General features: G+C 43.3%; 2 protein-coding genes across 5 annotated transcripts; one reads left to right on the top strand and one right to left on the bottom strand.

Annotated features, from left to right (window-relative positions):
• The first annotated feature begins 14,870 nt into the window (after positions 1 to 14,870).
• On the top strand, positions 14,871 to 90,189 carry LOC124043173 (sorting nexin-13-like). Of its 4 annotated transcripts, none has more exons than XM_046361445.1 (26): positions 14,871 to 15,026; positions 33,504 to 33,616; positions 35,129 to 35,231; positions 35,697 to 35,786; positions 41,635 to 41,756; positions 48,300 to 48,412; positions 48,550 to 48,654; positions 51,427 to 51,515; positions 53,782 to 53,865; positions 54,885 to 55,023; positions 55,435 to 55,523; positions 55,641 to 55,740; positions 56,089 to 56,279; positions 58,398 to 58,505; positions 59,853 to 59,985; positions 62,014 to 62,051; positions 62,348 to 62,417; positions 63,057 to 63,205; positions 63,854 to 63,961; positions 64,062 to 64,172; positions 64,665 to 64,826; positions 86,759 to 86,830; positions 87,068 to 87,213; positions 88,358 to 88,426; positions 88,517 to 88,629; positions 88,972 to 90,189. In XM_046361445.1, the coding sequence occupies exons 1-26, from the start codon at positions 15,015 to 15,017 to the stop codon at positions 89,205 to 89,207; spliced, it is 2,865 nt and encodes a 954-aa protein (XP_046217401.1). In that variant the 5' UTR covers positions 14,871 to 15,014; the 3' UTR covers positions 89,208 to 90,189. The 4 variants fall into 4 exon arrangements, with proteins under 4 accessions (XP_046217401.1, XP_046217400.1, XP_046217402.1 ...); XM_046361444.1 differs by lacking the exon at positions 14,871 to 15,026 and adding an exon at positions 15,162 to 16,080 and having other exon boundaries at positions 63,057 to 63,199; XM_046361443.1 differs by lacking the exon at positions 14,871 to 15,026 and adding an exon at positions 15,163 to 16,080.
• An 8,819-nt stretch (positions 90,190 to 99,008) lies between these two features.
• LOC124043172 (biotinidase-like) lies at positions 99,009 to 113,768 on the bottom strand. The gene is made up of 7 exons (XM_046361442.1): positions 113,203 to 113,768; positions 112,841 to 112,990; positions 109,429 to 109,574; positions 108,647 to 108,824; positions 105,527 to 105,827; positions 104,660 to 104,928; positions 99,009 to 100,307 (listed from the first exon to the last, which is right to left on the bottom strand). The coding sequence occupies exons 1-7, from the start codon at positions 113,446 to 113,448 to the stop codon at positions 100,041 to 100,043; spliced, it is 1,557 nt and encodes a 518-aa protein (XP_046217398.1). The 5' UTR covers positions 113,449 to 113,768; the 3' UTR covers positions 99,009 to 100,040.
• Between the last annotated feature and the right edge of the window lie 4,415 nt (positions 113,769 to 118,183).

Raw genomic sequence — 118,183 nt, 5'->3', positions numbered from 1 at the left:
TGAGATCCGGGCTCTTAGCTGGCCATGGCAGAACACTGACATTCCTGTCTTGCAGAAAATCACGCACAGAATGAGCAGTATGGCTGGTGGCATTGTCATGCTGGAGGGTCATGTCAGGATGAGCCTGCAGGAAGGGTACCACATGAGGGAGGAGGATGTCTTCCCTGTAACGCACAGGGTTGAGATTTCCTGCAATGACAACAAGCTCCGATGATGCTGTGACACACCGCCCCAGACCATGACGGACCCTCCACCACCAAATCGATCGTGCTCCAGAATACAGGCCTCGGTGTAACGCTCATTCCTTCGACGATAAACGCAAATCCGTCAATCATCCCTGGTGAGACCAAACCGCAACTCGTCAGTGAAGAGCACTTTTTGCCAGTCCTGTCTGGTCCAGCGACGGTGGGTTTGTGCCCATAGGCGACGTTGTTGCCTGTGATGTCTGGTGAGGACCTGCCTTACAACAGGCCTACAAGCCCTCAGTCCAGCCTATTGCGGACAGTCTGTGCACTGATGGAGGGATTGTGCGTTCCTGGTGTAACTCAGGCAGTTGTTGTTGCCATCCTGTACCTGTCCCGTGGGTGTGATCCTTGGATGTACCGATCCTGTGCAGGTGTTGTTACACATGGTCTGCCACTGCGAGAACGATCAGCTGTCCGTCCTTTCTCCCCGTAGCACTGTCTTAGGCGTCTCACACCACGGACATTGCAATTTATTGCCCTGGTAACATCTGCAGTCCTTATGCCTCCTTGCAGCATGCCTAGGGCACATTCACACAGATGAGCACAGATGGGCATCCTTCTTTTGTTGTTTTTCAGGGTCAGTAGAAGGACCTCTTTAGTGTCCTAAGTTTTCATAACTGTGACCTTAATTGCCTCCCGTCTGTAAGCAGTTAGTATCTTAACGACCGTTCATTAATTGTTTATGGTTCATTGAACAAGCATGGGAAACCATGTTTAAACCTTTTTATGCTGAGTTTAGTTTTGTGTTAAATATGTGTAAAAAAATATATACAGAATTATTTCCTTTCTTAGGACAGACACTTCAAAACCTTATTCCATATTACTTATTTTTTTACTGTATTTTTTGCCATTTATGAATGTGTTATTCAATGCGTTTCTATGGGCTGTCAATATGTTATCTAGGTTGTCCTAGCAGTGTCCTGAGATTGTCTTATGGTTGCAGAAGTTCCCTAAATGATGATCCATAAAGCTTTGTGGTATTCCTACCCGCAGAGAACCCGGCCCACTTCCTAGTGTCTTATACATATCATATGTGAGTAAAGATAGAAGACGTAGTATCCCAGCTAAGTAAATAACTAAACATATGTGAGATCAACCATTGTTTCCTCTTACAGCCTCGTAAAGAACAGCCATAAAACAGACAAGAGGTACAAAGTTTACTGAATCTCATGATGCAGTGTGAGCAGCAGGTGTGTGTGTGTGTGTGTGTGTGTGTGTGTGTGTGTGTGTGTGTGTGTGTGTGTGTGTGTGTGTGTGTGTGTGTGTGTGTGTGTGTGTGTGTGTGTGTGTGTGTGTGTGTGTGTGTGTGTGTGAGTGTGTGAGAGAGAGAGAGAGAGAGAGAGAGAGAGAGAGAGAGAGAGAGAGAGAGAGAGAGAGAGAGAGAGAGAGAGAGAGAGAGAGAGAGAGAGAGAGAGAGAGAGAGAGAGAGAGATTTAATAACTCGTCAGTCTTCAGCAAAAGACACTGCAGCATTCATCTCCTCTACTCATCACCCGTCCTATCAGGTTAGACACACACACACACACACACACACACACACACACACACACACACACACACACACACACACACACACACACACACACACACACACACACACACACACACACACACACACACACACACACACACACACACACACACACACACACACACACACACACACACACACACACACACACACACACACACAATGAGGGAACGTTTGGGACCTGTGCAGTGAAAGTATGGATGACCTGGTGAGTGTGGCCTACCTCCCTGGAGCTGGCAGCAGAGTCTGGCAGCAGAGTCTGGGACTCTATTAGTCTGCCCATCTGGAGAGAGGTAGGCATCCTCTTCTCTATTATCTCTGTATCTCGCTCCTCTTTCCAGGCTCCCCTTTCACTCTTTCTCTATCTACTTCTGTCTCCAGTTCTCTCACATCCCTTCTTTATTCCTTCCCTCCCTCCCTGCATACCAGCTCTATCTCTATCGGTCTCTCTCGCTCTCTCTCCCTCATGCCAGCATACAAAGACTGTAAGGTATAGCCAGGTTGTCAGTTGGTCCCTGAATAATGCATCTAGGTGGTTACTGTTCAGTCATTGGTCAATCATGTGACTCTCTCTCTCTCTCTGAATTTTATTCAATTCCAATTGCTTTATTGGCATGATGTAATAATGTACATATTGCCAAAGTGTACTTTGGAATTAAGTGATTACTTTAAAAATATTAACAACAATAATAATCAAGATTGTCAATGGGACAATCAGTAACAACAATAATCAAGGGTCAAAATAACCATACAATGGACAATAACAATAACAATTAGCATAGAGGACAAGTGCAGGTTGATTGGTCTGTCAGACACATTACATTTACATTTACATTTAAGTCATTTAGCAGACGCTCTTATCCAGAGCGACTTACAAATTGGTGCATTCACCTTATGACATCCAGTGGAACAGCCACTTTACAATAGTGCATCTACATATTTTAAGGGGGGGGGTGAGAAGGATTACTTTATCCTATCCTAGGTATTCCTTAAAGAGGTGGGGTTTCAGGTGTCTCCGGAAGGTGGTGATTGACTCCGCTGTCCTGGCGTCGTGAGGGAGTTTGTTCCACCATTGGGGAGCCAGAGCAGCGAACAGTTTTGACTGGGCTGAGCGGGAACTGTACTTCCTCAGTGGTAGGGAGGCGAGCAGGCCAGAGGTGGATGAACGCAGTGCCCTTATTTGGGTGTAGGGCCTGATCAGAGCCTGGAGGTACTGAGGTGCCGTTCCCCTCACAGCTCCGTAGGCAAGCACCATGGTCTTGTAGCGGATGCGAGCTTCAACTGGAAGCCAGTGGAGAGAGCGGAGGAGCGGGGTGACGTGAGAGAACTTGGGAAGGTTGAACACTAGACGGGCTGCGGCGTTCTGGATGAGTTGTAGGGGTTTAATGGCACAGGCAGGGAGCCCAGCCAACAGCGAGTTGCAGTAATCCAGACGGGAGATGACAAGTGCCTGGATTAGGACCTGCGCCGCTTCCTGTGTGAGGCAGGGTCGTACTCTGCGGATGTTGTAGAGCATGAACCTACAGGAACGGGCCACCGCCTTGATGTTAGTTGAGAACGACAGGGTGTTGTCCAGGATCACGCCAAGGTTCTTAGCGCTCTGGGAGGAGGACACAATGGAGTTGTCAACCGTGATGGCGAGATCATGGAACGGGCAGTCCTTCCCCGGGAGGAAGAGAAGCTCCGTCTTGCCGAAGTTCAGCTTGAGGTGGTGATCCGTCATCCACACTGATATGTCTGCCAGACATGCAGAGATGCGATTCGCCACCTGGTCATCAGAAGGGGAAAGGAGAAGATTAATTGTGTGTCGTCTGCATAGCAATGATAGGAGAGACCATGTGAGGTTATGACAGAGCCAAGTGACTTGGTGTATAGCGAGAATAGGAGAGGGCCTAGAACAGAGCCCTGGGGGACACCAGTGGTGAGAGCGCATGGTGAGGAGACAGATTCTCGCCACGCCACCTGGTAGGAGCGACCTGTCAGGTAGGACGCAATCCAAGCGTGGGCCATGCCGGAGATGCCCAACTCGGAGAGGGTGGAGAGGAGGATCTGATGGTTCACAGTATCGAAGGCAGCCGATAGGTCTAGAAGGATGAGAGCAGAGGAGAGAGAGTTAGCTTTAGCGGTGCGGAGCGCCTCCGTGATACAGAGAAGAGCAGTCTCAGTTGAATGACTAGTCTTGAAACCTGACTGATTTGGATCAAGAAGGTCATTCTGAGAGAGATAGCGGGAGAGCTGACCAAGGACGGCACGTTCAAGAGTTTTGGAGAGAAAAGAAAGAAGGGATACTGGTCTGTAGTTGTTGACATCGGAGGGATCGAGTGTAGGTTTTTTCAGAAGGGGTGCAACTCTCGCTCTCTTGAAGACGGAAGGGACGTAGCCAGCGGTCAGGGATAAGTTGATGAGCGAGGTGAGGTAAGGGAGAAGGTCTCCGGAAATGGTCTGGAGAAGAGAGGAGGGGATAGGGTCAAGCGGGCAGGTTGTTGGGCGGCCGGCCGTCACAAGACGCGAGATTTCATCTGGAGACAGAGGGGAGAAAGAGGTCAGAGCACAGGGTAGGGCAGTGTGAGCAGAACCAGCGGTGTCGTTTGACTTAGCAAACGAGGATCGGATGTCGTCGACCTTCTTTTCAAAATGGTTGACGAAGTCATCTGCAGAGAGGGAGGAGGGGGAGGGGAGGAGGATTCAGGAGGGAGGAGAAGGTGGCAAAGAGCTTCCTAGGGTTAGAGGCAGATGCTTGGAATTTAGAGTGGTAGAAAGTGGCTTTAGCAGCAGAGACAGAGGAGGAAAATGTAGAGAGGAGGGAGTGAAAGGATGCCAGGTCCGCAGGGAGGCGAGTTTTCCTCCATTTCCGCTCGGCTGCCCGGAGCCCTGTTCTGTGAGCTCGCAATGAGTCGTCAAGCCACAGAGCGGGAGGGGAGGACCGAGCCGGCCTGGAAGATAGGGGACATAGAGAGTCAAAGGATGCAGAAAGGGAGGAGAGGAGGGTTGAGGAGGCAGAATCAGGAGATAGGTTGGAGAAGGTTTGAGCAGAGGGAAGAGATGATAGGATGGAAGAGGAGAGAGTAGCGGGGGAGAGAGAGCGAAGGTTGGGACGGCGCGATACCATCCGAGTAGGGGCAGTGTGGGAAGTGTTGGATGAGAGCGAGAGGGAAAAGGATACAAGGTAGTAGACACTGTCCCTCATCTTATGGCAGGCAGCAATGTAGTGCCCTGCCAACCCACAGCTCTCTGCGTCCTCCCCCAACAGGACGGGTAGCCTACTCTCATCAGAGAGGTCTTTGAAACCTTGAACAAGGGTTTCAAATTTGGGGAAACAGCACTCTGATTGTTTTATATTTTCTGTCTCAGGTTCTGCTGTAGTGCAGTGGTTGCACAGCCTTTCCTCTACAGGGAGCCAGGTTATGCTGTGGTGCAGTGGTTGCACAGCCTTTCCTCTACAGGGAGCCAGGTTATGCTGTGGTGCAGTGGTTGCACAGCCTTTCCTCTACAGGGAGCCAGGTTCTGCTGTGGTGCAGTGGTTGCACAGCCTTTCCTCTACAGGGAGCCAGGTTCTGCTGTGGTGCAGTGGTTGCACAGCCTTTCCTCTACAGGGAGCCAGGTTCTGCTGTGGTGCAGTGGTTGCACAGCCTTTCCTCTACAGGGAGCCAGGTTCTGCTGTGGTGCAGTGGTTGCACAGCCTTTCCTCTACAGGGAGCCAGGTTCTGCTGTGGTGCAGTGGTTGCACAGCCTTTCCTCTACAGGGAGCCAGATTTTCCTGTGTCTACCCTTCTCAATGGCAAGGCTGTGCTCACTGAGCCTGTACTTTGTCATTGATTTCCTAAGGTTTTGATCAGTAACCATGGTCTAATAGTTTGCCATTGTGGACTGTAGATTTAGGGCCAGACAGCACTGAATTTTGCTTTGTGCTTGTGTTTCCCAATAAGTAATGTAGTTTTGTTTTGAATTTGTTTTATTCTGTTTTATTCTGATTGATTGGATGTTCTGGTCAGTGTGTTAGTAGAACAGGTTAGTGAACTCAGCCCCAGGACCAGCTGGATGTGGGGACTGAGGCTTCAGTGTGTTAGTAGAACAGGTTAGTGAACTCAGCCCCAGGACCAGCTGGATGAGGGGACTGAGGCTTCAGTGTGTCAGTAGAACAGGTTTGTGAACTCAGCCCCAGGACCAGCTGGATGAGGGGACTGAGGCTTCAGTGTGTTAGTAGAACAGGTTTGTGAAGTCAGCCCCAGGACCAGCTGGATGAGGGGACTGAGGCTTCAGTGTGTTAGTAGAACAGGTTTGTGAAGTCAGCCCCAGGACCAGCTGGATGAGGGGACTGAGGCTTCAGTGTGTTAGTAGAACAGGTTTGTGAAGTCAGCCCCAGGACCAGCTGGATGAGGGGACTGAGGCTTCAGTGTGTTAGTAGAACAGGTTTGTGAACTCAGCCCCAGGACCAGCTGGATGGGAGTCCTGAGGCTTCAGTGTGTTAGTAGAACAGGTTTGTGAACTCAGCCCCAGGACCAGCTGGATGAGAGTCCTGAGGTTTCAGTGTGTCAGTAGAACAGGTTTGTGAACTCAGCCCCAGGACCAGCTGGATGAGAGTCCTGAGGTTTCAGTGTGTCAGTAGAACAGGTTTGTGAACTTAGCCCCAGGACCAGCTGGATGAGGGTCCTGAGGTTTCAGTGTGTCAGTAGAACAGGTTTGTGAACTCAGCCCCAGGACCAGCTGGATGAGGGTCCTGAGGTTTCAGTGTGTCAGTAGAACAGGTTAGTGAACTCAGCCCCAGGACCAGCTGGATGAGAGTCCTGAGGTTTCAGTGTGTCAGTAGAACAGGTTTGTGAACTCAGCCCCAGGACCAGCTGGATGAGAGTCCTGAGGTTTCAGTGTGTCAGTAGAACAGTTTTGTGAACTTAGCCCCAGGACCAGCTGGATGAGGGTCCTGAGGTTTCAGTGTGTCAGTAGAACAGGTTTGTGAACTCAGCCCCAGGACCAGCTGGATGAGGGTCCTGAGGTTTCAGTGTGTCAGTAGAACAGGTTAGTGAACTCAGCCCCAGGACCAGCTGGATGAGGGTCCTGAGGTTTCAGTGTGTCAGTAGAACAGGTTAGTGAACTCAGCCCCAGGACCAGCTGGATGAGGGTCCTGAGGTTTCAGTGTGTCAGTAGAACAGGTTAGTGAACTCAGCCCCAGGACCAGCTGGATGAGGGGACTCTTTTCCTTGCTCATCTCTTGGTATTGCAGGGCTTGGTAATGATATGAGATGGGGTCATTGTATTTTAGATGTTTCCAAAAACTGAATTGCCCTTTTTTGTTTTTATTATGTGTGGATATTGGCCTAATTCTGCACTACATTAATTCTTTATAGGTTTCCTCTAGACAAGTAGAAGAATCTCACAGAACTCTGTACGGTTTCAATGGGTTGTTTGGGTTTCATTTGGGTGAAATCTTGTTTTGCAAGTGGACCCCACACCTCGCTGTCATAAAGTGCAATTGGTTCAATAACACATTAAATTAGTTTAAGCCAAATTTGAATAGGTATTTGAATTTAAATTAGTTTTTTTAATGGCGTATAATGCCCTCTCTCAGTTCATTCACTGCCTCATTAAGGTGTTCAGTAGAGATTATTTTTTAAACCTAAGTAATTGTAGTGTATGCAGTACTCTATATATTTAAACCTAAGTAATTGTAGTGTATGCAGTACTCTATATATTTAAACCTAAGTAATTGTAGTGTGTGCAGTACTCTACATAGTACATTTAAACCTAAGTAATTTTAGTGTGTGCAGTACTCTATATATTTAAACCTAAGTAATTGTAGTGTGTGTAGTACTCTACACAGTATATTTAAACCTAAGTAATTTTAGTGTGTGCAGTACTCTATATATTTAAACCTAAGTAATTGTAGTGTGTGCAGTACTCTACACAGTACATTTAAACCTAAGTAATTTTAGTGTGTGCAGTACTCTATATATTTAAACCTAAGTAATTGTAGTGTGTGTAGTACTCTACACAGTATATTTAAACCTAAGTAATTGTAGTGTGTGCAGTACTCTATATATTTAAACCTAAGTAATTGTAGTGTGTGCAGTACTCTATATATTTAAACCTAAGTAATTGTAGTGTGTGCAGTACTCTATATATTTTGGTCTAACTTTGGTCTAAGTCCCTGAGATCTCGATCTTCTCTGGAAAATCATTATTTTACTATTTTTGGGGCTTACTGCTCCAGCAGGTCCAGGCTCTGCTGTAGGGCATGTGCTGTGGGGGTTTACTGCCAGGGCCCAGGTCTGGCAGTTCTGCTCTAGCAGGTCCAGGCTCTGCTGTAGGCCATGTGCTGTGGGTGACAGCAGGCACAGGTCATATATGAAGAGCAGGCATTTAACCTCTGAACTGTGGAGACTAACACTAGGGGCTGAGGATTATTCTAGAATAGTGCCTAATTCGTTGATGTAAATATTGAAGAGCGTGGGGCTGAGAATGCAACCCTGGCGAAAAGCCCTGACCCTGGTTAAACAATTATTACATTTTCCTGCGAATTTTGATGCTGCACGTATTGATTTAATTATGTCATATATTTTACTCCCTACACCAGTTTCAGTGACTTTGTAGAACAGTCCTGTATGCCAAATAGAATCAAATGCTTTTTAGAAGTCAATAAAGCAAATGTATATTTTGGTATTATTTTGGTGAACATGTTTATCTATCAGGGTGTGTAGGGTGGAAATATGATCGGTTGTGCAATGTTTTGGTATAAATCCAATTTGGCTTTTACTCAAGACGTTGTGTTGATCAAGGAAGTTTAGAACTCTTACATTTGTAATACTTCAGAAAGCCTTTCCCAGGTTGCTGTTCACACAAATGCCTCTGTAATTGTTAGGGTTAAATTAGTCTCCGTTCTTAAAGATTGGGGTTATGAGTCCTTGGTTCCAGATGTTCGGGAAATAACCTAAGCCTGTTTGAACGGTGTTGTAGAGTGTTTTAAAATGGGTCCACATGCCACCATTTTCTATCACTAATTCCTGTTGTTTAGGAAAATGTTTTTTTTAGGGGGGGTGGTTTCCAATTTTGCCAGAAGTTGTTTGTATTTGGACTCTTTAATTAATGTCAGTTGCTTGATGTTGTACTGGGCTTTTTTTTTTAGTTCTGAGTGTTACGTTTATAGAGTTTTAAAGTGTCACAGCAATGAAGGCATAATTCACCATTATTTGGGTCTCTGTGTATTTGGTTTGATCGTGTTTATGTTTTTCCTGTTAATTTACAATCTGTATCAAATCATCTGTAGTCTTTATTTTAGTTGTGCTTCTTTTGCTGTATGCCTGAATATATTGTTATTGTTTTCTTACTGCTACGTTGATGTCTTCTTTGGTGTGAGTGTATGTGGTATACAGAAAGTTAGGAGTGTCTGGATTTTTTGGTTACCGGTTGCTTTCTGATATTCTTCTGTGCTATTTTAGAACCATCTGAATGCCTTTCTGGTGTCGTACAGCTTACTGGGCTGTGAATGTGTGGTTGTTTCCATGTCTGGCTTGACAGTGAAGGAGCTGAGAGAGAAAGGGTCAATGTCTGTAATCATACATTGACTGTGCTGTGGACAAGAGGTGAGCAGTAGGTGAATCTCCCCAAAGAGGCTCTGTAAAATACCATTGACAAAGTACAGACCCAGGCTTTGACAGAGCTGTAACAGATCCTTCCTGTTGTTGTTGATGGTGTTGTCACTGTTGTTTCTATGGGGGGGGGGGGGGGTTAAGGCCGATAGAAACAGAATGGCCTGTAATAAAGCTGTCCCCTCGTGTGCTCGTTAGATCAGGTGTTCCCGTGTGCGCATTTGTGTCCCTACAGATGAGCACATTTCCCTGGGTCTGGAAATGGCACGTCTCTTCCTCAAGGGTGGAAAATATCTCCTTTGAGTAACATGGGGATTCTGAAGGGAGAATATACAGTGCGTTCTAGAAGAATACGGAACGCGTTACTTCCCCCACATTTTGTCACGTTAAAGCCCTATTCTAAAATGGATTAAATAGCCCATAATACCCCATTATGACAAAGCAAAAACAGTCCAGGGGTTCCCAACCTTTTTCACTCAGACCCCCATTGCAGAAAAAGGTTATTCCTTGTAATTCCACACATTTGGTCATGGGGTGTACAGAACATATTGCCGTTGTATAGCCCTTTTTTCTTGCAATTCTATACATTTTGACATGACTATTGTGTATTCATACAGAGCATTCGGTAAGTATACAGACCTCTTGACTTTTTCCACATTTTGTCACGTTAAAGCCTTATTCTAAAATGGATTAAATCGTTTTTTCCTCATCGATCTACACATAATACCCCATAATGACAAAGCAAAAACAGGTTTAAAAAATAATAATAATGAATCATTAATAATAATAATAATAATAATAATAAACTGAAATAAAATAAAATGTTATTTGTCACATGCACAATACAACAGGTGTAGACTTTACAGTGAAACGCTAACTTAACCCTTAACCCCCAATGCAGTTTTAAGAAAATACCAACTATTTTTTTGTTTAATTTCAAGAACGAAATATAAAAAATAATGTAAGAAATAAGAGTAACAAATAATTAAAGAGCAGCAGTAGATAACATTAATAATACAGGGGGTACAGAGTCAATGTGTGGGAGCACCGATGTGGAGGTAATTGAGGTAATATGTACATGTAGGTAGAGTTATTAAAGTGACTATGCATAGATAATAGCAGAGTAGCAGTACCAGTACAGAGGTAATTGAGGTAATATGTACATGTAGGTAGAGTTATTAAAGTGACTATGCGTAGATGATAACAACAAAGAGTAACAGCAGCATAGAAGGGAGGGGGGGCAATTCAAATAGTCTGGGTAGCCATTTGATTAGCTGTTCAGGAGTCTTATGGTTTGGGGGTAGAAGCTGTTTAGAAGCCTCTTGGACCTAGACTTCGCGCTCCGGTACCGCTTGCCGTGCAGTAGCAGAGAGAACAGTCTATGACTAGGGTGGCTGGGTGGCTGGTGCCTTCTGACAGTGCCTGGTATAGAGGTCCTGGATGGCAGGGAGCTTGGTCCCGGTGATGTACTAGGCTGTACGCACTACCCTCTGTAGTGCCTTGGTGTCGGAGGCAGAGGAGTTGCAATTCCAGGCATTGATGCAACCCATCAGGATGCTCTCGATGGTGCAGCTGTAGAACCTTTTGAGGATCCGAGGACCCATACCAAATCTTTTCAGTCTCCTGAGGGGGAATAGGTTTTGTCATGCCCTCTTCACGACTGTCTTGGTGTGCTTGGACCATGTTAGTTTGTTGGTGATGTGGACACAAAGGATCTTGAAGCTCTCAATCTGCTCCCCTGCAGCCCCATCGATGAGAATGGGGGCATACTCGGTCCTCCTTTTCCTGTAGTCCACAATCATCTCCTTTGTCTTGATCACATTGAGAGAGAGGTTGTTGACCACACGGTCAGGTCTCTGACCTCCTCCCTATAGGCTGTTTCATCTTTGTCGGTGATCAGGTGGCTAGCACTGTTGTGTCATCAGCAAACTTAATGATGGTGTTGGAGTCATGCCTGGCCATGCAGTCATGAGTGTACAGGGAGTACAGGAGGGGACTGAGCACGCACTCCTGAGGGGCCCTTGTATTGAGGATCAGCCTGGCGGAGGTGTTGTTACCTACCCTTACCACCTGGGGGCAGCTTGTCAGGAAGTACAGGATCCAGTTGCAGAGGGAGGTGTTTAGTCCCAGGGTCCTTAGCTCAGTGATGAGCTTAGAGGGCACTATGGTGTTGAACGCTGAACTGCATTCTCACGTAGGTGTTCCTTTTGTCCAGGTGTGAAAGGGCAGTGTGGACTGCAATAGAGATAGCATCATCTGTGGATCTGTTGGTGCGGTATGTAAATTGGAGTGGGTCTAGGGTTTCTGGGATGATGGCGTTGATGTGAGCCATGACCAGCCTTTCAAAGTATTTCATGGCTACAGATGTGAGTGCTACGTGTAGGTAGTCATTTAGGCAGATTACCTTAGTGTTCTTGGGCATAGGGAATATGGTGGTCTGCTTGAAACATGTTGTTATTACAGACTGAGACAGGGAGAGGTTGAAAATGTCAGTGAAGACACTTTCCAGTTGGTCTTACCCACATCGGCTGCGGAGAGCGTGATCAAACAGTCGTCCGGAACAGTTGATGCTCTCATGCATGTTTCAGTGTTACTTGCCACGAAGCGAGCATATTTAGTTAGTCTGGTAGACTTGTGTCACTGGGCAGCTCTCGGCTGTGATTCCCTTTGTTTACAGTAATAGTTTTTAAGCCCTGCCACATCCGACGATCGTCGGAGCCGGTGTAGTACGATTCGATCTTAGTCCTGTATTGACGCTTTGCCTGTTTGATGGTTCGTCTGAAGGCATAAATATGACATGTACATAAGTATTCAGACCCTTTACTCAGTACTTTGCTGAGGCACCTTTGACAGTGATTACAGCCTCGAGTCTTCTTGGGTATGAAGCTACAAGCTTGGAACACCTGTATCTGAGGAGTTTCTCAAATTCTACTCTGCAGATCTTCTCATGCTCTGTTAGGTTGGATGGGGAGATGTTAGATCGAGTTCAAGTATGAGCTCTGGCTGGGACACTCAAGGACATTCAGAGACGTGTCCCGAAGCCACTCCTGGATTGTCTTGGCTGTGTGCTTAGGGTGGTTGTCCTGTTGGAAGGTGAACCTTCAATCTCTCTGTATTTTGCTCCGTTCATCTTTCCCTCGATCCTGACTAGTCTCCCAGTCCCTGCCGCTGAAAAACATCTCCACAGCATGATGTTGCCACCGCCATACTTCACCATAGGGATGGTGCCAGGTTTCCTCCAGACGTGATGCTTGGCATTCCGGCCAAAGAGTTCCATATTCTGGCAAACTCCAAGAGGGCTGTTATGTACCTTTTACTGAGGAGTGTCTTCCGTCAGGCGACTCTACCATAAAGGCCTGATTGGTGGAGTGCTGCAGAGATGGTTGTCCTTCTGGAAGGTTCTCCCATCTCGACAGAGGAACTCTGGAGCTCTGTCTCGGAACACAATCCTGTCTCGGAGCTCTACGGACAATTCATAGACCTCATGGTTTGGCCTTTTCTCTGACATGCACTATCAACTGTGGGACTTGATGTAGACAGGTGTGTGCCTTTTAAATCATACCCAATCAATTGCATATTATGTCTTCACTATTATTATTATACAATAGAAAATAGTCAAATAAAAAGGTTTGTCCAAACTTTTGGCTGGTACTGTATGCAAGTAAGTTATTTCTGATTTTTCTTTTCATATAAATTTGCTAAAATCTCTAAAAACCTGTTTTTGCTTTGTCATTATGGAGTATTGTGTGTAGATTGATGAGGAAAATGTTTTATTTAATCAATTTTAGAATAAGGCTGTAACGTAGCAAAATATGGAACAGGTCAAGAGGTCTGAATACTTACCGAATGCTCTGTATTTTGTGCAAAGCAACACATTTTTCCGTCAGTAAAAGTTATTTTTACGATATTTACCGATTTTGAGGGGATCAATTCGATTTTGTAGTTCGGATTTGTACCAAATGATCAATTCTCCAGAGTCTCTCCTTCTATTGACAGAGCTGTGTTTCTTTGATAGCGTGATTACCTCTGTAGCCTGTGGGACAGTGAGTGACAATGTCTGCCTTATACCATGTCTCCTGCAGAATGATGACATCAACATCTTTAAGATTTTTGTTGAACTGCAGTGCTAAACTCTTCAGTCCAAAGGTTGAGGAGTCGAGGCCCTGTGATTTCATGTTGCAAGAAGAAAGAATAACACTGTATAAAAATACAGTAACTATTAACTGCTAAGTTGTTAAGAACAATGGATAACAGAAAGCATTCCTTCTCTTTTGCTCACGTTTAGTGCAATAGTTGTGTGACAAAAAAAATGTCAGAGACTCCAGTCACCCAAGTCATAGACTGTTCTCTCTACTATCGCACGGCAAACAGTACCGGAGTGCCAAGTCTAGGTCCAGAAGCCTCCTTAACAGCTTCTACCCCCAAGCCATAAGACTGCTGAACAGTTAATCAGATGGCCACCGGACTATTTACATTGACCCCCCTTTTGTTTTGACACTGCTGCTACTCACTGTTCATTATCTATACATAGTCACTTTACAAATGACCTCGACTAACCTTTAGCCCCACACATTGACACGGTACCGGTACCCCCTGTATATAGCCTCTACATTGACTCTGTACTGGTACACCCTGTATATAGCCTCCACATTGACTCTGTACCGGTACCCCCTGTATATAGCCTTCACATTGACTCTGTACCGGTACCCCCTGTATATAGCCTCCACATTGACTCTGTACCATAACCCCCTGTATATAGCCTCCACATTGACTCTGTACTGGTACCCCCTGTATATAGCCTCCACATTGACTCTGTACCGGTACCCCCTGTATATAGCCTCCACATTGACTCTGTACCATAACCCCCTGTATATAGCCTCCACATTGACTCTGTACTGGTACCCCCTGTATATAGCCTCCACATTGACTCTGTACCGGTAACCCCTGTATATAGCCTCCACATTGACTCAGTACCGGTACCCCCTGTATATAGCCTCCACATTGACTCTGTACTGTAAAACCCTGTATATAGCCTCCACATTGACTCTGTACTGTAACACCCTGTATAAATCCTCGTTATGTAAATGTATGTGCTACTTTTTGATTGATTCGATTTTTTAAACTTTAGTTTATTTAGTAAATATTTTATTTATTTACTCTATTTCTTGAAATGCATTAAACATTTGTATTTAACCTTTATTTATACAGGTTTTAATCAGATAAAATCATTTTTTCAAGAGAGACCTGGTCCAACACCAGCAGTCCATCAAGCAATAACTTTGTAGGGCAAGCTATCTGCACAACATTTGCAACAATCGAAGATAACGTTGCACATTTAATTCAACATCATAAATGTCGACTATGTGTTTGAGTGTTTCAGATTAAAAAATTTTGGGCTCAGCTGCAGTTTAAAAAGTAATAAGATGAGAACGTTCATAGAATTAAACCACATTGCCACTTTGATGCGTCATAAAAAAAATCAACCAATCAGAGAGCGACGTCGAGAAACGGGGTGCCTGAGACGTATAAAGCTGCAACATGGCGACTCTCCGAAGAGACTACGGAGAGTGGCGATACAACCGTTTTTAAAACATATAGTTACGCCTCGTGCAATGTGGCGGGATTAGCACAAGCCTCGACACCCACAACATTGTAAACTATGTTTGCAGAGGTAAGTTCATACTCGCTCAAAGGCGTGTCTATAGTTTGTTTTACTGCCCCTGGGCAGGTGACAGCTAGATAGCCACATAGCTAGCTAACCGTTTAGCATCGGGTCACAGGTAAACAGGAAGACGAGCACAGACAGACGTGTCTGTTTTGAAAAAGCCTCTTTTGCTAACTCGGTGTTTGTCAGTCCAGGATTAGACAGCTAATACGATGAGCTGAAGTTATCCTTAGTGACAACACTGTGCTGGAATTAGCTTGTTGGCTAGGTTAAATAACCGACGTTATGCGATCACATGAGTTGTAAACGACGTTGCAAGAGAATATCTTTAGCTCAGGTGAGAATGGAATGGGCGCGTCCCAAAATAGTTAGTTGGCAGCAACATCGATGTCTGTTGCCCTATTTGCCTCTTGGCAACATATCTTCGCCTGCTAGTTAACTAGTTAAAGGGGAACTCCACTCAAACTATATTTAGGGATGTTTTTTTTCATCGTTAGTCCACTGTTGATACAGTCCCGAAATGTTTTGCATGTCAGCAGTCAAGTTTTGAAGATATTGGACTTTCAAGAAGCAAAGTGTGTCACTGACCTCAGCACCAACTACGTTCAGCGCTATTGGACTATAGTCCGGGGGGATCCTGACACTCGTTCTGAACATTAAAACACATCTCTTGCTGTACGGTTTTGGAAACATAGGAAGATTTTTTAATATTTTTTATTACTGCACACCTTTTTATAGGAGGGTAGGATTAGTGTTCCCACAACGGACACAGCGGCCACCTGTGTTAATTAGCTGTCTAGCGTACTCTGAACATCTCCGTGTAAGGCTAACTGGAGGAAGTGTATGTAGTAAATCAACTGGAGGAAGTGTATGTAGTAAATCAACTGGAGGAAGTGTATGTAGTAAATCAACTGGAGGAAGTGTATGTAGTAAATCAACTGGAGGAAGTGTATGTAGTAAATCAACTGGAGGAAGTGTATGTAGTAAATCAACTGGAGGAAGTGTATGTAGTAAATCAACTGGAGGCACACACAGTATGGATCTGTTCAAAACAGCTACAGTAAGTATGTGTATAAAAAAAAGAAGATATATATATATATATATATATATTATTTCTTGCAGATATGAAAGATATGGGTCATATCAGCAGTGATTCCTCTGGAAGAATGTGTAGCAGTGGGGGGCAAAGGTCATAGGGGGTGGGGAGTTATGTAGAAGGACTGAGAATCTCACTTCTGGTGTCTTTCTACTCCAAATTGAATGAAAATAAAATGATACTGTTGTAACAGTATAGACTTCACGTCCGTCCCCTCGCCCCGACCTGGGCGCGAACCAGGGACGCTCTGCACACGTCAACAGTCACCCTCGAAGCATCGTTACCCATCGCTCCACAAAAGCCGCGGCCCTTGCAGAGCAAGGGGAACCACTACTTCAAGGTCTCAGAGCAAGTGACGTCACCGATTAAAACGCTATTTAGCGTGACAATGGCGAGAGCTAGCGAGACAGAGAGAAGCAAATTTGATGAAGCACCGCCGTCTTTCAAATCCGCTGTGCGGGAACAGCGTACAGTACGATGACGAGGGTACGAAAACCGTAAACAAACACAGTACAATATGATGACGAGGGTACAAAGACCGTAAACAGAGTACAGTACGATGACGAGGGTACGAAGACGGTAAACAGAGTACAGTACGATGACGAGGGTACGAAGACCGTAAACAGAGTACAGTACGATGACGAGGGTACGAAGACGGTAAACAGAGTACAATACGATGACGAGGGTACGAAGACCGTAAACAGAGTACAGTACGATGACGAGGGTACGAAGACGGTAAACAGAGTACAATACGATGACGAGGGTAAACAGAGTACAATAAGACCGTAAACAAACAGAGTACAATACGATGACGAGGGTACGAAGACCGTAAACAGAGTACAATAGGATGACGAGGGTATGAAGACCGTAAACAGAGTACAATACGATGACGAGGGTACGAAGACTGTAAACGGAGTACAATACGATGACGAGGGTACGAAGACGGTAAACGGAGTACAATACGATGACGAGGGTACGAAGACGGTAAACGGAGTACAATACGATGACGAGGGTACGAAGACCGTAAACGGAGTACAATACGATGACGAGGGTACGAAGACGGTAAACGGAGTACAATACGATGACGAGGGTATGAAGACGGTAAACGGAGTACAATACGATGACGAGGGTATGAAGACCGTAAACAGAGTACAATACGATGACGAGGGTACGAAGACCGTAAACAAACAGAGTACAATACGATGACGAGGGTACGAAGACCGTAAACGGAGTACAGTACGATGACGAGGGTACGAAGACCGTAAACGGAGTACAATACGATGACGAGGGTACGAAGACTGTAAACAAACAATCTGCAGGCATTGCTTTGCCACCGTCCGGCTACTCCAGTGGAAGCACTTCTAACATGAAGTGTCATTTACGCGGCCGTCACCCGGCCGAATCCCTTGCAGGTGAAGCTGGAGCAAGGAGAGTCCACTCGTTAGCGAAAACACGCTCTCGCTGCTGCCTTCCAGCGACAAACGAAAACAGTGGGAGTATTCATAGCCAAAGATTTGCAGCCCTATTCGGTGGCAACTGACTCGGGATTTCGACACCCGATTCATTTGTTTTTTGTTGCCACGTTACAATGTCCCCTCCCGCACACATTTCAGCAGCGAAGTAATTCCCAAACTCTATGAAACATCACGGAGAGAAATTGAAAAGGAATTGACACAGACATCCTATCTAGCTCTCTCCACTGACAGTTGGACCTCCAGAGCAACTCGAAGCTACCTCTCTGTGACGGTTCACTGTGTACTCGAAGCTACCTCTCTGTGACGGTTCACTGTGTACTCGAAGCTACCTCTCTGTGACGGTTCACTGTGTACTCGAAGCTACCTCTCTGTGACGGTTCACTGTGTACTCGAAGCTACCTCTCTGTGTCGGTTCACTGTGTACTCGAAGCTACCTCTCTGTGACGGTTCACTGTGTACTCGAAGCTACCTCTCTGTGACGGTTCACTCTGTACTCGAAGCTACCTCTCTGTGACGGCTCACTGTGTACTGGATCGGGAGATGAAGAGCTACGTGTTAACTCCTCCCCTGTATGAGAGTCATACGTGCGCACACTTTTCTTAAATATAAAGATACCGAAACTGTACCGTGGCCCACAAACCGTGATGCGTACTGAACCGTGGGCCCACTGTACCATTGTATCCCCAGTGTGGTGGGCCTCATCTAATCTAGTTATATCTGCTGATAAAGTCCCTCTCCTATGTAACAATCTCTCTGCAGTGAGATTGTATCTAATACCTCCACTGTATCTGCTTGTACTCAGTAACTGCTAATATGTAACACTCTGATTCCTAGCAGGTCTATATATGACCTCTCTAGGTAAGGTAAGGCTATGGTCGACTGGCGCATTGTCTCCAGTTAGCCTGGGGTGTTATGGAAGAGGGAGAGCATGGTGTTGTGCCAGATATCACAACCCTCTTACAGGCGGTGCCTTTTCTGTTTCTCAAACCCTCTTAACAAGTCACTGTTTCAATGACCTGGGTCGAACTCCGGAGGCATATAATCAAATCCCATTTTATTTGTCACGTGCTTTGTAAACAACAGGTGGTAAACAACAGGTGGTAGACTATCTGTCCTGAGCCGATGTGCAGGTGTAAGAGGTAATGGAGGTAGATGCAGTATGTACATATAGGTAGGGATAAAGTGACTAGGCAACAGGATATATAATAAATAGTAGCAGCAGTGTATGTGATGAGTCAAGAGAGTTAGTGCAAAAAGGGTCAATGCAGATAGTCGCTATCTGTGAAGATTTTAAATAACTATTTTATCAGTCTTATGGCTTGGAAGTAGAAGCTGTTCAGGGTCCTGTTGGTTCCAGACTTGGTGCATCAGTACCACTTGCTGTGGGGTAGCAGAGAGACTTGGGTGGCTCCAGACCTTCACCACCGTGCCGGGGGACAACCCTGCTACAGTGTGCCGGTGCCTGACTGAATACAACCCAACAGCACAGTTTCCAGGCAGACTGAAGGGAGATTGTTGTTGTGTTGTAGCTGGTGTTAGTGTCATATAGATCCTCACTGAGATGTGTTCCTCTCACAGCTAAATCTTCATTCATCTGTCTTAATCGAAGCTTAGTGACAGGGATGCGCCAATCCACCAGAGCTGCTCCTCCGCACACGCGGCCTGCATCAGCCTGGGGTCACCCTAGAAAGCTTTAACAGTCCACAGTTTATGGGAGAAGCATGAGCATTAAGCCCAGTATACATCATCATACTGAGGCCTGACTGAGGCCTGACTGCCCCCCTGACCGCCCAGCTCCCTCCCCTCTCTCTGGGATATCAACTCACTTTCTCAGAGGAGAGCTTTAATGTGCAAAGTTAATTCCTCATTAAATAAACCCTAACCCCTCACTCACTCACTAAACCCTAACCACTCACTCACTAAACCCTAACCACTCACTCACTAAACCCTAACCACTCACTCACTCACTAAACCCTAACCACTCACTCACTAAACCCTACCCCTCACTCATTCACTCACTCACTCACTCACTCACTCACTCACTCACTCACCACTCACTCACCACTCACTCACTAAACCCTAACCACTCACTCACTAAACCCTAACCACTCACTCACTAAACCCTAACCACTCACTCACTAAACCCTAACCACTCACTCACTAAACCCTAACCCTTCAATCACTCACTCACTGAACCCTAACCCTTCACTCACTCACTAAACCCTAACCACTCACTCAAACCTAACCCCTTACTAAACCCTGACCCCTCACTCAACCCTAACCCACTCAACCCTAACCCCTCACTAAACCCTGACCCCTCACTAAACCCTGACCCCTCACTCAACCCTAACCCCTCACTAAACCCTAACCCCTCACTAAACCCTGACCCCTCACTAAACCCTGACCCCTCACTAAACCCTGACCCCTCACTCAACCCTAACCCCTCACTCAACCCTAACCCCTCACTCAACCCTAACCCCTCACTCAACCCTAACCCCTTGCTAACATTAGTAACTCCTCACTGTGGAGGGGGCTGTGCCGCTGACAGAGCTGAAACATGCATTCTCTAACCCCAGTGACCTCTTACCCTTAACCCTAGTGACTCCTTACCCCATTGACCTCTTACCCTTAACCCTAGTGACTCCTTACCCCATTGACCTTTTACCCTTAACCCTAGTGACTCCTTACCCCATTGACCTCTTACCCTTAACCCTAGTGACTCCTTACCCCTAACTGTTTCCACTGTTTGCAATGTGATTTTTTAAAAACAAAATCAGAGGTAAATAAATCACCCTATCCTGTAATTCTCCTGCCCCCCTAAACAACTTAATGTGAAAATGTGCGTGATATTCTAAGAATTTATTTGTTTAGGGCCGGCCCGGATTTATGGTTTGTGAAACATCGTAGCCTCTAGAGCAACGTGTGGCCATTGTGTGAGTGAGTGTGAGAGAGCGAGATCTGTCTTTCGTAGGAGTAGAATGAGATTCACTTTCAATGATCTATGTATGCAATGCTTTGTATAAAGGGGATTTTAGATTTTTATTTATTATTGTCATGCATTCCGGTACCTAAGAGCCCCCCCCCCCTCCTTCTCGGCTCACTTTTTGTTCCGGCACCTTCACAAATGAATCACTGCCTAACCCCTTAGTCACTGCCATGGGTCACAGGGGCTGTGGTAACAGAGGGAAGTGAAACCAGACTGACTCATGGTCAGATTTCATGTGACGGGGACAACTATTTTTTCAGTCTTCAAGGAATTCTTTGTGCTCCTTCAGCTTGGAACCTTCAGCTCTTGTTTTAAAGCCAGAATCCTTCATTGAAAACTGGTCACCCCACCTCTGTTTTGGTAAAAAGCTGAGGGATCGGCCTGGGGAAATGTAACCATTCTCAGATGAATAGACTGTGCAGGATGCAAGGACTGACCATCCATGATATCAAAATTATAAACTTATATTTTGGGTTCTGATAGGGAGTGAACTAAGGCTCATGAATGAATTATAAGTTACATATTCTTGAAGAATCAGTTTGTACAGTTAAATTGGAAGTTTACATACACTTAGGTTGGAGTCATGGAAACTCGGTTTTTCAACCACTCGACAAATTTCTTGTTAACAAACTATAGTTTTGGCAAATCGGTTAGGACATCTACTTTGTGCATGACACAAGTAATCTTTCCAACAATTGTTTACAGACAGATTATTTCACTTACAATTCACTGTATCACAATTCCAGTGGGTCAGAAGTTTACATACACTAAGTTGACTGTGCCTTTAATAAACAGCTTGGAAAATTCCAGAAAATGATGTCATGGCTTTAGAAGCTTCTGATAGGCTAATCGACATCATTTGAGTCAGATGGAGGTGTACCTGTGGATGTATTTCAAGGCCTACCTTCAAACTCTGTGCCTCTTTCCTTGACATCATGGGAAAATCAAAAGAAATCAGCCAAGACCTCACAAAACAATTGTAGGCCTCCAAAAGTCTGGTTCACCTTTGGGAGCAATTTCCAAACGCCTGAAGGTACCACGTTCATCTGTACAAACAATAGTACGCAAGTATAAACACCATGGGACCACGCAGCCGTCATACCGCTCAGGAAGGAGACGTGTTCTGTCTCCTAGAGATGAACGTACTTTGGTGCGAAAAATTAAAATCAATCCCAGAACAACAGCAAAGGACCTTGTGGCGATGCTGGAGGAAACAGGTACAAAAGTATCTATATCCACAGTAAAATGAGTCCTTTATCGACATAACCTGAAAGGCCGCTCAGCAAGGAAGAAGCCAGTGCTCCAAAACCGCCATAAAAAAGCCAGACTACAGTTTGCAACTGCACATGGGGACAAAGATCGTACTTTTTGGAGAAATGTCCTCTGATGAAAAAGAGAACTGTTTGGCCATAATGACCATCATGTTTGGAGGGAAAAGGGGGACGCTTGCAAGCCGAAGAACACCATCCCAGCTGTGAAGCATGGGGGTGGCAGCATCATGTTGTGGGGGTGCTTTGCTGCAAGAGGGACTGGTGCACTTAACGAAAGGGATGGCATCATGAGAAAATACAATTTTGTGGATATATTGAAGCAACATCTCAAGACATCAGTCAGGAAGTTAAAGCTTGGTCGCAAATGGGTCTTCCAAATGGACAATGACCCCAAGGATACTTCCGAAATGTTGTTGCAAAATGGCTTAAGGACAACAAAGTCCAGATATTGGAGTGGCTGTCACAAAGCCCTGACCTCAATCCCATAGAACATTTGTGGGCAGAACTGAAAAAGCGTGTGCAAGCAAGGAGGCCTTCAATCCTGACTGTTACACCAGCTCTGTCAGGAGGAATGGGCCAAAATTCACCCAACTTATTATGGGAAGCTTGTGGAAGGCTACCAGAAATGTTTGACCCAAGTAAGGCAATACACTCTATTAGGATTTGGTAGCATGTAAACTTCTGACCCACCTGGAATGAGATGGAAGAAATAAAAGCTGAAATAAATAATTCTCTCTACTATTATTCTGACATTTCTCATTCTTAAAATAAAGTGGTGATCCTAACTGACCTAAGACATGGAATTGTTGCTAGGATTTAATGTCAGGAATTGTGAAACTGAGTTTAAATGTATTTGGCTGAGGTGTATGTAAACTCCCAACTTCAAATGTATATATCATTACATGCAAGTCATAAAATGGATGTTGCAACTAGTGTTGCACATTTTGGGGAATATTCAGAGGTGGTTACTTTCCATGGGAATTAACGGGAATATATGGGAATTAATGACAATGTAAGCAAATTAATGTTAATAGTATTTAAATGTAATGTTTTTTTGCATTGGATATATTTATCATATATGGAGACAGAAACCTAAACCTTTTACCTTATCATAAGTAGACATAATTGCAAATGATTAAATCCTTCCAATAGAAATTTAAAAAACTTTAGTTACGAATTGAACTTTAATGAAATGAGTTGACTCTCCAAAAACTTTTTCGACATACATCTGTAAAATTATAGTCTAGAAACTAAAGCTTTGGTTGTCTTCCCCTCAGGCTTCCATGTCTTCTCCCTGGACCTCCTCAATGTCCACCTCTTGAGCATCAGACTCTGAGGCCTCATCTTCACTGTCACTCTCCAACCTTGTTGAGGATGGCTCGTTGTCAGGCTCAAAAATCTTTAAATTTGTCCAGATGGCCACGGATTTTTCAATCCTTGTATTGGTCAGCCTGTTGCACGCTTTGGAGTGTGTGTTCCCAAGCAAGGACCTGTTGCGCTCTGAGGTGGCTGATGTTGGTGGAATTTGGAGGATGATGGAGGCAACAGGGGAAAGAGCCTCATATCCACAAAGTCCCTTCCACCAGGTGGCGGATGAGATATGTTGGCACGACTGCCATATTGCATCTCCATCCCAAAGCCCTTGCTTGGAAGTGTACTTCGCCAGACTGCCAAGAACCTTGCCCTCATCCAGGCCAAGGTGGCGAGACACGGTATTGATGACATCATAGCCCTTGTTGATGATCTCTGCACCAGACAGGATGCTCTTGCCAGTATACTTGGGGTCCAACATGTACGCTGCGGCGTGTATGGGCTTCAGACTGAAGTCTTCACTCTTTTTGATGTATTTCAGAACTGTAGTTTCTTGTTGCTTGGAGCAACAGTGAAGTCGGCAGGGTAGTAAGGATTTCTTCCCTTACATCTGCAAGCAAAGTCTGAACATTAGACTGGATGTCATTTTCTCCCTCATTCCGTGCAATGGCTACTGCTATAGGTTTCAGTTGTTTCAGGCTGCTTACCACTCTCTCCCAAAATACATCATCCAGGAGGATCCTCTTGATGGAGCTGTCCATATCGGCAGACTGTGACATGGCCATTTCTTGGAGAGACTCCTTCCCCTCCAGAAGACTGTCAAACATGATGACAACACAACCCCAACGGGTGATGCTGGGCAGCTTCAATGTGGTGCTTTTAATCTTCTCACTTTGCTTGGTGAGATAGATTGTTGATATAACTTGATGACCCTTCACATACCTAACCATTTCCTTGGCTCTCTTGTAGAGTGTAGCCATTTATTTTCAGTGCCATCATGTCCTTGAGGATCAGATTTAATGCATGAGCAGCACAGCCAATGGGTGTGATGTGAGGGTAGGACTCCTCCACTTTAGACCAAGACGCTTCATGTTCGCAGCATTGTCTTTCACCAGTGCAAATACCTTCTGTGGTCCAAGGTCATTGACTGCCTTCAGCTCATCTACAATGTAGAGACCGGTTTGTCTGTTGTCCCTTGTGTCTGTGCTCTTGTAGAATACTGGTTGAGGGGTGGATATGATGTAAGTAATTATTCCTTTCCCACGAACATTTGACCACCCATCAGAGATGATTGCAATAAATTCTGCTTTCTCTATGATTTGCTTGACCTTCACTTGAACTCTGTTGAACTCTGCATCCAGCAAATGTGTCGATAAAGCATGTCTGGTTGGAGGGTTGTATGCTGGGCGAGGAACATTCAGAAATCTCTTCCAATACACATTGCCTGTGAGCATCAGAGGTGAACTAGTTGCATACACAGCTTGAGCAAGACATTCATCAGCATTTCTGACTACGTTCCTCCATTGAGTCAAAAAAAACTTCTGATTCCAGGAGGACCATGAGCTGTTGCTGTCGATAAGGTGTCTGATTCATCATTTTCACCTCGAATAGAAGTAGAGGGACTTTTGTCAGAGGTTGCTTGTTGTGAGCGCTGAGGGAACTTTATGCACTTGGCCAGATGATTCTGCATCTTTGCATTCTTCACATATGATTTGGCACAGTTTTTGCAAATGTACACAGCTTTTCCTTCTACATTAGCTGCAGTGAAATGTCTCCACACATCAGATAGTTACCATGGCATTTTCCTGTAAAGAAAAAGAAAGAAAAATAATAGTTAAAAAACCCCAAATACAATTCCATGTACATGTTAAGTAGGAAATTATTTAAGCATACTTTGCTGTAGGCTACTATTTACTAGTTAACAAAAAATAATGTATGTCATATAAAATATATTCACCCCACCCAGCATTGTAATCAAAACTTACCAGAAATGTAGTCCTTGGCTCAGACAGTGTAGTAGTGTGGGCTCAATAGTATCTCATTAGTGTGCAAGATCTTGAGAATCAGCTGCACATGTGATGGAAGAATGCACTGTGCATGCAGAGGGTTGCAAAATCCAATTTATTTGGGGATAAGTCTAACTAAAATATACCACAAGACCTAGAATTGCCTTATTTGTATCCCACAAAAAAAGGTTCACTGTTATAAGCTAACTTTTTTTGGATACATTTTTAAGCAAAATTCCCAAAATTCCTGGGCTTAACTTCCCATGGAAAATTTCGGGGAAAGTTTTCGACCCTTTGCAACCCCAGTTGCGACTAAGGATTCTAGCTTTGAAACTCTGTTGCTCTTGTTTTGTAACCCTTCACTCTCATTTCGAACCCTTCTCTTGCGTTCGGAATAGAGGTCGACCGATTAATCGGAATGGCCGATATTAATTAGGGCCGATTTTGAAGTTTTCATAACAATTGGAAATTGGTATTTTTGGACACAGATTTGGCTGATTTAAAAAAAAAAAATGTACACCTTTTATTTAATCTTTATTTAACTAGGCAAATCAGTTAAGATATTACTAGTTTATCTAGCGTGTCCTGCGTTGCATATAATCAATGCGGGTCGTATTGTTGCTCCAATGTGTACCTAACCATGAACATCAATGCTTTTCTTAAAATCAATACACAGAAGTATATATTTTTAAACCTGCATATTTTGCTAAAAGAAAATCCAGGTTAGCAGGCAATATTAACCAGGTGAAATTGTGCCACATCTCTTGCGTTCATTGCACGCAGTCAGTTTATATGCAACAGTTTGGGCCACCTAATTTGCCAGAATTTTACGTAATTATGACATAACATTGAAGGTTGTGCAATAATGTAACAGGTATATTTAGACTAATGGATGCCATCCCTTAGATAAAATATGGAATTTCCGTATTTCACTGAAAGAATAAACTTTGTGTTTTCGAGATGATAGTTTCCGGATTCGACCATATTAATGACCTAAGGCTCGTATTTCTGTGTGTTATTGTGTTATAACTAAGTTTATGATTTGATAGAGAAGTCTGACTGAGCTGTGGTAGGCAGCAGTAGGCTCGTAAGCATTAATTCAAACAGCACTTTCGTGCGTTTTGCCAGCCGCTCTTCGTTGTGCGTCAAGCATTGCGCTGTTTATGACTTCAAGCCTATCAACTCCCAAGATGAGGCTGGTGTAACCGATGTGAAATGGCTAGCTAGTTAGCGGGGTGCGTGCTAATAGCGTTTCAAAGTCACTTGCTCTGAGACTTGGAGTGGTTGTTCCCCTTGCTCTGCATGGGTAACGCTGCTTCGAGGGTGGCTGTTGTCGTTGTGTTCCTGGTTCGAGCCCAGGGAGGAGCGAGGAGAGGGATGGAAGCTATACTTTTACACTGGCAATACTAAAGTGCCTATAAGAACATCCAATCGCCAAAGGTTAATGAAATACAAATGGTATAGAGAGAAATAGTCCTATAATTGCTATAATAACTACAACCTAAAGCTTCTTACCTGGGAATATTGAAGGCTCATGTTAAAACCACCAGCTTTCATATGTTCTCATGTTCTGAGCAAGGATCTTAAACGTTAGCTTTCTTACATAGCACATATTGCACTTTTACTTTCTTCTCCAACACTTTGTTTTTGCATTATTTAAACCAAATTGAACATGTTTCATTATTTATTTGAGGCTAAATTGATTTTATTGATGTATTATATTAAGTTAAAATAAGTGTTCATTCAGTATTGTTGTAATTGTCATTATTACAAATTAAAGTAAATAAAAATCGGCCGATTTAATCGGTATTGTTTTTTTTTGGGGGGGGTCCTCCAATAATCAGTATCGGCGTTGAAAAACCATAATCGGTCGACCTCTAATTTAGAACCGTTGGCTCTCGTCCTCTGACGTCAGACAACTGTATCATCCTCTCTGGTCTCCACCAGCCTGTTGAACAGTTGAAGGTTGAATAAAATCCCTCTCTGCCCACAATAGACTCAGTCAACTGTAAAGAGTCTCACCTATAGCTATCTGTGGTCATGCCTTGCTGTCTCGTCTCTCATACTGACACTGTAGGTTCTACTCAGTCTTTTTGGCTCAGGGCTGTTTCTGTTACACATTTAGGACTGTACACTGACTGACCAATCCCCTCTGTGTTAAGACAGTGGAGGAGTCGATCAGCTACCTCAGCCTGTAAATATTAGAAGTTAACCCTGTAGTGGTTTAGTAAGCCCTGTCATTCTCTAGCTGAAGGATGGACACTATACAGTGTCAGTATGAGAGACGAGACAGCCATGCAGGACCACAGATAGCTATAGGTGAGACTCTTTACAGTTGACTGCGTTGTTGACTGCGTTGTGGGCAGAGAGGAATTTTCTTCAACCTTCTCAGACCCATTTCTATTGGAATAGTTTCCCTGAACCTTCTTGCTACCCTACATTGTCACGGAAGACATGAACATGATTGTTACGCACAGTTCTGTTGTTTTTTGATTTTGTCGTGGCTGATGACTGACTCACCGTGCTGAGCTGCTGTTTTAATTTGTATTCTCTCACACTAGCCCCTCCTTACCTGTCTGCCCTTAATGCTGATAAGGTTAACCTCGATCAGAATATGGAAGGCTAGCCACCAATAATATCACGACTATCTGTCTGTCCCTGTGTTCAGACCGTGACTGTTCCCTGGAGGCTCCACTGTGACGGCAACACTGTGATAACCTTGCACTGGCCTGCTGATATGGGCCCGCTAACACCATTACGCGTGTGTGTGTGTGTGTGTGTCAAGGACATCTACTAGCAGCCAGGCACCTCGTGAATATGTAGAGGCCTCCTTTATCCCTGCTGTTAGTAGTATAAAGACCCTGACTGTCTTGATGATAAATAAATACCACGTGAGCCTTACAATCAAAAATGTGTGTCGGTCCGGCTGGTGGTGTTAGCAGTTGGAAGCTCTGACTAGTGACCGGGCTTTTTCATTCCTCAGTCGGGGAGAGTGACATGTTTTTAGGTCGTCTCACATGACAGCCTACTAGTATGCTACCAGAACTAGTTTAGGATAAGCATTTTGAGATGTAGCCTACCATTAGTGACGGCCCAGTCCCTTAGCTGGCGTGTGTCAGATGCAGGCTAGTGTTTTTACATTCCCCTGTGTGTAATAATGTAATGCAGTAAGGCTGTAGCACTAAGGTCAACGACCTGTAGAAGTCAGACTGCTCTGTTGTTATTTGGCCATTGTGTTGTTTACGCTCAGGTGAATGTGTGAGCAGGAAGACACTGACAAGGCTGTATGATTCTGTGAGTGAGGGGAAATGCTGCCCGTGTGTGTAATATAACGTTGTGTTGGGGATAGCCCGGCCCGGTCCAGTGTGGTTGATAGAAACAGATGGTGTTGATGTTAAAACTGTGTAAGCTGGAAGGATTCAGAGTATTCTGCTGCTAGCTGTGGTGCTTATAGCTAGAATACTGCTGTATTAGTCAACACCATTACCCTGACCCCTGGAAAGGTCAGGACCCATCCACTGTGTGTGTGTGACGGGAACGGGGACGCCATGTTCTGGAATCCTCTAAACATTCCATACATCCATCACATGACCAGTTTTTTTTAACAGACGACAGATACTTGTGTGTGTGTGTGTGTGTGTGTGTGTGTGTGTGTGTGTGTGTGTGTACATGCTTGTGTATTGTGTGGTGTAGTCATATTTAATACAGTACATTGGAGTAGCTTGTAGTCTGTCACTGTTCTGGCTTCTTGTTCATTCTCAGTAGCAGGCAGTAGTAGTAGTAGTGGGTGGCTATGACTCCTCAGACTTACTGGTCTATAGGATTTAGACTAGGTCCTATTGTTACTGTGACAGAGGAGTGGCCATGTTTCAACACATTCTAGAACACTGTTACTATGGTTCCAACACGCTGAGTCATGATCTCTAGGGTAGATTTGGCTGTTATTCTGATTTTCCATACTGTTGCTGTACCATACCAGGTTATACGGTATTACTGGCATTGCACAGAAGGAGTGCTATTTATTTCCAAATATACATGTTTCAAAACATTTAAATACTCAATATTAATTTAATGCGTAGATACACGTCATTGGGTCTAACGGTCGTCATGAGCTGGACTGCGCATGTACAACATTATTTCTGATGACAATGTAACAGAGTCAGTAGGATTGACATCGGCAGGAATCTAGGCTGTGCCTTGACATTAGGACAAAATTAACAACTATGAAATCATTATTAACTTCTCTCAATGACTTCTCAAGCCCCAAACCTCAGTCTGGTCTGCAGCGTTCCTGTAAGTCTTGCAATGTTGAACCTCCGTGTTTAGAAACTCTGTGGTTCTAGTTAGGGATGCACGATATATCGGTGAACATATTGGAATCGGCTGACATTAGCTAAAAATGCCAACATTGGTATCGGCCCGACCGTCTAGTTTAACGCCAATGTTAACCGATATCAAAGCACAGCCATTTTTCCAGCCAAAGATAGGAGTCACAAAAATCAGAAATAGCGATGAAATAAATCACTAATCTTTGATTATTTTCATCAGATGACACTCATAGGACTTCATGTTACACAACACATGTATGTTTTGTTCGATAAAGTTCATATTTATATCCAAAAATCTGTTTACATTGGTGCGTTATGTTCAGTAATGTTTTGCCTCCAAAACATCCGGTGATTTTGCAGAGAGCCAAATCAATTTACAGAGATACTCATCATAAATGTTGATGAAAATACAAGTGTTATGCATGGAATTAAAAATATACTTCTCCTTAATGCAACCGCTGTGTCATATTTCAAAAAAGATTTACGGAAAAAGCACACCATGCAATAATTTGAGTACAGCGCTCAGGCACCAAACCAAGCCATACAGATACCCGCCATGTTGTGGAGTCAACACAAGTCAGAAATAGCATTATAAATATTCACTTACCTTTGATGATCTTCATCGCAATGCACTCCCAGGAATCCTAGTTCCTCAATAGATGTTTGTTTTGTTAGATAAAGTCCATAATTTGTCCAAATACCTCTTTTTTTGCGCGTTTAGTTCACAAAAAGGCTTGCACTTGTTGTTCGCCTATTGAAATTGAACTTTAGCTCATGAAAATAAATAGCAAGCCAGCTACTTAACCTTGTTGCCCTAAGCTAATGCTATAAGCAGCCAGCTAGCTTCATCTGGCTAGTGAGGCTCGACTGGACCGGGTTATGTGTTATGAAGCTAGCCACGATAAGGATTAGGCAAAATAGTGGAATTTGCGGTTTGCCTTCAATGTAAAAAGTATGTGTGTATTTCAGGAAATTGCTTCCTGGATTCCCCCAAGCAGCTGATTAATCGGCTCCGTTGCAGATTGGAGCTCTGATTCCGCCCCCTCATTAGGGGATACAGCTGTCGCCAATTACCGACTCCGTCTGCAGCTTGAAAATCCGGTGTTCCTTTGTCAGGAGAGGGAGCTTCCTGGATGTCCTGTGTTGGTTGTTACTCAGAGACAGTTTTGTTGGAAGTATTTTGTAACCGCTACACAGTGTTTTTGATTATTGAAACTGTTCACTTTAAGTTAGTAATTATTCTGTGTTTGTTCCCAGGGGGGAAGGGGAAGGCACCTTGGGAGTGCTTAGGAAGAGGCCTGCGGCCACATATATACCTGTAGTATGTACTCTGTCTATGCACACTAGGTAAGAACTGGGCGGACCACCCCCTGTATTTTGGTTAGCGCGCCATGTGGCATTAAGGTTAGGTGGTGGGTAGACAGGTAAGGTATGAGAGAGGACTTTTACTTTATTTGCTTTGGTTCCATCTAGCCACTTTTCCCCACATTACCGTGTTAAGGAAATCAGCCACGCTCAAGGTTCTAAACTAAATCATAACCGCCATCGATAAAAGACAGTACTGTGCAGCCATCTTCATCGACCTGGCCAAGGGCCTTCGACTACGTCAATCACTGCATTCTTATTGGCAGACTCAACACCCTTGCCTTCAAATGACTGCCTCGCCTGGTTCACCAACTACTTCTCAGAGTTCAGTGTGTCAAATCGAAGGGCCTGTTGTCCGGACCTCTGGCAGTCTCTATGGGGGTGCCACAGGGTTCAATTCTCGGGCCGACTCTTTTCTCTGTATACATCAATGATATCGCTCTTGATGGTTTAGACTGTAAACTTTTCTTCCAGACTCACATTAAGCATCTCCAATTCAAAATGAATACTATAATCTTCCTATTTCACAACAAAGCAACTAACCCTAACCCTTCACTCATGCTGCCAAGCATACCCTTGCAAAACTGACTATCCTACCGATTCTTGACTTTGGAGATGTCATTTACAAAATAGCCCCTGACACTCTACTCAGCAAACTGGATGTAGTCTATCACAGTGCCATCCGTTGCCATCACCAAAGCCTCATATACCACCCACCACTGTGACCTGTATGCTCTCGTTGGCTGGTCCTCGCTACATATTCGTCGCCAAACCCACTGGCTTCAGGTCATCTATAAGTCTTTGATAGGTAAAGCCCCGCCTTATCTCAGCTCACTGGTCTCCGTAGCAAAACCCACACGTAGCACGCACTCCAGCAGGTATATTTCACTGGTCATCCCCAAAGCCAACACCTACTTTGGCTGCCTTTCCTTCCAGTTCTCTGCTGCCAATAACTGGAACCAATTGCAAAAACCACTGAAGCTGGAGACTTATATCTCCCTCACTAACTGTAAGCATCAACTGTCAGAGCAGCTAACCGATCACTGTACCTGTACATAGCCCATCTGTAAATAGCCCACCTAACTACCTCATCCGCATATTGTCTTTTTCTTTGCTCTTTTGCACCCCAGTGTCTCCACTTGCGCATCATCTGCACATCTATCACTCCAGTGTTTAATTAAGTGTTTTAATTGTTTAATGCTAAATTGTAATTATTTTGCCACTATGGTCTATTTATTGAATTACCTCCTTAATCTCACTACATTTGCACACAGTATATTTAGACTTATCTACTGTGTTATTGACTGTACATTTATTTATCCCATGTGTAACTCTGTTTTTGTCACACTGTTTTGCTTTATCTTGGCCAGGTCGCAGTTGTAAATGAGAACTTGTTCTCAACTGGCCTACCTGGTAAAATTAAGGTGAAAAAAAACAAAACACACACACACCTGTCTCACCCGTATTAAAAAATATATATATATATATTTAACTAGGCAAGTCAGTTAAGAACAAATTCTTATTTTCAATGACAGCCTAGGAACAGTGGGTTAACTGCCTTGCTCAGGGGCAGAACAACATATTTTTTTACCTTGTCCGTGCTGGGATTAGATCTAGCAACCTTTCAGTTACTAGTCCAACGCTCTAACCACTATGCTACCTGCTGCCCCCGTATCACCTCATCTAGCACTCCTGGAACGTTTACCTCTCACAGAAAACTATCAGAATAATGTCAACTAAACAATTAATGTAAACTAAACTAATTTAGAGCCTCTGGAAGACAATCCTCATGCAGAATAGATTTGGGACCAGCTTTAGCTGTTAGCCTGGCTGTCTTTCACGTAGCCTGAAGAATCTCTCAGATGTAGGCTAATCACCTGAGGTAATGAATTAACTCACTGTAGGCTGTTAGCCTGGCTGTCTTTCAAGTAGCCTGAAGAATCTGTCAGATGTAGGCTAATCACCCTAGGTAATGAATTAACTCATTGTAGGTTGTTAGCATGTATGATATGTGCCAGTATTGGCTGGAGACTGGGTTACGTAGACGGTCTGCTAGCATTAGCTTGCTAGTGTTCGCCTGTACTGTAGGCTGTGTGAGACGAGGTCGGAATGCAGGGAGAACGCTAGGATAGCATTAGCAGTTTGTTAGCTTGAGACTGGGTCACAGGTTGCAAAGCTAGACATAGCATTAGCAGTTAGCTTGTTAGCGTGAGCCTGTAAACTGTATGAGACTGGGTTAGGATGCAGTGAGAGAGCTAACGCCATTAGCGGTGAGGTCAGCAGTTAGAATTTCTTTGTTTCCTGCTCTGACAATACCAGGAAACCTGTAGATGAGGAACTCTCTATCTCTCTCCCCCCTATTTCTCTCTCTATCACATTCCATCTGGCTTTCTTTAGTGTTATGTAGCTAAAATGTGATATTGTTGCTGATTTGTTACTATACGTGAACCCACTCCCCGCTCTCCTGTGCTCACTCACTCTCTTGATCTCTCACTCTCTCGATCTCTCTCTCTCTCTCTCTCTCTCTCTCACGCACGCTCTCATTTCAAAGGGCTGCATTGTCATGGGAAACATGTTTACATTGCCAAAGCAAGTGAAATAGCTAATAAACAAAAGTGAATTAGTGTCTTTGTGTCTCTCTGTAGGCCAGTCTGTCTGTGTGGGGATGGGGGGGTCTAGGAGTGGTGCTGTTCCTTATCACTTTTGGACCCTTCGCTGTCTTCTACCTGGCCTTCTATATTTTCTGCTTCGTAGGAGGGTGAGTGTGTACAACGAGTTTTTCAGTTATGAAGTCATTTATAGATGTGTTCATATGAAATGGGATGTCTTTGTTGTCTAAAAATCTGGTTTACTTGTTCTCTCCTTTCCTCCCTCTCTTCGCCCTCACCCTCCCTCTCTTCGCCCTCACCCTCCCTCTCTTCGCCCTCACCCTCCCTCTCTTCGCCCTCACCCTCCCTCTCTTCACCCTCACCCTCTCTCTCTTCGCCCCTCTCTTCACCCTCACCCTCCCTCTTTTCGCCCCTCTCTTCGCCCTCACCCTCCCTCTTTTCGCCCTCACCCTCCCTCTCTTTGCCCTCACCCTCCCTCTCTTTGCCCTCACCCTCCCTCTCTTCGCCCCTGTCTTCGCCCTCACCCTCCATCTCTTCGCCCTCACCCTCCCTCTCTTCGCCCCTGTCCTCGCCCTCACCCTCCCTCTCTTCGCCCCTGTCCTCGCCCTCGCCCTCACCCTCCCTCTTACCCTCCCTGTCCTCGCCCTCACCCTCCCTCTTACCCTCCCTCTCTTCGCCCTCACCCTCCCTCCCTCTCTTCGCCCTCACCCTCCCTCCCTCTCTTCGCCCTCACCCTCCCTCCCTCTCTTCGCCCTCACCCTCCCTCCCTCTCTTCGCCCTCACCCTCCCTCCCTCTCTTCGCCCTCACCCTCCCTCCCTCTCTTTGCCCTCACCCTCCCTCCCTCTCTTTGCCCTCACCCTCCCTCCCTCTCTTTGCCCTCAATCTCCCTCCCTCTCTTCGCCCTCACCCTCCCTCCCTCTCTTCGCCCTCACCCTCCCTCCCTCTCTTCGCCCTCACCCTCCCTCCCTCTCTTCGCCCCTGTCCTCGCCCTCACCCTCCCTTCGCCCTCACCCTCCCTCTCTTCGCCCCTGTCTTCGCCCTCACCCTTCCTTCGCCCTCACCCTCCCTCTCTCCGCCCCTGTCCTCGCCCTCACCCTCCCTCTCTCTTCACCTTCTCTCTTCTCCTCACCTCCTCTCTTCTCCTCTCTTCTCCTCTCTTCTCCTCTCTCTCCTCTCTTCTCCTCACCTCTCTCCTCACCTCTCTCCTCACCTCTCTCCTCACCTCTCTCCTCACCTCCTCCTCACCTCTCTCCTCACCTCTCCCTCACCCTCTCCTCACCTCTCTCCTCACCTCTCTCCTCACCTCTCTCCTCACCTCTCTCCTGTCCTCTCTCCTCACCTCTCCCTCACCTCTCTCCTCACCTCTCTCCTCACCTCTCTCCTCACCTCTCCTCTCTCTCCTCTCTCTCTCTCTCTCCTCTCCTCTCTCTCTCTCTCCTCTCTCCTCCTCTCTCTCTCTCCTCTCTCCTCTCCTCTCTCTCCTCTCTCCTCTCCTCTCCTCTCTCCTCTCTCCCTCTCTCCTCCTCTCCTCTCCTCTCTCCTCTCCTCTCCTCTCCTCTCCTCTCTCCTCTCTCTCTCTCCTCTCCTCCTCTCTCCTCCTCTCTCCTCTCCTCTCTCCTCTCCTCTCCCCGTCACCTTTCCCCCCTTCTCTCCTCACCAGTGGTTTTGCGGTCACTCTGTTGTTTGGGAAAACCAACTCAGAGAGACATCTAGAGAGGTGTGAACACTCCTATCTTCCGGCCATGCACACGGGTATACTGAAGGTAGGACACACACACACACACACACACACACACACACACACACACACACACACACACACACACACACACACACACACACACACACACACACACACACACACACACACACACACACACACACACACACACACACACACACACACACACACACACACACACACACACACACACACACACACACACACACACACACACACACACACACACACACACACACACACACACACACACACACACACACACACACACACACACACACACACACACACACACACACACACAGGTATACTGAACACACACACACACACACACACACACAGGTATACTGAAGGTAGGATCCACACACACACACACACGGGTATACTGAAGGTAGGATCCACACACACACGGGTATACTGAAGGTAGGATCCACACGCGCATACACACACACATAACTATCCCTTCTCCCTCTCTCCCCTCACCCAGACATTGGATGAGATGAGACTGGAGCCGAAGCCTATACAGATAGACAGGAGACTGACTGGCTCCAACTACATAGACGAGCCTCTTCAACAGGTTAGTGACTCAACAGAAGGATGAAGAATGGGTGTGTGAAACCAAACAGTGAGGGAGCACAGTGATGACAAGGCCAGATGAGTTACTTTCTGCTTACTAGCTGCTTCTTCTTCTCTATCCGACTATGACCAAGTTGGATAGAGGGTTGACTTTGCGCTTACTAGCTTCTTCTTCTCTATCCGACTATGACCAAGTTGGATAGAGGGTTGACTTTGTGCTTACTAGCTTCTTCTTCTTCTCTATCCGACTATGACCAAGTTGGATAGAGGGTTGACTTTGTGCTTACTAGCTTCTTCTTCTTCTCTATCCGACTATGACCAAGTTGGATAGAGGGTTGACTTTGTGCTTACTAGCTTCTTCTTCTTCTCTATCCGACTATGACCAAGTTGGATAGAGGGTTGACTTTGTGCTTACTAGCTTCTTCTTCTTCTCTATCTGACTATGACCAAGTTGGATAGAGGATTGACTTTGTGCTTACTAGCTTCTTCTTCTTCTCTATCCGACTGACCAAGTTGGATAGAGGGTTGACTTTCTGCTTACTAGCTTCTTCTTCTTCTCTATCTGACTATGACCAAGTTGGATAGAGGGTTGACTTTCTGCTTACTAGCTTCTTCTTCTTCTCTATCTGACTATGACCAAGTTGGATAGAGGGTTGACTTTGTGCTTACTAGCTTCTTCTTCTTCTCTATCCGACTATGACCAAGTTGGATAGAGGGTTGACTTTGTGCTTACTAGCTTCTTCTTCTTCTCTATCCGACTATGACCAAGTTGGATAGAGGGTTGACTTTGTGCTTACTAGCTTCTTCTTCTTCTTCTCTATCCGACTATGACCAAGTTGGATAGAGGGTCGACTTTGTGCTTACTAGCTTCTTCTTCTTCTCTATCCGACTATGACCAAGTTGGATAGAGGGTCGACTTTGTGCTTACTAGCTTCTTCTTCTTCTCTATCCGACTATGACCAAGTTGGATAGAGGGTTGACTTTGTGCTTACGTCTGTCATTTCCGTTCTTGTAGATTGATTGTTCTAAAAACATGATTTGGTCATCGTTAGTAGCCTATGCGTTACGCTGATACCGGCTATTAAAGTAACTGGCCTGTCCCTGTTTCATTATCGGCTGCTGACTCTCACTCCTTCTCCCCACTGTGACATAGGGGAGGGAGAGATGCATTCTGACAAGCACAAGCATAGGACTGTTTCTGAAAATGACCTTTTTCAATGCAAAAATTAAATCAAGTGCAAAGGGGGTCAATGCAGATAGTCCGGCTAACTATTTGGTTAACTATTTAATATTGTTATGGCTTGAGGGTAGAATCTGTTCAGGGTCCTGTTGGTTCCAGACTTGGTGCAGCGGTACCTCTTGCCGTGCGGTAGCAGAGAGAACAGTCTATGACTTGGGGTGGCTGGAGTCCACACTGCCTGCTATAGAGGTCCTGGATGGCAGGGAGCTCGGCCCCAGTGATGTACTGGGCCGTACACACTAGGCTGTTCTCTAGCACCTTGTGGTCAGATACCAAGCAGTTGCCATACCAAGCGACGATGCAGCCTGTCAAGATGCTCTCAATGGTGCAGCTGTAGAACTTTTTGAGGATTTGAGGTCTCATTCCAAATCTCTTCAGTGGTGTTGTTTTGCCCTCTTCACGATTGTGTTGGTGTGTGTGTGTGTGTGTGTGTGTGGACCATGCTAATTCAATAGTAACATACAAAGGAACGTGAAGTTCTCAACCTGCTCCACCACAGTCCCATCGATGTGGGTGGAGGTGTGCTTGGCCCTCCGTTTCCTGTAGTCCACGATCAGCTTCTTTGTCTTGCTGACGTTGAGGGAAAGGTTGTTGTCTTGGCACCACACTTTTTGTAAATCTGTTCCCAAGTATTCCTATGCATAATAGAGATGTGATTGTATACAAATGTAAGCAAGGTGTGAAATGATTGTTTTAGTCATCTGTTTGGGCTTCTTGCGGTCAATTTGCAGTTTACAAATTATAAGTATGTTCCGGCCCAGAAAATAAAACTGTCTGCGGCTGATAAGTTGATGATCCCTGCTATAGGCTTTCTCATCATCGATGGTGATCAGGCATACCACCGTCGTTTCGTCAGCAAACTTAATGATGGTGTTGGGAGTCGTGCGTGGCCACGCGGTCCTGGGTGAACAAGGAATACAGGAGGGGACTAAGCACACACCCCTGAGGTGCCCCTGTGTTGAGGGTCAATGTGGCTGTGTTGTTGCCTACCCTCACCACCTGGGCGAGTCCTGTCAGGAAGTCCAGGATCCAGTTGCAGAGGGAGGTGTTTAGTCCCAGGGACCGGAGCTTAGTGATGGAAGGCACTATGGTGTTGAACACTGAGCTGTAGTCAATGAACAGCATTTTCACATAGGTGTTCCTCTTATCCAGGTGGGAGAGAGCAGTGTGGACTACAATAAAGATTGTGTTATCTGTGGATCTGTTGGGGCTGTATGCAAATATGAGTGGGTCCAGGGTGTCTGAGATGGTGTTATGAGCCATGACCAGCCTTTCAAAGCACTTGCTGGCTACAGATGTGAGTGCTACGGGGCGATAGTCATTTAGACAGGTTACCTTGGCGTTATTGGGCACAGGGTCTGTGGTGGTCTACTTGAAACTTAGTTATTACAGACGGGTTCAGGGAGAGGTTGAAAATGTCAGTGAATACACTTACCAGCTGATTAGTGCATGTCCTGAGTACATGTCCTGGTAATCCATCTGTCTTCGCGTCTGTTAAGCTGTTTAAATGTTTTACTCGCATCGGCTACAGAGAGTGCGATCACACAGTTTTCCAGAACAGCTGGTGCTCTCATGCATGGTTCATTTTTGCTTGCCTTGAAGTGAGCATAGAAGGCATTAGGCTCATTTTGTAGGCTCGTGTCACTGGGCAGCTTCCAGCTCGGTTTCTCTTTGTAATCCCTGATAGTTCGCAAACCCTGCCACGTCCGACAATTGTCAGAGCCAGCGTAGTAGGATTCAGTCTTAGTCCTGTATTGATGCTTTGCCTGTTTGATGGTTCGTCGGAGGTCATAGTGGGATTTCTTATACGCATCCAGATTAGTATCCCACTCCTTGAAAGTGGTAGCTCTATCCCAGGGCTGCCCAACCCTCTTCCTGGAGATCTACTGTCCTGTAGGTTTTCAGTCCAACCCTAATTTAGCATATCTGATTCAGCTAGTTAAGGTCTTGTTGAGTAGCTAATTAGTAAAATCAGGTGTGTTAAATTAGGGTTTGACTGAAAACCCACAGGATGGTAGTTCTCCAGCCAGAGGGTTGGGCAACTCTGCCTCAGCGTAGAGCTCAGTGCGGATGTTGCCTTTAATCCATGACCTCTGGTTGGGATATGTACGTACGGTCACTGTGGGAACGACGTCGTGGATGCACATATTAATTAAGCCGGTGACTGATGTGGTGAACTCCTCAATGTTATCAGATGAATCCCGGAACATATTCCAGTCTGTGCTAGTGAAACAATCCTGTAGCTTAGCAACCGCTTCATCGGACCACTTCCGTATTGAGCGCATCATTGGTACTTCCTGTTTTTGATTTTTAAGCCGTAATCAGGAGGATAGAGTTATGGTCAGATTTGCCAAAGGGAATGCGAGGGAGAGCCTTGTATGGGTTTCTGTGTGTGGAGTAAAGGTGATCTAGAGTTTTATGGCCTATACTTGGTGACAAGCTGGTAAAACGGATTTCAGTTTCCCTGCCTTAAAATCACCGGCCACGAGAAGTGTGTGGGTTAGATATACAGTTTTATTATAGATAGGTTAGAAATACAGTTCCATTTAGCCTGCTTTCTAAAACCTAGTGTTTCCCTTCCCCTTTAAGGCCTCATAGATGGGTTAGCTGACAATGTCACAAATGATGTGCCCACTTCCATGGGGCAGAAGTCAGCGTGTTGTTGTGATTCTGGATTGCCAGATTGCTAGCAAGAATGACAAGAAACAGGACATGTGGGGAATCGTGACTCATTTCAACTAGTTTCATCTTGTTCTAGATACAATGTCTAGTTTTACTACTGATTTCATGTCAATGCTAACATGGCAAAATGTTGCTGTAACGGTCTATTTCAGAGACAAAAAGTGCTAATTCAGCACATTTATTCATGTTTTCAATAAACAATGGAGACAAAATATAGCTTACATGTTGTCAAGTCTACCAACCTGACTGTTTTGCCCCATAGTTGCGCATGTGTCGGATGTGTTGATAAACAACCAACCCGTCTATACAGCTCGTTTAGTGCCTGCATCTGCTTGTGATAATAAATGGACCGGTACAAATATATATATATAGCTGTAAACTCTCTTGGTAAATCGTATGGTCTGCAGCTTATCAGGTATTATGGCAAGCAAAAACTTGAGACTTCCTTAACATTAGAGGTTGTGCACCAGCTGCTCTTAACGAAGAAACACCCCTCCCCACTTAGTCTTACCCGAGGCTGCTGTCTAGTTGAGACCATGCATGAAGAAACACCCCTCCCCACTTAGTCTTACCCGAGGCTGCTGTCTGGTTGAGACCATGCATGAAGAAACACCCCTCCCCACTTAGTCTTACCCGAGGCTGCTGTCTGGTTGAGACCATGCATGAAGAAACAAACAGGCCCCTGAGACCCCCACCCCTTAGTTTTACCCGAGGCTGCTGTCTGGTTGAGACCATGCATGAAGAAACACCCCTCCCCACTTAGTTTTACCCGAGGCTGCTGTCTGGTTGAGACCATGCATGAAGAAACACCCCTCCCCACTAGTCTTACCTGAGGCTGCTGTCTGGTTGAGACCATGCACGAAGAAACGGGTATATATTATCCCATGTTCTTGTTCAGCCAAGACTACGAGAATCACAGAATATTACAGTTCTTCAGGTCCCGTTGATAGGATAGTCTTGGGAGTCTTTGAGTCCTGGGGATTAGGGCATGGTCTGGAGTAAGCAGAATGTCCAGGGCTGCCCACTCGTTGAAGTAGACATCTTCGAGGTTCGTGATCACTGTTCTGATGTCCAGAAGCCTTTTTCGGTCATAGGAAGTGATGGCGGAGACATTTTAAAGATTTATAACTTTCAGAATAGAGCCGGTATGGTTTGAGTTGGCATCATATAATGCAAAATTAATCATACCGGCTGTATTTCTGTATTTTGAAGGCTAAATATATTTGAAACTTGATTGCTGACATGCAAAACATTTTGGGACTATATCAACAATGGACTAATGAAACAAATACCAAAAGATAGTGTTTGTTTGGAGTTTTCCTTTTATAAGATGAGCATCAAAGAAACACACAAAATAGTTGAATTTATCAGGAGTCCGTAAAACAGCATCTACAGTGAGCACCATGATTTATTGGACAGTGACCATATTTTTGTTATTTTGGTTCTGCACTCTAGCACTTTGAGTTTGGAAGGATACAATGGCAATGAAGTTATGAGCTTCTGTAACTTCTAAACGGTTCATCCGATATGTATGAAAATACCCTCAAATGAAAGCTGACAGTCTGCACTTCAGCCTAATTGTCATTGTATCCTTCCAAACTCAAAGTGCTAGAGTACAGAACCAAAATAACAAAAAAATGGTCACTGTCCAATGAATTATGGTGCTCACTGTAGATGGAATTATTTCCTCGTATCGCTCAGCTCTAGTACAATGAACATGGAGTTCTCAGCAACAATAAGGACTGGCCTGTTTCTCACTCTTTCTCTCTCACACTCTCTCTCCCTCCCTCTCTCTCTCTCCCTCCCTCTCTCCCCCCCTCTCTCCCCCTCTCTCTCCCCCCCTCTCTCTCACCCCCTCTCTCTCCCCCTCTCTCTCTCCCCCTCTCTCTCTCCCTCTCTCTCTCTCTCCCTCCCCCTCTCTCTCCAGGTCATCCAGTTTGCTTTGAGAGATTATATCCAGTACTGGTATTACACTCTGAGTGAGGATGATTCTTTTCTGCTGGAAATCAGCCAGACGGTCCAGAATGCTCTGGTACAGTTCTCCACACGGTAATATTCTATTACAACTACATTACTGCTTTATACCTACTCTATTACTGCATTATACCTACTCTATTACTGCATTATAACTAGTCTATTACCATTATAACTAGTCTATTACTGCATTATAACTAGTCTATTACTATTCTAACTAGTTTAACTAGGCTATTACGGCTTTATGTAGTCTATTACCACTCTACTGCATTATAACTAGTCTATTACCATTATAACTAGTCTATTACCATTATAACTAGTCTATTTCTTTAACTAGGCTATTACGGCTTTATGTAGTCTATTACCACTCTACTGCATTATAACTAGTCTATTACCATTATAACTAGTCTATTACCATTATAACTAGTCTATTACTATTCTAACTAGTTTAACTAGGCTAATTCGGCTTTATGTAGTCTATTACCACTCTACTGCATTATAACTAGTCTATTACCATTATAACTAGTCTATTACAATTATAACTAGTCTATTACCATTATAACTAGTCTATTTCTTTAACTAGGCTATTAGGGCTTTATGTAGTCTATTACCATTATAACTAGTCTATTACCATTATAACTAGTCTATTACTATTCTAACTAGTTTAACTAGGCTATTACGTCTTTATGTAGTCTATTACCACTCTACTGCATTATAACTAGTCTATTACCATTATAACTAGTCTATTACCATTATAACTAGTCTATTACCATTATAACTAGTTTAACTAGGCTATTACGGCTTTATGTAGTCTATTACCACTCTACTGCATTATAACTAGTCTATTACCATTATAACTAGTCTATTACCATTATAACTAGTCTATTTCTTTAACTAGGCTATTAGGGCTTTATGTAGTCTATTACCGCTCTACTGCATTATAACTAGTCTATTACCATTATAACTAGTCTATTACCATTATAACTAGTCTATTTCTTTAACTAGGCTATTAGGGCTTTATGTAGTCTATTACCACTCTACTGCATTATAACTAGTCTATTACCATTATAACTAGTCTATTACCATTATAACTAGTCTATTACCATTATAACTAGTCTATTTCTTTAACTAGGCTATTAGGGCTTTATGTAGTCTATTACCACTCTACTGCATTATAACTAGTCTATTACCATTATAACTAGTCTATTACCATTATAACTAGTCTATTACCATTATAACTAGTCTATTTCTTTAACTAGGCTATTAGGACTTTATGTAGTCTATTACCATTATAACTAGTCTATTACCATTATAACTAGTCTATTACTATTCTAACTAGTTTAACTAGGCTATTACGGCTTTATGTAGTCTATTACCACTCTACTGCATTATAACTAGTCTATTACCATTATAACTAGTCTATTACCATTATAACTAGTCTATTACCATTCTAACTAGTTTAACTAGGCTATTACGGCTTTATGTAGTCTATTACCACTCTACTGCATTATAACTAGTCTATTACCATTATAACTAGTCTATTACCATTATAACTAGTCTATTACCATTATAACTAGTCTATTTCTTTAACTAGGCTATTAGGGCTTTATGTAGTCTATTACCACTCTACTGCATTATAACTAGTCTATTACCATTATAACTAGTCTATTACCATTATAACTAGTCTATTTCTTTAACTAGGCTATTAGGGCTTTATGTAGTCTATTACCACTCTACTGCATTATAACTAGTCTATTACCATTATAACTAGTCTATTACCATTATAACTAGTCTATTACCATTATAACTAGTCTATTTCTTTAACTAGGCTATTAGGGCTTTATGTAGTCTATTACCACTCTACTGCATTATAACTAGTCTATTACCATTATAACTAGTCTATTACCATTATAACTAGTCTATTACCATTATAACTAGTCTATTACCATTATAACTAGTCTATTACCATTATAACTAGTCTATTTCTTTAACTAGGCTATTAGGGCTTTATGTAGTCTATTACCACTCTACTGCATTATAACTAGTCTATTACCATTATAACTAGTCTATTACCATTATAACTAGTCTATTACCATTATAACTAGTCTATTTCTTTAACTAGGCTATTAGGGCTTTATGTAGTCTATTACCACTCTACTGCATTATAACTAGTCTATTACCATTATAACTAGTCTATTTCTTTAACTAGGCTATTAGGGCTTTATGTAGTCTATTACCACTCTACTGCATTATAACTAGTCTATTACCATTATAACTAGTCTATTACCATTATAACTAGTCTATTTCTTTAACTAGGCTATTAGGGCTTTATGTAGTCTATTACCACTCTGCTGCATTATAACTAGTCTATTACCATTATAACTAGTCTATTACCATTATAACTAGTCTATTACCATTCTAACTAGTTTAACTAGGCTATTACGGCTTTATGTAGTCTATTACCACTCTACTGCATTATAACTAGTCTATTACCATTATAACTAGTCTATTACCATTATAACTAGTCTATTACCATTATAACTAGTCTATTTCTTTAACTAGGCTATTAGGGCTTTATGTAGTCTATTACCACTCTACTGCATTATAACTAGTCTATTACCATTATAACTAGTCTATTACCATTATAACTAGTCTATTACCATTATAACTAGTCTATTACCATTATAACTAGTCTATTACCATTATAACTAGTCTATTACCATTATAACTAGTCTTACCATTATAACTAGTCTTACTATTATAACTAGTCTATTACCACTCTACTGCATTATAACTAGTCTATTACCATTATAACTAGTCTATTACCATTATAACTAGTCTATTACCATTATAACTAGTCTATTACTATTATAACTAGTCTATTACCACTCTGCTGCATTATAACTAGTCTATTACCATTATAACTAGTCTATTACCATTATAACTAGTCTATTACCATTATAACTAGTCTATTACCATTATAACTAGTCTATTACCATTATAACTAGTCTATTACCATTATAACTAGTCTATTACCACTCTGCTGCATTATAACTAGTCTATTACCATTATGCTGCATTATAACTAGTCTATTACCATTATAACTAGTCTATTACCATTATAACTAGTCTATTACCATTATAACTAGTCTATTACCATTATAACTAGTCTATTACCATTATAACTAGTCTTACCATTATAACTAGTCTTACTATTATAACTAGTCTATTACCACTCTACTGCATTATAACTAGTCTATTACCATTATAACTAGTCTATTACCATTATAACTAGTCTATTACCATTATAACTAGTCTATTACTATTATAACTAGTCTATTACCACTCTGCTGCATTATAACTAGTCTATTACCATTATAACTAGTCTATTACCATTATAACTAGTCTATTACCATTATAACTAGTCTATTACCATTATAACTAGTCTATTACCATTATAACTAGTCTATTACCATTATAACTAGTCTATTACCATTATAACTAGTCTATTACCATTATAACTAGTCTATTACCATTATAACTAGTCTATTACCATTATAACTAGTCTATTACCATTATAACTAGTCTATTACCATTATAACTAGTCTATTACCATTATAACTAGTCTATTACCACTCTGCTGCATTATAACTAGTCTATTACCATTATGCTGCATTATAACTAGTCTATTACCATTATAACTAGTCTATTACCATTATAACTAGTCTATTACCATTATAACTAGTCTATTACCATTATAACTAGTCTATTACCATTATAACTAGTCTATTACCATTATAACTAGTCTATTACCATTATAACTAGTCTATTACCACTCTGCTGCATTATAAGTATACTACTCAATTACAGCTATTACTGTGGCGGCAGGTAGCCTAGTGGTTAGAGCGTGGACTAGTAACCGAAAGGTTGCAAGTTCGAATCCCCGAGCTGACAAGGTACAAACCTGTCGTTCTGCCCCTGAACAAGGCAGTTAACCCACTGTTCCAAGGCCGTTATAGAAAATAGTTCTTAACTGACTTGCCTAGTTAAATAAATATTAAAAAAGAAATAGTCTATTACTGCTCTATAACTACTCTACTACTCAATTACGGCTTTAACTGGTCTTACTACTCTAACTCGTTGTACTACTCTAACTAGTCTATTACTGCTTTATAAGTAGTCTATTGCTACTCTACTGCATAAGTAGTCTAATACTCAAGTATGGCTTTAACTACTCTATTACTACTCTATAACTAGTCTATTACTGCTCTATAATTAGTCTATTACTGCTTTAAAACTAGTCTATTACTGCTTTAAAACTAGTCTATTACTGCTTTAAAACTAGTCTATTACTGCTTTAAAACTAGTCTATTACTGCTTTAAAACTAGTCTATTACTGCTTTAAAACTAGTCTATTACTGCTTTAAAACTAGTCTATTACTGCTTTAAAACTAGTCTATTACTACTCTATAACTTGTCTATTACTACTCTAACTTGTCTATTACTACTCTAACTTGTCTATTACTACTCTAACTAGTCTACTGCTTTATAACTAGTCTATTACTACTCTAACTAGTCTATTAATACTCTACTGCATTAGTAGTCTAATACTCAAGGACGGCTTTAACTAGTCTACTGCTTTATGTATTCTATTACTACTCTACTGCATTAAGTAGTCTACTGCTTTATGTATTCTATTACTACTCTACTGCATTAAGTAGTCTACTACTTTATGTATTCTATTACTACTCTACTGCATTAAGTAGTCTACTACTTTATGTATTCTATTACTACTCTACTGCATTAAGTAGTCTACTACTTTATGTATTCTATTACTACTCTACTGCATTAAGTAGTCTACTACTTTATGTATTCTATTACTACTCTACTGCATTAAGTAGTCTACTACTTTATGTATTCTATTACTACTCTACAGGTCTAAAGAGGTGGACTGGCAGCCTTATTTGACCACCACACTGTTATACAGGTCTAAAGAGGTGGACTGGCAGCCTTATTTGACCACCACACTGTTATACAGGTCTAAAGAGGTGGACTGGCAGCCTTATTTGACCACCACACTGTTATACAGGTCTAAAGAGGTGGACTGGCAGCCTTATTTGACCACCACACTGTTATACAGGTCTAAAGAGGTGGACTGGCAGCCTTATTTGACCACCACACTGTTATACAGGTCTAAAGAGGTGGACTGGCAGCCTTATTTGACCACCACACTGTTATACAGGTCTAAAGAGGTGGACTGGCAGCCTTATTTGACCACCACACTGTTATACAGGTCTAAAGAGGTGGACTGGCAGCCTTATTTGACCACCACACTGTTATACAGGTCTAAAGAGGTGGACTGGCAGCCTTATTTGACCACCACACTGTTATACAGGTCTAAAGAGGTGGACTGGCAGCCTTATTTGACCACCACACTGTTATACAGGTCTAAAGAGGTGGACTGGCAGCCTTATTTGACCACCACACTGTTATACAGGTCTAAAGAGGTGGACTGGCAGCCTTATTTGACCACCACACTGTTATACAGGTCTAAAGAGGTGGACTGGCAGCCTTATTTGACCACCACACTGTTATACAGGTCTAAAGAGGTGGACTGGCAGCCTTATTTGACCACCACACTGTTATACAGATCTAAAGAGGTGGACTGGCAGCCTTATTTGACCACCACACTGTTATACAGGTCTAAAGAGGTGGACTGGCAGCCTTATTTGACCACCACACTGTTATACAGGTCTAAAGAGGTGGACTGGCAGCCTTATTTGACCACCACACTGTTATACAGGTCTAAAGAGGTGGACTGGCAGCCTTATTTGACCACCACACTGTTATACAGGTCTAAAGAGGTGGACTGGCAGCCTTATTTGACCACCACACTGTTATACAGGTCTAAAGAGGTGGACTGGCAGCCTTATTTGACCACCACACTGTTATACAGGTCTAAAGAGGTGGACTGGCAGCCTTATTTGACCACCACACTGTTATACAGGTCTAAAGAGGTGGACTGGCAGCCTTATTTGACCACCACACTGTTATACAGGTCTAAAGAGGTGGACTGGCAGCCTTATTTGACCACCACACTGTTATACAGGTCTAAAGAGGTGGACTGGCAGCCTTATTTGACCACCACACTGTTATACAGGTCTAAAGAGGTGGACTGGCAGCCTTATTTGACCACCACACTGTTATACAGGTCTAAAGAGGTGGACTGGCAGCCTTATTTGACCACCACACTGTTATACAGGTCTAAAGAGGTGGACTGGCAGCCTTATTTGACCACCACACTGTTATACAGGTCTAAAGAGGTGGACTGGCAGCCTTATTTGACCACCACACTGTTATACAGGTCTAAAGAGGTGGACTGGCAGCCTTATTTGACCACCACACTGTTATACAGGTCTAAAGAGGTGGACTGGCAGCCTTATTTGACCACCACACTGTTATACAGGTCTAAAGAGGTGGACTGGCAGCCTTATTTGACCACCACACTGTTATACAGGTCTAAAGAGGTGGACTGGCAGCCTTATTTGACCACCACACTGTTATACAGGTCTAAAGAGGTGGACTGGCAGCCTTATTTGACCACCACACTGTTATACAGGTCTAAAGAGGTGGACTGGCAGCCTTATTTGACCACCAGACTGGTGGATGACTTTGCTACTCACCTTCGAGTCTTCAGAAAGGCCCAAGACAGACTGGAGGACAGTAAACAGAGTAAGGACACACACACACTCGCTTTCTCTCTCAGACCTGATGATGGTTATTACGAAGATGTCGTGGATGATTGTGAATATGGTGATGTTTACGATTGTGATGATGAGGATGATGATGATGATGTGGTGTGTTTCTAGGGGACTTGTCGGAGGAGATGGTGGAGTCATTCTTTGAGGCGGAGGTGGAGATGGAGAGGAACATCTGTAGAGACGTGGTCTGCACCTCCCTGAAGGATGAAGAAGGTACACACACACACCCGGAAGAACGAGGGAGGTTCACACGTTGCACCTCGTCAAGGCATTTGGAACTCCTTTGAGCCTCCAGCGTGTGTTTTTAAATAGAAAGAAAAAGTTTAACACTATATATTCGCCAGTAATTTAATCGGTAAACCTCATTGTCTTACGTCAGATTGCAGACGGCGTCGTGCTGTGATCTGGCTGATAACTTGCAAACACTCATGGGATAGATTAAAAAACTAGTTTGGCTGCACTACGCTGTCATAAATTGCGAAAATGTTACCAAGGTGAGTCAGAGTTAATCTTACCAAAAGCTATAAACGGTAGCTAATTTTGACATTTTCTTGAACTCTTAACTACCTAATTCTACATCTATCTAGGCAGTATTGTGGTTGTAGAATCAGTATTATGTTTATTCGTATTTTGAAATGTGCACCAATTGGCTAGCTAGCTATTTTTCTTGTTAGCTGAGCCAGTCTCCGTACGAAACAAAAGCGATGCTAACCAAACACCAGTTCACACACTCCATGCTGAATAAATACTCCCTCAAGGTAGCTAGCTAGTGTAGTATGATTCTAGCTACAGCACAATTCATGTTTCTATGATAAGACAGTTGCTGTTCTGCCCTGTTTAGTGCACCGAGTTCCGCAGCAGCTGACTATGCTAGCTGCGACCTCGCGTTGGCCAAATGTTACAACGTAGCGAGTCACCAGTGCCAGCTATCAGAGTCAGATACATACCGATTTCTGAGGACAACTCTATAACTTTGGTGCATTACTCCATCATCAGCAAGCTGGCAGACTAGCTGCAGTAATGTCTATTCAGACAAACTCTGGGCTGCTAACTGGGAACAAGTTTGCTCTACTGATCGAACATGGTTTAGAAGCCCCCTAGCCAGTAGGTCAGTCTGATATAACATGGTTTAGCAGCCCCCTGGCCAGTAGGTCAGTCTGACCGAACATGGTTTAGCTGCCCCCTAGCCAGTAGGTCAGTCTGACCGAACATGGTTTAGAAGCCCCCCTAGCCAGTAGGTCAGTCTGATATAACATGGTTTAGAAGCCCCCCTAGCCAGTAGGTCAGTCTGATATAACATGGTTTGCCGTAGCAGCCCCTAGCCAGTGGGTCAGTCTGATATAACATGGTTTGCCGTAGCAGCCCCTAGCCAGTGGGTCAGTCTGATATAACATGGTTTGCCGTAGCAGCCCCTAGCCAGTGGGTCAGTCTGATATAACATGGTTTGCCGTAGCAGCCCCTAGCCAGTGGGTCAGTCTGCCGGTGTTCCATAGTTATGGTAGTCCTGCGAACTAGTGTTAGGCAGATTACCAACATTTTTATTTTTTTTAGGTATGAGTTCCACAATTTGCTAGACAGATGGCTCCTGGAGACGCTTGTTCAGTTAGAATGACACCATCGGACGAAAGACAATGGGGGTAAACCTCATAACCAACCATTGGCATCGCGGTGCCTTCTTCAGGGTCAACCAAAACGTTAGTTATGATGTTTACCCCATTTTAATTGTTGGGAGCATATATAAAGTGTGTAACTTCTCCAGTTTTCTCTCCGCTAGTCAGCACCTCTACTAAAACATGTTGCTGTGTGTCAGTTTCAGGTTTTTACCTCTGTGTGGGTTTATCGTAAGGTTCACATTCAGATACTGACTTCTCTGTGTGCCTGTGTCTGTCTCTGTGTGTCTGTCTCTGTGTGTCTGTCTCTGTGTGTCTGTCTCTGTGTGTCTGTCTCTGTGTCTGTTTCTGTCTCTGTGTTTCTGTCTCTGTGTGTCTGTCTCTGTGTGTCTGTCTCTGTGTGTCTGTCTCTGTGTGTCTGTCTCTGTGTGTCTGTCTCTGTGTGTCTGTCTCTGTGTGTCTGTCTCTGTGTCTGTCTCTGTGTGTGTCTGTCTCTGTGTGTGTCTGTCTCTGTGTGTGTCTGTCTCTGTGTGTGTCTGTCTCTGTGTGTGTCTGTCTCTGTGTTTCTGTCTCTGTGTGTCTGTCTCTGTGTGTCTGTCTCTGTGTCTGTCTCTGTGTCTGTCTCTGTGTCTGTCTCTGTGTCTGTCTCGGTGTCTGTCTCGGTGTCTGTCTCGGTGTCTGTCTCGGTGTCTGTCTCGGTGTCTGTCTCGGTGTCTGTCTCGGTGTCTGTCTCGGTGTCTGTCTCGGTGTCTGTCTCGGTGTCTGTCTCGGTGTCTGTCTCGGTGTCTGTCTCGGTGTCTGTCTCGGTGTCTGTCTCGGTGTCTGTCTCGGTGTCTGTCTCGGTGTCTGTCTCGGTGTCTGTCTCGGTGTCTGTCTCGGTGTCTGTCTCGGTGTCTGTCTCGGTGTCTGTCTCGGTGTCTGTCTGTCTCGGTGTCTGTCTCGGTGTCTGTCTCGGTGTCTGTCTCGGTGTCTGTCTCGGTGTCTGTCTCGGTGTCTGTCTCGGTGTCTGTCTCGGTGTCTGTCTCGGTGTCTGTCTCTGTGTGTCTGTCTCTGTGTGTCTGTCTCTGTGTCTGTCTCTGTGTCTGTCTCTGTGTCTGTCTCTGTGTCTGTCTCTGTGTCTGTCTCTGTGTCTGTCTCTGTGTCTGTCTCTGTGTCTGTCTCTGTGTCTGTCTCTGTGTCTGTCTCTGTGTCTGTCTCGGTGTCTGTCTCGGTGTCTGTCTCGGTGTCTGTGTCTGTCTCTGTGTGTCTGTGTCTGTCTCTGTGTGTCTCTGTGTGTCTCTGTGTGTGTGTCTGTCTCTGTGTGTGTCTGTCTCTGTGTGTGTCTGTCTCTGTGTGTGTCTGTCTCTGTGTGTCTGTCTCTCTGTCTGTGTCTCAGGGTTCCTGAGGGATCTGTGTGAGGTGCTGCTCTACCTGTTACTACCTCCTGGAGACTTCCACAACAAGAACATGAGATACTTCCTCAGGGTGAGACACACACATCACACACATACACACAATCACTCACACATACACATACACACAATCACTCACACATACACATACACACAATCACTCACACATACACATACACACAATCACTCACACATACACATACACATACACACAATCACTCACACATACACATACACATACACACAATCACTCACACATACACATACACATACACACAATCACTCACACATACACATACACATACACACAATCACTCACACATACACATACACATACACACAATCACTCACACATACACATACACATACACACAATCACTCACACATACACATACACACAATCACTCACACATACACATACACATACACACAATCACTCACACATACACATACACATACACACAATCACTCACACATACACATACACATACACACAATCACTCACACATACACATACACATACACACAATCACTCACACATACACATACACACAATCACTCACACATACACATACACACAATCACTCACACATACACATACACACAATCACTCACACACACAACATACACACAATCACTCACACACATACACATACACACAATCACTCACACACACACATACACATACACACAATCACACACACACACTTACACACAATCACTCATATACACACATACACATACACACAATCACTCACACAATCACACACACTTACACACAATCACACACACACACACACACACAATCACACACACAAACACACACACACTTACACACAATCACACACACACACACACACACTTACACACACACACACACACACACTCACTAAGTCCTTAGTAATATGGAAGCCAAGGAACTTAAGGCTCTCGACCCGCTCCACAACAGCCCCGTCTATGTGGATGGGGGCGTGCTCTCCTCTCTTTCTGCTGTAGTCCACGATCAGATCCTTGGACTTATTGACGTTGAGGGAGAGGCTGTTGTCTTGTAGCCTCACATCTGCTTCATCTGACCACTTCGTATTGAGCTCTTCACTGGTACTTCCTGTTTGAGTGCCATTTTTTTTGTAAGCAGGAAGATGGAGTCATGGTCTGACTAGCTGAAGGAAGGGTGTATACATTGTATACATTTCTGTGGGAAGAATAAAAGTGGTCTAGGGTTTTAGCGCCCCTAGTGCAGCAGGAGCCATGTTGGTAGAAGTGAGAGAGAACAGTTTTAAGCCTCACCACGTTAGTCTCCGCCCACCAGAAATGATGCCTCTGGGTGTGTGGTTTCTTTTTTGTTTATGGACCCATACAGTTCTGATGGTGATGTCACGTGATTGTGTCCATGTTCCAGGAGATTCTGATGGTGATGTCACGTGATTGTGTCCATGTTCCAGGAGATTCTGATGGTGATGTCACGTGATTGTGTCCATGTTCCAGGATATTCTGATGGTGATGTCACGTGATTGTGTCCATGTTCCAGGAGATTCTGATGGTGATGTCATGTGATGGTCCTTCTGTAGCTCAGTTGGTAGAGCATGGCGCTTGTAACGCCAGGGTAGTGGGTTCGATCCCCGGGACCACCCATACGTAGAATGTATGCACACATGACTGTAAGTCGCTTTGGTGATTGTGATTGTGATATGTTCCAGGAGATTCTGATGATGTCACGTGATTGTGTCCATGTTCCAGGAGATTCTGATGGTGATGTCATGTGATTGTGTCCATGTTCTAGGAGATTCTGATGGTGATGTCACGTGATTGTGTCCATGTTCCAGGAGATTCTGATGGTGATGTCACGTGATTGTGTCCATGTTCCAGGAGATTCTGATGGTGATGTCACGTGATTGTGTCCATGTTCCAGGAGATTCTGATGGTGATGTCACGTGATTGTGTCCATGTTCCAGGAGATTCGGATGGTGATGTCATGTGATTGTGTCCATGTTCCAGGAGATTCTGATGGTGATGTCACGTGATTGTGTCCATGTTCCAGGAGATTCTGATGGTGATGTCACGTGATTGTGTCCATGTTCCAGGAGATTCTGATGGTGATGTCACGTGATTGTGTCCATGTTCCAGGAGATTCTGATGGTGATGTCACGTGATTGTGTCCATGTTCTAGGAGATTCTGATGGTGATGTCACGTGATTGTGTCCATGTTCCAGGAGATTCTGATGGTGATGTCACGCGATTGTGTCCATGTTCCAGGAGATTCTGATGGTGATGTCACGTGATTGTGTCCATGTTCCAGGAGATTCTGATGGTGATGTCATGTGATTGTGTCCATGTTCCAGGAGATTCTGGCGCGAGGCGTTCTCCTTCCCCTGGTCAACCAGCTGAGTGATCCTGATTACATCAACCAGTTTGTTATCTGGATGGTCAGTATCAGTAGTAATATCAGGATTTGTGGGATTTTCACCAGATTTTATCCATAGACTGGTCCTTCGGAGAAAGGATTGTTGACATTTGTATCCAAAAGTCTTATTGACAAATAATGAATTGTCATATGACATTGTTTCCTTTAAAAAAATATATATATATTTCACCTTTATTTAACCAGGTAGGCTAGTTGAGAACAAGTTCTCATTTACAACTGCGACCTGGCCAAGATAAAGCATAGCAGTGTGAACAGACAACACAGAGTTACACATGGAGTAAACCATTAACAAGTCAATAACACAGTAGAAAAAGAGATTTAGTTACCAAGGCCTTCTTTAAGACTCCATAATGTTTCATCGTTATGCACCGCCACCTTTCCAGACCTTGACTTTAGATTCTACTGTGTTCAACTAATTATTGGAACACGTAAATAAACGCAAATAAAAAGTTGTGTTTTCAATATTCATGTTTTATATTTTTCAATAGTCATCAATTAATACAAGAAAATTGTTATTGGAATCAATGTACTACTCGTATTACAGAGCAAGCTGCAACGCTTCATATGACACACATCGTTGCTTAGTAGCACTTTGTGCTTAGTAGCACCTTGTGCTTAGTAGCATAGCACCTTGTGCTTAGTAGCATAGCACCTTGTTCTTTTGAAGAAATGTTAGTTCTGTGGTCACGGTGTCATAAATATGCCAATAATCATGATCATTATAAACCAGTTTATCAATCAGTTGTGGGTGGTTGGTAGAGGTCAATAACTGTTATCAATACAGCTGCTGGAGCACCTATTGAGAACCCTGTCTGTGTAGATCCGGGACTCTAGCTGTAACTACGAGGCTTTTATGACCTGTCTGTGTAGATCCGGGACTCTAGCTGTAACTACGAGGCTTTTATGACCTGTCTGTGTGGATCCGGGACTCTAGCTGTAACTACGAGGCTTTTATGACCTGTCTGTGTAGATCCGGGACTCTCGCTGTAACTACGAGGCTTTTATGACCTGTCTGTGTAGATCCGGGACTCGAGCTGTAACTACGAGGCTTTTATGAACATCTTGAAGCTGACAGACAGAGTGTCTGAACTGGAGGCTGTTAAAGACAAGGCCCTGGAGGAACTACAGTACCTACGATCACTGGACACCGCAGGAGACGGTACACGCACACAGAGACACGCACACAGAGACACGCACACAGAGACACGCACACAGAGACACGCGCACACAGAGACACGCGCACACAGAGACACGCGCACACAGAGACACGCGCACACAGAGACACGCGCACACAGAGACACGCGCACACAGAGACACGCGCACACAGAGACACGCGCACACAGAGACACGCGCACACAGAGACACGCGCACACAGAGACACGCGCACACAGAGACACGCGCACACAGAGACACGCGCACACACAGCCACGCACACAGAGCGACATGCATGACCCTACACTTAACAAAGTATACATAAAATCCTGAAAATCTAAAATATTCATATTTTTCACTTAACTCTCCTCTCCATATCCTCCTCCTTCCTCCATTTCTTTCTCTCTCTCGCTCCCAGATATCAATGTAATAAAGAACCAGATCAACAGTCTGATGTTTGTGAAGAAGGTCTGTGAGACCAGGATACAGAGGCTACAGTCTGGGAAGGTACGACATGGGAGTGAAAACGAGTTTAACCGTAACGCCTACTAAACCCCGTCTCGTACTCTCTCCGTTTCACTTGTCCTCACCTTTTCTCTCTCTGTTTCCATCTGTGTACTGTAGGAGGTGGATGCTCTGAAACTAGTGGCAAACTTGGGCAAGCTGTGCATCATACCACTGGAGCACATTCTGGTACACAACATCGCCCTGCAGTTCTTTATGGGTTAGTACCACACACAACACTGTCTCCTTCCTGACATGCAAGTAGAGTTATTTTGCCTGACAAGATGGCTACGAAGTAACAACTCGCATCTGACCCTGACCTCTACCCTCTCCTATAGACTACATGCTGGTGGCTGGGGCCCAGGCAGAGCTGTTATTCTGGTTGACAGTGAAGGGCTACAGAGTAACAGCTGAGTCTGACCTCTAACCTTTGACCTCTACCCTCTCCTATAGACTACATGCTGGTGGCTGGGGCCCAGGCAGAGCTGTTATTCTGGTTGACAGTGAAGGGCTACAGAGTAACAGCTGAGCCTGACCTCTAACCTTTGACCTCTACCCTCTCCTATAGACTACATGCTGGTGGCTGGGGCCCAGGCAGAGCTGTTCTTCTGGCTGACAGTGGAGGGCTACAGAGTAACAGCCCAGCAACAACTAGAGGTGATGGAGGGATGGCAGAAGGATGGAAGGAAGGGAGGAGACACTAAAGGACTGCTGAAGGCTGCAGCACTAGGGGTGTATGAACAGTACTTATCTGATAAGGTAACACACACACACACACACACACACACACACACACACACACACACACACACACACACACACACACACACACACACACACACACACACACACACACACACACACACACACACACACACACACACACACACACACACACACACACACACACACACACACACACCGTCTCACTCACACACACACACACTTTTACATAAAGGGATATTTCGGGATTTTAGCAATGAGGCCAATGGTGCAATAGTCAGTATTAGATAGAACGTTGGGTCCCTGACCGCCTGAAGGGAAAACATGTGGTTACCTAGGTTACCCCATTAGCTCACAACAACAACTTTTGTCTACTTGTTTTAGTCCATTACAAAACTACATTTAACAAAAGTACTGCATGTCTAAAGATGACTTTTCAACATTTCCTGCTCCCGGGCTTTCTCACTACTTAGAAAAACGTTATTGTAGGGCTTCCTTCATGCCCCTTTTTATGACGATGCTAGCAGCCACTTGAGTGAGTGAGTCCTAGCTAGCTACCGACCACAACATTAAGCTAGCCAAGAACACAACAACACAAACCAACGGACTGTACAGCTACAAGTAATGAGTGGAGTTACAAAGGCCCTGTACTAAACAAGTTAAAAGTCTTAACTGTGATGAAATGTTTTCCACAAACATATAGCTACATGTAGATGACATGGATACCGGGTTCCCCACATTTCCCACTGAGTAGCCTGAAGCCACAGGGCTCTTCTCATTTCCCACTGAGTAGCCTGAAGCCACAGGGCTCTTCTCATTTCCCACTGAGTAGCCTGAAGCCACAGGGCTCTTCTCATTTCCCACTGAGTAGCCTGAAGCCACAGGGCTCTTCTCATTTCCCACTGAGTAGCCTGAAGCCACAGGGCTCTTCTCATTTCCCACTGAGTAGCCTGAAGCCACAGGGCTCTTCTTCTCATTTCCCACTGAGTAGCCTGAAGCCACAGGGCTCTTCTTCTCATTTCCCACTGAGTAGCCTGAAGCCACAGGGCTCTTCTTCTCATTTCCCACTGAGTAGCCTGAAGCCACAGGGCTCTTCTCATTTCCCACTGAGTAGCCTGAAGCCACAGGGCTCTTCTTCTCATTTCCCACTGAGTAGCCTGAAGCCACAGGGCTCTTCTCATTTCCCACTGAGTAGCCTGAAGCCACAGGGCTCTTCTCATTTCCCACTGAGTAGCCTGAAGCCACAGGGCTCTTCTCATTTCCCACTGAGTAGCCTGAAGCCACAGGGCTCTTCTCATTTCCCACTGAGTAGCCTGAAGCCACAGGGCTCTTCTCATTTCCACTGAGTAGCCTGAAGCCACAGGGCTCTTCTCATTTCCCACTGAGTAGCCTGAAGCCACAGGGCTCTTCTCATTTCCCACTGAGTAGCCTGAAGCCACAGGGCTCTTCTCATTTCCCACTGAGTAGCCTGAAGCCACAGGGCTCATCATTTTGTAGCCTATTTCATTTCCCATAAGCCTGAAAAATTTCCCACTGAGTAGCCTGAAGCCACAGGGCTCTTCTCATTTCCCACTGAGTAGCCTGAAGCCACAGGGCTCTTCTCATTTCCCACTGAGTAGCCTGAAGCCACAGGGCTCTTCTCCCAGACTCTATTTCCCTACGTGGGAGCGTTGCAAACCGTAGGTTGCCATTTATGACCTGGTTTCATGTATATTGAACAACACGGCATGTTTTGTTATTTCTGTATAATAAAAAATCAATGGGTTTTTCCTCTTTTAGATGCCAATAGGAAAGAAGATGCCCAGGGAACTCCTTATTATTATGTGAATACCGACTGGGACTATGGCTGGAAGTCGATGGGATGCCCATAGATGCCCATAGATGCCCATAGATGCCCATAGATGCCCATCGATGCCCATAGATGCCCATCGATACCCATAGATGCCCATAGATGCCCATCGATACCCATAGATGCCCATCGATACACATAGATGCCCATAGACTTCCAGCCATTGAGCTAATTTCTTTCACAATGCACACAGAGACATAAAAATGGTACCCATGAGTTCATCTGACTCAATGGCAAAATCCTCAAGTGTCACTTAAACACTTAATTTTCTCTCAGTTGTATAACCTCTCTCCCTCTCTCTCCAGGCGTCCCCCAGGGTGCAGGTAGATGAGGCGTCTGTTCTCCAACTGGGAGAGAAGCTGCAGAAGGACAGCGACCCCACGCCAGAGATATTCGACGACATCCAGACCAAGGTGGGTTTGTGTTTGAATGATCTGTTTTTACTATCAACTGGAACAGCTACTGTAAACAGCATCTCTGAGATATTGGAGACCTTTGTACTTAATGTTTCATTGTCAATACAAATAAAGTATTCACGTGTTCTGACGTGCCCGTGTGTGTGTGTGTACCGTGTGTGTGTGTACCGTGTGTGTGTGTGTGCCGTGGGTGTGTTTAGCGTGTGTGTGTGTACCGTGTGTGTGTTTACCGTGTGTGTGTATACCGTGTGTGTACCGTGTGTGTGTGTGTACCGTGTGTGTACCGTGTGTGTACCGTGTGTGTACTGTGTGTGTGTGTGTGTGTGTGTGTGTGTGTGTGTGTGTGTGTGTGTGTGTGTGTGTGTGTGTGTGTGTGTGTGTGTGTGTGTGTGTGTGTGTGTGTGTGTGTGTGTGTGTGTGTGTGTACCCGTGTGTGTGTGTGTGTGTGTACGTACCCGTGTGTGTGTGTGTGTGTGTGTACGTACCCGTGTGTGTGTGTGTACGTACCCGTGTGTGTGTGTGTACGTACCTGTGTGTGTGTACGTACCCGTGTGTGTATGTACCCGTGTGTGTATGTACCCGTGTGTGTATGTACCCGTGTGTGTGTGTGTACGTACCCGCGTGTGTGTGTGTACGTACCCGCGTGTGTGTGTGTACGTACCCGTGTGTGTGTGTGTACGTAACCCGTGTGTGTGTGTGTACGTACCCGTGTGTGTGTGTGTACGTACCCGTGTGTGTGTGTACGTACCCGTGTGTGTGTACGTACCCGTGTGTGTGTGTGTGTGTGTGTATGTACCCGTGTGTGTGTGTGTGTGTGTGTGTGTACGTACCCGTGTGTGTGTGTACGTACCCGTGTGTGTGTGTACGTACCCGTGTGTGTGTGTGTACGTACCCGTGTGTGTGTGTGTACGTACCCGTGTGTGTGTGTGTACGTACCTGTGTGTGTGTACGTACCCGTGTGTATGTACCCGTGTGTGTATGTACCCGTGTGTGTATGTACCCGTGTGTGTGTCAGACAGAGTGTGTGTGTACATCAGCGTGTGTGTGTGAGCTGTGTGTGTGTGTGTACGTAACCCCCTGTGTGTGTGTGTACGTACCCGTGTGTGTGTGTGTCATCTTCTGTGTGTGTGTGTACGTACCCGTGTGTGTGTAGCGTAACCCGTGTGTGTGTGTGTGTGTGTGTGTATGTACCCGTGTGTGTATGTACCCGTGTGTGTATGTACCCGTGTGTGTATGTACCCGTGTGTGTATGTACCCGTGTGTGTATGTACCCGTGTGTGTATGTACCCGTGTGTGTGTGTGTATGTACCCGTGTGTGTATGTACCCGTGTGTGTGTCTTGCAGGTGTATGACATGATGCTTCGTGATGAGAGGTTCTACCCTTCGTTCAGACAGAGTCCTCTCTACATCAGGATGTTAGCTGAGCTGGACATGCTCAAAGAACCCTCCTATAGAGGATCAGATGACGGAGACGGAGGTGAGTTCATCTTCTGTCTCGGTCTACGTTGTTAGCATAGCTTAACCCTGGGGTTTCTGTGGGTCTTCACTTCTCCCTTGTACTTGAATAATCAATTATGGTCATTGATCAGTTAGGAGCTTCCCTCACCTGGTTGCCTAGGTCTTAATTGGACAAAAACATGAACCCCCTCAGAAATTGAGATTGACACCATTCTCCATGACTGTGAAGAGTAACGGTTGTCCTATATCAATTAAATTCAAGGGACTTCATTGGTATGGGAAACATATGTTAACATTGCCAAAGCAAGTGAAATAAACAATAAACATTACACTCACAAAAGTTACAAAAGAAGAAAGACATTTGAAATGTCATATGTCTATATACTGTCGTGGATATTCCACACATGAAACACTCAATGTCAATCTTAAATGAATCATTCTTCACTATCAGGTCGCTTGAGAGGTTCTAACCAACTCAATGCACCAAGTACATCAGAAGCACGACCGGTCCCAGTGGATCACTTATATACTGGTTACAGACACGTTACCTAGTGATGGTTCATAGGAGACGCATGCCAGAACCAAACCTACTGGTCCCGGTGGATCACTTATATACTGGTTACAGACACGTTACCTAGTGATGGTTCATAGGAGACGCATGCCAGAACCAAACCTACCGGTCCTGGTGGATCACTTATACTGGTTACAGACACGTTACCTAGTGATGGTTCATAGGAGACGCATGCCAGAACCAAACCTACCGGTCCCAGTGGATCACTTATATACTGGTTACAGACACGTTACCTAGTGATGGTTCATAGGAGACGCATGCCAGAACCAAACCTACTGGTCCCAGTGGATCACTTATATACTGGTTACAGACACGTTACCTAGTGATGGTTCATAGGAGACGCATGCCAGAACCAAACCTACCGGTCCCAGTGGATCACTTATATACTGGTTACAGACACGTTACTTAGTGATGGTTCACAGGGTTGGTTCCGGCAAGCGTCTCCTATCTTTACTTATAGAACATATTCTGGGCGTTCTGCCAAGATGGTCCTAAGGAGGAGGTCATGACCCCCCCCCCCCCCCTCTTCATATCTTTACCAAGTACAGGCAGAAACCAGGAATTATTTATGACACAAAGACAAGATGAACATTTTCAAGGCTGTCTCTTCACAAGATAACGTTTTCCACCACATTAGTGTTGTAACGATGTGCAAATAGTTAAAGTACAAAAGGGAAAATAAATAAACATAAATATGGGTTGTATTTACAATGGTGTTTGTTCTTCACTGGTTGCCGTTTTCTCGTGGCAACAGGTCACACATCTTGCTGCTGTGATGTCACACTGTGGTATTTCACCCAGTAGATATGGGAGTTTATCAAAATTGGGGTTGTTTTCAAATCTTTGTGGGTTTGTTTAGTCTGAGGGAAATATGTGTCTCTAATATGGTCATACATTTGGCAGGAGGTTAGGAAGTGCAGCTCAGTTACCACCACATTTTGTGGACAGTGTGCACATAGCCTGTCTTCTCTTGAGCCATGTCTGCCTACGGCGGCCTTTCTCAATAGCAAGGCTATGCTCACTGACTCTGTACATAGTCAAAGATTTCCTTTAAGTTTGGGTCAGTCACAGTGGTCAGGTATTCTGCCACTGTGTACTCTCTGTTCAGGGCCAAATAGCATTCTAGTTTGCTCTTTTTTTTGTTAATTCTTTCCAATGTGTCAAGTAATTATCTTTTAGTTTTCTCATGATTTGGTTGGGTCTAATTGTGTTGCTGTCCTGGGGCTCTGTGGGGTGTGTTTGTGTTTGTGAACAGAGCCCCAGGACCAGCTTGCTTAGGGGACTCTTCTCCAGGTTCATCTCTCTGTAGGTGATGGCTTTGTTATGGAAGGTTTGGGAATCACTTCTTCTTTGATAATTAGCGGGTATCGGCCTAATTCTGCTCTGAGTGCAGTATTTGGTGTTTGTCCCATTTTAGTGAATTCTTGTTTGGTTTCTTTAACTCCTTTCTTTTTTCTCTCTTCTCTTCCTCTTCAGAATCGTTCAACGGTTCTCCAACAGGAAGCATTAATCTGGTAAATCCTCGTCAGCCCCCGAGACACCAGTTGTCATTAACTACAGCCAGTCATAGTACTGTTACAACAGGTTTTACTGAACCCCTGCTGACGTTAACGACCCTGCTTAACATTTAACACCAGTTAAGACTCTTTTATTATTTTATGGTAGACTCTTTAAAAAAAAAAATTATGGTTTGATTTTTATTGCAGAGGTCACAGTAGCAGGCAGTATCGCTGCTGTTGATTGGCCATTAGTCCAAAGATTGGAAGTATCTCTGGTTCTGATTGGTTGTTTCTCTCTCCTCTGTTTACAGTCTCTGGATGACCTTTCAAACTCCTGCCATGATGACAATATACAGCTACACGCCTTCATCTCTGATACAGGTGGACACACGCACACACACACACACACGTGATATAATCTCCAGTCAGATCAGTGTATTGTCTGTGGTGTAGTGGGATTTATTGTAAACTAGTGTGTTACTGAAAGTAAACCAGCCATCCATGTTCTCTCACTTGCATGTGTGACTACTGACCACTGATGTGGTTTCATTCAGAGATGTGTGTGTGACTACTGACCACTAATATGGTTTCATTCAGAGATGTGTGTGACTACTGACTGTAGTAGCCTTAAAAACCGTTCCTCCGTCAAAATGCCCTGCCGCTGTAAGGAGCCTAGAGGTGGCTTTGTCCCCTTGCACTAACAAGAGGACAGTCAGTGAGTTCTGTTATCAATATTCAACAGTATCAGGGATGATAACATGTCCAGCACCTTTTGACATTTGATTGGTTGGGCTGGGCAGGGGAGGCAGTCTAGATTTTACAGCGAATGACGGGTCATTTTTATTTTTAGGGCCACACCTCCCCTGACTAGCCCCCTCCTCCACTCTGCATCGCCCTTCCACATCTGACTTAATCTCCTCACGTTAACCATCAGCTTGTATCACTTATCTCACCATCTCATGTTGCTGTTACTTTTCCTTTCACACAATCACTATTCCATCACCTTCACCATGTCTACAGGGGTGTGTAACGACCACGGCAAGACCTACGCCCTCTACGCCATCACGGTGTTGCGCCGTAACCACGACGGCAGCGAAGACTCCTGGAAGACCTACCGACGCTACTCTGACTTCCACGATTTCCACATGAGGATCACGGAGCAGGTGAAGGTAAATATGAGTGTGTTGGGCGTGTGTGTGTGTGTGTGTGTGTGTGTGTGTGTGTGTGTGTGTGTGTGTGTGTGTGTGTGTGTGTGTGTGTGTGTGTGTGTGTGTGTGTGTGTGTGTGTGTGTGTGTGTGTGTGTGTGTGTGTGTGTGTGTGTGTGTGTGTTTATAGAAAAGGGCTTCTGACTACTAAGGTGTGTACATAGCCATGCCATCTTTCCATATCTACGGCATCTTCTGTGCCAGCATGGGCCTGCACCATTGAGGGCGATCTCCATTTTAAAGTAGTGCATTTATTCTTCTGCTTCTATAAGTGCAGTTTGTAAACTGAAAAGATGACTACTGCCACCTACTGTGCTGGAGGGTATATAGTCTGAACCGGGTTAAAGTCAAAGCTGGGGATCTACTGCCACCTGCAGTTCTGGAATGTTTGCTCACAAGTATAACTCATTGGCTGATCCCTCCTGATGACCTGGATGTGTGATTCTTCCTTAACCAATAGGAAGTCCCACCCAGTTGACTACTTCCAAAATGGTGAAATCCTCAATGGCGCTGCCCCACGCTAAAACAAACTTTTGTCTAAATGCGGCCTCCCTCCATCCTCTATGGGTGTGTTGTACTTCCATTTCGGGAACCTGTGTGTTGTGTTCCAGTTTGAGAATTTGACGGCGATCCTGAAGCTGCCGGGGAAGAAGACGTTCAACAACATGGACAGAGACTTCCTGGAGAGGAGGAAAAAGGACCTGAACTCGTACCTACAGGTAAGAGTGTGTCGAAGGGTGTGTGTCATGCCTTAAGTACACCCGTTTGCTTGGCTATAACCTGTATATAACTGCTATAACTCTGTTGTCTGGGCGTTAGCTGCTGTTGAATCCAGAGATGATGAAGGCCTGTCCTACTCTGGTTCACTACGCCTACGACTTCCTGGAGAATAAACAGTACAGCAAGGGGAAGGGAGATTTCGCTCGCAAGGTTCATACACACACACGGAGAGGGAGAGACACACACACACACAGAGAGACAGACACACACACACACGGAGAGGGAGAGACACACACCCACAGAGTCACACACACCCACAGAGTCACACACACACACACAGACACACACACACACACACACACACACACACACACACACACACACACACACACACACACACACACACACACACACACACACACACACACACACACACACACACACACACACACACAGAGGCCCACACAGAGACACACACAGACAGACACACACACACACAGAGAGACATACACACACACACACAGAGAGACCCACACAGACATACACACCCACACACAGAGACACACACAGACACACACACATCCACATAGACACACACACACACACCCACACACTCACCTTGCCCAAATGCAGATAGTCCAGTTGCTTATCTACGGTATCTCACTTCACAAACTCACCTCTCTAGTGTGTGTGTCTCCTCAGATGGATACGTTTGTGAACCCCCTGCGTAGCTCGATGCGTAACGTATCCAACGCTGTGAAGGGCCTGCCAGACAGTCTGGCTGGAGGGATGAACAAGGCAGCTGACAACATGGGACGCATGTCAGAGAAACTGGGACAGGACATAAAACAGGCCGTGTTCAAGGTAAGGACCCCGATGACTGCAACTTTAGTACAACCACAGTCTGACCTTAGTACAACCATAACCCGGCCAACATGGGATTAGGGCTGTTACGGTGACCGTATTACCGCCACACCGGCGGTCACGAGTCATGAAGGCAGTCATGAAGGCAGTCAAATGTCTTTTCACTGATGCTGCCGATGGTTTAGTCACTGGTAATCCAGTCATCAATGCTCGAAAACTTAATCAAAACTCTGATGCTGCCGATGGTCATCGTGAGAAAACCGTATGGCCTCTATTAAAAAGAGGAGGATGCCATCAAACATACTATTTTGCTTTTGCTGTCCGTCAGGCCTACCTGGTACTCACGTAGCACTCAGTGAGAAGGGTAAAACAGGCATGGATTTTTTTTCTTTTAGGGTGCATTACGGCCACAAAGGGAATGCTTGTCAAATTGTGAATGAGAGACTGATGGAGTATTTACAGCCTGTACAAAAAAAAGCAAAGCAGAGCTCATGCCTTTCAAGCAACTTTTTAAAAATCATAATTTAGAGTCGCATCATGCAGCCTTAAAATGTATTAAAAATCAAAACTTATAGCCCAACGTTTGTAGAACAACTAAAGTTGAGAGTCTATGATGACACCTAGATGACCCACTATATGGAAGAGAAGGAACTGGACACATCTGTTGACCCCTTGTCATGGTGGAGGGATTTTTTTTATTTTACTAGGCAAGTCAGTTAAGAATACATTCTTATTTACAATGATGGCCTAGGAACAGTGGGTTAACTGCCTTGTTCAGGGGCAGAATGACAGATTTTTACCTTGTCAGCTCGGGGATTTGATCAAGCAACCTTTCGGTTACTAGTTCAACGATCTAACCACTAGGCTGCGCTGCCGTCCCTACACTCTAACCACTAGGCTATGCTGCCGTCCCTACACTCTAACCACTAGGCTACCGGCGGCACCTCTCATTTTCCATCATTGGCTCCGCTTGCTAAAAAGTAGATGTGCATTTGCGCTAGCAGCCCTGCGTAATAGAGGGTGTTCAGCACGCCAGGGAACATGGTTACCGCTCTCCTGTCTTCAGCACGCCAGGGAACATGGTTACCTCTCTCCGGTCTTCAGCACGCCAGGGAACATGGTTACCTCTCTCCGGTCTTCAGCACGCCAGGGAACATGGTTACCTCTCTCCGGTCTTCAGCACGCCAGGGAACATGGTTACCTCTCTCCGGTCTTCAGCACGCCAGGGAACATGGTTACCTCTCTCCGGTCTTCAGCACGCCAGGGAACATGGTTACCGCTCTCCGGTCTTCAGCACGCCAGGGAACATGGTTACCTCTCTCCGGTCTTCAGCACGCCAGGGAACATGGTTACCTCTCTCCGGTCTTCAGCACGCTTCAGGGAACATGGTTACCTCTCTCCGGTCTTCAGCACGCCAGGGAACATGGTTACCTCTCTCCGGTCTTCAGAACACGCTTCAGGGAACATGGTTACCTCTCTCCGGTCTTCAGCACGCCAGGGAACATGGTTACCTCTCTCCGGTCTTCAGCACGCCAGGAACATGGTTACCTCTCCGGTCTTCAGCACGCCGAACATGGTTCTTCAGCACGCCAGGGAACATGGTTACCTCTCTCCGGTCTTCAGCACGCCAGGGAACATGGTTACCGCTCTCCGGTCTTCAGCACGCCAGGGATCATGGTTACCGCTCTCCGGTCTTCAGCACGCCAGGGAACATGGTTACCGCTCTCCGGTCTTCAGCACGCCAGGGAACATGGTTACCGCTCTCCGGTCTTCGCTGAAGCCTGACAAAAGTAAACATGCTGGTGTTTCTGAATCTCATAGCATAACTGTGGCGAGTGCTATAGCCCATGATAGTGGACTGAAACAGTAGACGCTATAGGCAACGGATAGTTTGATTATTTTCCTTTGTGCTCAATTTATTTTATTTACATAATTAGAAATGTCTTATTTTAATCCTTTTTTTGTGTTTGCTTTACAGGTATTACTATTTCAGTGTTTTTATTCACATTTTCTTTTTAAACATTTAACTTTATAACCGAAACCCCCCTTTTTAAACTACAAAAAGAGAAAATATGAAAAGTCCTATATGAAAGCCTAAGTAGCCTACAGGCACTATTTGTCACAATGCTGATATCACCAGTAAAAAATGGTTAATAAAACACCTTTAACAAAATGGTGTGTATGCTCACTCTTAAAAGCTTAGTCATTATATAATGGTGGTGGTGGTGGTTAGCCTGCCCAGCTGATAATTGGCCATTTTTAAATCAAATCTAATTTCACACATTTTCTAATTTAACACTGTGACAAGAAATGGTGTATGCCTTTGTTCCAAGTTATTTTTTTTTACATATAATAATAATAATAATAATAATAATAATATATGCCATTTAGCAGTCGCTTTTATCCAAAGCGACTTACAGTCCAATATAGTGCAGCCCATATATCAATATCATCTATATCATGCAGCCCATATATCAATATCATCAATATATCACGCCCTACGGTTGTGATACCCTGGTTCAAATCCAGGCTGTGTCTGTAGTGACGGCTCTAGCCCTGAGATGCAGTGCCTTAGACCGCTGCGCCACTCGGCAGCCCTGTAGTACAAAAGTTGACCTATTCTATTGGTCAACTTGTCCTGTGAAATAAATAAATAAATATTACAAACCGTTGTGGGATGCGATAGATCATAATAATACTACCCTTATTAAAACATATAGGCCTATAGACTAGCCTACATCATAATAATACTACCCTTATTAAACATATAGGCCTATAGACTAGCCTACATCATAATAATACTACCCTTATTAAACATATAGGCCTATAGACTAGCTTACATCAGGTGTGATACTACCCTTATTAAACATATAGGCCTATAGACTAGCCTACATCATAATAATACTACCCGTATTAAACATATAGGCCTATAGACTAGCTTACATCAGGTGTGATACTACCCTTATTAAACATATAGGCCTATAGACTAGCCTACATCATAATAATACTACCCTTATTAAAACATATAGGCCTATAGACTAGCCTACATCATAATAATACTACCCTTATTAAAACATATAGGCCTATAGACTAGCCTACATCAGGTGTGATACTACCCTTATTAAAACATATAGGCCTATAGACTAGCTTACATCAGGTGTGATACTACCCTTATTAAAACATATAGGCCTATAGACTAGCCTACATCATAATAATACTACCCTTATTAAAACATATAGGCCTATAGACTAGCCTACATCATAATAATACTACCCTTATTAAAACATATAGGCCTATAGACTAGCCTACATCATAATAATACTACCCTTATTAAACATATAGGCCTATAGACTAGCCTACATCATAATAATACTACCCTTATTAAACATATAGGCCTATAGACTAGCTTACATCATAATAATACTACCCTTATTAAAACATATAGGCCTATAGACTAGCCTACATCATAATAATACTACCCTTATTAAAACATATAGGCCTATAGACTAGCCTACATCAGGTGTGATACTACCCTTATTAAAACATATAGGCCTATAGACTAGCTTACATCAGGTGTGATACTACCCTTATTAAAACATATAGGCCTATAGACTAGCCTACATCATAATAATACTACCCTTATTAAAACATATAGGCCTATAGACTAGCCTACATCATAATAATACTACCCTTATTAAACATATAGGCCTATAGACTAGCCTACATCAGGTGTGATACTACCCTTATTAAAACATATAGGCCTATAGACTAGCTTACATCAGGTGTGATACTACCCTTATTAAACATATAGGCCTATAGACTAGCCTACATCATAATAATACTACCCTTATTAAAACATATAGGCCTATAGACTAGCCTACATCATAATAATACTACCCTTATTAAAACATTTAGGCCTATAGACTAGCCTACATCAGGTGTGATACTACCCTTATTAAACATATAGGCCTATAGACTAGCCTACATCATAATAATACTACCCTTATTAAAACATATAGGCCTATAGACTAGCCTACATCAGGTGTGATACTACCCTTATTAAAACATATAGGCCTATAGACTAGCCTACATCAGGTGTGATACTACCCTTATTAAAACATATAGGCCTATAGACTAGCCTACATCATAATAATACTACCCTTATTAAACATATAGGCCTATAGACTAGCCTACATCAGGTGTGATACTACCCTTATTAAAACATATAGGCCTATAGACTAGCCTACATCAGGTGTGATACTACCCTTATTAAACATATAGGCCTATAGACTAGCTTACATCAGGTGTGATACTACCCTTATTAAAACATATAGGCCTATAGACTAGCCTACATCAGGTGTGATACTACCCTTATTAAAACATATAGGCCTATAGACTAGCCTACATCAGGTGTGATACTACCCTTATTAAAACATATAGGCCTATAGACTAGCTTACATCAGGTGTGATACTACCCTTATTAAACATATAGGCCTATAGACTAGCCTACATCAGGTGTGATACTACCCTTATTAAAACATATAGGCCTATAGACTAGCCTACATCAGGTGTGATACTACCCTTATTAAAACATATAGGCCTATAGACTAGCTTACATCAGGTGTGATACTACCCTTATTAAAACATATAGGCCTATAGACTAGCTTACATCAGGTGTGATACTACCCTTATTAAAACATATAGGCCTATAGACTAGCCTACATCAGGTGTGATACTACCCTTATTAAAACATATAGGCCTATAGACTAGCCTACATCAGGTGTGATACTACCCGTATTAAAACATATAGGCCTATAGACTAGCTTACATCAGGTGTGATACTACCCTTATTAAAACATATAGGCCTATAGACTAGCCTACATCAGGTGTGATACTACCCTTATTAAAACATATAGGCCTATAGACTAGCCTACATCATAATAATACTACCCTTATTAAAACATATAGGCCTATAGACTAGCTTACATCAGGTGTGATACTACCCTTATTAAAACATATAGGCCTATAGACTAGCCTACATCAGGTGTGATACTACCCTTATTAAAACATATAGGCCTATAGACTAGCCTACATCAGGTGTGATACTACCCTTATTAAACATATAGGCCTATAGACTAGCTTACATCAGGTGTGATACTACCCTTATTAAAACATATAGGCCTATAGACTAGCTTACATCAGGTGTGATACTACCCTTATTAAAACATATAGGCCGATAGACTAGCCTACATCAGGTGTGATACTACCCTTATTAAAACATATAGGCCTATAGACTAGCTTACATCAGGTGTGATACTACCCTTATTAAAACATATAGGCCTATAGACTAGCCTACATCAGGTGTGATACTACCCTTATTAAAACATATAGGCCTATAGACTAGCCTACATCAGGTGTGATACTACCCTTATTAAAACATATAGGCCGATAGACTAGCCTACATCAGGTGTGATACTACCCTTATTAAAACATATAGGCCTATAGACTAGCTTACATCAGGTGTGATACTACCCTTATTAAAACATATAGGCCTATAGACTAGCCTACATCAGGTGTGATACTACCCTTATTAAAACATATAGGCCTATAGACTAGCCTACATCAGGTGTGATACTACCCTTATTAAAACATATAGGCCTATAGACTAGCCTACATCAGGTGTGATACTACCCTTATTAAAACATATAGGCCTATAGACTAGCCTACATCAGGTGTGATACTACCCTTATTAAAACATATAGGCCTATAGACTAGCCTACATCAGGTGTGATACTACCCTTATTAAAACATATAGGCCTATAGACTAGCCTACATCAGGTGTGATACTACCCTTATTAAAACATATAGGCCTATAGACTAGCCTACATCAGGTGTGATACTACCCGTATTAAAACATATAGGCCTATAGACTAGCCTACATCAGGTGTGATACTAACCTTATTAAAACATATAGGCCTATAGACTAGCTTACATCAGGTGTGATACTACCCGTATTAAAACATATAGGCCTATAGACTAGCCTACATCAGGTGTGATACTACCCTTATTAAAACATATAGGCCTATAGACTAGCCTACATCAGGTGTGATACTACCCTTATTAAACATATAGGCCTATAGACTAGCTTACATCAGGTGTGATACTACCCTTATTAAAACATATAGGCCTATAGACTAGCCTACATCAGGTGTGATACTACCCTTATTAAAACATATAGGCCTATAGACTAGCCTACATCAGGTGTGATACTACCCTTATTAAAACATATAGGCCTATAGACTAGCTTACATCAGGTGTGATACTACCCTTATTAAACATATAGGCCTATAGACTAGCCTACATCAGGTGTGATACTACCCTTATTAAAACATATAGGCCTATAGACTAGCCTACATCAGGTGTGATACTACCCTTATTAAAACATATAGGCCTATAGACTAGCTTACATCAGGTGTGATACTACCCTTATTAAAACATATAGGCCTATAGACTAGCTTACATCAGGTGTGATACTACCCTTATTAAAACATATAGGCCTATAGACTAGCCTACATCAGGTGTGATACTACCCTTATTAAAACATATAGGCCTATAGACTAGCCTACATCATAATAATACTACCCTTATTAAAACATATAGGCCTATAGACTAGCTTACATCAGGTGTGATACTACCCTTATTAAACATATAGGCCTATAGACTAGCCTACATCAGGTGTGATACTACCCTTATTAAAACATATAGGCCTATAGACTAGCCTACATCAGGTGTGATACTACCCTTATTAAAACATATAGGCCTATAGACTAGCTTACATCAGGTGTGATACTACCCTTATTAAAACATATAGGCCTATAGACTAGCTTACATCAGGTGTGATACTACCCTTATTAAAACATATAGGCCTATAGACTAGCCTACATCAGGTGTGATACTACCCTTATTAAAACATATAGGCCTATAGACTAGCCTACATCAGGTGTGATACTACCCGTATTAAAACATATAGGCCTATAGACTAGCTTACATCAGGTGTGATACTACCCTTATTAAAACATATAGGCCTATAGACTAGCCTACATCAGGTGTGATACTACCCTTATTAAAACATATAGGCCTATAGACTAGCCTACATCATAATAATACTACCCTTATTAAAACATATAGGCCTATAGACTAGCTTACATCAGGTGTGATACTACCCTTATTAAAACATATAGGCCTATAGACTAGCCTACATCAGGTGTGATACTACCCTTATTAAAACATATAGGCCTATAGACTAGCCTACATCAGGTGTGATACTACCCTTATTAAAACATATAGGCCTATAGACTAGCTTACATCAGGTGTGATACTACCCTTATTAAAACATATAGGCCTATAGACTAGCCTACATCAGGTGTGATACTACCCTTATTAAAACATATAGGCCTATAGACTAGCCTACATCAGGTGTGATACTACCCTTATTAAAACATATAGGCCTATAGACTAGCCTACATCAGGTGTGATACTACCCTTATTAAAACATATAGGCCTATAGACTAGCCTACATCAGGTGTGATACTACCCTTATTAAAACATATAGGCCTATAGACTAGCCTACATCAGGTGTGATACTACCCTTATTAAAACATATAGGCCTATAGACTAGCCTACATCAGGTGTGATACTACCCTTATTAAAACATATAGGCCTATAGACTAGCCTACATCAGGTGTGATACTACCCTTATTAAAACATATAGGCCTATAGACTAGCCTACATCAGGTGTGATACTACCCGTATTAAAACATATAGGCCTATAGACTAGCCTACATCAGGTGTGATACTAACCTTATTAAAACATATAGGCCTATAGACTAGCTTACATCAGGTGTGATACTACCCTTATTAAAACATATAGGCCTATAGACTAGCCTACATCAGGTGTGATACTAACCTTATTAAAACATATAGGCCTATAGACTAGCCTACATCAGGTGTGATACTACCCTTATTAAAACATATAGGCCTATAGACTAGCCTACATCAGGTGTGATACTACCCTTATTAAAACATATAGGCCTATAGACTAGCCTACATCATAATAATACTACCCTTATTAAAACATATAGGCCTATAGACTAGCTTACATCAGGTGTGATACTACCCTTATTAAAACATATAGGCCGATAGACTAGCCTACATCAGGTGTGATACTACCCTTATTAAAACATATAGGCCTATAGACTAGCCTACATCAGGTGTGATACTACCCTTATTAAAACATATAGGCCTATAGACTAGCTTACATCAGGTGTGATACTACCCTTATTAAAACATATAGGCCTATAGACTAGCCTACATCAGGTGTGATACTACCCTTATTAAAACATATAGGCCTATAGACTAGCCTACATCAGGTGTGATACTACCCTTATTAAAACATATAGGCCTATAGACTAGCCTACATCAGGTGTGATACTACCCTTATTAAAACATATAGGCCTATAGACTAGCCTACATCAGGTGTGATACTACCCTTATTAAAACATATAGGCCTATAGACTAGCCTACATCAGGTGTGATACTACCCTTATTAAAACATATAGGCCTATAGACTAGCCTACATGAGGTGTGATACTACCCTTATTAAAACATATAGGCCTATAGTCCAGCCTACATCAGGTGTGATACTACCCTTATTAAAACATATAGGCCTATAGACTAGCCTACATGAGGTGTGATACTACCCTTATTAAAACATATAGGCCTATAGACTAGCCTACATCAGGTGTGATACTACCCTTATTAAAACATATAGGCCTATAGACTAGCCTACATCAGGTGTGATACTACCCTTATTAAAACATATAGGCCTATAGACTAGCCTACATCAGGTGTGATACTACCCTTATTAAAACATATAGGCCTATAGACTAGCTTACATCAGGTGTGATACTACCCTTATTAAAACATATAGGCCTATAGACTAGCCTACATCAGGTGTGATACTACCCGTATTAAAACATATAGGCCTATAGACTAGCTTACATCAGGTGTGATACTACCCTTATTAAAACATATAGGCCTATAGACTAGCCTACATCAGGTGTGATACTACCCTTATTAAAACATATAGGCCTATAGACTAGCCTACATCATAATAATACTACCCTTATTAAAACATATAGGCCTATAGACTAGCTTACATCAGGTGTGATACTACCCTTATTAAAACATATAGGCCTATAGACTAGCCTACATCAGGTGTGATACTACCCTTATTAAAACATATAGGCCTATAGACTAGCCTACATGAGGTGTGATACTACCCTTATTAAACATATAGGCCTATAGACTAGCTTACATCAGGTGTGATACTACCCTTATTAAACATATAGGCCTATAGACTAGCTTACATCAGGTGTGATACTACCCTTATTAAAACATATAGGCCTATAGACTAGCTTACATCAGGTGTGATACTACCCTTATTAAAACATATAGGCCGATAGACTAGCCTACATCAGGTGTGATACTACCCTTATTAAAACATATAGGCCTATAGACTAGCTTACATCAGGTGTGATACTACCCTTATTAAAACATATAGGCCTATAGACTAGCCTACATCAGGTGTGATACTACCCTTATTAAAACATATAGGCCTATAGACTAGCCTACATCAGGTGTGATACTACCCTTATTAAAACATATAGGCCTATAGACTAGCCTACATCAGGTGTGATACTACCCTTATTAAAACATATAGGCCTATAGACTAGCCTACATCAGGTGTGATACTACCCTTATTAAAACATATAGGCCTATAGACTAGCCTACATCAGGTGTGATACTACCCTTATTAAAACATATAGGCCTATAGACTAGCCTACATCAGGTGTGATACTACCCTTATTAAAACATATAGGCCTATAGACTAGCCTACATCAGGTGTGATACTACCCTTATTAAAACATATAGGCCTATAGACTAGCCTACATCAGGTGTGATACTACCCGTATTAAAACATATAGGCCTATAGACTAGCCTACATCAGGTGTGATACTAACCTTATTAAAACATATAGGCCTATAGACTAGCTTACATCAGGTGTGATACTACCCGTATTAAAACATATAGGCCTATAGACTAGCCTACATCAGGTGTGATACTAACCTTATTAAAACATATAGGCCTATAGACTAGCCTACATGAGGTGTGATACTACCCTTATTAAAACATATAGGCCTATAGACTAGCTTACATCAGGTGTGATACTACCCTTATTAAAACATATAGGCCTATAGACTAGCCTACATCAGGTGTGATACTACCCTTATTAAAACATATAGGCCTATAGACTAGCCTACATCAGGTGTGATACTACCCTTATTAAACATATAGGCCTATAGACTAGCCTACATCAGGTATGATACTACCCTTATTAAAACATATAGGCCTATAGACTAGCCTACATCAGGTGTGATACTACCCTTATTAAAACATATAGGCCTATAGACTAGCCTACATCAGGTGTGATACTACCCTTATTAAAACATATAGGCCTATAGACTAGCCTACATGAGGTGTGATACTACCCTTATTAAAACATATAGGCCTATAGACTAGCCTACATCAGGTGTGATACTACCCTTATTAAAACATATAGGCCTATAGACTAGCCTACATGAGGTGTGATACTACCCTTATTAAAACATATAGGCCTATAGACTAGCCTACATCAGGTGTGATACTAACCTTATTAAAACATATAGGCCTATAGACTAGCCTACATCAGGTGTGATACTACCCTTATTAAAACATATAGGCCTATAGACTAGCCTACATGAGGTGTGATACTACCCTTATTAAAACATATAGGCCTATAGACAGCCTACATCAGGTGTGATACTACCCTTATTAAAACATATAGGCCTATAGACTAGCCTACATCAGGTGTGATACTACCCTTATTAAAACATATAGGCCTATAGACTAGCCTACATCAGGTGTGATACTACCCTTATTAAAACATATAGGCCTATAGACTAGCCTACATCAGGTGTGATACTACCCTTATTAAAACATATAGGCCTATAGACTAGCCTACATCAGGTGTGATACTACCCTTATTAAAACATATAGGCCTATAGACTAGCTTACATCAGGTGTGATACTACCCTTATTAAAACATATAGGCCTATAGACTAGCCTACATCAGGTGTGATACTACCCTTATTAAAACATATAGGCCTATAGACTAGCCTACATCAGGTGTGATACTACCCTTATTAAAACATATAGGCCTATAGACTAGCCTACATCAGGTATGATACTACCCTTATTAAAACATATAGGCCTATAGACTAGCCTACATCAGGTGTGATACTACCCTTATTAAAACATATAGGCCTATAGACTAGCCTACATCAGGTGTGATACTACCCTTATTAAAACATATAGGCCTATAGACTAGCCTACATCAGGTGTGATACTACCCTTATTAAAACATATAGGCCTATAGACTAGCCTACATCAGGTGTGATACTACCCTTATTAAAACATATAGGCCTATAGACTAGCCTACATCAGGTGTGATACTACCCTTATTAAAACATATAGGCCTATAGACTAGCCTACATCAGGTGTGATACTACCCTTATTAAAACATATAGGCCTATAGACTAGCCTACATCAGGTGTGATACTACCCTTATTAAAACATATAGGCCTATAGACTAGCCTACATCAGGTATGATACTACCCTTATTAAAACATATAGGCCTATAGACTAGCCTACATCAGGTGTGATACTACCCTTATTAAAACATATAGGCCTATAGACTAGCCTACATCAGGTGTGATACTACCCTTATTAAAACATATAGGCCTATAGACTAGCCTACATCAGGTGTGATACTACCCTTATTAAAACATATAGGCCTATAGACTAGCCTACATCAGGTGTGATACTACCCTTATTAAAACATATAGGCCTATAGACTAGCCTACATCAGGTGTGATACTACCCTTATTAAAACATATAGGCCTATAGACTAGCCTACATCAGGTGTGATACTAACCTTATTAAAACATATAGGCCTATAGACTAGCCTACATCAGGTGTGATACTACCCTTATTAAAACATATAGGCCTATAGACTAGCCTACATCAGGTGTGATACTACCCTTATTAAAACATATAGGCCTATAGTCCAGCCTACATCAGGTGTGATACTACCCTTATTAAAACATATAGGCCTATAGACTAGCCTACATCAGGTGTGATACTACCCTTATTAAAACATATAGGCCTATAGACTAGCCTACATCAGGTGTGATACTACCCTTATTAAAACATATAGGCCTATAGACTAGCCTACATCAGGTGTGATACTACCCTTATTAAAACATATAGGCCTATAGACTAGCCTACATCAGGTGTGATACTACCCTTATTAAAACATATAGGCCTATAGACTAGCTTACATCAGGTGTGATACTACCCTTATTAAAACATATAGGCCTATAGACTAGCCTACATCAGGTGTGATACTACCCTTATTAAAACATATAGGCCTATAGACTAGCATACATCAGGTGTGATACTACCCTTATTAAAACATATAGGCCTATAGACTAGCCTACATCAGGTGTGATACTACCCTTATTAAAACATATAGGCCTATAGACTAGCCTACATCAGGTGTGATACTACCCTTATTAAAACATATAGGCCTATAGACTAGCCTACATCAGGTGTGATACTACCCTTATTAAAACATATAGGCCTATAGACTAGCCTACATCAGGTGTGATACTACCCTTATTAAAACATATAGGCCTATAGACTAGCCTACATCATAATAATACTACCCTTATTAAAACATATAGGCCTATAGACTAGCCTACATCAGGTGTGATACTACCCTTATTAAAACATATAGGCCTATAGACTAGCCTACATCAGGTGTGATACTACCCTTATTAAAACATATAGGCCTATAGACTAGCCTACATCAGGTGTGATACTACCCTTATTAAAACATATAGGCCTATAGACTAGCTTACATCAGGTGTGATACTACCCTTATTAAAACATATAGGCCTATAGACTAGCTTACATCAGGTGTGATACTACCCTTATTAAAACATATAGGCCTATAGACTAGCTTACATCAGGTGTGATACTACCCTTATTAAAACATATAGGCCTATAGACTAGCCTACATCAGGTGTGATACTACCCTTATTAAAACATATAGGCCTATAGACTAGCTTACATCAGGTGTGATACTACCCTTATTAAAACATATAGGCCTATAGACTAGCCTACATCAGGTGTGATACTACCCTTATTAAAACATATAGGCCTATAGACTAGCCTACATCAGGTGTGATACTACCCTTATTAAAACATATAGGCCTATAGACTAGCCTACATCAGGTGTGATACTACCCTTATTAAAACATATAGGCCTATAGACTAGCTTACATCAGGTGTGATACTACCCTTATTAAAACATATAGGCCTATAGACTAGCCTACATCAGGTGTGATACTACCCTTATTAAAACATATAGGCCTATAGCCCATCAGGTGTGATACCTTATTAAAACATATAGGCCTATAGACTACATCAGGTGTGATACTACCCTTATTAAAACATATAGGCCTATAGACTAGCCTACATCAGGTGTGATACTACCCTTATTAAAACATATAGGCCTATAGACTAGCCTACATCAGGTGTGATACTACCCTTATTAAAACATATAGGCCTATAGACTAGCCTACATCAGGTGTGATACTACCCTTATTAAAACATATAGGCCTATAGACTAGCCTACATCAGGTGTGATACTACCCTTATTAAAACATATAGGCCTATAGACTAGCCTTATTACATCAGGTGTGATACTACCCTTATTAAAACATATAGGCCTATAGACTAGCCTACATCAGGTGTGATACTACCCTTATTAAAACATATAGGCCTATAGACTAGCCTACATCAGGTGTGATACTACCCTTATTAAAACATATAGGCCTATAGACTAGCCTACATCAGGTGTGATACTACCCTTATTAAAACATATAGGCCTATAGACTAGCCTACATCAGGTGTGATACTACCCTTATTAAAACATATAGGCCTATAGACTAGCCTACATCAGGTGTGATACTACCCTTATTAAAACATATAGGCCTATAGACTAGCTTACATCAGGTGTGATACTACCCTTATTAAAACATATAGGCCTATAGACTAGCCTACATCAGGTGTGATACTACCCTTATTAAAACATATAGGCCTATAGACTAGCTTACATCAGGTGTGATACTACCCTTATTAAAACATATAGGCCTATAGACTAGCCTACATCAGGTGTGATACTACCCTTATTAAAACATATAGGCCTATAGACTAGCCTACATCATAATACCCTTATAAAACTACCCTTATTAAAACATATAGGCCTATAGACTAGCTTACATCAGGTGTGATACTACCCTTATTAAAACATATAGGCCTATAGACTAGCCTACATCAGGTGTGATACTACCCTTATTAAAACATATAGGCCTATAGACTAGCCTACATCAGGTGTGATACTACCCTTATTAAAACATATAGGCCTATAGACTAGCTTACATCAGGTGTGATACTACCCTTATTAAAACATATAGGCCTATAGACTAGCTTACATCAGGTGTGATACTACCCTTATTAAAACATATAGGCCTATAGACTAGCCTACATCAGGTGTGATACTACCCTTATTAAAACATATAGGCCTATAGACTAGCCTACATCAGGTGTGATACTACCCTTATTAAAACATATAGGCCTATAGACTAGCTTACATCAGGTGTGATACTACCCTTATTAAAACATATAGGCCTATAGACTAGCCTACATCAGGTGTGATACTACCCTTATTAAAACATATAGGCCTATAGACTAGCCTACATCAGGTGTGATACTACCCTTATTAAAACATATAGGCCTATAGACTAGCCTACATCAGGTGTGATACTACCCTTATTAAAACATATAGGCCTATAGACTAGCTTACATCAGGTGTGATACTACCCTTATTAAAACATATAGGCCTATAGACTAGCCTACATCAGGTGTGATACTACCCTTATTAAAACATATAGGCCTATAGACTAGCCTACATCAGGTGTGATACTACCCTTATTAAAACATATAGGCCTATAGACTAGCCTACATCAGGTGTGATACTACCCTTATTAAAACATATAGGCCTATAGACTAGCCTACATCAGGTGTGATACTACCCTTATTAAAACATATAGGCCTATAGACTAGCCTACATCAGGTGTGATACTACCCTTATTAAAACATATAGGCCTATAGACTAGCCTACATCAGGTGTGATACTACCCTTATTAAAACATATAGGCCTATAGACTAGCCTACATCAGGTGTGATACTACCCTTATTAAAACATATAGGCATCAGGTGTGATACTATAGAGGCCTAGAGCCTACATCAGGTGTGATACTACCCTTATTAAAACATATAGGCCTATAGACTAGCCTACATCAGGTGTGATACTACCCTTATTAAAACATATAGGCCTATAGACTAGCCTACATCAGGTGTGATACTACCCTTATTAAAACATATAGGCCTATAGACTAGCTTACATCAGGTGTGATACTACCCTTATTAAAACATATAGGCCTATAGACTAGCCTACATCAGGTGTGATACTACCCTTATTAAAACATATAGGCCTATAGACTAGCCTACATCAGGTGTGATACTACCCTTATTAAAACATATAGGCCTATAGACTAGCCTACATCAGGTGTGATACTACCCTTATTAAAACATATAGGCCTATAGACTAGCTTACATCAGGTGTGATACTACCCTTATTAAAACATATAGGCCTATAGACTAGCCTACATCAGGTGTGATACTACCCTTATTAAAACATATAGGCCTATAGACTAGCCTACATCATAATAATACTACCCTTATTAAAACATATAGGCCTATAGACTAGCTTACATCAGGTGTGATACTACCCTTATTAAAACATATAGGCCTATAGACTAGCCTACATCAGGTGTGATACTACCCTTATTAAAACATATAGGCCTATAGACTAGCTTACATCAGGTGTGATACTACCCTTATTAAAACATATAGGCCTATAGACTAGCTTACATCAGGTGTGATACTACCCTTATTAAAACATATAGGCCTATAGACTAGCCTACATCAGGTGTGATACTACCCTTATTAAAACATATAGGCCTATAGACTAGCCTACATCAGGTGTGATACTACCCTTATTAAAACATATAGGCCTATAGACTAGCTTACATCAGGTGTGATACTACCCTTATTAAAACATATAGGCCTATAGACTAGCCTACATCAGGTGTGATACTACCCTTATTAAAACATATAGGCCTATAGACTAGCCTACATCAGGTGTGATACTACCCTTATTAAAACATATAGGCCTATAGACTAGCCTACATCAGGTGTGATACTACCCTTATTAAAACATATAGGCCTATAGACTAGCCTACATCAGGTGTGATACTACCCTTATTAAAACATATAGGCCTATAGACTAGCCTACATCAGGTGTGATACTACCCTTATTAAAACATATAGGCCTATAGACTAGCCTACATCAGGTGTGATACTACCCTTATTAAAACATATAGGCCTATAGACTAGCCTACATCAGGTGTGATACTACCCTTATTAAAACATATAGGCCTATAGACTAGCTTACATCAGGTGTGATACTACCCTTATTAAAACATATAGGCCTATAGACTAGCCTACATCAGGTGTGATACTACCCTTATTAAAACATATAGGCCTATAGACTAGCCTACATCAGGTGTGATACTACCCTTATTAAAACATATAGGCCTATAGACTAGCTTACATCAGGTGTGATACTACCCTTATTAAAACATATAGGCCTATAGACTAGCCTACATCAGGTGTGATACTACCCTTATTAAAACATATAGGCCTATAGACTAGCCTACATCAGGTGTGATACTACCCTTATTAAACATATAGGCCTATAGACTAGCCTACATCAGGTATGATACTACCCTTATTAAAACATATAGGCCTATAGACTAGCCTACATGAGGTGTGATACTACCCTTATTAAAACATATAGGCCTATAGTCCAGCCTACATCAGGTGTGATACTACCCTTATTAAAACATATAGGCCTATAGACTAGCCTACATGAGGTGTGATACTACCCTTATTAAAACATATAGGCCTATAGACTAGCCTACATCAGGTGTGATACTACCCTTATTAAAACATATAGGCCTATAGACTAGCCTACATCAGGTGTGATACTACCCTTATTAAAACATATAGGCCTATAGACTAGCTTACATCAGGTGTGATACTACCCTTATTAAAACATATAGGCCTATAGACTAGCCTACATCAGGTGTGATACTACCCTTATTAAAACATATAGGCCTATAGACTAGCTTACATCAGGTGTGATACTACCCTTATTAAAACATATAGGCCTATAGACTAGCCTACATCAGGTGTGATACTACCCTTATTAAAACATATAGGCCTATAGACTAGCCTACATCAGGTGTGATACTACCCTTATTAAAACATATAGGCCTATAGACTAGCCTACATGAGGTGTGATACTACCCTTATTAAAACATATAGGCCTATAGACTAGCCTACATCAGGTGTGATACTAACCTTATTAAAACATATAGGCCTATAGACTAGCCTACATCAGGTGTGATACTACCCTTATTAAAACATATAGGCCTATAGACTAGCCTACATGAGGTGTGATACTACCCTTATTAAAACATATAGGCCTATAGTCCAGCCTACATCAGGTGTGATACTACCCTTATTAAAACATATAGGCCTATAGACTAGCCTACATGAGGTGTGATACTACCCTTATTAAAACATATAGGCCTATAGACTAGCCTACATCAGGTGTGATACTACCCTTATTAAAACATATAGGCCTATAGACTAGCCTACATCAGGTGTGATACTACCCTTATTAAAACATATAGGCCTATAGACTAGCCTACATCAGGTGTGATACTACCCTTATTAAAACATATAGGCCTATAGACTAGCCTACATCAGGTGTGATACTACCCTTATTAAAACATATAGGCCTATAGACTAGCTTACATCAGGTGTGATACTACCCTTATTAAAACATATAGGCCTATAGACTAGCCTACATGAGGTGTGATACTACCCTTATTAAAACATATAGGCCTATAGACTAGCTTACATCAGGTGTGATACTACCCTTATTAAAACATATAGGCCTATAGACTAGCCTACATCAGGTGTGATACTACCCTTATTAAACATATAGGCCTATAGACTAGCCTACATCAGGTGTGATACTACCCTTATTAAACATATAGGCCTATAGACTAGCCTACATCAGGTGTGATACTACCCTTATTAAAACATATAGGCCTATAGACTAGCCTACATCAGGTGTGATACTACCCTTATTAAAACATATAGGCCTATAGACTAGCCTACATGAGGTGTGATACTACCCTTATTAAAACATATAGGCCTATAGACTAGCCTACATGAGGTGTGATACTACCCTTATTAAAACATATAGGCCTATAGACTAGCCTACATCAGGTGTGATACTACCCTTATTAAACATATAGGCCTATAGACTAGCTTACATCAGGTGTGATACTACCCTTATTAAAACATATAGGCCTATAGACTAGCCTACATCAGGTGTGATACTACCCTTATTAAAACATATAGGCCTATAGACTAGCCTACATCAGGTGTGATACTACCCTTATTAAAACATATAGGCGTATAGACTAGCCTACATCAGGTGTGATACTACCCTTATTAAACATATAGGCCTATAGACTAGCCTACATCAGGTGTGATACTACCCTTATTAAAACATATAGGCCTATAGACTAGCCTACATCAGGTGTGATACTACCCTTATTAAAACATATAGGCCTATAGACTAGCCTACATCAGGTGTGATACTACCCTTATTAAAACATATAGGCCTATAGACTAGCCTACATCAGGTGTGATACTACCCTTATTAAAACATATAGGCCTATAGACTAGCCTACATCAGGTGTGATACTACCCTTATTAAAACATATAGGCCTATAGACTAGCCTACATCAGGTGTGATACTACCCTTATTAAAACATATAGGCCTATAGACTAGCTTACATCAGGTGTGATACTACCCTTATTAAAACATATAGGCCTATAGACTAGCCTACATCAGGTGTGATACTACCCTTATTAAAACATATAGGCCTATAGACTAGCCTACATCAGGTGTAATACTACCCTTATTAAAACATATAGGCCTATAGACTAGCTTACATCAGGTGTGATACTACCCTTATTAAAACATATAGGCCTATAGACTAGCCTACATGAGGTGTGATACTACCCTTATTAAACATATAGGCCTATAGACTAGCTTACATCAGGTGTGATACTACCCTTATTAAACATATAGGCCTATAGACTAGCTTACATCAGGTGTGATACTACCCTTATTAAAACATATAGGCCTATAGACTAGCCTACATCAGGTGTGATACTACCCTTATTAAAACATATAGGCCGATAGACTAGCCTACATCAGGTGTGATACTACCCTTATTAAAACATATAGGCCTATAGACTAGCTTACATCAGGTGTGATACTACCCTTATTAAAACATATAGGCCTATAGACTAGCCTACATCAGGTGTGATACTACCCTTATTAAAACATATAGGCCTATAGACTAGCCTACATCAGGTGTGATACTACCCTTATTAAAACATATAGGCCTATAGACTAGCCTACATCAGGTGTGATACTACCCTTATTAAAACATATAGGCCTATAGACTAGCCTACATCAGGTGTGATACTACCCTTATTAAAACATATAGGCCTATAGACTAGCCTACATCAGGTGTGATACTACCCTTATTAAAACATATAGGCCTATAGACTAGCCTACATCAGGTGTGATACTACCCGTATTAAAACATATAGGCCTATAGACTAGCCTACATCAGGTGTGATACTACCCTTATTAAAACATATAGGCCTATAGACTAGCTTACATCAGGTGTGATACTACCCTTATTAAAACATATAGGCCTATAGACTAGCCTACATCAGGTGTGATACTACCCTTATTAAAACATATAGGCCTATAGACTAGCCTACATCAGGTGTGATACTACCCTTATTAAAACATATAGGCCTATAGACTAGCTTACATCAGGTGTGATACTACCCTTATTAAAACATATAGGCCTATAGACTAGCCTACATCAGGTGTGATACTACCCTTATTAAAACATATAGGCCTATAGACTAGCCTACATCATAATAATACTACCCTTATTAAAACATATAGGCCTATAGACTAGCCTACATCAGGTGTGATACTACCCTTATTAAAACATATAGGCCTATAGACTAGCTTACATCAGGTGTGATACTACCCTTATTAAAACATATAGGCCTATAGACTAGCCTACATCAGGTGTGATACTACCCTTATTAAAACATATAGGCCTATAGACTAGCTTACATCAGGTGTGATACTACCCTTATTAAAACATATAGGCCTATAGACTAGCCTACATCAGGTGTGATACTACCCGTATTAAAACATATAGGCCTATAGACTAGCTTACATCAGGTGTGATACTACCCTTATTAAAACATATAGGCCTATAGACTAGCCTACATCAGGTGTGATACTACCCTTATTAAAACATATAGGCCTATAGACTAGCCTACATCAGGTGTGATACTACCCTTATTAAAACATATAGGCCTATAGACTAGCCTACATCAGGTGTGATACTACCCTTATTAAAACATATAGGCCTATAGACTAGCCTACATCAGGTGTGATACTACCCTTATTAAAACATATAGGCCTATAGACTAGCTTACATCAGGTGTGATACTACCCTTATTAAAACATATAGGCCTATAGACTAGCCTACATCAGGTGTGATACTAACCTTATTAAACATATAGGCCTATAGACTAGCCTACATCAGGTGTGATTTAATCTTATCTTTACATATACTATATAATATATATAATTCAGAAGTGATAGGCTAATATTGTCACCCATCACACTATTCTTGATTTAATATTGTCTTTACATATACTATATAATATATGTGTGACATTTGTTTTGATTTTGAATGGACCATTATCATGCACCTGTCTCAAAACAGGAAGCAGGAAAAAATACATGTCATCTATGCACTTAAATAGTGAATGAAGAACCCTTTTCCCCTGGTTCATTTTCATGCCAGTCAGGTAGGCTATACTCCTGTTGTAAAGAGAAGCAATGTGCTTAACATTAGGAAAGTTGAGAAATAAATATAGTAGGCCTAGCCTATAGAAAGCTGATGGGATCCTCCTCTTTTTAATAGAGGCCATCACTCTGTTTTCTCACACAATAGCATAGCCTATAGAAATGTTGTGCAACATGAGCTCATGGGTTCTCATGAAGTGTTTGATTACATTTTTTAAAATTACATTTGCATTGATGTCAGAGTGATTAGAGGGAGTGCTGAGAACCAGGCAGTTAGCAAGTTTGGTCGCATACTAATGACCATCAGCAGCATCAGAGTTTGGAGAAGACTAATTACCGCGACTAAACGGCCACGTGGCATTTGACTGCCTTCATGACTCATGACCGCCGGTGTGGCGGTAATATGGTCACCGCAACAACCCTAATCCCATGTTGGCTGGGAGAAGCCAAGTTGACAATACTCTGTAACACTCCAACAATACTCTGACCATCATTTAACTCTGTAATGTCTGGTGTCCAGGTGCCTCCAATGCTCCCCAAGTCTGACTTTGACCCAGAGCACTGCCGAGTCTCGGCACAGCTGGACGACAACGTGAGTACAACACCCCCCACACACACACACAGGGACCCACCAGCTTATGGGCCCTCTGCTCTGAAACATCTGAATAAGTGAAAGCATTATAGTGGTGTAACGGTCACTTTGGCATCGTGTGTGTGTGTGTGTGTGTGTGTGTGTGTGTGTGTGTGTGTGTGTGTGTGTGTGTGTGTGTGTGTGTGTGTGTGTGTGTGTGTGTGTGTGTGTGTGTGTGTGTGTGTGTGTGTGTTCCAGGTAGATGATAACATCCCCCTGCGTGTGATGCTGCTGTTGATGGATGAGGTGTTTGACCTGAAGGAGAGGAACCAGTGGCTCCGCAGGAACATCAAGAACCTTCTGCAGCAACTCATCAGAGCCACATACGGAGACACTATCAACAGGTACCACACACACACACACTCATTCATCAGAGCCACATACGGAGACACTATCAACAGGTACCACACACACACACACACACACACACTCATTCATCAGAGCCACATACGGAGACACTATCAACACGTACCACACACACACACTCATTCATCAGAGCCACATACAGGTACCACACCACACACACACACACACACTCATTCATCAGACACTATCAACAGGTACCACACACACACACATTCATCAGAGCCACATACGGAGACACTATCACAGGTACCACACACACACACTCATTCATCAGAGCCACATACGGAGACACTATCAACAGGTACACACACACACACACTCATTCATCAGAGCCACATACGGAGACACTATCAACAGGTACCACACACACACACTCATTCATCAGAGCCACATACGGAGACACTATCAACAGGTACCACACACACACACACTCATTCATCAGAGCCACATACGGAGACACTATCAACAGGTACACACACACACACACACACTCATTCATCAGAGCCACATACGGAGACACTATCAACAGGTACCACACACACACACACACACTCATTCATCAGAGCCACATACGGAGACACTATCAACAGGTACACACACACACACACACACACACACACACACACTCATTCATCAGAGCCACATACGGAGACACTATCAACAGGTACCACACACACACTCATTCATCAGAGCCACATACGGAGACACTATCAACAGGTACCACACACACACACACACACACACACACACACACACACACACACACACACACACACACACACACACACACACACACACACACACACACACACACACACACACACACACACACACACACACACACACACACACACACACACACACACACACACACACACACACACACACACTCATTCATCAGAGCCACATACGGAGACACTATCAACAGGTACCACACACACACACACACACACACACACACACACACACACACACACACACACACACACACACACACACACACACACTCATTCATCAGAGCCACATACGGAGACACTATCAACAGGTACCACACACACACACACACACTCATTCATCAGCGCCACATACGGAGATCTGACTGTCTGCCTCTGGTCTCTGCAGGAAGATCGTGGATCATGTGGACTTCATGACAGCTCCAGAACAGGTGGCCGACTACGTCAAGAAGTTCCGGTAACACACTCACACACACACACCATCAGATCGCTGCGTGTGATTGGTTAGAAAGCCCATCAGTAACTCTGTGGTCCCGCAACTGTGCAGGGATTCGTACTGGCCCAACGGAATCCTGGCCGAGTCTCCGCCACGCAGGGACAAGAACATCCGCATGAGGACGAGGGTCGCGGCCAAGACCAACCTATTGGGAATCATGCCAGGTAACTAACACACACACAAACACACACGAACACACACACACACACGAACACACACACACACACGAACACACGAACACACACACACAAACACACACACGAACACACACACACAAACACACACACGAACACACACACACGAACACACACAGACACGAACACACACAGACACGAACACACACAGACACGAACACACACAGACACGAACACACACAGACACGAACACACACAGACACGAACACACACACACACACGAACACACACACACACAGAGAGAGAGAGTAAACACACACAGACCGAACAAACTTGTTCACTATTAATCAGCCATTTGTCCCCCTCTTCCAGATGAGTTGAAGCACATCATCGGGGCGGATACGACTCGTAAGGGAATCCTGCGTGTGTTTGACATGTTCCAACACGGACCAATGAATCGTCGGCTGGTCTACGTGCTCCTAGAGGGCTTCCTGGAGACCCTGTTCCCTCACTACAAGTTCCCTGAGCTGTTTGTTAAACTCCACTCTCGCTCGCCGCGCACAGCCAGATACACACAGAAAGTCAAGAACACCTTCCCGAAGAGGTGACAGGAGACTGGAAGTGGGCAGGGTTACCGGGTGACACCCGGTGTAAGAGAAAAGAGGGAGGAGAGTTGTGGGGAGGGTGTGTGCTGTTGAGAAAAGGTTAACGTGTGTGTGTGTGTTCTGCCCTCGTTCGAAGGGATTGTTGGGACCATCCTAGTTGTTAACTCTGCCCTGCTCTCCACTTCCCCTACGTGCCTCACAAACACACTCCTGTAGCGTGGACAAACTGATTTGGGTTTTATTTGTTTTATGCTAACTGTTTTATTGTAGATGTGTTGTCAGACTGGCACAGCTGCTCTGATGAGAGCTGCTCTGATATGCCCAGCAGGTGATCTCACTTCCTGATACCAGGCCGCGTATACAGAAATAGATTGATAGGGGAGGGGGGAATATGGCATAGAGGATGCCATGGTTTGTGAGACAGAAAGCATCAACCACATCTGGTTCTGCAAGGTGTTTGTTTGTCACGTTTTTGTTGGCTTTTTCTTTTGTTTTTGTTTTTCGTGTCAATGTGACGTCATAATCCTCTAGAACACGAGGAGGCTGAGTTTGATCTAAAGTCCACTCCCCCTTTTTAATGCGCCTGTCAGTAGCCATGACAACCACAGCTCTAACTGTTTTTGTTTGTTTGTTTACGGGGATGATGGACAGCTCTACTGTGCTTCATGTTCATGGAAAGCAGGATATAAACAGCTCCCCTGCCGGTGAGGCCTGGGTAAATGTGAAATGGCCCGTTCTAATGGACTGACACAGTCTCATAGTAATCCACTACATTTTGGAATGAGACAGAATGAAATGACAGGCCAGAGTGTGAATGGTGCTGTCTGTAGAGTAGAATGTACTCACTGGGCGTATTTGTGTTTGAGTGTGTGTGTGTGTTTGAGAGTGTGTGTGTGTTTGAGAGTGTGTGTGCGTTTGAGAGTGTGTGTGCGTTTGAGAGTGTGTGTGCGTTTGAGAGTGTGTGTGCGTTTGAGAGTGTGTGTGCGTTTGAGAGTGTGTGTGCGTTTGACAGTGTGTGCGTGTGTGCGTGTGTGCGTGTGTGCGTGTGTGCGTGTGTGTGTGTGTGTGTGTGTGTGTGTGTGTGTGTGTGTGTGTGTGTGTGTGTGTGTGTGTGTGTGTGTGTGTGTGTGGCAGTAAGATGCAGCCCTCCCCAGTCAGACACTGTGCCAGTGTGGGGCCCATGCTATAGTATCATACCACTAAGTAACAAAGAGAAAACACACTGATATCCCTGCTATATCACACTTTCATTCAGAGAAAATTTCATTTTGTGCAATATTTTTATTTGACGCCTGAGTTTTTGAATAATTGTATAAAAATGGAAAAGTATACCGTTTTGGAAAAATTGTAGAAAAGGTGAAAGAATTCTTCCCCCCTTCCCAAAGAAATTCTAACCCTACATTCCGTTGTAAAAAAAAGAAAATCTACATTTAATTGCAGACTCGTTTTATACGTCTTTTTTTAATTATTATTTTACTCCTGATGAATGTGGTTTCCATGCCGATGTGTCAGCAAGAGTGATCTAGCCAGTCGAGCTAAAGCCTCTGGATAGAAAGCTATAGTTCATTGGTCTAGAGATATGGTGGAAGGGCTTATTATGCATATGAACCTGTTGATTGGAGAGTGAACAGAAATTATTCACTGTTGTATGAACCAATGACAGGAGAGACTTTGGGTCATCTGTCCAATCAAATCGCAGGAAAGCCATGTTTCTGTAGAATCACTGCTAAATAACGCTTAGTACCGGAGTTCTTTCATTCTCCGAACAGAGCTCCAATTCCACTGCTGCCAACTGTCCCTCTGCTGTGATTGGCTGGCACTGAACAGCTCTAGACCGTGATTGGCAGTGTGAGGACATGAATTCTGAGCTGTGTGACTTTTTAAAAGGAAGTGGATATTTGTCCGTGGACAGGGGAGGTGACAAGGGGAACCCCACAGGACTTCATCTTTAAAGCCTCCATTCGGGATGTCTCGGCTATTGATGTCCACAGGGTTTACCCCGCGTCAATGTTTTCCTGCGTTGGATTAACCATTAAATGAACGGGGCACAGAATCTAACAGAGGAACACAATATGAGACAACACTGCAAGCATCATGTACATTTGAATGAAGCGTTGCTATGAAAAGCCGGGATCTCCTAGTACATTATGAATCTATGATAATGAACCATGTGCATATCTGTGTACAGTACGTGTCTATAGTGTGCCTAAATGTTCCGTTAACTCTATTTTCATATTGTTCATTAACAAAAGGTGAGGATCAAAAAGAATGTCAAGGTCATTTTAGACTGAAGAGAACTCTAAAGACTCTGGAGCCAGAGAACTCTAAAGACTCTGGAGCCAGAGAACTCTAAAGACTCTGGAGCCAGAGAACTCTAAAGACTCTGGAGCCAGAGAACTCTAAAGACTCTGGAGCCAGAGAACTCTAAAGACTCTGGAGCCAGAGAACTCTAAAGACTCTGGAGCCAGAGAACTCTAAAGACTCTGGAGCCAGAGAACTCTAAAGACTCTGGAGCCAGAGAACTCTAAAGACTCTGGAGCCAGAGAACTCAAGACTCTGGAGCCAGAGAGAACTCTGGAGCCAGAGAACTCTAAAGACTCTGGAGCCAGAGAACTCTAAAGACTCTGGAGCCAGAGAACTCTAAAGACTCTGGAGCGAGAGAACTCTCAAGACTCTGGAGCCAGAGAACTCTACTCTCAAGACTCTGGAGCCAGAGAACTCTACTCTCAAGACTCTGGAGCCAGAGAACTCTCAAGACTCTGGAGCCAGAGAACTCTCAAGACTCTGGAGCCAGAGAACTCTCAAGACTCTGGAGCCAGAGAACTCTCAAGACTCTGGAGCCAGAGAACTCTCAAGACTCTGGAGCCAGAGAACTCTAAAGACTCTGGAGCCAGAGAACTCTCAAGACTCTGGAGCCAGAGAACTCTAAAGACTCTGGAGCCAGAGAACTCTCAAGACTCTGGAGCCAGAGAACTCTCAAGACTCTGGAGCCAGAGAACTCTCAAGACTCTGGAGCCAGAGAACTGGAGCCAGAGAACTCTCAAGACTCTGGAGCCAGAGAACTCTCAAGACTCTGGAGCCAGAGAACTCTCAAGACTCTGGAGCCAGAGAACTCTCAAGACTCTGGAGCCAGAGAACTCTCAAGACTCTGGAGCCAGAGAACTCTCAAGACTCTGGAGCCAGAGAACTCTAAAGACTCTGGAGCCAGAGAACTCTAAAGACTCTGGAGCCAGGGGTAGGTTCTAGAAGCTGGGGTGGTCAACCCTCCTCCTGGAGAACTTTTTGTCCAACCCTGCTCTATTCTAACACACCTAATTTAACTAATCAAGGTGTTGAGGAGGAGGAGCAGCAGCTGATTAAACAGGACCAGGTGTGTTAGAGCAGAATCCTGCTCAGGATGGGTAGCTCTCCAGGAGCACAGTTGGAGACTCCTGTTCTGGGGTCTTTTTTTTTTGCATCATGCTTATCAAACTATTCCTTTGGAAACGCTGAACTCAGATCAGCATAACACTAATAATAAAATGGTAACTGACCACTGTGTGGTGTGTGACGCATGTTGTTCTTCAGCAATCTCTCTCTCTCTTTCACCAGTCTCTCTTTTCAATTTCAATTGAAGGGCTTTATTGGCATGGGAAACATTGCCAAAGCAAGTGAAGTAGATAATGAACAGTAAACATTATACACACAAGAATAAAAACATTTCAAATGTCATATTTGACCCTTCCTCTGTCTTAATCTCCCCTCTCCAGTTAGCGTCAGCAGGGGCTTCTGTCAGCAGCTTTAACATGGTTTAGGGCAGGGTTCCCCAACTGGTGGCCCACGGGCCATTTTTATTTCCCCTCCCCCAAGTTTTTGAACAAAACATTACTTATATGTTTTATTGTTGGACATAAGACTGTAAAAAACACCAGCAAAACAGCTCACAGTTATTTTAATTTTGGAAGTCTGTTTCAACGTATTCCTAAAAGAGCAATACACTGTATGTGATCGAATACAAACGTAAGCAAGGTTTGAAATGTTTTTAAAATCTTTTGGGGATTTTTGTGGTCCATTTGCAGTCTACAAATGTGCAATTATGTTCCAGCCCCTTGACCATCCGCGGCTGAATCTAGTTGATGATCCCTGGCTTTGGGGATGTATACCCATATTAACACTCCCACACCACCTAGTACCAGCCTAGCCATTAATACTCCCATACCACCTAATACCAGCCTAGCCATTAATACTCCCACACCACCTAGTACCAGCCTAGTCATTAATACTCCCACACCACCTAGTACCAGCCTAGCCATTAATACTCCCACACCACCTAGTACCAGCCTAACCATTAATACTCCCACACCTCCTAATACCAGCCTAGCCATTAATACTCCCACACCACCTAGTACCAGCCTAGCCATTAATACTCCCACACCACCTAATACCAGCCTAGCCATTAATACTCCCACACCACCTAATACCAGCCTAGCCATTAATACTCCCACACCACCTAATACCAGCCTAGCCATGAATACTCCCATACCACCTAGTACCAGCCTAGCCATTAATACTCCCACACCACCTAGTACCAGCCTAGCCATTAATACTCCCATACCACCTAGTACCAGCCTAGCCATTAATACTCCCACACCACCTAGTACCAGCCTAGCCATTAATACTCCCACACCACCTAGTACCAGCCTAGCCATTAATACTCCCACACCTCCTAATACCAGCCTAGCCATTAATACTCCCACACCACCTCCTAATACCAGCCTAGCCATTAATACTCCCACACCTCCTAATACCAGCCTAGCCATTAATACTCCCACACCTCCTAATACCAGCCTAGCCATTAATACTCCCACATCTACTCTTAATACCAGCCTAGCCATTAACCCTCCCACACCAACTCCTAATACCAGCCTAGCCATTAACCCCCCCACACCAACTCTTAATACCAGCCTAGCCATTAACCCCCCCACACCAACTCTTAATACAAGCCTAGCCATTCACTCTGCCACGCCAACCCCTTATACCAGCCTAGCCATTCACACTCCTGCACCAGCTTAGCAATTCACTCTGCCACGCCAACATAGCACCAGCCCGTCAGCACCTAGCACCTGGTTAGAGCATTAGAGCCAGCTGTTCTGCAGTGTTTTCAATGTCAGAAATGTGGTCGTGTCAGTTTGTATGAAGGGAGGAACCTAGATGTGGAAGGGCTGCTATGTTTTTGTGCCAGTCGGTCCTTGGAAGGAGAGGGGCTGGTGCAAACAGAACTATACCGGGCTTTAACCCTCAGGAGCCAACTAGCTAGATGCGCAGGTAAGAGACAAGTGAGAGCCACCAGCGAAACAAGAAACATGGTGTTTATGAAGATTCGGAGACCAGGTAAGTTCAGGGCTGGATGAATGCAGGGGCTTACCGGGGCTGAAGCTCCTGGGCCCAGGCCCAAGAGGCAAAACAAATGTATATTTTTTACGTTTAAAAATAAATTACAGACATATATGTAGTATATACAGTGCCTTCGGAAAGTATTCAGACCCCTTGACTTTTTCCACATTTTGTTATATTACAGCCTTATTCTAAAATAAATATAAAATCCCCAGCAATCTACACACAACACCCCGTAATGACAAAGTGAATACAGGTTTGTAGATTTTGTTTGCAAATCTATTACAATTTTTTTTAAACATACCTTCTTTACTTAAGTATTCAGTCCCTTTGCTATGAGACTCGACATTGAGCTCAGGTGTATCCTGTTTCCTATGGTCATCCTTGATGTTGATGAAAGGCACACACCTGTCTATATAAGGTCCCACAGTTGTCAGTGCATGTCTGAGCAAAAACCAAGCCATGAGGACAAAGGAATTGTCCGTAGAGCTCCGAGACAGGATTGTGTCGAGGCACAGATCTGGGGAAGGGTACCAAAACATTTCTGCAGCATTGAAGGCCCCCAAGAACACAGTGGCCTCCATCATTCTTCAATGGAAGAAGTTTGGAACCACCAAGACTCTTTCTAGAGCTGGCCGCCCAGCCAAACTGAGCAATCGGGGGAGAAGGGCCTTGGTCAGGAAGGTGATCAAGAACCTGATGGTCACTCTGACAGAGCTCCAGAGTTCCTCTGTGGAGATGGGAGAACCTTCCAGAAGGACAACAATCTCTGCAGCACTCCACCAATCAGGCCTTTATGGTAGAATGGCCAGCGGAAGCCACTCCTCAGTAAAAGGCACATGACAGCCCGCTTGGAGTTTGCCAAAAGGCACCTAAAGACTCAGACCATAAAAAACAAAATGCTCTGGTCTGATGAAACCAATATTTAACTCTTTGGCCTGAATGCCAAGTGTCACGTCCGGATGAAACCTGGCACCATCCTACGGTGAAGCATGGTGGTGGCAGCATCATGCTTTGGGGATGTTTTTCAACGGCAGGGACTGGGAGACTAGTCAGGATCGAGGGAAAGATGAACGGAGCAAAATACAGAGAGATCCTTGATAACCTGCTACAGAGCGCTCAGGACCTCAGTTTGGGACGAAGGTTCAACTTCCAACAGTACAACCACCCTAAAGCACACAGCCAAGACAACATAGGTGTGGCTTCGGGACAAGTCTCTGAATGTCCTTGAGTGGCCCAGCCAGAGCCTGGACCCGATATAACATCTCTGCAGAGACCTGAAAATAGCTGTATAGCGACGCTCCCCAGTCTGAGGTTCTCAAAACATTCACACACATTGTGTTTTGAAAGAACCAATAGTATGGTGTTTGGTGTATTGTTGGCCCATCAGGAGTCTGGCGGTTGGGGATGGCCCATCAGGAGTCTGTGGCGGTTGGGGATGGCCCATCGGGAGTCTGTGGCGGTTGGGGATGGCCCATCGGGAGTCTGTGGCGGTTGGGGATGGCCCATCGGGAGTCTGTGGCGGTTGGGGATGGCCCATCGGGAGTCTGTGGCGGTTGGGGATGGCCCATCGGGAGTCTGTGGCGGTTGGGGATGGCCCATCGGGAGTCTGTGGCGGTTGGGGATGGCCCATCGGGAGTCTGTGGCGGTTGGGGATGGCCCATCGGGAGTCTGTGGCGGTTGGGGATGGCCCATCGGGAGTCTGTGGCGGTTGGGGATGGCCCATCGGGAGTCTGTGGCGGTTGGGGATGGCCCATCGGGAGTCTGTGGCGGTTGGGGATGGCCCATCGGGAGTCTGTGGCGGTTGAGGATGGCCCATCACCTTTTTTGAATGACAGCCTAAGAATGCCAAGTGTGCAAAGCTGTCATCAAGGCAAAGGCTGACTACCTTTGAAGAATCTCAAATATAAAATAATAAAAGTAACCCCTTGTTTGGTTACTGTGTTATTTCATAGCTTTGATGTCTTTGTTATTATTCTACAATGTAGAAAATAGTAAAAATGAAAACCCTTGAATGAGTAGGTGTCCAAACTTTTTGACTCTTACTGAATGTGTTTGTAATTTGTTTTTGAGCCAAATAGATTGGAGAAGTGGTTTATCCACACATCTCCAGTTTAGATAACTCTTCATGTTTGTTTAGACATATTCTCACCCACGCCACACAGACTCACTCATACTGTCTCTCTCCCTAGGTTATACTGTCCTGTGCTCCTAACAGAGATGTTGCCAACTGTCTCGCTCTCATCCTCAATTCCATGCTGCCCGTCTCGACCCCTGGTCTCCATGGCAACTCTTCCTGCTTCCCAACGGGTCACCATGGCATTCCTTCAATATGTTAATCACTACTCCAACCACCAAATAAAAGGAGTGGTCTTTGAGTCCCCTCCCCCTTTGAGGCCTAACCACGCCTCCTACTCTGCTTCGCCCCACTTTGGCCATAACAAGCTTAACCCCACTGATTCTGAGACGACCTGAAGAGACTACTTTGGCTATACCTCCTCTTCATTGGCAGGATTTTAAGACTACTCTGACCCACTCACTCCACCACAAGGAGAGGTTTAATACTAAAGGAAAACCAGGACTGGACTCGCCTGGGTGTCAATGGAGGGTATCTCCAGTCCTCTAGGATTGGTCCCTGCTACCAAACCTCTGCCATATGACAATGAGAGAGCTGTGGCTGTATGTATGGAGAGAGCAGAGGGACAATCATAGCCAATGGGACCAACAGAATCTACAGCTCTACTTCCTCTGTATCTCCAGGTCTCTTCCTTTTAGGGGTTTTATTAGCTCTCAACTGATTTGCCTAGTTAAATTAAAGGTTAAATAAACAAATATAAATACAATTAGGATTGACCCAGGGTGTCATATAATACACTCTATAGGGAATATGGTATCATGATGTCTTCCACTAGGGAAGTGGCCCCTCTAGCAGCAGGGTCAGCGCACTCTGAAATGTTGTTTTTCATCATTGTAAGCCTGCCACACAACATACTATATGATACATTTATTAAACATAAGAATGAGTGTGAGTTTTTGTCACAACCCGGCTTGTGGGAAGTGACAAAGAGCTCCTATAGGACCAGGGCTCAAATAATAATCAATAATTATCTTTATTTAACCATTTTACATATAAAACTTTATTTGTTAATCGAAAATGGTGAATAACTCACCACAGGTTAATGAGAAAGGTGGGCTTGAAAGGATGCACATAACTCTGCAATGTTGGGTTGTATTGGAGAGAGTCTCAGTCTTAAATCATTTCCCACACACAGTCTGTGTCTGTATTTAGTTTTCATGCTAGTGAGGGCAGAGAATCCACTCTCACATAGGTACATGGTTGCAAAGGGCATCAGTGTCTTAACAATGCGATTTGCCAAGGCAGGATACTCTGAGCGCAGCCCTATCCAGAAATCTGGCAGTGGCTTCTGATGAATTAAATTTTCACAGAACCGCTTGTTGCAATTTCGACGAGGCTCTCTAGTTCAGATATTAGTAAGTGGACTGGAGGCAGGGCATGAAAGGGATAACGAATCCAGTTGTTTGTGTGATCCGTTTGGGGAATGTACCTGTGTAATTGCTCACCCGACTCACTCAGGTGCTTCGCTATATCACATTCGACATTGTCCGTAAACTTGAGTTCATTTGTACTCAAAAAAATAATGCAATGATGGAAAGAAAGACCTGTGTGTTGTCCTTGTTAATGCAGACAGAGACGAGCTCCAACTTATTAATCATAGCCTCAATTTTGTCCCGCACATTGAATATAGTTGCAAAGAGTCCCTGTAATCCTAGATTCAGATCATTCAGGTGAGAAGAAACATCACCCAGATAGGCCAGTCGTGTGAGAAACTCGTCATCACGCAAGCGGTCGGACAAGTGAAATTATGGTCAGTAAAGAAAATGTTAAGCTCGTCTCTCAATTTAAAAAAGGGTCAATATTTTGCCCCTTGATAACCAGCGCACTTCTGTCTGTTGTAGAAGCGTTACATGGTCGCTGCCCATATCATTGCATAGTGCAGAAAATACACGAGTTCAGGGGCCTCTCTAACAAAGTGAACCACTTTCACTGTAGTGTCCAAACCGTATTTCAAGCTGTCAGGCATTCCCTTGGCAGCAAGAGCCTCTTGTTGGATGCTGCAGTGGACCCAAGTGTCGGGAGCAACTGCTTGCACGCGTGTTACTACTCCACTGTCTCCCTGTCATGGATTTCACGCCATCAGTACAGATACCAACATGAGCAGCAGCTACGTTTGGCTTCATACGGACCCGTTAGTGGAATTCCCGCGAGAGAGTAACGGTTAATGTGATTGGATGTTCATTATTTGACTAGGCTACCTGTATTTCACATTGTGTTGTTATTTCGCTGAACACAAGAAGGTTTAATTTTATTTTTGGCAGTGAAATGAGGCTACTCAGGCAAGAAAACAAACCTCAAACATGGAACATTATAAATGTGCTGTTTGAAAATGTTTAAAAAAATATTTTTAAAAATACAATATTTTTTGTTGTTGGTGAATCATATTTTTATTTGGCGTAACCCCCGACAACATTGCAGAATAGGGTGTCATGGATACAGTTCAGAAACAGGAAGGAGGACAAAAGAGAACACTTATTTACTGAGGTAGAAGATTGGTTCACTTTATGGGACCACACAATCATTTAACCCAAACACACACCCTCTCTCACGCTCTCTCCCTGGTTGCGGTCCCAACACTTAAGACACACCCTATCCCCTCAACCCTCAACTTAAGTGGACACTTCTGATGACGTCTGACGAGTATTTAACGGACAAAGGAGGAAGGAATGATTTTTAAAGGGACCACACTTGGCTGGAAATTTGTCACTCATTCATCCCGAGATGATTGTGTTTTCAGCCACCGGTAGCTTGTGGGTGCGTTCTATGCGCTACAGTCAATTATGAGTGCATGTCTACTTATATTAAATTTATCATTATTAATATACGCCTACTGTATGATAGCTAGTGAATGAATTGGCTAAGTAACGTTAGCCTACCCAGCTGGAACTTCTGAAGAATATATATATTTTTTTCTCTACAATTTCCAAAAGATAACCAAACAAAAACACATTTACTTTTTACGAGACGTGTTCGTGCCGTCATGTGCGTTAGTAGCACCATTTATAACTTATTTGCATTTGTTTTGACTGTTTTTATGTTGACTTCTCCATTGATGTTGTTTATAAGTTTTCGCTGACAAGATGTACAATCGTCGTGAATTGAATTATGGGGAGTTTCGGGCCCAGGAGTGAACATAATTGTACACTCGCTAAGCCGACTAAAAACGAGGGCTGAGGGGCTTACATTTGCTAACTTCCCTTGCTTGGCTAATCATTTGGAAAGCCCTCCAAGATGGCGACGGGGATTTCCCCAAGGGCATAAGGCGAGGGTAAGTGGACGAGGGTGTATCTTAAGTGTTTGGACCTGCAACCTCTCTCTCACACACCTTAGTCCTGGTCGTACACCCTGCCGTAGAGACATGCGGTCACTAGTCCAACGGTCATCCCTGAGTGTTCCATGGCCACGCGACCATCTGCGGTCGTCTTGACCTGGTCAGGTTGTTCTAGAACCATGCCGCTACCTAGCAACGACGGGTAAACGTGACGGGTTCCGAACTTCCCCTCCAATAGGAAGTCAACTCTCGACTCTGCCTCCTCCACTTCCTGTCCACAGGAGCTGACCTCTGACCCCAAACAGCGGACCAACGCGCACACCTGGAGGGGGAGGGGTTAATCATCAACACCATGCATGAACTGTTGTACTACTGCAAGAGGCTTAACTATTGGAAGATCACAGCTGGACATGAGGTAAAAACTCAAGCTTAGGAACTGGTAGACTGTATACTGAGTAGAACTGGTATACTGTATACTGAGTAGAACTAGTAAACTGTATACTGAGTAGAACTGGTATACTGAGTAGAACTGGTATACTGAGTAGAACTGGTAGACTGTATACTGAGTAATAATAATAATAATAATAATATATGAGTAGAACTGGTAACTGGTAAACTGTATACTGAGTAGAACTGCTATACTGAGTAGAACTGGTAAACTGTATACTGAGTAGAACTGGTAAACTGAGTAGAATTGGTAGACTGTATACTGAGTAGAACTGGTATACTGAGTAGAACTGGTATACTGAGTAGAACTGGTATACTGAGTAGAATTGGTAGACTGTATACTGAGTAGAACTGGTATACTGAGTAGAACTGGTAAACTGTATACTGAGTAGAACTGGTATACTGAGTAGAACTGGTCAACTGTATACTGAGTAGAACTGGTATACTGAGTAGAACTGGTATACTGAGTAGAACTGGTAAACTGAGTAGAACTGGTATACTGAGTAGAATTGGTAGACTGTATACTGAGTAGAACTGGTATACTGAGTAGAACTGGTAAACTGAGTAGAACTGGTATACTGAGTAGAATTGGTAGACTGTATACTGAGTAGAACTGGTATACTGAGTAGAACTGGTAAACTGTATACTGAGTAGAACTGGTATACTGAGTAGAACTGGTATACTATATACTGAGTAGAACTGGTATACTGAGTAGAACTGGTATACTGAGTAGAACTGGTAAACTGAGTAGAACTGGTATACTGAGTAAAACTGGTAAACTGTATACTGAGTAGAACTGGTATACTGAGTAGAACTGGTATACTATATATACTGAGTAGAACTGTATACTGAGTAGAACTGGTATACTGAGTAGTAGAAACTGGTAAAACTGGTATACTGTATACTGAGTAGAACTGGTATACTGAGTAGAACTGGTATACTGAGTAGAACTGGTAAACTGAGTAGAACTGGTATACTGAGTAGAACTGGTATACTGAGTAGAACTGGTAAACTGAGTAGAACTGGTATACTGAGTAAAACTGGTAAACTGTATACTGAGTAGAACTGGTATACTGAGTAGAACTGGTATACTGAGTAGGACTGGTAAACTGGTATACTGAGTAGAACTGTATACTGAGTAGAACTGGTAAACTGTATACTGAGTAGAACTGGTAAACTGAGTAGAATTGGTAGACTGTATACTGAGTAGAACTGGTATACTGAGTAGAACTGGTATACTGTATACTCAGTAGAACTACTAAACTGTATACTAGAAGTTGAATACTAACAAATGCTTCAAGTATACACAGTGCAGGAGTCCTCCAAGCAGTTCCAAATGGAAGTTGTAATGTTTACCAGTTCTACTCAGTATACAGTATACCAGTTCTACTCAGTATACCAGTTCTACTCAGCATACAGTTTACCAGTTCTACTCAGTATACAGTCTACCAGTTCTCAGTATACCAGTTCTACTCAGTATACCAGTTCTACTCAGTATACCAGTTCTACTCAGCATACAGTTTACCAGTTCTACTCAGTATACAGTCTACCAATTCTACTCAGTATACCAGTTCTACTCAGTATACCAGTTCTACTCAGTATACCAGTTCTACTCAGTATACCAGTTCTACTCAGTATACAGTTTACCAGTTCTACTCAGTATACAGTCTACCAGTTCCACTCAGTATACCAGTTCTACTCAGTTTACCAGTTCTACTCAGTATACCAGTTCTACTCAGTATACAGTTTACCAGTTCTACTCAGTATACAGTCTACCAGTTCCACTCAGTATACCAGTTCTACTCAGTATACAGTCTACAAGTTCTACTCAGTATACCAGTTCTACTCAGTATACAGTATACCAGTTCTACTCAGTATACAGTATACCAGTTCTACTCAGTATACAGTTTACCAGTTCTACTCAGTATACAGTTCTACTCAGTATACCAGTTTACCAGTCCTACTCAGTAAACCAGTTCTACTCAGTATACAGTTCTACTCAGTATACCAGTTTACCAGTCCTACTCAGTATACCAGTTCTACTCAGTATACCAGTTCTACTCAGTATACAGTTTACCAGTTTTACTCAGTATACCAGTTCTACTCAGTTTACCAGTTCTACTCAGTATACCAGTTCTACTCAGTATACCAGTCAGTTTACCAGTTCTACTCAGTATAGTTCTACTCAGTATACCAGTTCTACTCAGTACCATACCAGTTCTACTCAGTATACAGTTTACCAGTTCTACTCAGTATACCAGTTCTACTCAGTATACAGTTTACCAGTTCTACTCAGTATACAGTTTACCAGTTCTACTCAGTTTACCAGTTCTACTCAGTATACAGTTTACCAGTTCTACTCAGTATACCAGTTCTACTCAGTATACCAGTTCTACTCAGTATACAGTTTACCAGTTCTACTCAGTATACCAGTTCTACTCAGTATACCAGTTCTACTCAGTTTACCAGTTCTACTCAGTTTACCAGTTCTACTCAGTATACCAGTTCTACTCAGTATACAGTTTACCAGTTCTACTCAGTATACCAGTTCTACTCAGTATACCAGTTCTACAGTATACCAGTTCTCAGTTTACCAGTTCTACTCAGTTTACCAGTTCTACTCAGTATACAGTTTACCAGTTCTACTCAGTATACCAGTTCTACTCAGTATACCAGTTCTACTCAGTTTACCAGTTCTACTCAGTATACCAGTTCTACTCAGTATACCAGTTCTACTCAGTATACCAGTTCTACTCAGTATACAGTTTACCAGTTCTACTCAGTATACAGTTTACCAGTTCTACTCGGAATACCAGTTCTACTCAGTGTACCAGTTCTACTCAGTATACCAGTTCTACTCAGTATACCAATTCTACTCAGTATACCAGTTCTACTCAGTTTACCAGTTCTACTCAGTATACCAGTTCTACTCAGTTTACCAGTTCTACTCAGTATACAGTTTACCAGTTCTACTCAGTATACCAGTTCTACTCAGTATACCAGTTCTACTCAGTATACCAGTTCTACTCAGTATACAGTTTACCAGTTCTACTCAGTATACAGTTTACCAGTTCTACTCGGAATACCAGTTCTACTCAGTGTACCAGTTCTACTCAGTATACCAGTTCTACTCAGTATACCAATTCTACTCAGTATACCAGTTCTACTCAGTATACCAGTTCTACTCAGTTTACCAGTTCTACTCAGTATACCAGTTCTACTCAGTTTACCAGTTCTACTCAGTATACAGTTTACCAGTTCTACTCAGTATACCAGTTCTACTCAGTATACAGTTTACCAGTTCTACTCAGTATACCAGTTCTACTCAGTATACCAGTTCTACTCAGTATACCAGTTCTACTCAGTATACCAGTTCTACCAGTTCTACTCAGTACCAGTTCTACTCCAGTTCTACTTTACCAGTTCTACTCAGTATACCAGTTCTACTCAGTATACCAGTTCTACTCAGTATACCAGTTCTACTCAGTTTACCAGTTCTACTCAGTATACCAGTTCTACTCAGTTTACCAGTTCTACTCAGTATACAGTTTACCAGTTCTACTCAGTATACCAGTTCTACTCAGTATACCAGTTCTACTCAGTATACCAGTTCTACTCAGTATACCAGTTCTACTCAGTATACCAGTTCTACTCAGTATACCAGTTCTACTCAGTATACCAGTTCTACTCAGTATACCAGTTCTACTCAGTATACCAGTTCTACTCAGTTTACCAGTTCTACTCAGTATACCAGTTCTACTCAGTTTACCAGTTCTACTCAGTATACCAGTTCTACTCAGTATACCAGTTCTACTCAGTATACCAGTTCTACTCAGTATACAGTTTACCAGTTCTACTCAGTATACAGTTTACCAGTTCTACTCAGTATACAGTTTACCAGTTCTACTCAGTATACAGTTTACCAGTTCTACTCAGTATACCAGTTCTACTCAGTATACCAGTTCTACTCAGTATACCAGTTCTACTCAGTATACCAGTTCTACTCAGTATACCAGTTCTACTCAGTCTACCAGTTCTACTCAGTATACCAGTTCTACTCAGTTTACCAGTTCTACTCAGTTTACCAGTTCTACTCAGTTTACCAGTTCTACTCAGTATACAGTTTACCAGTTCTACTCAGTATACCAGTTCTACTCAGTATACCAGTTCTACTCAGTATACAGTTTCCCAGTTCTACTCAGTATAAATTTAAACGTTGGTCCCTACCTGTACATTGTAGCGTCCGTTAACCGTATGAGTGCCAGAGAACGCTCCTAGAGCATAGAGCTCCGTATTGCCCCCCTGTGGGGAGCGTCGGTACTGCAGGTAGCAGCAGAAACGACCGTCACACACTGTCAGCTGGCCCTCTGAACTACTCAGCAGGAGGAAGGAGAAGGGATCATACATCATAGAGGAGGTGAAAGGAAAGGGGGATGAGGGAGAGAAGGCAGGAGGAGAGGTAGAGAGAGAATCCTCCCGGCAGTGTTGGCTCTCCTGTAGACAGAACCCAGAGTTGCCCTCCCTCTGTCCAGACAGAGGCTTAGGTGACCTGGTATAAGCAGTCTCTCCTCCTGCCTCCCCCTCTCCTCCTGCCTCCCCCTCTCCTCTTGCAGTCTGTCCTCCTGCCTCCCCCTCTCCTCCTGCAGTCTGTCCTCCTGCCTCCCCCTCTCCTCTTGCAGTATCTCCTCCTGCCTCCCCCTCTCCTCCTGCAGTCTCTCCTCCTGCCTCCCCCTCTCCTCTTGCAGTCTCTCCTCCTGCCTCCCCCTCTCCTCTTGCAGTCTCTCCTCCTGCCTCCCCCTCTCCTCCTGCCTCCCCCTCTCCCCTTGCAGTCTCTCCTCCTGCCTCCCCCTCTCCCCCTGCCTCCCCCTCTCCTCTTGCAGTCTCTCCTCCTGCCTCCCCCTCTCCTCTTGCAATCTCTTCTCCTGCCTCCCCCTCTCCTCTTGCAGTCTCTCCTCCTGCCTCCCCCTCTCCCTCTCCTCCTGCCTCCCCCCTCTCCTCCTGCCTCCCCCTCTCCTCCTGCCTCCCCCTCTCCTCCTGCCTCCCCCTCCCCCTCTCCTCCTGCCTCCCCATCTCCCTCTCCTCCTGCCTCCCCATCTCCCTCTCCTCCTGCCTGCCCCTTGGCCCTTGTCTCTGTTCCCAGCCAGGCAGTGTCCAGTACAGGTATCCTCAGCACCAGCAGCCTCCCCTCCTCTGGCTGCCCAGCCCTGGCATGGTGGTAGATGGCAGTACCAGGGGTGAAGATGCCACTTCCTGTCATACCCAGGCTGTCTGCCCTGATGTTAGCCGCCAGCAGAGTGGTGTTAGTTCCCAGACTGAAGGCTCTCTGGAACTGAACGGCTGACAACAGAGGAAGCTGGTTCATCCAGGCTGTAGGGTAGACCATCTGTCTGACACCCTGAGGAGAAATAGAAAGACAGAGGAAGCTGGTTCATCCAGGCTGTAGGGTAGACCATCTGTCTGACACCCTGAGGAGAAATAGAAAGACCGAGGAAGCTGGTTCATCCAGGCTGTAGGGTAGACCATCTGTCTGACACCCTGAGGAGAAATAGAAAGACAGAAACATTAACACAGAGACATTAACACAGAGACATTAACACAGAGGCATTAACACAGACACATTAACACAGAGGCATTAACACAGAGACATTAACACAGAGGCATTAACACAGAGACATTAACACAGAGGCATTAACACAGACACACTAACAGAGACACATTAACACAGATACACTAACACAGAGACACTAACAGTGAGACACTAGCACAGAGACACTAACACAGAGACACTAACACAGAGACACTAACACAGAGACACTAACACAGAGACATTAACACAGAGACATTAACACAGACTGTTAACACAGAGACATTAACACAGAGACATTAACACAGAGACACTAACACAGAGACATTAACACAGAGACACTAACACAGAGACATTAACACAGAGACATTAACACAGAGACATTAACACAGAGACATTAACACAGAGACATTAACACAGAGACACTAACACAGAGACATTAACACAGAGACACTAACACAGAGACATTAACACAGAGACATTAACACAGAGACATTAACACAGAGACATTAACACAGAGACATTAACACAGAGGCATTAACACAGAGACATTAACACAGACTGTTAACACAGAGACATTAACACAGAGACACTAACACAGAGACACTAACACAGAGACATTAACACAGAGACACTAACACAGAGACATTAACACAGAGACATTAACACAGAGACATTAACACAGACTATTAACACAGAGACACTAACACAGAGACATTAACACAGAGACATTAACACAGAGACATTAATACAGAGACATTAACACAGAGACACTAACACAGAGACATTAACACAGAGACATTAACACAGAGGCATTAACACAGAGACACTAACACAGAGACATTAACACAGAGACATTAACACAGAGACATTAACACAGAGACATTAACACAGAGACATTAACACAGAGACATTAACACAGACTATTAACACAGAGACATTAACACAGAGACATTAATACAGAGACATTAACACAGAGACATTAACACAGAGACATTAACACAGAGACATTAACACAGAGACATTAACACAGAGACATTAACACAGAGACATTAACACAGAGACATTAACACAGAGACATTAACACAGAGACATTAACACAGAGACATTAACACAGAGACACTAACACAGAGACATTAACACAGAGACATTAACACAGAGGCATTAACACAGAGACATTAACACAGAGACATTAACACAGAGACATTAACACAGAGACATTAACACAGAGACATTAACACAGACTATTAACACAGAGACATTAACACAGAGACATGAACACAGAGACATTAACACAGACTATTAACACAGAGACATTAACACAGAGACATTAACACAGAGACATTAACACAGAGACATTAACACAGAGACATTAACACAGAGACATTAACACAGACTATTAACACAGAGACATTAACACAGAGACATTAACACAGAGACATTAACACAGACTATTAACACAGAGACATTAACACAGAGACATTAACACAGAGACATTAACACAGAGACATTAACACAGAGACATTAACACAGAGACATTAACACAGAGACATTAACACAGACTGTTAACAACTTAATTTTGGATGCATAATCAAACATTGTGGGGGAAAAAGGTGTGTGTGTGTGTGTGTGTGTGTGTGTGTGTGTGTGTGTGTGTGTGTGTGTGTGTGTGTGTGTGTGTGTGTGTGTGTGTGTGTGTGTGTGTGTGTGTGTGTGTGTGTGTGTGTGTGTGTGTGTGTGTGTAATAATCCCTTGGTGAGAGCTTACATTTGTCCTATTACACCTGTGTGTATTAATACACGTGTGTGAATTGTAAATGTATCCTACTCTCCCTGATACACCCTCAGTGTGCAGGTCACAGCCAGGGTCTGCCATCTACAACTCTCCCTGATACACCCTCAGTGTGCAGGTCACAGCCAGGGTCTGCCATCTACAACTCTCCCTGATACACCCTCAGAGTGCAGGTCACAGCCAGGGTCTACCATCTACAACTCTCCCTGATACACCCTCAGAGTGCAGGTCACAGCCAGGGTCTGCTATCTACAACTCTCCCTGATACACCCTCAGAGTGCAGGTCACAGCCAGGGTCTACCATCTACAACTCTCCCTGCTACACCCTCAGAGTGCAGGTCACAGCCAGGGTCTACCATCTACAACTCTCCCTGATACACCCTCAGAGTGCAGGTCACAGCCAGGGTCTACCATCTACAACTCTCCCTGATACACCCTCAGAGTGCAGGTCACAGCCAGGGTCTACCATCTACAACTCTCCCTGATACACCCTCAGAGTGCAGGTCACAGCCAGGGTCTACCATCTACAACTCTCCCTGATACACCCTCAGAGTGCAGGTCACAGCCAGGGTCTGCCATCTACAACTCTCCCTGATACACCCTCAGAGTGCAGGTCACAGCCAGGGTCTGCCATCTACAACTCTCCCTGATACACCCTCAGAGTGCAGGTCACAGCCAGGGTCTACCATCTACAACTCTCCCTGATACACCCTCAGAGTGCAGGTCACAGCCAGGGTCTACCATCTACAACAGGGTTAAGTATCTTAAAACCTTTTGGTTACTGGCCCGACGCTCTAACCACAGGGCTACCTGCCGCCCTCTGAGCTTCCTGTACGTACCTGCTCCAGTAGTCTGACGGTAGGGTCATGGAACAGGATGTCGAAGCAGGTGAACACTCCAAACCGTCCGGCGAACGGCGTGTCAAAGGTCACCACCTCGAGTGTGGGCGGGGCATCGAAGGCCTTCTCAAAGTACAGGTTGTGTTTGTGATAGCGTGCTGCCAGGGAACCATCCCACCTGCAGTGAATGGGAGAACAAACATTTATTTTTCATCTGTCTATAACTCAAATCATTGTGTAAAAAAAAAAATACAATTATTATTAAACATACAGTACATACAGAGAATGGCTGATGGTGGGGGCGCGTTTTAAATGAACGCCTCTTAACAATATAGCACAAACATCATCCCTGTATATAAACAACATATAATGTCATTTCCCTATTCCAGGAGAACAAACATCATCCCTGTATATAATGTAATTTCCCTATTCCAGGAGAACAAACATCATCCCTGTATATAAACACAATATAATGTAATTTCCCTATTCCAAGAGCACAAACATCATCCCTGTATATAATGTAATTTCCCTATTCCAAGAGCACAAACATCATCCCTGTATATAATGTAATTTCCCTATTCCAAGAGCACAAACATCATCCCTGTATATAATGTCATTTCCCTATTCCAGGAGCACTAACATCATCCCTGTATATAAACACAATATAATGTCATTTCCAAGAGAACCTCTGGAGGTTTTGGAAAACCTGGAACTCCCTGTCCACCTTTTACTCTCTAGCGGCACATGAACAACGTGTTCAAAACAGAAGCAACACCGGTAACCTGAAGACAACATCAGTGTTGAACTGCCAGCGCCCATCGGGGGGGCAGGTGGGGTGAGAGGTCTGACGGCAGGGCTGGAGGTCAGCCATGTTGGCCACCAGGTACAGACGGTGACGTCGAGCCATGCAGCTCAACCTCTGGAGGACCTGAGAGAGAACAGGACAGAATACACATTTGACGATATTTGATATGGTAGTAGGTGTCTTTGAACAGGATATGGTAGTAGGTGTCTTTAAACAGAATATGGTAGTAGGTGCCTTTGAACAGGATATGGTAGTAGGTGCCTTTGAACAGGATATGGTAGTAGGTGTCTTTGAACAGGATATGGTAGTAGGTGTCTTTGAACAGGATATGGTAGTAGGTGTCTTTGAACAGGATATGGTAGTAGGTGTCTTTGAACAGGATATGGTAGTAGGTGTCTTTAAACAGAATATGGTAGTAGGTGCCTTTGAACAGGATATGGTAGTAGGTGCCTTTGAACAGGATATGGTAGTAGGTGTCTTTGAACAGGATATGGTAGTAGGTGTCTTTGAACAGGATATGGTAGTAGGTGTCTTTGAACAGGATATGGTAGTAGGTGTCTTTGAACAGGATATGGTAGTAGGTGTCTTTGAACAGGATATGGTAGTAGGTGTCTTTGAACAGGATATGGTAGTAGGTGTCTGTGTCTTTGAACAGGATATGGTAGTAGGTGCCTTTGAACAGGGTATGGTAGTAGGTGCCTTTGAACGGGGTATGGTAGTAGGTGCCAGGTGCACCTGTTTGTGTCAAGAACTGCAACGCTGCTGGGTTTTTCACGCTCAACGGTTTTCCGTGTGTATCAAGAATGGTCCACCACCAAAAAGACTTCCAACCAACTTGACACAACTGTGGGAAGCATTGGAGTCAACATGGGCCAGCATCCCTGTGGAACGCTTTCGACACCTTGTAGAGTCCATGCCTCTGTGTGTGTGTGTGTGTGTGTGTGTGTGTGTGTGTGTGTGTGTGTGTGTGTGTGTGTGTGTGTGTGTGTGTGTGTGTGTGTGTGTGTGTGTGTGTGTGTGTGTGTGTGTGTGTGTGTGTGTGTGTGTGTGTGTGTGTGTGTGCGTGTACACACGCAGGTCTGGCTTTATTGGTGTGCCTGGTCCGTCCAAATAAAATATTGATCATTTATTTGAGACGCGCGCCCGGCAGAAAGACGCATCAATCTCAAATAAAACATGTAACTCTGTGTTGTTGACTTGTTTATTGTTTACTCCATGTGTAACTCTGTGTTGTTGTTTTGTTTATTGTTTACTCCATGTGTAACTCTGTGTTGTTGACTTGTTTATTGTTTACTCCATGTGTAACTCTGTGTTGTTGACTTGTTTATTGTTTACTCCATGTGTAACTCTGTGTTGTTGACTTGTTTATTCCATGTGTAACTCTGTGTTGTTGACTTGTTTATTGTTTACTCCATGTGTAACTCTGTGTTGTTGACTTGTTTACTCCATGTGTAACTCTGTGTTGTTGACTTGTTTATTCCATGTGTAACTCTGTGTTGTTGACTTGTTTATTGTTTACTCCATGTGTAACTCTGTGTTGTTGACTTGTTTACTCCATGTGTAACTCTCTGTTGTTGTTTTGTTTATTGTTTACTCCATGTGTAACTCTGTGTTGTTGACTTGTTTACTCCATGTGTAACTCTGTGTTGTTGACTTGTTTACTCCATGTGTAACTCTGTGTTGTTGACTTGTTTACTCCATGTGTAACTCTGTGTTGTTGTTTTGTTTATTGTTTACTCCATGTATAACTCTGTGTTGTTGACTTGTTTACTCCATGTGTAACTCTGTGTTGTTGACTTGTTTACTCCATGTGTAACTCTGTGTTGTTGACTTGTTTACTCCATGTGTAACTCTGTGTTGTTGACTTGTTTACTCCATGTGTAACTCTGTGTTGTTGTTTTGTTTATTGTTTACTCCATGTGTAACTCTGTGTTGTTGTTTTGTTTATTGTTTACTCCATGTGTAACTCTGTGTTGTTGTTTTGTTTATTGTTTACTCCATGTGTAACTCTGTGTTGTTGTTTTGTTTATTGTTTACTCCATGTGTAACTCTGTGTTGTTGTTTTGTTTATTGTTTACTCCATGTGTAACTCTGTGTTGTTGTTTTGTTTATTGTTTACTCCATGTGTAACTCTGTGTTGTTGTTTTGTTTATTGTTTACTCCATGTATAACTCTGTGTTGTTGTTTTGTTTATTGTTTACTCCATGTGTAACTCTGTGTTGTTGTTTTGTTTATTGTTTACTCCATGTGTAACTCTGTGTTGTTGTTTTGTTTATTGTTTACTCCATGTATAACTCTGTGTTGTTGTTTTGTTTATTGTTTACTCCATGTGTAACTCTGTGTTGTTGTTTTGTTTATTGTTTACTCCATGTGTAACTCTGTTGTTGTTTTGTTTATTGTTTACTCCATGTGTATCTCTGTGTTGTTGTTTTGTTTATTGTTTACTCCATGTGTAACTCTGTGTTGTTGTTTTGTTTATTGTTTACTCCATGTATAACTCTTCTTTTGATAAATATCCATCGTGAACGATAGCTCCTCAATATTTGAAATATCTTTCCAACACCCCCGGACTCGATAATCACCAAGTCTCAGTGTGAATTAACATAATATCATGATCTGATGATTCCATAATCACCAAGTCTCAGTGTGAATTAACAAAATATCATGATCTGATGACTCCATATATCCAGTGGACAGGCATAAAACAAACAGCTGTGTGTCCCGAGGTCACTAGCGTGGGAAACTCTGAGGGACTAGAATAGGCTAGTTGATATAATGTTGCATGTGCGCTAGCGACAGCTTCCGGTCAAGACAGATAGAAAGGGAGGCAGAGATGAATGTGATTGAAAGAACCTGAATTGTCATCAGGATATTTGCTACTGTTATTTGTCAGCTTTAGACCTATGTATAGACTTTAGTTGACTATGGAACTTCTAGGCTTCCTGCTGCATTGGCCAATAGGTTCTATGCGCTAATTTATATGCGCTAATTTATAACTGCCAATAGATCAGTGTATCAGTGTCCATATGGCTGAGGCTGGTATTCTTGCCTCAGTTGAAAGATTTTTCCGATTTTTATTATTAACCACGTGACAATGATTCTGAGAAATTAAAACGTTACTATTGAAATGAAAGTGTTCCACGAAAATGCGCATATAAAAATAATCACAACTGGCACAAAGATCGGTAGAAATGGTAGGATAAATTGTAAGCTTCCCCAAACTTGAAACTCACGAGCTGCTTATTGCCTCGACTATCACACTGTTTAAAAAACTACTGTGAACGTTCATGCGCTTGCGCACACAGGAGGTCCCCTGAAAAAAAAGTACCCGCATATAGAAATCAAAGGCCCGTCCAACTGATTCGTTCTGGATCCGGCCCTGTACATACCTCAGTGTGGGTGTGTCTGTCTGTCTGTGTACAGGGGTTCCAGTCCTCAGACTGTGGGTCAGGGATGGTCTCTAGGTAAGCAGAGATGGACAGACGACTGAAGTTAAACCCCTGAAGACCATCCTCTGGAAATACTATGATCTGAGCCCCCTGAAAGAGAGAATTAGGGAAACGGGTGAGACTCGAAAGGGAGAAGAGCTTTAAAGCTAACTTCAGCCCTTTTAAAGCAAGATTGATGTGTATCCTTCCTGTCAAAGAGAAGTGTAACACAGTCCTGAAGAGCTTAGCGGCAGGGTGTGCAGGCTTTTAGTTCCAGCCCTGCACTAACACATCTGGCTAAGACCCCCCTAAATGTAGCCAACCTGTTCCGCAGCTCGCGCGGACTGCTCCTCGTACACATCTAGGTTGCTCATCATGTGCTTGAGCGCCGCGGCCCGGGACAGAGGTACGTGCGGCTCCGGGTTCAGAATAACCCGGTGCTCGTATACCGCAGCCACGTAGGATTGGCCGGGAGTCCCCTCTGACCTGTCCCCAGCCCGAGTTAACGTTACGGGGAACCGACAAAGAACAGCCACCGCCGCCACGGCCTGGAGGACACGGAGGACCATGGCTGACTGACCAGAGCCCGGGATAGATGGGGAACTCTGATGGGGAGGACCGGTCAGTACGAGTTCAATGGTCACTCAGTCCAAAGTTCTCAACACTCGTTAAACAAATACAACCGCGAGTTTGTTTCTAATTCTGACCTGTTTCACAAAAGTATAGCTGTTGATAGAATGGATGCAATATTAACACGTTGTTGTTACATTAACTAGCTACTGTAGCTATATCTAATACATGTTTGTTGTTGTTTCTACTGCCCTGTCTTCTTCTTTAAGGTTTTATGGCAGTCTATTGCTGTATTGCCGGCTCCTACTTACTGTGCGGAGTATGGTTGAAAAGTGCACCTGACATCGTTCCTGCCTTCGGTGATAGGCTGTTGGCTTGTCTGAGGGCGTGTTCTTCAGTCTGAACCCATGCAGCGCTGCGGTATGACCGCTAGGGGGCAGCAGCTCACGAAATATACAGTAGCCAAATATATTTTTGTTTTAGCCAGTATTTTTGTATACTAGGATGCTGGTTCGGGTTCCTGTTTTTTGAGCTTGTGGGAGATCTGTCGACGGTTGAGCACGACGTTGCCCCTGGTTGCTTCTGTGTATCGCTCTAGATGGGAGTCTGTTAGATGACTGAATGTGATGTAGATGTTGAGCGCCTTCACTGAAAGTAGATTGTATTTTTTAATATTCAATATATAAATGTATATATAGATGAGAAATAAAAACAGTCACATCTACAGTGGTTCTTCCTTTAGAAGTTGTGTCAGGCTGCAGCACAGCTGCTGTGTTAATTAATGGATTTAATGTAACCCATATTGAACTGGGCAGGTCAGTGAGCACTGCCCCGTAGCACTTCACATCTGTAGCCATGAAGTGCTTTGAAAGGCTGGTCATGGCTCACATCAACAGCATCCTTCCATGATACCCTAGACCCACTCTAATTAGCATACCGCCCCAACAGATCCACAGATGACGCAATCTCAATCACACTCCACACTGCCCTTTCTCACCTGGACAAAAGGAATACCTATGTGAGAATGCTGTTCATTGACTACAGCTCAGCGTTCAACACCATAGTGCCCACGAAGCTCATCACTAAGCTAAGGACCCTGGGACTAAACACCTCCCTCTGCAACTGGATCCTGGACTTCCTGACGGGCCGCCCCCAGGTGGTAAGGGTAGGCAACAACATGTCTGCCACGCTGACCCTCAACACTGGGGCCCCTCAGGGGTGTGTACTTAGGCTCCTCCTGTACTCTCTGTTCACCCATGACTGCATGGCCAAACACGACTCCCAACGCCATCATTAAGATTGCTGACGACACAATGTGGTAGGTCTGATCACCAACTACGATGAGACAGCCTACAGGGAGGAGGTAAGAGAACTGGCAGTGTGGTGCGAGAACAACAACCTCTCCCTCAATGTGAGCAAGACAAAGGAGCTGATCGTGACCTACAGGAAAAGGCGGGTCAAACAGGCCCCCATTAACATCGACGGGGCTGTAGTGGAGAGGGTCGAGAGTTTCAAGTTCCTTGGTGTCCACATCACCAACAAACTATCATGTTCCAAACACAACAAGACAGTCGTGAAGAGGGCACGACAAAACCTTTTCCCCCTCAGGAGACTGTAAAGACTTGGTATGGGTCCTCTGATCCTAAGAATATATTCTACTCAATCCATAGGCTTCATTAATATCATTCAGACTGTTGTGAAGTCAATACAACAAGCTATGATAGCTGAGGTTAATGGCTAGGTTCTGAACTAATATGTATACCAAACGGTCCATACACAGATCAGCTACATAGCTAGCTACACATCCATAGGCTTACAGGTATTTTTATCCTCTACTGCACAATAAGCAAGGAAATAGTTAGCTAGCTACATTACTTCAGCTGCATTGCATGGGAAATATCATCAAGGCAAGCTTACAAAATTGCACATTCATTTTGCAGTAAATGTTTTTAGCAGCTAGATTCTTTACATCCACTGTTTCACAAGACGACAGCCTGGTTTGCTGGTTTATATTGAGATAGACTTTTGTTATTGACCAAGTACTTATTTTCCACCATAATTTGCAAATCAATTCATTAAAAATCCTACAATTGTGATTTTCTGTTTTTTTTTTCTCATTTTGTCTGTCATAGTTGATGTGTACCTCTCTCATCTTTTTAAGTGGGAGAACTTGCACAATTGGTGGCTGACTAAATACTTTTTTCCCCCAATGTAGCTAGCTGGCTAAATAGAGATTTTCCTAAATTAACCTTAAGACAAAAACATATGCATAATTGTTTGTCGCTACATTAACTAACATATTTCTCTCAACTGTACATTTTGTTCATTACTTCTTATGACGTTATAATTACTTACATTTGCTTCCACTGTAATGTTTTGTCAGCCAGTGATGTACAGCGTCAAATTCTTCATGAGAGAATATGATTGGTCATCGCCCAGCAGTCGCCACTGGTGATTTCCATAAAGTTGGGAAGTGTTGGTCCCCCCGCCCAATGGTCCCCCTGCCCAATGGTCCCCCTGCCCAATGGCCCCCCCCGCTCAATGGTCCCACCGCCCAATGGCCCCCCGCCCAATGGTCCCACCGCCCAATGGCCCCCGCCCAATGGTCCCCCACCCAATGGTCCCCCGCCCAATGGTCCCCCGCCCAAAATGAACAGGTACAGTAAGCTACAGTACTGTACAGTAGGCCTAATAATGCTAAAAAAAAAATAACGTTTAAATAAATCAACTGTTGATCTTTTAATTCTGCTGCACATGTTTACATCGTTTTCCATTTCCAGCGAGACTCACTGATGGATGAATATAATGTGCAAACGACAAAGACACATTGTCTATAAACAGAGAAAGTTCAGCACTTTTGCTCCTCTCCCTAGGAGTCGCCATCCTGCAAAGATGACTGCAAGAGCACAGCGCAGAATCGGAGCGTGTCAGCTAAAGACATACAGACATCTCTGGAACATGCTAACATCTCTGTTGACGAGTCTACGATACGTAAAACACTAATCAAGAATGGTGTTCATGGGAGGACACCACAGAAGAAGTCACTGCTGACCAACAAACATGGTGTTCATGGGAGGACACCACAGAAGAAGTCACTGCTGACCAACAAACATGGTGTTCATGGGAGGACACCACAGAAGAAGTCACTGCTGACCAACAAACATGGTGTTCATGGGAGGACACCACAGAAGAAGTCACTGCTGACCAACAAACATGGTGTTCATGGGAGGACACCACAGAAGAAGTCACTGCTGACCAACAAACATGGTGTTCATGGGAGGACACCACAGAAGAAGTCACTGCTGACCAACAAACATGGTGTTCATGGGAGGACACCACAGAAGAAGTCACTGCTGACCAACAAAAAAAACATTGCTGCCCGTCTGAAGTTCGCTAAAGAGCATCTGGAGGTTCCACAGCGCTACTGGCAAAATATTCTGTGGACAGATGAAACTACAGTTGAGTTGTTTGGAAGGAACACACACCACTATGTGTGGAGAAAAAAAGGCACAACACACCACAATCAAGCTCATCCCAACTGTAAAGTCTGGTGGAGGGAGCATCATGGTTTGGGGCTGCTTTGCTGTAAAGTCTGGTGGAGGGAGCATCATGGTATGGGGCTGCTTTGCTGTAAAGTCTGGTGGAGGGAGCATCATGGTATGGGGCTGCTTTGCTGTAAAGTCTGGTGGAGGGAGCATCATGGTATGGGGCTGCTTTGCTGTAAAGTCTGGTGGGGGAGCATCATGGTTTGGGGCTGCTTTGCTGTAAAGTCTGGTGGAGGGAGCATCATGGTTTGGGGCTGCTTTGCTGTAAAGTCTGGTGGAGGGAGCATCATCATTTGGGGCTGCTTTGCTGTAAAGTCTGGTGGAGGGAGCATCATGGTTTGGGGCTGCTTTGCTGTAAAGTCTGGTGGAGGGAGCATCATGGTATGGGGCTGCTTTGCTGTAAAGTCTGGTGGAGGGAGCATCATGGTATGGGGCTGCTTTGCTGTAAAGTCTGGTGGAGGGAGCATCATGGTATGGGGCTGCTTTGCTGTAAAGTCTGGTGGAGGGAGCATCATGGTTTGGGGCTGATTTGCTGTAAAGTCTGGTGGAGGGAGCATCATGGTTTGGGGCTGATTTGCTGTAAAGTCTGGTGGAGGGAGCATCATGGTTTGGGGCTGATTTGCTGTAAAGTCTGGTGGAGGGAGCATCATGGTTTGGGGCTGCTTTGCTGCCTCCAATCCTGGACAGCTAGCTAATCATCGACAGAAAAATGAATTCCCAAGTTTATCAAGACATTTTGCAGGAGAATGTTAGGCTGTCTGCCTGCCAATTGAAGCTCAACAGAAGTTGGGTGACGCAACAGGACAAAGACCCAAAACACAGAAGTAAATCAACAACAGAATGACTTCAACAGAAGAAGATACACCTTCTGGAGTGGCCCAGTCAGAGTCCTGACCTTCTGGAGTGGCTCAGTCAGAGTCCTGACCTTCTGGAGTGGCCCAGTCAGAGTCCTGACCTTCTGGAGTGGCCCAGTCAGAGTCCTGACCTTCTGGAGTGGCTCAGTCAGAGTCCTGACCTTCTGGAGTGGCCCAGTCAGAGTCCTGACCTTCTGGAGTGGCTCAGTCAGAGTCCTGACCTTCTGGAGTGGCCCAGTCAGAGTCCTGACCTTCTGGAGTGGCTCAGTCAGAGTCCTGACCTTCTGGAGTGGCCCAGTCAGAGTCCTGACCTTCTGGAGTGGCCCAGTCAGAGT

Source organism: Oncorhynchus gorbuscha, linkage group LG09 (assembly GCF_021184085.1).
Source record: "Oncorhynchus gorbuscha isolate QuinsamMale2020 ecotype Even-year linkage group LG09, OgorEven_v1.0, whole genome shotgun sequence".
NCBI lineage: Eukaryota > Metazoa > Chordata > Actinopteri > Salmoniformes > Salmonidae > Oncorhynchus > Oncorhynchus gorbuscha.
This window is presented reverse-complemented; position numbering and strand designations above follow the sequence as displayed.

Bases quoted from the DNA above. Each gene is read 5' to 3' on its own strand.
- LOC124043173 (XM_046361443.1), top strand. From the start codon at position 16,057: ATGGATCTGTTCAAAACAGCTACA. The intron at 16,081-33,503 runs GTAAGTATGTGT...GTCTCTCTGTAG, and splicing joins ATCTGTTCAAAACAGCTACA to GCCAGTCTGTCTGTGTGGGG. The intron at 87,214-88,357 runs GTACCACACACA...TGGTCTCTGCAG, and splicing joins TACGGAGACACTATCAACAG to GAAGATCGTGGATCATGTGG.
- LOC124043172 (XM_046361442.1), bottom strand. From the start codon at position 113,448: ATGGTCCTCCGTGTCCTCCAGGCCGTGGCGGCGGTGGCTGTTCTTTGT. The intron at 108,825-109,428 runs GTTACCGGTGTT...CATTCACTGCAG, and splicing joins AACACTGATGTTGTCTTCAG to GTGGGATGGTTCCCTGGCAG. The intron at 104,929-105,526 runs ATGGGGAGGCAG...GGTTCTGTCTAC, and splicing joins GCAGGCAGGAGGAGAGGGAG to AGGAGAGCCAACACTGCCGG.